The sequence below is a fragment of the Pristiophorus japonicus genome, chromosome 10 (assembly GCF_044704955.1).
Source record: "Pristiophorus japonicus isolate sPriJap1 chromosome 10, sPriJap1.hap1, whole genome shotgun sequence".
Lineage (NCBI taxonomy): Eukaryota > Metazoa > Chordata > Chondrichthyes > Pristiophoridae > Pristiophorus > Pristiophorus japonicus.
This window is the reverse complement of record NC_091986.1, coordinates 80,466,860-80,611,038: the sequence shown is the minus strand read 5'-3', so window position 1 is coordinate 80,611,038 and position 144,179 is coordinate 80,466,860. Positions and strand designations below refer to the sequence as shown.

The following is a 144,179-nucleotide window of genomic DNA, read 5'->3' as shown; positions in this document are numbered from 1 at the left end:
TGCAAATGTGTTGATGATCATGAAATAGGATGTCTGTGATGATCTTGATGGCGGTGATGCTTTTGTCATGCATATGCTGTGTATAGCGCTGAACTCACCTTGTGACCCTAGTACCCGCTTCTCCTCTAATAACCTCATTTGTGTTTTGCAGCTCAACCAGCAGCGCAGCCCCAGGCAAGACCACAGAGGTCAGAAGATGGGGGCACGGGGCCGGACTCACCGGACGATCCTACATCTGCTGAGGAGCTCTGATTCTCGCCCATCAATCCGCTGGGTCTGTTCTCCACGGATGAGAGCGCCGATTTCGAGGAACCTGCATCGCCACGCTACAGAAGCCATTCCACCCCAAGGCCATCTAGTGGTCCTCCGGTCATTCCCGCCTCCACTCTGGAGGTACCAACCCAAGCACCTCGCCACAGGACACCCCATTTGTCCCCAGGACGGCAAAGGACCCCGCGGAGGCCTCGTGGACGCAGCAGGTCTGGTCCACGAGCGCCACATGAGAGCAGAGAGATGGTACAGTTATCCAGGAGGATTGTAGACATTGGTGACCAGCTCATCGAAGCATTGGGGGGCATGTCCCAACAGCTGGCCACCATGACTGAGTACATTCCACGGATGGCGGAGGCCCTGGATGCGATAGCCAGGAACACTGCTGGCACAGGCCTCCCAGTGGTCCCAGAGTGCAGTACTCAACCCCGAGGTTCTACACCAGCACTACGAACGACAGATGAGAGCAAGGACCAAGATCCTGCTTCTGCATCAGAGAATGTTGCCCCCTCGGCACCCCCCACTCCTGTACCCGTGCAACCACCGCCTCTGCCTTCATCCCCCCCAATGAGGCACCGCCTGAGGAGCTCCTCGGCCAGGCGCCGTGGAACGAGGAGGGGAAGGGGTAGAGATGGGGTGAAGAAGGGGAGGGGGGAAGGAAAGTGAGGTGCATGTCTGCAGGTGATGGCTGTGTTATATCTCCGTCTGGGTGTATGCAATTTGTTGTAATATTTGGGGGGAGGGGACCACCCTCCTACTTTGTCTTTGTATTCTGTGTTGCTGGACATGTTGAACATTTGATTGATGTCAATGGTGGAAAAGGTGGGGTGTGGGCGGGGGTTGGGTGTTTTTTGCCTGTGATACTTATGATTTCAGACCAATGTTACTATAAAAATATTTTTATTGAACATAACCTTGTTGCACATTGTCTCAGAAAGCTGGACCGTTACACACTGGTGATTCCTTAACATGAAAGGGTTAAATAAACTTCATAACTTCAATCAACGTAAACTTTAACTGGCACCAAGGTGATGGCCACCATTGATATCTGAGCTGCAAATGCACAGCAGTGTGTCAGCATTGTCACTCACAGCAACGTTCTTTCAGGCAAATCGTTCAAATATCAGTTCCTCACGTAAGAGTCTTGCAGCTATGTAGCCACCTCGGGCCCTTTCCTGCGGTCTGGAGGGGGTCGTGGGCATGGTTGCATAGCCAGCCTGATTGTCTGGCCCTAGGTCAGCATCCAGCACCTTATCGTTCTCTTCCTCTCTCTCCTGAGGTGGAGCATCAGTCCCTTCTGGCAATTCTTGGCCCCTCCTGATAGCCAGATTGTGCAGCATGGAGCACACAACCACGAATTTTCCCATTTGCTCAGGGTTGTATTGTAGCTCCCCTCCTGAGTGGTCCAGACATCTGAAGCACTGCTTAAGCACAGTTATTGTTTTCTGGACCACATTGCGTGTGCCTCTGTGGCTCTGGTTATATCGCATCTCGGCCTCGGTGTAGGTGTCATGCAGGGGGTCATCAGCCAGGTGGCTAGGACATATCGGTTATCACCAAGCATCCAGCATTGTCCTTGAGGCTGACTCTTAAACATGTCAGAGACAGCGCTCTCACGCAGGATGTGATCCTCATCGAAGATGCCCGGACATTTGGCATTCACTGCCATTATTATCTGGTTGTGGTCAACAACTAGTTGGACCTTCACGGAGTGAAATCCTTTTCTGTTACGAAAATGCTCTGGGTCCTGAGAAGGTGGCCGCATGGCGATGTGAGTGCACTGTATTGCTCCCTGCACTCTGGGGAACCTAGCAATGCAGTGGAATGCTCCAGCCCTGTCAGTCTGAGCCTACGTGGTCATGGGGAAGTTGATAAAGTCCATCCTTCTCGCGAACAAGGCCTCCATGACTTGTCTAATGCAGTGATGGGTGGCATGGTGAGACAGAGGGCAAATCTCGACCGCAAAGACCCGAAAGGAACCGGACGCGAAGAAAGACAGTGCTGCGGTGACCTTGACCTCGACCGACACTGATGTCCTGATGGCAGGCTGCATATGTGGCCTGCTAAGCGCACATATTTCATTGATCACCACCTTGTGGAAGCACACTCTCTGAAGGCAGGTGTAGTCGGACACGTCGAAGTAAGACCGCTTTTCCCTGTACATGCGGGGTGTATATGGTCTGGCCCTCCTCCTCATTCTTGCACGTCTTAAATTGGGGACATAATGATGTGCATCACACATTGAACAATCTGCACTCTGCAGCATCTGCATATTAATCGATGCAGGCTGAGAAATGGCTGGCCCCATTGCATTGAAATAGCGATTGATCAGAAGCAATGATTTCCTTACTAAAAAACACCTAGAGTAAATCCCCAATAGTCCAGAGTGAAAATATGTCTGTTGAGATGTTCACTTCACCTGAGAAGAACTCCAGAGTCAATGCAAACCCCACCCGAAGTTGAAGCAGCCTTTTGAATGAAGCAACCTGCGCTTTTAAAAATAGCAGCCACACCACTGGCGTTTGTTCAGAACAGTTCCACTTTTTCTGGGCGTTTCTTTGAGCGAGCGATATTATGGGCGATATATGTGCGAAGTGATGAAAGTGACGGTGGGCGATCTCCTGGACATTAGTTTCGCCAAATGTGCTCTTTACAACAAAAAAAAGTGGGAGGGCGATATTATTGAATCGTTAAGCGGGCGTTAAACATGTAAAAAACGAGGTAACTCTAGCCCATGGACTGTTGGTCTCGTCATTCACCAATGTCCCAAATGCCTCGTTGCCCTCATCGTGCCGTTATCTGCTCGCACTTCTAGCAATATACAGGGCAAAAGAATTTTGAGCTGAAGGGTCAGGAAAAAAGTCTAACGGTGCCCCGTTCCAACAAAATCTGGGCCATTGTAATGTATTTAACTATTCAATGACAAGATAAGAGTTTACAGCAACAACAAAAACAATTTGGTTTTATATACTGCCTTTAATGTAGGAAAATGTCCCAAGGTGCTTCACACGAGCAGCGTGGATGAAAATTGACACTGAGGGATATTAGGAGGGCTGACTAAAAGCTTGGTCAATGAGGTGGAGAGGTGGAGAGGTTTAGGGAGGGAATTCCAAAGTTTAGGACCTAAATGACTGAAGGCAGGGCTGGCAGTGGCGGGGCGATGAAAATCGGGGATGCGCTCGAGGCCAGAATTAGAGGAATGCAGAACTCTCAGAGGAGGAGGTTACAGAGATAGGGAGGGGGCAAGGCCATGCAGGGAATTAAACAGGAGAATGAGAATTTTTTAATTGGAGCATTGGTGGACCAGTAGCCAATGTAGATCAGCGCACACAGGGTGATGGGTGAACAAGACTAGATGCGAGTTAGGATACGGGCAGCAAAGGTTTGATGAGCTCCAGTTTATGGAGGGTCGAGAGAGGTGGTGGTGAGGTAGAGCTGGGTGTCGTCAGTGTACATGTGGAACCTGAACCTAAAATAACAACCCAACTCGGGAGCAGCAAAGCAGCTTTACAGATGGCTTAAGGCTGAGGTCCAACAAAAAAACCCGCGATCGAAAGAATAGATCTTGGGTGGAGAAATCACAGGAGATTCAACAGCTGGCCGACAGCCATGATGTGCGAGGATTCTTCACCACAGTCAAGGCCACCTATGGCCCAAGCCCAAGCACCCAAGCAGGGAGGTGTTGCTACAGTTGTACAGGGCCTTGGTGAGGCCACACCTGGAGTATTGTGTATAGTTTTGGTCTCCTAACTTGAGGAAGGACATTCTTGCTATTGAGGGAGTGCAGCGAAGGTTCACCAGGCTGATTCCCGGGATGGCGGGACTGACCTATCAAGAAAGACTGGATCAACTGGGCTTGTATTCACTGGAGTTCAGAAGAATGAGAGGGGACCTCATAGAAATGTTTAACATTCTGATGGGTTCAGACAGGTTAGATGCAGGAAGAATGTTCCCAATGTTGGGGAAGTCCAGAACCAGGGGTCACAGTCTAAGGATAAGAGGTAAGCCATTTAGGACTGAGATGAGGAGAAACTTCTTCACCCAGAGAGTGGTGAACCTGTGGAATTCTCTACCACAGAAAGTTGTTGAGGCCAATTCACTAAATATATTCAAAAAGGAGTTAGATGAAGTCCTTACTACTAGGGGGATCAAGGGGTATGACGAGAAAGCAGGAATGGGGTACTGAAGTTGCATGTTCAGCCATGAACTCATTGAATGGTGGTGCAGGCTAGAAGGGCCGAATGGCCTACTCCTGCACCTATTTTCTATGTTTCTATGTTTCTAAAGCCCCATCCCACTGCTGGCCAAGAATGGGGAGACACTCATCAAGGACATCAAGGCAGTCAAGACCCGCTGGAAGGAGCACTTCGAAGATCTCCTTAACCGAGACTCTGCCTTTGACTCGAGTGTCCTTGACTCCATTCCGCAGCATGCTACCCGCCACCATCTGAGCAAAAACCCAGCCCTGCACGAGGTAGAAATGGCCATCCACCAGCTCAAGAAGAACAAGGCAACAGAAGCGGATGGAGTCCCTGCTAAGGCATTAAAGTATGGCGGAGAGGCACTATTGGCACGGATGCATGACCTCATCTCTCTCATCTGAAAGGAGGAGAGCATGCCGGGAGATCGTGACCATCTTTAAAAAAGGGGACAAGTCTGACTGCGGCAACTACAGGGGAATCTCCCTGTTACCAGCCACTGGGAAAGTCATTGCTAGAGTCCTCCTCAACCATCTTCTCCCTGTGGCTGAGGAGCTCCTCCCGGAGTCACAGTGCAGACTTCGTCCACTACAGGGTACAATGGACATGATCTTTACGGTGCGACAGCTGCAAGAAAAATGCAGGGAACAGCACCAACCCTTGTACATGGCCTTCTTTGACCTTACAAAGGCCTTTGGCACTGTCAACCATGAGGGACTATGGAGCCTCCTCCTTCGTTTCGGCTGCCCCCAAAAGTTTGCCATTATCCTCCTCCTGCTCCACGATGACATGCAAGCCGTGATCCTGACCAATGGATTCATTACTGACCCATTCCATGAACCGGACCGGGGTTAAGCAGGGCTGCATCATCGTGCCAACCCTCTACTTGATCTTCCTCGCTACAATGCTCCACCTCACAATCAACAAACTCCCCGCTGGAGTGGAACTTAACTACCGAACCAGTGGGAACCTGTTCAACCTTCGTTGACTCCAGGCCAGATCCAAGACCGTCCCAACCTCTGTCGTTGAACTACAGTATGCGGACGATGATTGCGTCTGTGCACATTCAGAGACTGAACTCCAAGTCATAGTCAACATCTTCACCGAGGCGTACGAAAACATAGGCCTTACACTAAACATCCGTAAGACAAAGGTCCTCCACCAACCTGACCCCGCCACACAGCACCTTCCCCCAGTCATCAAGATTCCCGGCACGGCCCTGGATAATGTGGACCACTTTCCGTACCTCGGGAGCCTATTATCAGCAAGGGCAGACATCGACGACGAGGTTCAACACCGCCACCAGTGCGCCAATACGGCCTTCAGCCGCCTGAGGAAGAGAGTGTTCAAAGATCAGGCCCTCAAATCTGCCACCAAGCTTATGGTCTACAGGGCTGCAGAGATACCCGCCCTCCTGTATGGCTCAGAGACATGGAGCATGTACAGTAGACATCTCAAATTGCTGTAGAAATACCACCAACAATGTCTCCACAAGATCATGCAAATCCCCTTGGAGGACAGACGCACCAATGTTAGCGTCCTCGATCAGGCCAACATCCCCAGCATCGAAGCACTGACCACACTCAACCAGCTCCGTTGGGTGGGCCACATTGTTCGCAAGACTCCCAAAGCAAGCGCTCTACTCGGAACTCCTACATGGCAAGCGAGCCCCAGTGAGCAGAGGAAATGTTTCAAGGACACCCTCAAAGCCTCCTTGATAAAATACAACATCCCCACCGACACCTGGGAGTCCCTGGCCAAAGACCGCCCTAAGTGGAGTAAGAGCATTCGGGAGGGCGCTGAGCACCTCGAGTCTCGTCGCCGAGAGCATTTAGAAAACAAGAGCAGGAAGGAGCGTGCGGCAAACCAGTCCCACCCACCCTTTCCTTCAATGACTGTCTGTCCCACCTGTGAGAGAGACTGTAATTCACGTTTTGGATGGTTCAGTCACCTAAGAACTCACTTTTAGAGTGGAAGCAAGTCTGCCTCAATTTCGAGGGACTGCCTATGATGATGATGATGATGGAACCTGAAGTCATTATTCTCTGGTTTGTTTCATTTTTCAATCGGAACACAGGAACAGGAGCTGGCCATTCAGCCTCTTGAGCCTGTTCCATCATTCAAACAGATCATGGCTGATCTGTGCCTCAACTCCATTTATTCACTTTGCTCCATATCCTTTGATACCCTTACCTAACTGGCTTCACGAATTTACTACATGAAACCAACATCCTTTTGCAATTCTAAAAACAGACAAAGAACAATTCTCAGAAGGATTTAATTGGAGGTGGTAGAGACTCAGCAAGAATGGATGAGAGCAAGCAAAAGTAATTTGTAGCAGACAAATATAAAAGGAGATAAGATATAGTAACCTATGGTTGTGTTCCACAATATCATCAGTGAAGTCCATTAGAAAGTTAAAGGTGCTGTTACTATTTTATTTCTGCAATCTATAGACAAATAGCATTATACAGAAACTGGGAATGAGACAGAATCCATTTGCTCATTGGATCATTTACATTTAATAAGCGAGGATCGTGCACTGAAAACAAGATCCAAAATCTGTAATGGTGTTTTGTGTTTGATAATGAAGGAGAAATGTTCTGGTAAATGAGGTGGTGAGAGTCAAGAAATCCTACTGGGATGAAAGACAGAAGGTAATTTTAGAGCGATTCACAGGTATTAGTGCAAATTTATGTATGATTTGTATACATACAGCTGGGATTTGGATACATCTGTGCTTTCATTGGTGATTATTTGTAAGGACACAGGGAAAACAGTATCCCAGTGTGATTTGCCGACCTCCAAATTACAACATGGGCAATTATATCTTCCTCTCCCTCCCCAGCCTATATGAATTTAATACATTTTTACAAATCATTTTCTCATTCCTAATATTATATTGGCAACATCTATATTGCTTTTCTGACAAACAATGTCTGAAAAGGGCAAGAAAAAAGAAGCGACAAATGTATTTTGGTCAAATTAAAGAGGAAAATAGTAGTGATTTCTCAGTAATTTATGAGGTAAAGCAAGCAATTTCCACAAGATTGAAAAATTGAGCCAATAATTTAACATTTTAGGGCCTAGAAATTTGATGGGACCATGCCTATTTTTCATGCATAAGATGGACACCTCAGAATCCAATATGGCGGGCCTATTGTGCACCGCCCGCCATATTGGTGAAGGCAGAAATAGAGGCATCCAGGGCCTGAACCGGGTGCATTTCCTTTGTATATGCAAATAGGTCTCTAACACCGGTTTCAGGCCATCTATGCAAAACTGAGCTGCCCTGAATGCAGCCGGCTCCACTGCTATGCCGATGATCATTGCCAGCCCTCGATTGGCCCCTCCCTCGCTATTGATTGGCTCTCCACCTTCTACGCTTCCCCACTCTGCCAATTGTTTCCCTCCTCTCCCAGTTGCTTTTGCTCCTCTGTTAGTCACTTCCCTTCCCTCACGATCACTTCCACCCCGCTCACAAGACCTAGCTGCGGACCACTGCCGGTGACACAGTGGCATGGAATTGAAATCCTCCTCACCAGTGAACTGCCTGGGGACACCCATCAGGAGTCTGCATCTCACTGGCCTCATGTAAATGAACCCGCAGGCCCAATATCAGGTGTGCCTTGGGCCTACCTGTTCTGGCCAGCAATCATTCCCTGTGTCCAGTTCATGCTGGTAGGCTGTTGTGAATCAATTTCTAGGCCAATAAATTCTAATAGAAATAATACTGTTTCCTTAGAGACAGCAAAGGAGAGATGGAGTTCAGTAACAGAGAAGGCCCGGTACTTTTTTAAATTATTCTCAAAAAATATTTTTCTGTCTTTTCCGATTCCATTTTATTTCTGGATTTCTATAAGGTCCCCTCTCATTCTTCTAAACTCCAGTGGATACAAGCCCAGTTGATCCAGTCTTTCCTCATATGTCAGTCCTGCCATCTCGGGAATCAGTCTGGTGAACCTTTGCTGTACTCCCTCAATAGCAAGAACATCCTTCCTCAGATTAGGAGATCAAAACTGAACACAATATTCCAGGTGTGACCTCACCAAGGCTCTGTACAATTGCAGCAAGACCTCCCTGCTCCTATACTCAAATCCTCTAGCTATGAAGGCTAACATGCCATTTGCCTTCTTCACCGCCTGCTGTACCTGCATGCCAACTTTCAATGACTGATGTACCCAGGTCTCGTTGCACCTCCCCTTTTCCTAATCTGTCACCATTCAGATAATATTCTGTTTTTCTGTTTTTGCCACCAAAGTGGATAACCTTACATTTATCCACATTATACTTCCCATATCTGCAGAAAAGACGAGAAAAATGAATGTTTTCCTGGCCTTCAAGTTGGATTTACAACTTTTTTAAGCTACCTTAAGTATCTGCTTAGAGTCTTCTTATCTAAGGTAGCTAGAGTGATTGCTTACTCTAGAGTTAGATATCAACATCTTCTGAGCTTACTCGACTTCCATGATGGCCAACAAACTCGATTGAATCAAGTAGCATTTTTGTAAAGAATCAAGGATACTAATCAACTGTACTTTCCCCTCTAACCCCATGAAGACCTTAATTAATCTCCTTCTGTATGAAAGTTCAGCCCAGTTGTATGATCCATTTTTCAGTATGGAGAATCAGTTACAGCTTGTTACTGCACCAGAGGCCATATTGGTCGAAGGTTTTTTGAAGCTCATTTTCTCTCTAGGGGAGTAAAATTAGAGGATTATTTTTCTGACTTTTCACCACAGGGTACCTGGACTTGCACAGCTGCAATTGCTTTTAGCTTTTTAGATTTAAATTGTATTTATTGGAGTCATTATAGAATATTTTCTAATCTAATTGCTGATTTCCAAAGGAAAAGATCATTATTATTTCAGAAACTGAAATAGCTCTGTTCATGTCAGTACCTACTCCATCAGGATTAATTGTACTGCATCATATTTAGTCATTATGGTGCTAAACATATAGCTTTTCAGATTTGTGTGCATTAAAGTATTTTTTTAATGAACCTTTGAGGCATCATTAGATCCAGGAAAATTCTGGGCTTCCTGGATCAGCTATTTATTTTTTAAGTTTTCAGCTCGCATACTGTGCAGCTAAAACCAGCCTTAATATTATAGTTACAGCATATATACAGCAACTGATTTCATTTCCTTCAGTATCTCGTTATACGTGTTTAGTGTCTGAATAACTGTTGATTAGATGAAACCCTTTCTTAAGGAGATTGGCAGATGCAAAATAAAATAATCCCACCGCCTCACTCTTAGCAGATATGCTATACTTGCTGAACACAATCAAGTCTTTTGGTCGTTTTCAAAATTTGGAGGTCGCTCACGTGAGTTTGGACATGTATGTACAAATGTTTTGGAAGAACCTGGAGTATTCAGCAGATGTTACCCATACATATTATAGAATAGATTGTGCAACCCGTGATCCCATCTATTGTCAGCCCACATCAGGATCACAGCATTTACCTTCATACCTCCCTATCAGTGCAACATCTACCAAACAATTGTCATTTAGAAAGGCAAGGATTAATCAAGGACAGTCAGCATGGATTTGTTAAGGGAATGTCGTGTCTGACTAACTGGATTGAATTTTTTCAGAAGGTAACATGGAGGGTCGATGAGGGTAGCACATTGATGTACTCTACATGGATTTTAGCAAGGCTTTTAACAAGGTTCAACATGGCGAGTTGGTCAGAAAAGTAAAAGCGCGTGGAATCCAAGGGAAAATGGCAAAATTGGCTCAGTTGCAGGAGGCAAAGGGTAATGATTGTCAGGTGTTTTGTGACTGGAAGGCTATTTTCATTGGGGTTCTGCAGGGCTCAGTACTAGGTCCCTTGCTTTTTGTGGTTTATATCAATGATTTATACTTCAATGTAGGGGGCATGATTAAGTAGTTTGCAGATGATACAAAAATTGGCCATGTGGCTGATAGTGAGGAAGAAAGCTGTAGATTGCAGGAAGATATCAATGGACTGGTCAGGTGGGCAGAAAAGTGGCAAATGGAATTCAGTCCGCAGAAGTGTTAGGTAATGCATTTGGGGAGGGCTAACATGGCAAGGAACTGTACAAGAAATGGTAGGATACTGAGAAGTGTATAGAAACAGAGACTTTCGAGTACATGTCCATAGATCCCTGAAGGTAGCAGAACAGGTAGATAAGATGGTTATTGTGGTATATGGGATACTTTCCTTTATTAGCCGAGGTATAGAATATAAGAGCAGGGAGGTTATGCTTGAACTGTATAAAACACTAATTAGGCCACAGATAGAATACTGTATACTGGTCTGGTCACCACATTACAGGAAAGATGTGATTGCACTAGAGAGGGTACAGAGGAGATTTACGAGAATGTTGCTAGGACTGGTGAATTTTAGCTATGAGGAAAGATTGGATAGGCTGGAGTTGTTTTCTTTGGAACCGACGAGGCTAAGGGAAGACTTAATCGAGGTGTATAAAATTATGAGGGGCCTAGATAGAGTGGATAGGATGGATCTATTTCTCTTAGCAGAGAGGTCAATAATCAGGGGCATAGATTTAAAGTAATTGGTAGAAGGAAAAAAGGGAGTTCAGCAGAACTCTTTTCACCCAGTGGGTGGGGGGCGATCTGGAAGTCATTGCCTAAAATGGTAGTAGAGGCAGAAACACTCATCACATTTAAAAAGTACTTGGATATGGACTTGAAATGCCGTAACCTACAAGACGCACAGAACAAGCGCTTGAAAGTGGGATTAGACTGGCTAGCTCCTTTTCAGCATAAACAGGCATGATGGACCAAATGGCCTCCTTCTGTGCTATAAATTTTTATGATTCTATGATTCTAACAATGTGATGGACTCAAGCCATTAGGCATAGGATGGCTCTGATGGATTTCTAGATGTTTTGTGATCTCTTACTACTAGGGGGATCAAGGGGTATGGCGAGAAAGCAGGAATGGGGTACTGAAGTTGCATATTCAGCCATGAACTCATTGAATGGTAGTGCAGGCTAGAAAGGCCGAATGGTCTACTCCTGCACCTATTTTCTATGTTTCTATGTTTCTATGTTTCCAACTGACTCAATCTTATTTCACCATCAGCCTTGGGTGGGTCCTAGTGGGGACCATGGAGACCAGAGTGGAGTGAGATTTGGTGCCATTCTGCTATGCATTCAGTACTGCACTTATACAGCTAAGGACAAAAATCTGGTTGGAAGATCATTGTATAACAACTTACCACAAAGAAATAATGTAGGCAGGACAAACCAAGCATACAACATAGATCAAGTCAGGTAGTATTCGATCAAAGGTCTCTGAGCATTACATAACCAAACGGGGACTAATGGTAAACCTTTCCTTATTATCAGCTGCAGTATAGAGCACTGAATGGAAGTAGCAAAGGTTTATTGAGCAACAGAAAAATCAGCAATCTCTATGATACACAGAGACAGAGCAATATTGAAAGAACTTGCATTTATATTGAATCTTATTGCATCCCTCAGGAACATCTCAGATGACTTCACATGCAATGCATATCTTTGAAGTGTAATCATTACATTTAAAAAGTATTTGGATATGCACTTGAAGTGCCGTAACCTATAAGACTATAGAACAGACTATAGGAAAGTGGGATTCGGCTGAATAGCTCTTTTTCAGCCATTTTGTTCACAACCACCTCCTACCAACTGTAATGAAATGAATAGTCAGTTAAACTATATGGCCTGGAGTTTCAGTTTGATTACGATGATTTATTTGGCGCAATTTTGCCAAAATCAGTGTAACCAGCACAAAAGATCGTGGAATTTTAAGCATAATTTGCATTCAATGCAACTCGCGATTCTATGATCTTTTGCAGAGTGATTATTTGCAACAAATTTTTGACTCTCTCTGCACATGCGTGCCTGTTTGGTACCGCGCATGCACAATCGATCCAATCGTGCATGCACAGTACCCAATGGCTGTGACCTGCACCGCCATACTTCACTCCACTTGTTTCCGTGCAGAGAAGGTCAGGGGATCGGGTTGGGAGCCTGAGTTTGCGTAGGAGAGGGAATCAAAGGGGGAAAGAGAAAGGAGATCGGAAGGGGGAGAGAGAGAGATCGGAAGGGGGATAGAGAGAGAGATTGGAAGGGGAAGAGAGAGGAGATTGAAGGGGGAGAGAGAGGGGGGAATCCGCAGCAGGGAGAGAGAGGAGATCGGAAGGGGGAAGAGAGACAGATCAGAAGGGGGAAGAGAGACAGATCAGAAGGGAGAGAGAGAGAGGGGATCGAAGAGAGAGAGAGAGACGAGTGTGGGGGAGAGAGAGGAGATTGGAAGGGGAGAGAGAGAGGAGATCAAATGGGGACTGGGGGAAGGGGGAGAAAGCGAGGGGATTGAAGGATGAGAGAGAAGGCGAGAGAATCTGAGGGGGGAGAGAGAGGTGATCGAAGGGGTGGAGAGAGAGGAGATCAGATTGAGTGAGAGGAGCTTGGAGAGAGAGGAGTACAGAAAGTGTGGAGAAGATCAGGAACTCGGGGAGAGAAGGTCAGGAGTTCGGGGAGAGATCAGGAACTCAGGGAGAGAAGGTCAGGAACTTGTTGGAGGGGAGCACAGTGAGAATAATGGGGAGGGGGGGGAAGAACGTGATCCAGGTCTAAAGGAGGGACAGGGTGAGAGAACCACCCTCTCAAGGGCAACTAGGGATGGGCAATAAATAAATGAATATTAAAAAATGAGAATGTATTCTGCGTTAGTCCTACAACATGCATAACATTAGATTTATGTGTTATTTGCCGGTGTCGACTATTCTTATGATCTCCTGGCCAGCCTCCCATCTTCCACCCTCAATGAACTTGAGCTCAACCAAAACTTTGCTGCATGCATCCTAACACATAGCAAGTCCCATTCAACCATCACCCCTGTGCTCACTAAGCTGCGCGACCGTGCAGCTGTCTGGAGGCCCCTCACAGCACATTAAAGCTACTGCACACCCCAAAAGAATTAGGGGGAATATTGAAATAAAAACAGAAAGTGCTGGAAATACTCAGACGAAAGGTCATCGACCTGAAATGCTAAATCTGTCTTGAATTAGAGGTAAGAATGGGTGGGTTGGAGGCGTGTGGGGCAAAATAAAGTTTAAAAAGTGTGAACACCAGCCTCTAACCCACCCACTTTCACCTTTATCTCAGGTGGGACGGGGGTGGGTGGGTGGCTGGCTGCCAACCCTCTGCCAGGAGGCGGGTTAGCAATTTAAATATTATAATGAGGCAGACAGCCAGAGATTCTCGGTGGCTGTAACAAGGTGACTTCAGCCTCGGGGAGCTATGCTTGTGGGCTGGGAGGAGCAGGAATGTATCCTCCAGGCCCCTCCCACCCAAGCTTCCACACCATCAGCCTGAGCCTCCCCGGGATGGGGGTTTGGTCCCCCACTCTTGGGATCGCAACTCGGACCCAGGGATCAGACCCCATCCCGGGGAATCAGAACACTCCCAGCTTGGACACCATGCCGCCCCCACCATGTGGGGGGATCCAGCAAAAATCCAGCCCTATATTTCTCTGTTTTTATTTCAGAATTCCAGCATCCACAGTATTTTGCTTTTGTATTGGGGGAACATTGTTCATCGACATCTTGATTTTAAAATTCTTACCCTCATGTTAAAATCTCTCCATGGCCTCACCGGTTCCTATTTGAACTCGGCAGTGTGAGTGCACCGAACAGCACTGTTGAGCTCTGGAGCTGGCTGTCACAATGAATGGACCATATTACACTTGCAAAGTACTTGATTACTCAGGCAGGCTGGATCTAATTATACATTCCAGACAAACTGCTGGGTGTGTCTTTTCTCCAAGTGGATCAATCAGAAATCTGGTCTCCAAGGGGACCAATCAGAACTTTGGGGTTACAAATACTAACGGCCGTTTAAAAAAACGTTGTGCTGGAAGCAAGCCCCACACACAAAATTGGTTATGCCCCCCAGGGTGAATTAATCACCATTGAGAGTTTCTGCTAATTGTGCCCATTTGCCGGCCTTCGGAGAGGATTTAAAGGTTAAGCTGGTTATTTTGGGTGGGAGGACAGTAAAAGGGAAGTTTTAAAAGCTTTTCAATTTAGTTTTTGTTGTAATTTACTAAGAAACTGACTACTGTAATTCAATATAACTGGAAAATAGTTTTATATATATTCTAAAAGTGAAGTTCAGAAATTTAGGGGGAGGAATTCAGGTCATTTGCACCTCCTGTAACAGGGCACAAATGACTTTGCGACCGGGCGCAACAAAGCTAAGGACTCCTGTTAAATTCGGTGCATGTTTAGCGGCGGCACTAACCCATAGTGCCCTGCTCTCCTGCGCCGGCAATGCTGACATCATCATCATGAACAATGCCCTGTTAGCACCCCCGGATCCTGAATTGCGTATCACCCCTGAAGCTGCGCCGGCCATTGACAACGACAGCTTCAGGGGACGTGTAAAGGACGGCCGGTCGCTAGCGAGGCGAAAGTTAAAGGCTTTGTAAAAAAAAGGCTGGTTTTCTTGTGCACCCCGTTGTCTGCTTGAGTGCTGGGCTAATGAGGCGGAGTATGTAGCTTGGGCCCTTCCCTTTAATTCAGGAAAGAGCCCCATCTACGCAGCAGTGCCACATGGCCCAGTGCATAGCATTGCTGAGCCATGTGCCCTGCTCCCGAGGCATCCGCCCCACCTGGGTGGTAACCCCAATTTCTCAGGGAGGCGTGACCTCTGCGCAAAATGGAGCGGAACTGAATTTTTAGCCCTTAAAATCAGGTTACTTTGAGGTGGTGCATTGATACTTTGTTTAAAAATGCTTATTTTTAATGATAAAACCATTTTCAACTGCAATAATCAAACTCCACCAAGTTACCATTCTTAAATATATGAAGGAACATTTTTTTTAAAGGAACATTGTTTGTTAAAGCTACGCTTTAAAACACTGCCCAATTGCACTGCTTCTGGGCAGATTTTATGTTCGCTGATATTGAAAAGAATTTGAGCAGAAACATGGGGAGTGGGGAACACTTTATAAAACGTGCACAATTGTGGCCGCAATTTACATAAGAACATAAGAAATAGAAGCAGGTGTAGGCTATATGGCCGCTCGAGCCTGCTCCGCATTTAATATGATCATGGCTGATCCAATCTTGGACTCAGGTCCATTTCCCTGCCCGCTCCCAATAACCCCTTAATCCCTTATCGGTCAAGAAACTGTCTATATCTGTCTTAAATTTATTCAATGTCCCGGCTTCCACAGCTCTCTGAGGCAGCGAATTCCAAAGATTCACAACCTTCTGAGAGAAGAAATTTCTCCTCATCTCTGTTCTAAATGGATGGCCCCTTATTCTAAGATTATGCCTCCTAGTTCTAGTCTCCCCTATCAGTGGAAACTTTCTCTCTGCATCCACCTTGTCAGATCACCTCTCATTCTTCTGAATTCCAATGAGTAGAGGCCTGACCTCCTCAACATTTCCTCATAAGGCAACCCCCTCATCTCCGGAATCAACATAGTGAACCTTCTCTGAACAGCCTCCAAAGCAAGTGTATCCTTTCGTAAAAATGGAAACCAAAACTGTACGCAGTATACCATGTGTGGCCTCACCAATACCTTATATAGCTGTAACAAGACTTCCCTGCTTTTATACTCCATCCCCTTAGCAATAAAGGCCAAGGTACCATTGGCCTTCCTGATCACTTGCTGTATCTGCATACTATCTGTCATGTATTCAACTGTCATTGTAACCAATGTATAAGCTGACCTAAGTTGTACAACTTGAGAACACTGACCAGAGGGGGGCGAACTTCTGGGAGACACTCCTAACCTGGACTTTCCGGTATAAAAGGGGAAGCTCCACCCACCTTCATTTCTTGAGGTCTTGGTAATAAAGGGAACTGGTCACAGAGTGACCTTCTCTCAAGTATGGGCCTCGTGTGCATTTATGCTGGATCTTAAGGACATATTATTGGCGATGAGAAACTGGGATTTAAACCATGCGAGCATGGCCACTAGCAGCACAGAAGAGAGGTACTGTGTTGGTAATTATTGGGATGACTTTATTGAGAGACTACAGCAAGCTTTTGTCACTAAGGAATGATTGGGACACGACTCGGCCGACAAACGCAGGGCTCATCTCCTGACGATTTGTGGATCCAGAACGTACTCCCTGATGAAGGACCTTCTAGTACCAGAGAAGCCAGCGGACAAGACATTCGAAGAGCTCAGTAAGTTGATCAGGGAAAGCCTTAAACCGGCGAGCAGCATACACATGGCGAGACACTGGTTTTACACGCACCGGCGGCGAGAAGGGCAAAGTGTTCCTGACATCGTGGCAGATCTCTGGCGACTGCCGAGCCAATGTAAGTTCCCAGATGCATGCAGAGTGGAGATGCTGCATGATTTTTTTTATTGAGGGCATCGGGCACGCTGGGGTTTTCAGGAAACTGATTGAAACCAAAGGCCTGATCTTGAAAGCGGTGGCTCTGATAGCCCAGACAATTATCTCAGGGGAGGAAGAGACCAGGATGACTTATGGCAAAAATCTTGGCTCAAATGCGGCAAGCGACCAGGGAGTCAACATTGTTAATGCGGCACACAGTTCTCTGGGCAGACAAGGGCAATCGGACATGCCCCAGCATGCAGTCGAATCCAAAGGGGGAATTCAACAGAGCCAATGGCTAGCTGAACGGCGATTTATGCCATCGCATTGGAAAATGCGGTCAGCAATGGGGCCATCAACACCTGTAAATGGTGCGCTTCAGGACAGTTACAGAGATGGTCAGAGCTTGCAGGTATCAGCAATATACCTACAGAAACTGCAACGTCAGCGGTCACTGGGCGGATATGTGCAGGAAGCCTGCAGCCAGGTTGATATACGAGGAGGACGGGCCCAATCTAAGCCTTACGAGGCCAAATGAGTCCTGGGGGAAATCACTGGAAGCTGAAGTTCAGTGAGTTCATGTGGAGCACATATACAGTTCATATACCAGGGCGCCACCGATAATGATGAAGGTGCTCCTCAATGGCATCCCAGTATCAATGGAGCTAGACACGGGGGCCAGCCAGTCTCTGATGAGTATCAAAGAGTTTGAAAGGTTGTGGGTGTCCAAGGCCAGGAGGCCAAAATTATTGCCGATTGACGCACAGCTACGGACATATAGAAAAGAGATCATTCCGGTGCTGGGCAGCGCCACGTTAGTCGTGACCCACAAAGATTCGGAGAACAGGTTGCCACTCTGGATTGTCCCGGGAGATGGTCACGCACTACTGCGGAGGAGTTGGCTTGCTGTCATGAACTGGAAATGGGGCGATGTCAATGCAATTTCTTTTGTGGAGCGAGTTTCATGCTCACAGGTCCTGGACAAATTTGCCTCATTATTTCAACCCGGCAGCAGCACTTTCATGGGGACCAAGGTAGTGATTCACATAAACCCGGATGCCAGGCCAGTACACCACAAGGCCAGAGCGTTGCCGTATGTGATGCGGGAAAAGATAGAATGTGAATTGGACTGCCTGCTGAGGGAAGGCATCATCTCACCAGTCGAATTCAGTGACTGGGTGAGCCCGATCATGCCGGTGCTCAAGGCAGATGGGTCGGTCAGGATATATGGCGATTACCAAGGCCACCATCAATCGGGTGTCACTCCAAGACCAGTACCCGCTACCGCGAGCGGAAGACCTCTTTGCGACGCAATCAGGTGGCAAACTTTTTTCAAAATTGGACCTGACCTCAGCTTACATGACCCAGGAACTGGCGAGTGAGTCGAAGAAGCTGACCACCATCACAACACACAAGGCGTTGTTTGAGTACAACAGATGTCCATTCGGGATTCGTTCAGCCGCCGCGATCTTTCAGCTAAATATGGAAAGCCTCCTCAAGTCGATTCCAGGGACAGTGGTTTTCAAGATGACATCCACATCACGGGTCGCGATACTGAAGAACACCTCCACAACCTGGAGGAGGTGCTACGCAGATTGGACCAGGTAGGGCTGTGACTGAAAAAGGCGAAGTGCATCTTCCTAGCTCCAGAGATAGAATTCCTGGGGAAGAGGGTAGCAGCAGATGGGATCAGCCCGACTGCGTCTAAAACGGAAGCAATCCAGAGAGCACCAAGACCCCGTAACATGACGGAGCTGCATTCGTTTCTGGGGCTCCTGAACTATTTTGGTAACTTTCTTTGGTGCAGCAGGGAGGGATTCAAATTCCTGGGGCATTGGAACCGGTTCTGGGGGAGGTGGGACCAGTACAATCCGGACGGTCTGCACCTGGGCAGAATCGGAACCAATGTCCTCGGGGGAGTGTTTGCTAGTGCTGTTGGGGAGGAGTTAAACTAATATGGCAGGGGGATGGGAACCAATGCAGGGAGATAGAGGGAAACAAAAAGGAGGCAAAAACAAAAGACAGAAAGGAGATGAGGAAAAGTGGAGGGCAGAGAAACCCAAGGCAAAGAACAAAAAGGGCCATTGTACAGCAAAATTCTAAAAGGACAGAGGGTGTTAAAAAAACAAGCCTAAAGGCTTTGTGTCTTAATGCAAGGAGTATCCGCAATAAGGTGGATGAATTAACTGTGCAAATAGATGTTAACAAATATGATGTGATTGGGATTACGGAGACGTGGCTCCAGGATGAGCAGGGCTGGGAACTCAACATCCAGGGGTATTCAACATTCAGGAAGGATAGAATAAAAGGAAAAGGAGGTGGGGTAGCATTGCTGGTTAAGGAGGAGATTAAGGCAATAGTTAGGAAGGACATTAGCTTGGATGATGTGGAATCTATATGGGTAGAGCTGCAGAACACCAAAGGGCAAAAAACGTTAGTGGGAGTTGTGTACAGACCTCCAAACAGTAGTAGTGATGTTGGGGAGTGCATCAAACAGGAAATTAGGGGTGCGTGCAATAAAGGTGCAGCAGTTATAATGGGTGACTTTAATATGCACATAGATTGGGCTAACCAAACTGGAAGCAATACGGTGGAGGAGGATTTTCTGGAGTGCATAAGGGATGGTTTTTTAGACCAATATGTCGAGGAACCAACTAGGGGGGAGGCCATCTTAGACTGGGTGTTATGTAATGAGAGAGGATTAATTAGCAATCTCGTTGTGCGAGGCCCCTTGGGGAAGAGTGACCATAATATGGTGGAATTCTGCATTGGGATGGAGAATGAAATAGTTAATTCAGAGACCATGGTCCAGAACTTAAAGAAGGCTAACTTTGAAGGTATGAGGCGTGAATTGACTGGGATGGATTGGCGAATGATACTTAAGGGGTTGACTGTGGATGGGCAATGGCAGACATTTAGAGACCGCATGGATGAACTACAACAATTGTACATTCCTGTCTGGCATAGAAATAAAAAAGGGAAGGTGGCTCAACCATGGCTATCAAGGGAAATCGGGGATAGTATTAAAGCCAAGGAAGTGGCATACAAATTGGCCAGAAATAGCAGCGAACCTGGGGACTGGGAGAAATTTAGAACTCAGCAGAGGAGGACAAAGGGTTTGATTAGGGCAGGGAAAATGGAGTATGAGAAGAAGCTTGCAGGGAACATTAAGACGGATTGCAAAAGTTTCTATAGATATGTAAAGAGAAAAAGGTTAGTGAAGACAAACGTAGGTCCCCTGCAGTCAGAATCAGGGGAAGTCATAACGGGGAACAAAGAAATGGCGGACCAATTGAACAAGTACTTTGGTTCGGTATTCACTGAGGAGGACACGAACAACCTTCCGGTTATAAAAGGGGTCGGGGGGTCTAGTAAGGAGGAGGAACTGAGGGAAATCCTTATTAGCCGGGAAATTGTGTTGGGGAAATTGATGGGATTGAAGGCCGATAAATCCCCAGGGCCTGATGGACTGCATCCCAGAGTACTTAAGGAGGCGGCCTTGGAAATGGTGGATGCGTTGACAGTCATTTTCCAACATTCCATTGACTCTGGATCAGTTCCTATAGAGTGGAGGGTAGCCAATGTAACCCCACTTTTTAAAAAAGGAGGGAGAGAGAAAACAGGGAATTATAGACCGGTCAGCCTGACATCGGTAGTGGGTAAAATGATGGAATCAATTATTAAGGATGTCATAGCAGTGCATTTGGAAAGAGGTGACATGATAGGTCCAAGTCAGCATGGATTTGTGAAAGGGAAATCATGCTTGACAAATCTTCTGGAATTTTTTGAGGATGTTTCCAGTAGAGTGGATAAGGGAGAACCAGTTGATGTGGTGTATTTGGACTTTCAGAAGGCGTTCGACAAGGTCCCACACAAGAGATTGATGTGCAAAGTTAGAGCACATGGGATTGGGGGTAGTGTACTGACATGGATTGAGAACTGGTTGTCAGACAGGAAGCAAAGAGTAGGAGTAAATGGGTACTTTTCAGAATGGCAGGCAGTGACTAGTGGGGTACCGCAAGGTTCTGTGCTGGGGCCCCAACTGTTTACACTGTACATTAATGATTTAGATGAGGGGATTAAATGTAGTATCTGCAAATTTGCGGATGACACTAAGTTGGGTGGCAGTGTGAGCTGCGAGGAGGATGCTGTGAGGCTGCAGAGCGACTTGGATAGGTTAGGTGAGTGGGCAAATGCATGGCAGATGAAGTATAATGTGGATAAATGTGAGGTTATCCACTTTGGTGGTAAAAACAGAGAGACAGACTATTATCTGAATGGTGACAGATTAGGAAAAGGGGAGGTGCAAAGAGACCTGGGTGTCATGGTACATCAGTCATTGAAGGTTGGCATGCAGGTGCAGCAGGCGGTTAAGAAAGCAAATGGCATGTTGGCCTTCATAGCAAGGGGATTTGAGTACAGGGGCAGGGAGTTGTTGCTACAGTTGTACAGGGCATTGGTGAGGCCACACCTGGAGTATTGTGTACAGTTTTGGTCTCCTAATCTGAGGAAGGACATTCTTGCTATTGAGGGAGTGCAGCGAAGGTTCACCAGACTGATTCCCGGGATGGCGGGACTGACCTATCAAGAAAGACTGGATCAACTGGGCTTGTATTCACTGGAGTTCAGAAGAATGAGAGGGGACCTTATAGAAATATTTAAAATTCTGACGGGGTTAGACAGGTTAGATGCAGGAAGAATGTTCCCAATGTTGGGGAAGTCCAGAACCAGAGGTCACAGTCTAAGGATAAGGGGTAAGCCATTTAGGACCGAGATGCGGAGGAACTTCTTCACCCAGAGAGTGGTGAACCTGTGGAATTCTCTACCACAGAAAGTTGTTGAGGCCAATTCACTAAATATATTCAAAAAGGAGTTAGATGAGGTCCTTACTACTAGGGGGATTAAGGGGTATGGCGAGAAAGCAGGAATGGGGTACTGAAGTTGAATGTTCAGCCATGAACTCATTGAATGGCGGTGCAGGCTAGAAGGGCCGAATGGCCTACTCCTGCACCTATTTTCTATGTCTATGTTTCTATGTTTCCCAAGTTGAGCACGCTGTTAGAGCCGCTACACGTGCTCCTACGCAAAGGTCGCGATTGGGTCTGTGGGGACAGCCAGCAAAGGGCTTTTGACAGAGCACGCAATTTGTTATGCTCCAACAAACTGTTAACGTTATATGACCCATGTAAGAAACTAGTTTTAACGTGTGATGCGTCATCCTATGGGGTTGGGTGTGTGTTGCAGCATGTGAATGCCAATGGTCAGTTACAGCCGGTAGCTTATGCATCCAGACGTCTGTCCCAGGCAGAAAGGGGCTATGGGATGGTAGAAAAGGAAGCATTAGCATGTGTATATGCAGTAAAAAAAATGCACCAGTACCTGTTTGGCAGGAAATTTGAGCTGGAGACAGATCACAAACCCCTAACGTCCCTTTTGGCCGACAACAAGGCCATAAATGCAAATGCATCGGCCCGTATACAGAGGTGCGTACTTCCGTTAGCCATCTTTGACTACACAATTAGGCACAGGCCGGGCACTGAAAACTGTGCCGATGCACTCAGCAGGCTACCAGTAGCCGCCACTGAGGGGGCAGCTGAGCATGATGCTGAGATGGTCATGGCTGTTGAAACTTTCTAAAGCGAAGGCTCACCTGTGACAGCCCGTCAGTTAAAATTCTGGACAAATAAAGACCCGCTACTGTCTTTAGTTAAGAAATGTGCCCTGAATGGGGACTGGGCAGCCATGTACGGGGCATGCACTGAGGAGTTTAAACCGTTTCATAGGTGCAAGGATGAACTCTCGATTTATGCCGATTGCCTACTGTGGGGAAACCGAGTAGTCATGCCCCAGAAGGGCAGAGAGGTGTTTATCAGAGAACTTCACAATGAGCACCCAGGCATTGTCATGATGAAGGCAATTGCCAGGTCACACGATTGGTGGCCAGGGATAGATGCAGACCTGGAAATTTGTGTTCACAGGTTGGGCAATGCTCCCAGGGAAGCCCCCCTTAGCCCCGGGTCCTGGCCCGCCAAGCCATGGTCACGCATCCATATGGATTAGGCAGGTCCTTTCATGGGAAAAATGTTTTTGGTTGTAGTAGATGCCTACTCCAAATGGATTGAGTGTGCCATTTTAAATTCAAGCACATCCTCTGCCACAGTAGAATGTCTGCAGGCAATGTTTGCTGCCCATGGTCTACCGGACGTCTTGGTCAGCGATAATGGACCGTGCTTCACAAGCACTGAATTCCAGGACTTCATGGCAGGCAATGGAATCAACCATGTCAGAACGACACCGTTCAAGCCGGCCTCAAATGGCCAGACGGAACGAGCAGTGCAGATAATCAAACTGGGGATGCTCAGAATCCAAGGGGGTTCCCTGCAAAGCTGCTTATCACGCCTCCTGTTGGCCAATAGATCACAACCACACTCGCTCACAGGGCTTCCACCCACAGAGCTGCAAATGAAAAGGATGCTCAAAACCAGGTTATCCCTTATACACCCTACTATGAAAGAAATTGTTGAGAACAGGCGTCAGTCACAATGTGACTACCATGACAGGAATGCGAGGGCGCGATGTATTGATGTCAATGACCCTGTTTTTGTCCTTAATTACACTGCAGGACCAAAATGGCTTGCAGGCACTGTAATTGATTGCCAAAGAAGGGAATAGGATTTTGGTAGTTAAACTTACCAATGGCCAAATCTGCCGCAAACACATGGATAAAACTAAAAGGAGGTTCAGCAACCCCATAGGGGAAGCAGAGGAAGAACACGATGCAGAGCTTACTCCACCACAGGTGACCGAACACCGGAATCAAGTGGAGGAGAGCCCAGTCACTGTGGGCAGTCCGGTTAGGCCTGAGGCACCGCAAACAGCAGACACAGGCCAGCGCACAACAACCGGAGCCCCAACTCAGGCGCTCTACAAGTGAGTGTAAACCACCAGAGAGACTTAACCTGTGATACCAATAAGACTTTGGGTGGGAGCTGATGTCATGTATTCAACTGTCATTGTAACCCATGTACAAGCTGACCTAAGTTGTATACCTTGAGAACACTGACCACAGGGGGAGAACTTGTGGGAGATACTCCTAATCTGGACTTTCCAGTATAAAAGGGGAAGCTTCACCCACCTTCATCTCTTGAGGTCTTGGTACTAAAGTTAACTGGTCACAGAGTGACCTTTTCTCAAATATGGGCCTCGTGTGCATTTATACTGTATTTAAGGACATATTACTATCCTTTTGTGTTTCATGCACAAGTACCCCCAGGTCCCGCTGTACTGCGGCACTTTGCAATCTTTCTCCATTTAAATAATAACTTGCTCTTTGATTTTTTTCTGCCAAAGTGCATGATCACACACTTTCCAACATTATACTCCATCTGTCAAATTTTTGCCCACTCACTTAGCCTGTCTATGTCCTTTTGCAGATTTTTTGTGTCCTCCTCACACATTGCTTTTCCTCCCATCTTTGTTTCATCAGAAAACTTGGCTACGTTACACTCAGTCCCTTCTTCCAAGTCGTTAATATAGATTGTAAATAGTTGGGGTCCCAGCACTGATCCCTGCGGCACTCCACTAGTTACTGGTTGGCAACCAGAAAAAGTACCATTTATCCCGACTCGCTGTTCTCTTTTAGTTAGCCAATCCTCTATACATGCTAATATATTACCGCCAACCCCGTGAGCTTTTATCTTGTGCAGTTACCTTTTATGTGGCACCTTGTCAAATGCCTTTTGGAAGTCCAAATACAGCACATCCACTGGTTCCCCTTTATCCACCCTGTTCGTTACATCCTCAAAGAACTCCAGCAAATTTGTCAAACATGACTTTCCCTTCATAAATCCAGCTGACTCTTCCTGACCGAATTTTGCTTTTCCAAATGTCCTGCTACTGCTTCTTTAATAATGGACTCTAACATTTTTCCAACCACAGATGTTAGGCTAACTGGTCTGTAGGTTCCTACTTTTTGTCTGCCTCCTTTTTTTATTAGGGGCGTTACATTTGCAGATTTCCAATCTGCTGGGACCTCCCCAGAATCCAGGGAATTTTGGCATATTACAGCCATTGCATCCCACGATCCCTGCCATTACTTCTCTTAAGACCCTAGGATGCAAGCCATCTGCCTTAAGTCCCATTATCTTACTGAGTACCACCTCCTTAGTTATTGTGATTGTGTTAAGTTCCGCCCCCCCTATAGCCCCTTGACTATCCACTGTTGGGATATTGTTTGTGTCCTCTATCGTAAAGACTGATACAAAATATTTGTTCAGAATTTCTGCCATCACCATGTTCCCCATTACTAATTCCCCGGTCTCGTCCTCGAAGGGACTAACATTTACTTTAGCCACTCTTTTCCTTTTTGCTTACCTATAGAAATTTGCAGCAGAACTGTCAATTGCACCCAAAGCGGAAACTCTAACCCCATATTTTTTGGCTGGTGTTGGTTGAGGAAAAAAAGTTGGCCACTACACCAGAAAGAACTTCCTGTTCTTCTATCAAATAATGGAACTGGAATAGGCTGAAAGCCTGAATTTAACATCTCATCAGAAAGTTGGCCCCTCTGACAATGGAGCATTCCCTCAGCACTGGACTGAAACATCAGCCTATATTTTGTACTTAAAACCAAAATTGGGTTTGAATTCACAATGATCTTACTCAGAACTAAAGAAATACCAATTGGGCCAAATGTACTTATTTTAACTTTATTAATGCTAAGATTATTAACAACCTGCACACCTCATAAAACAAAGCAACTATACACTATTGGAAACTTAACAATCAGAGAGCAGACTTCTATTATATTGTTATCCCAGACCTCATTGCCACTTGTTAGATGTGACAAAACTAATTTTGGTTTAGAAATGCAATCAATTGTGATGTATTTCACTCCAACAAATAAAAACAGCTGTATAGAGGTCACATTGCTCTGTAACATAGCTAGCACATGAACCGAATGTACGTTAAGAAGAGTATTTTTTTTATTTCCCTCTCTTTATTTCTCTTTCTGTACCTGATATGACCTTGAATTCACCCAATCTAATTCACCCTCCTTTTCAGTCCTTCCTCTGTTTATTTCTCAATCCTTTACCTCATTGGTCAAGGTGGTACACTGTTGTCCCATTGTTCACTAAGGTCCCAGATGCCCTGTTGCCCTCACTGTGCACGTACTTCCAGTAACTTTGGCGTGCACAACCAAGTCTACCTAATGGGGCACAACGTGAGATGCCCCACTGCAGCAAAATCAGACCCAAGGTCAAATCAGGTACAGAAAGAAAAATAAAGAGAGGGAAAGAACGATTGGCTCAAGAGAAAGAGAAAAAAAGAGACAGAAAGCAAAATTTTTTAAAAAAATTTCAATTTAAAATTTGACTTTCAAAAATCTCCAACAATTCACTACTTGAAGGAATTAAACTCCACATTTTATTTGTTCACTTTCTGGACCAGAGGAGTTAATTGGCAGTGATTAACAATTATCACACTGTTAATGGGCCAAAAAATTTGTGTCAAAATAATGGTGAGGCTAATGGCACTTATCGTTATTTACGCGCAAATGCTGCAGCAACTTCAGGCGAGAGCAAAAGCATGATTATACATGAAAATCGAGAAGTTGCTGTCATGAGATGCACCGCTCCACTATTAGGTTCAGGAAAACATCATCTTGCAGTCTGACAAACCATTTGAATATATTGAGTGGTGTGAAGTTTCTGTGTTTGCATGGTAGATACCAAGTAAACCACGGAAAGTTATGTCAAGACATTTCAAGTCTAAGTACACTTTTAACGACGTGATATGTATTCATTACTGCAGGTCAACCTCTCTCATTCTGACAATTAATTATTGCAAATGTGGAATCTCATTCCTTCAGGTTTTAATTGATGCTGGAGTTTATTTTTAATTAAATTACAATTATTTTTAACTTTTTCCTTCTCTTTTTTTCTCTCATAATACAATCTTTTTTCCTTCTCTTTATGTACCTGATTTGCCATTGAATTCACCACTCAAACTAACATTTCCTTGTTCAAATCTTGCATAGTTAATTTTACAATCCTTCAATCTGATTGGTTAAGGAAAGACATAAGAACAGAATAAGAACATAAGAATTAGGAACAGGAGTAGGCCATCTAACCCCTCGAGCCTTCTCCGCCATTCAACAAGATCATGGCTGATCTGGCCGTGGACTCAGCTCCACTTACCCGCCCGCTCCCCATAACCCTTAATTCCCTTATTGGTTAAAAATCTATCTATCTGTGACTTGAATACATTCAATGAGCTATCCTCAACTGCTTCCTTGGGCAGAGAATTCCACAGATTCACAACCCTCTGGGAGAAGAAATTCCTTCTCAACTCGGTTTTAAATTGGCTCCCCCGTATTTTGAGGTTGTGCCCCCTAGTTCTAGTCTCCCCGACCAGTGGAAACAACCTCTCTGCCTCTATCTTGTCTATCCCTTTCATTATTTTAAATGTTTCTATAAGATCACCCCTCATCCTTCTGAACTCCAATGAGTAAAGACACAGTCTACTCAATCTATCATCATAAGGTAACCTCCTCATCTCTGGAATCAACCTAGTGAATCGTCTCTGTACCCCCTCCAAAGCCAGTATATCCTTCCTTAAGTAAGGTGACCAAAACTGCACAGTACTCCAGGTGCGGCCTCACCAATACCCTATACAGTTGCAGAAGGACCTCCCTGCTTTTGTACTCCATCCCTCTCGCAATGAAGGCCAACATTCCATTCGCCTTCCTGATTACCTGCTGCACCTGCAAACTAACTTTTTGGGATTCATGCACAAGGATCCCCAGGTCCCTCTGCACCGCAGTATGTTGTAATTTCTCCCCATTCAAATAATAGTCCCTTTTTTTGTTTTTTTCCCCAAGGTGGATGACCTCACACTTTCCGACATTGTATTCCATCTGCCAAACCTTAGCCCATTCGCTTAACCTATCTAAATCTCTTTGCAGCATCTCTGTGTCCTCTACACAACCCGCTTTCCCACTAATCTTTGTGTCATCTGCAAGTTTTGTTACACTACACTCTGTCCCCTCTTCCAGGTCATCTATGTATATTGTAAACAGTTGTGGTCCCAGCACCGATCCCTGTGGCACACCACTAACCACCGATTTCCAACCCAAAAAGGACCCATTTATCCCGACTCTCTGCTTTCTTTAGCCAGCCAATTCTCTATCCATGCTAATACATTTCCACTGACCCCGCGTACCTTTATCTTCTGCAGTAACCTTTTGTGTGGCACCTTATCGAATGCCTTTTGAAAATCTAAATACATCACATCCATCGGTACACCTCTATCCACCATGCTCGTTATATCCTCAAAGAAGTCCAGTAAATTAGTTCAACATGATTTCCCCTTCATGAATCCATGCTGCGTCTGCTTGATTGCGCTATTCCTAGCTCGATGTCCCGCTATTTCTTCCTTAATGATAGTTTCAAGCATTTTCCCCACTACAGATGTTAAACTAACCGGCCTATAGTTACCTGCCTTTTGTCTGCCCCCTTTTTTAAACAGAGGCATTACATTAGCTGCTTTCCAATCCGCTGGTACCTCCCCAGAGTCCAGAGAATTTTTGTAGATTATAACGAATGCATCTGCTATAACTTCCGCCATCTCTTTTAATACCCTGGGATGCATTTCGTCAGAACCAGGGGACTTGTCTACCTTGAGTCCCATTAGCCTGTCCAGCACAACCCCCCTAGTGATAGTGATTGTCACCAGGTCCTCCCTTCCCACATTCCTGTGACCAGCAATTTTTGGCATGGTTTCTGTGTCTTCCACTGTGAAGACCGAAGCAAAATAATTGTTTAAGGTCTCAGCCATTTCCACATTTCCCATTATTAAATCCCCCTTCTCATCTTCTAAGGGACCAACATTTACTTTAGTCACTCTTTTCCGTTTTATATATCTGTAAAAGCTTTTACTATCGGTTTTTATGTTTTGCGCAAGTTTACCTTCGTAATCTATCTTTCCTTTTTTTATTGCTTTCTTAGTCATTCTTTGCTGTCGTTTAAAATTTTCCCAATCTTCTATTTTCCCACTAACCTTGGCCACCTTATACGCATTGGTTTTTAATTTGATACTCTCCTTAATTTCCCTGGTTATCCACGGCTGGTTATCCCTTCTCTTACCACCCTTCTTTTTCATTGGAATATATTTTTGTTGAGCACTATGAAAGAGCTCCTTAAAAGTCCTCCACTGTTCCTCAATTGTGCCACCATTTAGTCTGTGTTTCCAGTCTACTTTAGCCAACTCTGCCCTCATCCCACTGTAGTCCCCTTTGTTTAAGCATAGTATGCTCGTTTGAGACACGACTTCCTCACCCTCAATCTGTATTACAAATTCAACCATACTGTGATCACTCATTCCGAGAGTATCTTTTACTTGGAGATCGTTTATTATTCCTGTCTCATTGCAGAGGACCAGATCTAAGATAGCTTGCTCCCTTGTAGGTTCTGTAACATACTGTTCTAAGAAACAATCCCGTATGCATTTGTAGGGGAGGACGAAAACCCCCTCATTTTACCCAGAAGGAAAAGGGCTGTGGGATCAGTCTGTGCTGTGAATTGAAACCGATGGAAGGAAAACTTTGGGACACAAATGGAGATCCCCCCCCCAGTGTTTGGACTCATAGGAAAGGGAATTTAATTTGGAACTATCTACCAGAAAGTTTGAAATCCTAAAGTGCACATGGAAGAACTTTAATCGAATTTGGGATTTTTTTAAAGGTCTGCAAGAAAAGGGGTGGAGTCAATATCAAAAGGGCCAGTTTGGACATTGGAACTAATCAAATTGTCTGGGAACTGTATACCCTCGAAACTTGCCCCTTGAAAACATTAGCATTTGAACAATGCCACATACATATTCCAACACCTTTTTCATCAGGCATAGAAATATTTGGCTCAGGCCAGACTAGCACAATGGCTACAGGAGGCCAATGCAATCAACACCCACTCAAACCTTGAGTAGGTTAAGATCAGTGGGAAAAAAAACTAAAAACCTCAAACTGCTGCATTTTTCAAAATCAAAAGTCCACCAATGAGAAGAAACGACTTCAGCAGGAGAGGCGGACTGGATAATCTGGCTATAAAAAAGGGGTTTCTGACGTAGTGGTATAGAGGAGTGATGATTTTCCCTGCCCTCATGATTCAACAACCACAACCACAGGCTTCTCGACACTGAAGGAAAACCAGTGTCCGAAGACACCAAAGATAGAAGAAACAAACCACCAGACTGCGGAAGGCACAGTAGTGAGTATAACCTCTGGTCCCCAGAACTCCCAACTCAGTTAGGCCAGGAAAGGTGGGAGGTGGGGCATTGTACTGCTAAACTGGTGTAAAGATTTTCGTTGTGTCCGTTTAGTGGGATTTAGGGGGATTGTTTTGTTGGTGTATTGCTGTTTGTTGAGTTATACCTTGCCAAATAAATTGGAAGCCTAAAGTTCCTCTTGGAATCACCTTGTCTCAGTTCTATTGTATTACATCTCCTGATCGTGAGTCTTATGTCAGAACCGTGTAAGGGAAGCTAGGAGCGCCTCGAAAATGCTCAACTGTGTGTCACAGGCTAGGGAAGAAGGGGTTAGGAGTGTTTGACACTCACAGGTGCCTCACAGGCTTGGCATAAGCTGTGGGGATGCACAAGTCTCAAAACCCCCTTCATGAGCTGTGGACACAGTCTCTCTAGCGGTGCTCTTGCAGCACTCAGGGTACCTCACAGGCCAGGCATAAGCTGTGAGGGCAGAAGCCCAGAGAGAGACACCCAAGGAACAACAACAACCCTGTGAAAACCCCTTACACATTCTATGAATTCCTCCTCCAGGCTACCCCGTGCGAGTTGATTTGACCAACCGATATATAGGTTAAAATCCCCCATGATTACTGCCGTTCCTTTTTCACATGCCTCCATTATTTCCTTGATTATTGCCCGCCCCACCGTGAAGTTATTATTTGGGGGCCTATAAACTACGCCCACCAGTGACTTTTTCCCCTTACTATCTCTAATCTCCACCCACAATGATTCAACATTTTGTTCATCAGAGCCAATATCGTCTCTCACAATTGCCCTGATATCATCCTTCATTAACAGAGCTACCCCACCTCCTTTCCCTTTTTGTCTATCTTTCTAAATCGTCAGATACCCCTGTATGTTTAATTCCCAGTCTTGGCCACCCTGCAACCATGTTTCTGTAATGGCCACCAAATCATACCCATTTGTAATGATTTGTGCCGTCAACTCATTTACTTTATTTCGAATGCTGCGTGCGTTTAGGTAGAGTGTTTTAATACTAGTTTTTAATCCATGATTTTTAGTTTTGACCCCTCCTGCAGCCCCTTTACATTCAGTGGCCCTTTTTGCTTTTTGCCTTGGGTTTCTCTGCCCTCCACTTTTACTCATCTCCTTTCTGTCTTTTGCTTTTGTCTCCTTTTTGTTTCCCTCTGTCTCCCTGCATTGGTTCCCATCCCCCTGCCACATTAGTTTAACTCCTCCCCAACAGCACTAGCAAACACTCCCCCGAGGACATTGGTTCCGGTACTGCCGAGGTGCAGACCGTCCGGTTTGTATTGGTCCCACCTCCCCCAGAATCGGTTCCAATGCCCCAGGAATTTGAATCCCTCCCTGCTGCACCACTGCTCAAGCCACGTATTCATCTGAGCTATCCTGCGATTCCTACTCTGACTAGCACGTGGCACTGGTAGCAATCCTGAGATTACTACTTTTGAGGTCCTACATTTTAATTTAGCTCCTAGCTCCTTAAATTCATCTCGTAGGACCTCATCCCTTTTTTTACCTATATCGTTGGTACCAATGTGCACCACGACAACTGGCTGTTCACCCTCCCTTTTCAGAATGTCCTGCACCTGCTCCGAGACATCCTTGACCCTTGCACCAGGGAGGCAACATACCATCCTGGAGTCTCGGTTGCGGCCGCAGAAACGCCTATCTATTCCCCTTACAATCGAATCCCCTATCAGTATCGCTCTCCCACTCTTTTTCCTGCCCTCCTGTGCAGCAGAGCCACAGGGAAAGACACAGTCACTTTCCCTGTTTAAGAGCAACTATTTCCACCTCCGTAACATCGTCCGTCTCTGCCCTTGCCTCAGCTCATCTGCTGCTGAAGCCCTCATTCATGCCTTTGTTACCTCTAGGCTAGTCTCCCACATTCTACCCTACATAAACTTAAGGTGATCCAAAACTCGGCAGCCCAGTCCATGTCCTAACTCGCACCAATTCCCGCTCACCCATCACCCCTGTGCTCGTTGACCGACATTGGCTTCCGGTTAAGCAAAACCTCGATTTCAAAATTCTCATCCTTGTTTTCAAATTCCTCCATGGCCTCACCCCTCCCTATCCCTGTAATCTCCTCCAGACCCACAACCCCCTGAGATGTCTGCGCTCCTCTAATTCTGCCCTCTTGAGCATCCCTGGTTATAATCGCTCAACCATTGGTGGCCGTGTCTTCTGTTGCCAAGGCCCAAGCTTTGGAACTCCCTGCCTAAACCTCTCTGCCTCTCTACCTCTCCTTCCTTCTTCAAGACACTACTTAACACCTACCCCTTTGCCCAAGCTTTTGATCACCTACCCCAGTTTCTACTTGTGCGGCTCGGTGTCAAATTTTTTGTCTGAAAATACGCTTGTGAAACACTTTGGGACATTTTACTAAATAAAAATACAAATTGTTGTTATTGATCAAATACATTGGTAAAGGAAAGTATATAAATGCAGTCCTAGTCATGAACTAGTCTTCTACACTTGGTAAGTGGGAAACATTTGTTAATCAGGTCAATGCTCAGTTTTCATTGATAGTTCTGTTGCAGTTTCTTAATCTCAGTTTAATTTGAATGCTTTTGGAAATAGTGAGTAATTTCAAAGTAATATTTATTGAGCTTCTCCAATGGATCAATAGGTCAAAATTAACCAACCAGAATGGTCATGAACCACGCAGACCAGGAAGATATGTAATTTAATCCCTGGTTTATAATTATTTTGCTGATTTCATCTAGGGTGGTAGGAAAGGTGATATGATTGGTCCAAGTGTCTCTGAGCTAGGGAAGTGAACACTGAATTGGGTTCATGCTCCTGATCACTATCCATTGACCCCCATGTTGGAGAATGCATGTGTGCAGGTTTTGGGTGAGAAGGACAGGACCAGATTTGGCTATGTTGCCTCTTATAGTTGAATAATACACCTACACTCAATGTCCAGGCTCACGCAAGTAAAGTGACCAATTGTGTGAAGATTTTCAGGGCACCCTGTACCCATGGAACTATAATCCTTGTGTGGCACCACCTTTGGAAAAGGAGGGTTAAAAGGAAGATATAAATTAGAAATAAAATTAAATAGTGTTCTCCCAAATAAATGTAAAGTTGAACTAAATTGCCATTAACTACTAGAGTTTCTCATCTCGACTATAGTAGCCACTGGAATGAGTACTCTTAATTCAAAGTCGATTCGTTCACATTTTCTTTAGCACTGGATTCCCATTTTGCTGTGTTGTTTATTTTACTTAATAAAATTATTGGATAATTTGATTTTTTTTAGTGTTAAAAATACTTTTAATAGGTGTGGAATGTATTATATTTGAAGTTAATTTATCATTTACACTTTTAAAAAACGCAATGTTTCTCTTGAGGCATTTAAAGTCAAAATAAAACATCGAGTTTCTCATCAAATTCCTAAATAAATGATCTGTTCCAGGAGGAAATTACGTGAGAGGGAATATGAGAGGTGTGTGTTTGAATTAGAGAGAGCAGTGGGGGCTAGGCGGAGATTATTAGCTATTCAGAGCACGTTGCTACCTGGTGTTGTAGAGACTGGGGTTTTACACAGGCACGGAGCGGCAGTGCAGCGCAGATACCATGGCAGAAACTTCAGAAAAAGTCCCCATAGCCCTGGCAGGACCAGCTGACGTGGAGCAATGCCTACCACCTGTAAGTACTTTGGAAACAGAAAAAAGTCCTCGAAAGTCTCAATTACTGCTACTTTTCGATTAATATTTTAGAACAGACTCGATCCAAACTTTCAAAGCTTAGCAAATAGTGTCTAGAGATTTGTAAATCACATCAACCTTTAAGCGTTTCTTCGATCATGAGGAAATGGATTGATTAGTAATTGCAAACCATTTGTTTTTGTTGTTTTATATTGCAAGAATGTGTGTTTTATCAAATTCTTCCAAAGGCCAGGATTTCAAAGTGGTTCACTGCAGGAACCGAAGTGGTAACTCTGGGGATCAGTATAAGTGGCACCGAAATGGCTGCTGCCAGGCATCGTTTTATCCAGCAGACTTCATACCGTTGCGCCGGGTTAGGTGCAATACAAGTTCCTCCAGCAGCCTTTTTTAATGTCAGTTTCTTTCTGATGGTCAGTTTCCAATGAAATCTACTTTTGAAAGTTACATTTGTGAGCACAGCATACATGAGCTGTGTAGCGGTGCAGTGTGTCCTTGCTCTGTGTTTAATGTTATATGGACCTTTTTTTTTAGATCACTGTAGTTTAAGAATTGCTTTCCGTCTGTTTTAAAGGCATATGCCGTGGCCGTCAAACCCTCCAGCAGCAGCCGCCTGCTGAAGATCGGCGCCGTAGTTCTCATCACCGGCGCTGCACTGCTCGTCCTCGGAGCCATTGGTGCTTTTTACTTCTGGAAGATCAATGACAAAAATGTAAGCAACGCATCCCAGTATTTTATTAAATTATCCCCCCCACCCACCCCCTTTCCCCTTCAAATGGAAATGTGAAGCTGGCGGTTAGCTGGGTCATAGCCTATAGGTGTGGCAGCGATCAGCCTGTCTGGGAAAGTTTGATGGTCTCTTGGCTGCACTAGGGCCGGCTGGTGTGGCGCCGTTTACTCATTTCACAGAATCACCTCCCTATGCAGATCACTGCCGACTGCGGGACTGCATTCCCTTTCACTCCGGATAGTTGTGCAGTGTCGAACCAGAATCCAGGCTGTACTGTCTTAACTGCCCCGTTAATTTTGCGGAAAAATGCAGATGTCTAGAAGTTCTGGCAATAACCCGGGCTAGTGTTAATATCATCGCCAGTGATGTACAGAAGGCGGAGAATGTCAATCAATATTTGACCGTAGTTAAAACTGACCAGGATTGACATATTTTTTTAATGATTAAAATAATGAACCAAGCTGATGTTCCATGCGTGTCGGGATTCAGGAACACGCAGCGATTTCTCCTCCTGCACCCTCTCCTATTTGTAACTAACAGTTCGGTAAAGTTTTGGAGCACATCTCTGCCCAAACCAACCCCCTAGGTCAAAGATGATGGTTATTTAGCAATAAACTAATATTGGGATAGGATGACTTCCCGATGTTTACACTTGCTCATTCGAGATAAATGTGGATTTTAAACAGCCGCTAAAAAGACTCTGGAGCCAAGGCTGTCGTTTCTCAGAGAGAGGAATCTAGGAATCCAGTTTAGGACAAGGCCGTCCTTATAGTGTGGAATTCCATCGATGAGAGAGGCTGCCCTGTTGGCACTGCAAGAAGAATCTAGCAGTCAGGATTTTCCACTGGATGTGAGATGAATAGTCATGATTTCTTGAGAGCAGCCATTTTCTGTTCTTGGTAAATACACATTAAATAAACTAAATGACTCGGCTGATAACGTCTGGAAGCCCAAGAAAATGGAAATGGAGGGTTATTGGACCTTGTCCGAACCAAGAGGGTGATTTTCAGCTGTTACCTGTTCCATTTGTGCTGGAACTTAAAGCAGCTGGCAGTAGAAAATCGGAAAAATAATTGTCTACCTTTGGCTGCCCAAGTCTAGCCCACCTACCTGAAATAGATAAGGAGCCCTATTAAAATATTTAAATCAGGGTCCTATCTGTGCCAGATGGAGAGCCCGGGTACCATTTTCATATCCAGTGTACTCGGGTTGAGTGGCCTAACCAGTGGTTGTTAATGGGAGTTCAGAAAATGGCCCCCAAATATTTTTTTAAACAGCAATTTTTGGGGACCAGGTTCGAACCTCTCACTGGAGCCATTGGTACTGCCCACTCCATGTGTGCCAGTTGAAAATCACCCCAAAAGCTTTTTTTCTGGCTTGTTAGTTCCTTTACTCATTCATTCCTATTTCTTCAGTTCCCCAAGAAGACTGATGATGTCAGTGTCAGTTATAAACAGGACTAAACACTATGAGACTATTTTCGTACTATCGGTATGGTAGCATAGCAGTTACTGGACTAATAATCTCATGAGAACACGAGGCCAAATCTCACCAGCTCATCAGTTTGAAGATTTGAATTCAGATTTAAAATTTTGGAAATCAAAAGCTGGTATCTGTAAAAGTGACCACTAAACTGTTGGATTATTGTAAAAACCCAACTGACTCACTAATGACCTTTAGAGAAGAAAATCTGCCCTCTTTACCTGGTCTGGCTTATTTGTGACTCCAGTCTCACACCAATGTGATTGAGTTGTAGTGGCCCAGCAAGCCAGTCAGTTGTATAAAACTGCTAGCAGTGGTTCAAGAAGAAGGTCCATCACCATCTTCGCATGGAAATTAGGGATGGGCAAAAATGCAGGCCTCACCAGCGATGACCATTAATTTACGATAATGTTTTTGAATACAAAGTTGCCTTCTTGTTCATGGTGGTCATAGTAATTATTTTATGAGCATTAGAACTGATAGGAACAGTCTATTTGGTTCAATAAGCCTCCCTCTTTTCCAGAGATCTGTCCCACCTTCTCATCATATTCCTCAGACCCTTCTCTCTACACAAACACATATATCATCATCATCATCATAGGCAGTCCCTCAGAATTGGGAAAAACTTGCTTCCAACTCTTAAAATGAGTCCTTAGGTGGCTATTGAACCCCTTATGTTGTCTGCTTCAATGATTTTCTTTGGTAACTTACCCTAGAACTGTCTTACTGTTTGGAATTCCCTCCCTCAACCTCTCTGCCTCTTTAGCTATTTCACCTCTTTTGAGATACTCCGTAATACCTACCTCTTTTTTTGTCAATCTTAATATTTCTTTAGTTGGCTTCTGTCAAATGTTGTTTGATAATCACTCCTGTGAGCACCTTGGGATGTTTTACTACATTGAAGTGTGACATAAATGCAAGTTGTTGTTGCTGTTGAGCTGAATTAGATTTTTATTTCAGTAATGATACCTTCAGTAATAATACCTTCAATAAGAATACATGTGATGAGCAAAATGTGTGAATTATTTCTAAATATGAGTATCATAACCTGGTTACTGGTGTGTTTAGATTATGTTTGCCTCCTAATGCAAATTATCCAGTGCAAAATCATAATTCAACAGTATACTCATCTTGAGAGCAGTTGGGAATGTTTTAATTACTAATTTGGTCACAACTTTTCTAACCTCAGGCTTATGTTCTTTCTGAACAGTTGTTAAAAAATTAAGTAATATGTAAATATAGAAGATTATAATGGCATTTTAAATAAATATTTATTCAAAATTTGAAGTATGACTAAAATAAAATGTTTCCATCTATCAGCTGACTTTAGCCCAGCTAACTTCCAAGTTATTAAGGTAAATATATCTTTAGATTCTGATGTAATGCTAAAAATGATCTTCTTCTCCCTCCAATTTAATGTGAAATAAAAGGAGATCATTGCTGTCACGAGGCCTGCCATTTTGGCGCCATACCAGTGCAGGAACAGTGCAGTAGCAGCTGCTTATCCCTGCACTCCACTGGCTGATTGGTTCATCATTAGATCTGTTATATAATAGTAGACACAGGAATTTTGAAAGAGCTTTTATTCAATGAAGTGAGGGAAGAAATAAAACAAATAGATTGAGGGAGGTTGTGAACAACACTTCAACATTCTACCAGGAACTCCTACATGGTAAGCGAGCCCCAGGTGGGCAGAGGAAATGCTTCAAGGACACCTTCAAAGGCTCCTTGATAAAAGTGCAATATCTCCACCATCCCTGGCCCAAGACCGCCCAAAATGGAGGAAGAGCATCCGGGAGGGCGCTGAGCACCTCGAGTCTCGTCGCTGAGAGCATGCAGAAATCAAGCACAGACAGCGGAAGGAGTGTGCGGCAAACCAGGCTCACCACTCACCCTTTCCTTCAACCACTTGTCTGCCCCACCTGTGACAGAGACTGTAATTCCCGCATTGGACTGTACAGTCACCTGAGAATTCACATTTAGAGTGGAAGCAAGTCTTCCTCGATTTTGAGGGACTGCCTATGATGATGATGATAAGATAAATGGAACACCTTTAAAGGCATAATTCTGATCATGCAGGATATATACATGCTCAAAACCAACAACCTGAGACTAAACACACATGATCCTAACTGGATCAGCAAATAAATTAAAATTGGAAAAGGGGAAAATGATGTGTACAAATCCCACAGGGAGAAAAAAGGGGCTCACTGGGATGGATACAAGAAATTACAGAGAATGTGATCAGAGAGAATGAGGTGGTGGGGGGCATAGCAGCTGAAACTAAGCATAACAGTTTACAAATGCAGATTCCTGTACCATAATAGCAAGAGGGTAGTGAGAGAAGAGGTGAAAACCACACAAGATGCAATAGGCTTCAAACTCAGACTGGGCACAAAATAGTAGAATGACTAATTCCTCTAAATAGTTACAAAGCAAAGGATGAGCAACATCTCTTCTCTAAACAAAGATATCCCAAGTAAAATCAAAGACTTTTTTACAAATGAGATGGAAGACCTAGACAGGCTAAGTAGACTCAAAACAAATATCATAGGATGCTGAAAAAAAACAGGAAAAAAATTTGAGAGCACTGATGATTATTGTGAGGGAGTTATTGGACACTGTAAAGATGCTAGGAGATTGGAAATAGGCTAAGGCGCACCACATATTCAAAACGGCTGTCAAATTAGACATGGGCAACCACAGACCCACTCACCTTCCATTCCATGTAAAATAATAGAATTGATTATCAGGAGTACACTTGAGAATCAACTGTACAACAATAAGCTACCTAACAGTAGTCAGCATAGATTCAAAAGTGGAAGATTCTGCCTGACCAATCTCCTCAACTTTGAGAAAGTAACGACTCAAGTGGACTGTGGTAAGCCCAATTGCAAGATGCACTGTGACTTTCAAAAGATAAAATTCCACACGAGGGGCTATAAGTTAGACTCAAAACTGTGTTGATTCAGAGTATGGATAATGAAGTGGTTGAAGGGTAGGTGACAATGAGTACTCATTAATTACGTTGGAATGATGTGGGATGGGGAGCTACTATGTTGGGTGCCTCAGGGTCGGCGCTGGGACCACTACATTTCTAATTTATATAGATGACCTGGATCAGAAACTTAAATGCAAAGTGGCCAAATTTACAGATGAGATTAAACTCGGAGAGGTAGTGGGGAAGCCGCCCAGAAATTACAGAATGAGTTGGACAAGATATGTAAGTGAGAGATAAAATTTGATGCAGGCAAATATAAAGTGCTACATATAGAAGAAAAAAAATAATATGCTTACTCCATAAATGGTGATGAAATAGTTAAGGATGGAGTTGAAAGAGACCGATGCATCATAGTTGATTCAATGCAATAATCAAAAATGTTAGTAAGATATTGAACTATATAGCCAAAATGGTAGAATATCATTTTTGAGGAGTAATGATCAAATTTAAGAGTGCTCTAGTCAGACTGCATCTTGAATACTGCTTTCACTTCTAGTCACCAAGAAAGAAGAGATATTCTAGTGCTGGTAGCAACATTGACAAAAGGCTGATTCCCAGTGTTTAGGGGGCTGAGTTGTGAGGAATTATTGGAAAATGTTAGACTTTTCAGCCTGCAAGGAAGGTGCCTGGGAGGTGACCTTCTAGAGGAAGATAAGATTGTTAATTGCAACTGTTAACCCAGAATATTAATTTAAATTTAACTGCAAAGGGTAGAACTACGGGGCACAGATTTATACTAGAACAGTTTATTTTAAGACAGCTATCAGGATAGTTTTCATGACACAAACAGTCCTGCCACATCCAGTCATGAATGGTGGTGGACAATTAAACAACCGATGGGAGGAGGAGGCTCCATGAACATCTCCATCCTCAATGATGGTGTAATCCAGCACGTGAGTGCAAAACACAAGGCTGACGTATTTGCAATCATCTTCAGCCAGAAGTGCCAAGTGGGTGATCCATCGCGGCCTCCTCCTGAGGCCCTCACCATCACAGAAACCAGTATTCAGCCAATTCGATTCACTCTACGTGGTATCAAGAAGTGGCTGAGTGCACTGGATACAGCAAAGGCTATGGGCCCCGACAACATCCCGGCTGTCGTGCTGAAGACTTGTGCTCCAGAACTAGCCGCGCCTCTAGCCAAGCTGTTCCCAGTACAGCTACAACACTGGAATCTACCCGACAATGTGAAAAACTGCCCAGGTATGTCCTGTCCACAAAAAGCAGGACAAATCCAATCTGGCCAATTACCGCCCCATCAGTTTACTCTCAATCATCAGCAAAGTGATGCAAGGTATCGTTGACAGTGCTGTCAAGCGGCACTTACTCACCAATAACCTGCTCACCAATGCCCAGTTTGAGTTCTGCCAGAACCACTCGACTCCAGACCTCATTACAGCCTTAGTCCAAACATGGACAAAAGAGCTGAGTTCTGGAGGTGAGGTGAGAGTGACTGCCCTTGATATCAAGACAGCATTTGACCAAGTGTGGCATCAAGGAGTCCGAGTAAAATTGAAGTCAATGAGAATCAGGGGGAAAACTCTTCACTGGCTGGAGTCATACTAGCAATAAAGGAAGATGTCTGTGGTTGTTGGAGGTCAATCATCTCAACCCAAGGACATCACTGTAGGAGTTCCTCAGTGCTTTAGGCCCAACCATCTTCAGCTGCTTCATCAATGGCCTTCCCTCCATCATAACATCAGAAGTGGCGATGTTCACTGATGATTGCACAGTGTTCTTCCTCAGATAATGAAACAGCCTATGCTAGCATGCAGCAAGATGTGGATGACATTCAGGCCTGGGCTGATAAGTGGCAAGTAACATTCACACTACACAAGTGCCAAGCAATGAGTACAACAACAGAGAGTCTAACCACTAGCCTTTGAAATTCAACTGGATTACCATTGCTGAATTCCCCCACCATCAACATCCTGGGGGATCACCATTGACCAGAAACTTAACTGGACCAGCCATATAAATACTGTGGGAACAAGAGCAGGTCAGAGGCTGGGTATTCTGCGGCAAGGGTCAAGGATGTCTTGAAGCGGGTGCAGGACATTCTGAAAAGGGAGGGTGAGCAGCCAGTTGTTGTGGTACCAATGATATAGGTAAAAAACGGGATGAGGTCCTACGAGACGAATTTAGGGGGCTAGGAACTAAATTAAAAAGTAGGACCTCAAAAGTAGTAATCTCAGGATTGCTACGAGTGCCACATGCTAGTCAAAGTAGGAATCGAAGGATAGCTCAGATGAATACATGGCTTGAGCAGTGGTGCAGAAGGGAGCGATTCAAATTCCTGGGGCATTGGAACCAGTTCTGGGGGAGGTGGGACCAGTACAAACCGGATGGTCTACAGCTGGGCAGGACTGGAACCAATGCCCTAGGGGAAGTGTTTGCTAGTGCTGTTGGGGAGGGGTTAAACTAATATGGCAGGGGTATGGGAACCTATGCAGGGAGGCAGAGGGAAATAAAAGGGAGACAGAGGCAAAAGATAGAAAGGAGAATAGTAAAAGTGGAGGGCAGAGAATCCCAAGGCAAAAAACAAAAAGGGCCACATTACAGCAAAATTCTAAAGGGGCAAGGTGTGTTCAAAAGACAAGCCTAAAGGCTCTGTGCCTCAATGCGAGGAGTATTCAGAATAAGGTGGACGAATTAACTGCGCAGATAGCAGTTAATGGATACGATGTAATTGGCATCACAGTGACATGGCTCTAGGGTGACCAAGGCTGGGAACTCAACATCCAGGGATATTCAGCATTTAGGAAGGATAAACAGAAAGGAAAAGGAGACGGGGTGGCGTTGCTGGTTAAAGAGGAAATTAATGCAATAGTAAGGAAGGACATTAGCTTGGATGATGTGGAATCCGAATGGGTGGAGCTGCGGAATACCAAATGGCAGAAAACGCTGGTAGGAGTTGTGTACAGGCCACCAAACAGTAGTAGTGAGGTTGGGGAAAGCTTCAAACAAGAAAAAAGGGATGTGTGCAATAAAGGTACTGCAGTTATCATGGGCGACTTTAATTTACATATAGATTGGGTTAACTAAACTGGTAGCAATGCGGTAGAGGAGGATTTCCTGGAGTGCATTAGGGATGGTTTTCTTGACCAATATGTGGAGGAACCGACTAGAGAGCTGGCCATCCTAGACTAGGTGATGTGTAATGAGAAGGGACTAATTAGCAATCTTGTTGTGCGAGGCCCCTTGGGGAAGAGTGAACACAATATAGTAGAATTCTTTATTAAGATTGAGAGTGACACAGTTAATTCAGAAACTAGGGTCCTGAACTCAAGGAAAGATAACTTCGATGGCATGAGGCGTGAATTGGCTAGAATAGACTGGCAAATGATACTTAAAGGGTTGACAGTGGATAGGCAATGGCAAACATTTATAGATCACATGGATGAACTTCAACAGTAAAAATAAAACAGGGAAGGTGGCTCAACCGTGGTTAACAAGGGAAATTAAGGATAATGTTGGATCCAAGGAAGAGGCATATAAATTGGACAGAAAAAGCAGCAAACCTGAGGAGAAATTTAAAATTCAGCAGAGGAGGACAAAGGGTTTAATTAGGAGGGGGAAAATAGAGTACGAGAAGTAGCTTGCCGGGAACATAAAAACTGACTGCAAAAGCTTCTATAGATATGTGAAGAGAAAAAGATTGGTGAAAACAAACGTAGGTCCCTTGCAGTCGGACTCAGGTGAATTAATAATGGGGAACAAAGAAATGGCAGACCAATTGAACAAATACTTTGGTTGTGTCTTCACGAAAGAAGACACAAATGACCTTCCGGATGTACTAGGGGACCGAGGGTCGAGTGAGAAGGAGGAACTGAAGGATATCCTTATTAGGCGTGAAATTATGTTGGAGAAATTGATTGGATTGAAGGCCGATAAATCACTAGGGCCTGATTGTCTGCATCCCAGAGTACTTAAGGAGGTGGCCCTAGAAACAGTGGATGCATTGGTAAACATTTTCCAACAGTCTATCGACTCTGGATCAGTTCCTATGGACTGGAGGGTAGCTAATGTAACACCACATTTCAAAAAAGGAGGGAAAGAGAAAACGGGTAATTATAGACCGGTTAGCCTGACATCAGTAGTGGGGAAAATGTTGGAATCTGTTATTAAGGATGAAATAGCAGCGCATTTGGAAAGCGGTGACAGGATCGGTCCAAGTCAGCATGGATTTATGAAAGGGAAATCATGCTTGACCAATCTTCTGGAATTTTTTGAGGATGTAACTAGTAGAGTGGACAAGGGAGAACCAGTGGATGTGGTGTATTTGGACTTTCAAAAGGCCTTTGACAAGGTACCACATAAGAGATTGCTGTACAAGCTCAAGGCACATGGTATTGGGGGTAATGTACAGGCGTGGAGAGAGAATTGGTTGGCAGGCAGGAAGCAGAGAGTCGGGATAAATGGGTCCTTTTCAGAATGGGAGGCAGTAACTAGTGGAGTGCCTCAGGGCTCAGTGCTGGGACCCCAGCTCTTCACAATATACATTAATGATTTGGATGAAGGAATTGAGCGTAATATCTCCAAGTTTGCAGATGACACTAAACTGGGTGGCGGTGTGAGCTGTGTGGAAGATGCTAAGAGGCTGCAGGGTGATTTGGACAGGTTAGGAGAGTGGACAAATGCATGGCAGAAGCAGTATAATGTGGATAAATGTGAGGTTATCCACTTTGGTGGCAAAAACATGAAGGCAGAATATTATTTGAATGGCGGCAGATTAGGAAAAGGGGAGGTGCAACGAGACCTGGGTGTCATGGTTCATCAGTCATTGAAAGTTGGCATGCAGGTACAGCAGGTGGTGAAGAAGGCAAATGGCATGTTGGCCTTCATAGCTAGGGGATTTGAGTATAGGAGCAGGGAGGTCTTACTGCAGTTGTACAGGGCCTTGGTGAGGCCTGACCTGGAATATTGTGTTCAGTTTTGGTCTCCTAATCTGAGGAAGGACATTCTTGCTATTTAGGGAGTGCAACGAAGGTTCACCAGACTGATTCCAGGGATGGCAGGACTGACAAATGAGGAGAGACTGGATCAACTGGGCCTTTATACACTGGAGTTTAGAAGGATGAGAGGGGATCTCATAGAAACGTATAAGATTCTGACAGGATGGGACAGGTTAGATACGAGAAGAATGTTCCCGATGTTGGGCAAGTCCAGAACCAAGGGACACATTCTTTGGATAAGGGGTGGCCATTTAGGACTGAGATGAGGAGAAACTTCTTCACTCAGAGAGTTGTTAACCTGTGGAATTCCCTGCCGCAGAGAGTCGTTGATGTCAGTTCATTGGATATATTCAAGAGGGAGTAAGATGTGGCCCTTACGGCTAAAGGGATCAAGGGGTATGGAGAGAAAGTGGGAAAGAGGTACTGAGGTTAATGATCAGCCATGATCATATTGAATGGTGGTGCAGGCTCGAAGGGCCGAATGGCCTACTCCTGCACCTATTTTCTATGTTTCTATGTTTCTAAGTGTCTCACCTCCTGACTCCCCAAAGTCTTTCCACCATCTACAAGGCACAAGTCAGGAGTAATGTTCCCCCAAGGGATGTGGCCATGCACCAATCGGAAGGTCCCGTGGAGATCACTGGAAAAGACACTACAGGGCCGAAATTCAGCTTCCCGATAAGGCCTCATTGCCAGAAAGCGGCGGCCACGTGGCAGAGTCGCATGGCCACCGATTTGCTGATGAATTGCCGCCGCTCATGAAATTCTCCTCGGGGGTTTTTACAGCGGTGTTGCTATCCGCCCCGCTCCCCCTACTGCCGTCGCACTCCTGTAGATGCATCCTTAAAGACGTCATCAGAGTGCACACCGGAGCCTCTCCCCCACCGGAAGCGAAATTAATTTTAAAAGTGACCTCGACAGCTTTTTGTGTCGGTGCACTGTGTCGGTGCACTGTATCGGTGCACTGTGTCGGTGCACTGTTTGGGTGCACTGTGTCAGTGCACTGTATCGGTGCACTGTGTTGGTGCACTGTATCGGTGCACTGTGTCGGTGCACTGTTTGGGTGCACTGTGTCAGTGCACTGTATCGGTGCACTGTATCGGTGCACTGTGCCGGTACACTGTGGGTGCACTGTGCCATTGCACTCTATCGGTGCACTGTGTCGATGCACTGTATCGGTGCACTGTGTGGGTGCACTGTATCAGTGCACTGTGTGGGTGCATTGTGTGGGTGCACTGTGTGGTTGCATGTATGGGTGCACTGTGTCGGTGCACTGTGTGGGTGCACTTTATCGGTGCACTGTGTCAGTGCACTGTATCGGTGCACTGTGTCAGTGCACTGTGTCGGTGCACTGTATTGGTGCACTGTGTCTGTGCACTGTGTGGATGCACTCTATCGGTACACTGTATCGGTGCACTGTGTCGGTGCACTGTGCAGGCTCAAGACTGCCAGCAGACTTCAAAGGAAGTCCCCCCAATTTTTCGGACTTCTGAAAACTTTTTCACTTGCCCTTTTCATGGCGGCATTGAATACTAGTGGCCTGGGGGCCTCAATCAGTATTCCACAGAGGCCTTATTGTGAAGGTTGAGCTTGCAGATGCAGTGGGCTCAATGCTGGCAGCAGAAAGCCCCCTGCACATTGTGTGTGGCAGGGAGGCACGCAGGAGAAGGTGGCTCCAGAGGCAGCGGGCAAGGGAGGCAGCAGTCATGGATGGCCAAGATAGAGAAGGGCTTGGAAATGGCAACAGACCTCAAGGCAGAGAGGTTGGCCAGGAAGGACCTGGCATGAGGAGGAGGGTCAGGTATGCTGACCCCCTGCACTAGATAGTGGGCAACATACAAAGAAGGCAGGATACACACGAGGCAGATGCTTGCCAGCAGTAGGCTGCAGAGGCTGATGAACATGAAGAGATGAGGAAGAAGGCAATGAGTCAGCTGCCATAGGAGGAGCCGAGCAAAGAGTTGAGGGAAGAAGGCCCTATCATGCAAGGGTCTACAGGCAGCCGTTTTCCTTCATGAACCTTACGGAGGACCAATGTCTCCATAAGCTCAGATTCAGGAAGCTGTGCAATCCCATGTGGCCAGCCCTGCAGCCTCAGACAAGGCTGAGGACAGCTCTGAGCGTGGATACCAAAGTCACCATAGCACTAAATTTCTATACAACTGGCTCTTTCCAATCTGCCACTGCAGACATTTCGAACATTTCTCAGTTCTCCGCCCATCGCTCCATCTGTCAAGTTACAGATGCTCTCTACAAGAGAAGGCATTAATACATTTCTTTCCCGATGAGCAGGGAGAAGCAGATGGAGCGGCAGACCGGATTTGTGCGCATTGCGGGGTTCCCCAGGGTTCAGGGCACCATAGACTGCACACACGTCGCATTGAGGATGCCACAAACCAATAAGGAGATGTTCATGAACCAAAAGGGATTCCACTCCCTCAACGTGCAGCTTGTGTGCGACCACCAGCACAAGATCATGGCAGTTGATGCCTAGTATCCAAGCAACAGCCACGATCCCTTCATCCTAAGCCAGAGCACTGTGCCCGCCGTGTTTTCGGGCCCAAACCAGAATTCTGGCTGGCTGCTGGATGACAAGGGATATCCACCGTGCACTTGGCTGCTGACTCCCCTTCGCAACCCCAGGACTGCTGAGCAGCAAGCTTACAATGACTCTCATTCCGTCACCAGGTTTATAATTGAGCACTGAATTGGGATCCTTAAGTAGAGGTTCTGTTGCCTGGACCGTTCTGGTGAAGTGTTATAGTACTCACCTGAGCAGGTCTCCCTATTCGTGGTTGTCTGCTTCACAACCTGGCTATCATGATAGGCCAGCCGTTGGAGGTTGAGCCAACAGCAGAACCTCAGCAGGAGGTGTAGGAGGAGGAGGAGGTGAAGCAGGGGGAGGAGGAGGAGGAACAGGATGCGTGTCGTCAGCCACCCAGGAAGCGCCATCGCGATCTCAACCCTGCAAGGGAAGTCTAGAACCGTCTTTCCGATGAGTTAATGCCCACTTCACCCTTCATCTTTGCATTTCCGTGGCCATCCCAATGAGTCCTTTAGCACATCATTTCCCACAGTGAAATGACACACCTGCACAGATATGGGAACACAAAATAAAGAATTATTACAGAATAAAGAAAGGTGCAAAAAACATACACAAAATCATTTCTCACCCTTGGCATTTCCTTATAACCCCTGTTACATAAATGTCTCTACTGTGGCTGCCTCATGGGTCTGGGAAGGCTGCTGTCTTTCATGTGTAGAAGCTACAGATGTCCTTCGGACACCACCAACTAGCTCTGGCCCTGGAAGGGTCAGCTGGAGACTGATCAGTACCCTCTTTGGTGGGTCCAGTCAGCCTTGGCTTGGGTGAGTCCATGCTTGGAGGCAATGGCAGAGTGACAGGTCTGGAGTCAGGAATGCTATGATCCTGAGAGGGCACATCATCATCATTCTGGTCCAAGGAGCCTGCGCCACTCCATGGGGGCAGCACATCACCATCGCCACCAATCTGAGGGAACACAGGTTGGGGGTGTGGCGTGACACCGGAAGGTCCCCCGTGGACCGTGGTGGACCCAGCCGCGATGACAACACTGAGGTCTCTCGCGTGGCATCCGGCTGAGACAGCATCAGAGCAGCCAGAGTCTCAAAGCCACCAGAGAGGACAGCAGTAAGAAGTTCCATGGCCTGTTGCCCAGACTGCATAAGAGCATTCTGAGCTTCCAGGGCCATGGCCATCCTCTCCAAAGCAGCACTGATACGCTCGTTCCCTTGTCCTTGTGCTGTAATGGCAGCTGCCACATCACCAAAGAGTTGCGGCATCACAACTGGATCCGCACACTCAATCTGGGAGTCCATCATCCCCTGCACACTGGCAGTGATGGGCTCCATGGTGTGCACAAAACTGTCGACAATCGGGAGGCGGACTCTTCCATGCTCCTGACCACTTGCAGCAGCCTCTCTGACACCCTTGCCACTACCCCCAACATCTGGGAATGCACGGTCTCCACCCTTCTTACATAAGCTCCAACATCGATGGGCTCATCTGAGACCTCTTCAGTAGAACTCGTGTGCACACTCTCCCTCCGGGGAGATGGCACCCAAGGTTCGCGTTTGCCCATCACCATGCTGCAGCCTGCTAGGCCCTGGTGCAACACCCAGTGCAGACCCCTCTGCTATCTCTAACTGATCGGACCACATTCTCCCAGTATCTGAGCTGGCGCGTGTGACTGTAACGTGGTTTTCCCAGCAGTATCCCCTCTTCCTCCACCTCATCCGACATCGTGCCAACATATGGAGTGGCCTCCAGGGTCTCGTTCAGGCTCGCGCTCCCAGTGGCATCTCGGGTGTCGGCATGGCCATGGCTGCCAGTGCCTTCTTGGCTCTCGCCCAGGCTTTGCCTCCCAATGCCCTCATCAGTCTCCTCACGGCCACGGCTGCTGCTGCCCTCAAAGCTGTCTTCCTGCCTTGGCCTCCCAATATCCTCATGAGCCTCTCCATGGTCTCGGCTGAACATAAGAACATAAGAACATAAGAACATAAGAATTAGGAACAGGAGTAGGCCATCTAGCCCCTCGAGCCTGCTCCGCCATTCAACAAGATCATGGCTGATCTGGCCGTGGACTCAGCTCCACTTATCCGCCCGCTCCCCCTAACCCTTAATTCCCTTATTGGTTAAAAATCTATCTATCTGTGATTTAAATACATTCAATGAGCTAGCCTCAACTGCTTCTTTGGGAAGAGAATTCCACAGATTCACAACCCTCTGGGAGAAGAAATTCCTTCTCAACTCGGTTTTAAATTGGCTCCCCCGTATTTTGAGGCTGTGCCCCCTAGTTCTAGTCTCCCCGACCAGTGAAAACAACCTCTCTGCCTCTATCTTGTCTATCCCTTTCATTATTTTAAATGTTTCTATAAGATCACCCCTCATCCTTCTGAACTCCAACGAGTAAAGACCCAACCTACTCAATCTATCATCATAAGGTAACCCTCTCATCTCCGGAATCAGCCAAGTGAATCGTCTCTGTAAACCCCTCAAAAGCTAGTATATCCTTCCTTAAGTAAGGTGACCAAAACTGCACGCAGTACTCCAGGTACGGCCTCACCAATACCTTATACAGTTGCAGCAGGACCTCCCTCCCTCCACTCCATCCTTCTCGCAATGAAGGCCAACATTCCATTCCATTCGCCTTCCTGATTACCTGCTGCACCTGCAAACTAACTTTTTGGGATTCATGCACAAGGAACCCCAGGTCCCTCTGCACCGCAGCATGTTGTAATTTCTCCCCATTCAAATAATATTCCCTTTTAATGTTTTTTTTTCCAAGGTGGATGACCTCACATTTTCCGACATTGTATTCCATCTGCCAAACCTTAGCCCATTCGCTTAACCTATCTAAATCTCTTTGCAGCCTCTCTGTGTCTTCTACACATCCCGCTTTCCCACTAATCTTTATATCATCTGCAAATTTTGTTACACTACACTCTGTCCCCTCTTCCAGGTCATCTATGTATATTGTAAACAGTTGTGGTCCCAGCACCGATCCCTGTGGCACACCACTAACCACCGATTTCCAACTCGAAAAGGACCCATTTATCCCGACTCTCTGCTTTCTGTTAGCCAGCCAATTCTCGATCCATGCTAATACATTTCCTCTGACTCCGCGTATCTTTATCTTCTGCAGTAATCTTTTGTGTGGCACCTTATCGAATGCCTTTTGGAAATCTAAATACACCACATCCATCAGTACACCTCTATCCACCATGCTTGTTATATCCTCAAAGAGTTCTAGTAAATTAGTTAAATATGATTTCCCCTTCATGAATCCATGTTGCGTCTGCTTGATTGCACTATTCCTATCTAGATGTCCCGCTATTTCTTCCTTAATGATAGCTTCAAGCATTTTCCCCACTACAGATGTTAAACTAACCGGCCTATAGTTACCTGCCTTTGTCTGCCAGTGCCCTTAAGGCTGTTATCTTGGCTTGCCGTCCCACATGCATCAGCACTATGTCCCTGGCCTTGGCTCACACTCAGCCTCTCATCTGCAAGCATAAATGGCACAAGTGTTGCCGCAAGGGGGAGGTAGGGAACTTGTGCACTTTCATAAGGAAACGCGCAGTATGCGCTGGCGCTTTCAGCGAGAGATAGCATTTAAAGGAAGGCCTTCACTTACCCATGCTGTCCACAGTGGGATCGGCACTACCGGAGGCCACAAAGAAGGCATGTGTGCCCACTAGCGTCTGGACACTTTCCTCCAATGGAGTGAGCTGCTCTATGTCAGACTCTCTACCACCAGTTCCCTTTTGCTCCATTCGGTTGTGAGCAACCTTGGCCTGCAAAACAAAGAATGTTTACTGAGTAGCAGTGTCATGAGGCATCAGAAATGAGTGCACAAGTGTGTCCCTGACATTCAGCTGTAACTGTGGCATGAAAGGGAGCCTCCATTGCAAGAACGCACATATATATACAGGCCTCAACAATCAAATGCTGCTTCAGTGACTATACAGTGAAGGTGGGAAATAAGAGAAGGATGAAGGAAAGGCTCGCGATGGAAGGTCAGCAGTTGGTGGAACATGTGCTCACTTTCATCAGATGAATGATGTCGTTCATCCTTTTGCGGCATTGGGTCGGGGTGTAGTCATGAATGGAGGTCCCCGAGACCTCCTCAGCAATCTCCAGGCATTCATGAAAAGTTTGCGAGTCGGTCTGCCTGCATCGGAGTACAGGACCCAACCCCTTCCCTCCACAGCCTCCATAAATGTCTCCAGTTCAACGTCGGAAAATCTGGTTGCCGTCCTTGCTATTAGTGCATTAGCCATGGCCTCCACTCAAGCGGCTTCGCTGCTCAGGGCCTAGCCACAAACGCTGCCCCTTAGGAAGGCCGGGGAGCAGCTGATCCATTAGCAGCAAATCAGCAGTAGCTGAATTTCGTGGTCCAAAGGCCGCTCCACACCCACACCGCTGCAAACTGACAATTCCCACCAACCAATACCGCTGGGAGCCATTTTTTTTAAAAAATACTGAATTTTGCTCTAATGGCCACCGCAACCATTGTGGTGGTAGTGACCGCCAGATAGTAGTGGGTGCACCCCATTTCGGGCGGACGTGAATTTTGGCCCCTATGTCTGCGAAGCAAATTTAAAAGTATCGTGCACCAAAAAAAATTAGAGAAAACTTTGGTCAGGAGTGTAATGGAATAGTTTCCACTTGAGTCATCATCATAGGCTGTCCCTTGAAATCGAGGAAGACTTGCTTCCACCCTAAAAGTGAGTTCTCAGGTGACTGTACAGTTCAATGCGGGAATTACAGTCTCTGTAACATGTGGGGCAGATAGTGGATGAAGGAAAGGGTGGGTGGGGAGTCTGGTTTGCCGCATGCTCCTTCCGTTGTCTGCGCTTGATTTTTGCATGCTCTTGGCGATGAGACTTGAGGTGCTCAACACCCTCCCGGAAGCTCTTCCTCCACTTTGGATGGTCTTGGGCCAGGGATTCCAAGGTGCCAGTGGGGCTGTTGCACTTTATCAAGGAGGCTTTGAGGGTGTCCTTGAGTCGTTTGCTCTGCCCACCTGGGGCTCGCTTGCCATGTAGGAATTTGTCACCATCCTCTGCCTGCTCCACGACAACATGAAAGCCATGATCCTGACCAAGGGATCCACCACAGACCCAATCTACATCCGGACCAGGGTCAAGCAGGGCTGTGTTATTGCACCAATGCTCTTCTCGATCTTCCTTGCTGCAATGCTCCATCTCACTCTCAACAAGCTCCCACTGGAGTGGAACTAAATTATAGAACCAATGGGAACCTGCTCAACCTTCGTTGCCTTCAGGCTAGATCCAAGATCGTCCCATCCTCTGTCATCAAACTATAGTACGCCGATGACGCTTGCATCTGCGCACATTCAGAGGCCGAATTCCAAGCCATCGTCAACATCTCACTGAGGCATATGAAAGCATGGGCCTTACACTAAACATCCATAAGACAAAGGTCCTCCACCAACCTGACCCCGCCACACCGCACTGCCCCCCGGTCATCAAAATCCACTTGCCTGGAGTGCAGCACCAACAACACTCAAGAAGCTCAACACTATCCAGGACAAAGCAGCCCACTTGATTGGCACCCCATCCACCACCTTAAACATTCACTCCCTCCACCACTGGTGCACCATGGCTATGGTGTGAATTATCTTCAAGATGCACTGTAGCAACTTGCCAAGGCTTCTTCAACAGCATCTCCAAAACCCACGAACTCTACCACCTAGAAGGACAAGGGCAATTAGAGATGGGCAATAAATGCTGGCCTTGCCAGTGACGCCCACATTCCTTGAATGAATAAAAAAAAACTCTTGACTTTTGTGTGATAGTGTAAAACAGGTGATAGTAAATCAGCAATCTGTTTTACATCTCTCCCGATTTTTACTTCCATGAAAATAAAACTCAGGAGAGATGTAATATGGTCTATCGCCCATTTTACACTAGCCCACAAAATGAAAATCTACCCCAAAGAGTGGTTAACATGTGGAATAAACTTCCAGAAAGAATAGTTTCCTACATTACAACAGTGACTACACTTTAAAAAAAAGTACTTCAATGGCTGTAAAGTGCTTTGGGATGTCTAGTGGTCATGAAAGGCACTATTTAAATGCAAATCTTTCTTTCTTCCATTTTTTTTCCTTTCTTTATCATTTAAGAAACAAGTGGATGGTACAATGGGCTGATATTAGGATCTCTGGATGGATGAATCAAGTTGAGGGTGAATGGCATTGCTTAGCTGTAATTACCTTGTGACACCCTTGAAGTACACCCTGAATTGGATACATGCCACACTAAATATTCTAACAGTAAAAATGCTTTGAAATAAATTACAATAATAAGAGGAACATCTTCACATTAAATCAATGTTTAAAATTAAAACCAGTATCTTTCACTGTTTATTTAATCTGGATAATGGTGAGTTTGAATCCTTGTACAGCACCAACATTTAGATGTGAGGAATAATCCAAATCAAGAATAGTTTTGTTAGCTGATACATTTTGCTTCACTTTCTGACTGTGCTACTCTCTCATCTGGTGTATGTGGCATTTTCCTTTACAAAGCCTGCACATCAGTGCTCTTAAGTAAAATTAGACTATTTTCCAAGGACACTGCACCACCTCTGGCACTCTCCCACTCATTCATAGCCATTTTACAAGATGCTGTGTTTCGAGAAATGGAATCAGGCAGCCATGCCAACATCTACTACTTTATCTGAGAAATGTTACAGTTCTGTAGCCATTTGTACAAATGATGGCTTCAGATGAACTGCAATGAATCAAAGCAGTTGGGTAATATAGCATACAGAGAAAGGAATTAATTACATTAATGTTTTCTCCATCAACATTGCTAATGTATTAAACCCATGGCCATTCAGTTGGCAGCTTAACAAATGGGAACAAAATATCCAAGCATACCTAATCTAGCTATCTGATGAATGGTCCCTTTGTACATTGCCTATACTACATTCCTTTCTCCATGTCAGTATGACAGTTAAATGGTTAACCTTTATCCCACATTGCATTAAAAGATACTTTACAATATTGTGCCTTCTTAATTTGTTTGGCAAGTCCAACTTTTATTTATTAACTTACTAAATAACTGCAACTGTATCGGACTTGGGTTTGTGTCTGTCATTTCCCCATACAGATATTTCTTGATCTTGGGAGCTGTGGAATGGATGCAAGGCTTTTCTACACCAGCAGGGAGGGAGACAAAAGGTGACCCTCAGTCTGAGTGGCTCTTGTGCACCTCTCAATAGTTGGTTTAAGAGCCATTTTGGGAGAGATTTGGGAGCAAGTTGCCATCCTGTCTTCGCTGTCAGGAAATTATGCAGTAGATTTCTCTCTTTAGCACTTGTGTGCAAACTAATGCCTAGCTAAAGCATATAGAGCAAAATCAGACAGGCCTCTGCTGTAGGGACCAGGGCCGAACTAGCCATATGGGAAATTAGATTTACTGAATGCCCCATGCTTGGTTCCATAGCACTGTATTATCAGCGTCCTCCTTTATCCATAAGAATGCCGAAGAATCCCACACCCTTTTGAAGGCAATCAGTCCGTTCCTAATAGGGCCCCACCTGATTTTCCTCTGTGCTACCTCAACTGCTCAAGAGAACATTTTTCCTCACCTTTTTCAAAATGTATAAATGCATGTTTACCTTAGTCAGAATACTGAACCAAAATGTTCTGCACTTTAGAATTCAATCATTTACTGATAGAAATAACAATACAGTTGGTTTGATTACAGGTGTACAATATGCATTATAGCATGAGCATCAATGGAAAGGTAAAGGATGGATCACTGGAAATTGATACTGAGAACAACCTTGAGACGTTCAGAACTGGAAGTGGCAGTGAAGAGGCTGTGGAAGTTCATGATTTTCAGACTGTAAGTTAAACTGTGTCTTAAATCTTGTGAAGAGCAGCCTGTTATTAGATCCCTTCCAGTTCCTGGCTTATTTACATTGTTTCAAAGTGAATTACACCTATTTGCCTTCGATTGAAACTATTTTCATGGTCAGACCTCATTTGAATTTGATCAGCACACTACCAGCGCTCAAGAAACAGTCCGCCAATCAGGGAGCTGAGCTACAAGTCAAATTTTAAAGGAGGGATAGGCGATCCAGGGAGGGAGGGGGAGCCACTGAGTAGCCGGCAGCTGATGACAAGATTTTTGTGGGGCAGGGAGGAACATTCATATTTCCTCCTAACCCCACAGAAATCTGTTGTACTGGGGTCTCTATGGCGGTCATGGAGCAGCCTGCAGAACTTCCTTTAAGAACCACTGGTTAGGCCATTTTTCATCCATTGCCAGTAGGCAGAGCCTGCACGGTGTATGCTTTGCTTATTGGTACCTGCAAATTGCATCAGGATCCTACAACCAGCATAGGACCCCAATTTTAATATTTAAATAAAGCTCTTGCCTGTTTTGGACAGGAGTGCAAGTTGTCCATTTTGAGACCTGGTCTGGTGGGCCTTGGGCAGCGAGAGGAAACTAGGTAATTAAAAAGAAAAATTCACTTGCCTACTGCACGTTTTTCACTGTGAGCAGGGCTGAATAAAATCAGCTTCCTGTGATTCTATGTAAAACCGTTGTGTACTTGTTTCCTGATTATTTGGGAATGAATACTTTTATAAGATCAGCTAGGGTGTATTCCATTTGGATCTTTCATACAGTATAAGATGTATTGTAAAAAACTAAATAGATCCTGACTATAAAGAAAAAGAAGGAACTTGCATTTATACAGTGCTTTCATGACCTCAGGATGTCCTAAGGCACTTTACAGCCAATGAAATACTTTTGACACAAAAGCAAAATATTGAAGATGCTGGAATCTGGAATGAAAGCAGAAAATGCTGGAAATCTCAGCAGGTCAGGCAGCATCTGTGGAGAGAAAAACAGAGTTAACATTTTAGGTCGATGACTCTTCGTCAGAACTGAAGAGTAAATACATCTGAAGTGTAGCCAAAATGTAGGAAACAGGGCAGCTAATTTGCGCACAGCAACATCCCACAAAGAGAAATGTGATATTGACCAGATAATCTGTTTTAGTGACTTTGGTTAAGAGATGAATATTGGTCATTTTTTTTTTCTAATGTCTACCAGAGAGGGCAGACGGGGCCTCAGTTTAACGTCCCATTCTCAGTGCTGCACTGAAGTATCAGCCTAGATTATATGCTCAAGTCTCTGGAGTGGGGCTTACACCCCTAACCTTCTAAATCAGAGGAGTAAGCGCCAGTACTGAGCCACAGCTACCTATTCAATGAAAAGCTAAGAACAAAATGAACTGATTGTAAACGTAGCATTTGTGTTACATGCAAATGTAGCATTTTTGTTACACTTGTTTTGTGACATGTTTCAGTGCAACTTAAGTGAAACTACAGATGTGCTTCAGGATTGTTTAACAGTCGCTAATTTTTATTTTACAGGGAATTACAGGAATTCACTTTGCTGGAGGAGAGAAGTGCTACATCAAAGCCCAAGCTAAAGCACACCTGCCGGATATCGAGAACCTGAAAACCGAAGCGGTTTCATTTGAGCTTGTAGGTGTTAAATGGATTTTAATTTCTAGTGGTTTTATAACAGCAAGACCCAGGTAACATAATCTTTACATGGAGAAGGTAACTGTATTAATGCTATTTGGAGCTGAGGGTTGTAGCATCTTTCAGCCGAGTGGATGCAGAACTTGCAGGCCCCTTGAATTCTCCAGATCTTAATGCCATGTCAATCAACAGTAGATGCAGTTTGCTGCAGGCAAGGTTTTCCCCTTGAGTGTGACATTCAGATTTGCAACAGAATCTGGCCTAGTTGCCCAGATACTGTGAAATTCATACACTTGGACGGCTGAGAAAATGCATCTGAAGTCTATTCACCTACTGTCCCAGGAGGAATACAAGAAAAAACAAAGATCTATGTGCACAAATAAAAGGGTTCAACTCGCATTGCACAACTAAAAGAAACAGGTTAATCCCTCTACTAAAATAGCAGACAAAGGAATTACTAATAGCCCATATAACAAATTCAACTCAGGAGTCTTTAATATTAAAACAGAACAATTTGCACATGCCAGCCTAGCAGTGAGTCTATTCTAAGTGAGCAGCTATGATACAGTATATCTTCCTCCTTAGCTATTATTAGTAACCCCAGCCCACCTGGGCTAATTAGTAGAATTACTGATGTGCAAATTAGATTTGGATGATCCAGGGAGAGGTGACACCTTAAATAATGTCTGTAGCAGGTCAGAAAATTGAAATAATGAGAACTCCAGACATGTATTAATCTCAAGAATGTGATGTTTAATTAGATTTTAATTTTTGACCATTCACCTAATATTTGACAGCTCGGGTTTTCAGATAAAAATGGAATTTGAGAGGCTATGTTCAATTAACATTTTAATTGAAAATTTAATGTGATTTATTTTTAAACTGGCAAGTGTTAAAGAACCATGAGTGTGAATTCCTGGTGTGTCAGCTTGAAAAGCGCTTTACAGTTATCCAGGATTGCTGCTATATTTCTGATATAAAACTTCATAACTTATCACTGGTACTATGTTTGATTGCTATATCCAAAGTACAGCTAGAATAATCACAGCTTAGTACCTTTGCAAGTAGGAAAATGGGTGTCTGACTCCTTTAAATCACGGTAGAACTTGCTTCAAACAGTGTTAACATTGTCGGAGAAAGGGGCAAAGCTCTAACTGTGATGGTGCCAGTGATCAAGAGATATCCATATTTAGTACCACCCCATGTGACTAATCCATGTATCAAAAGGACTGGAAGGAGGTTGTGTTAAACTGCCAGTAAATCAGCAGAAATAAGACCAATGTGACAGAAAGTGAAAAGGACGTAAGGAAAAAAACTGCATTTAACCACCAGATAAGAAAAGCAACACAAGTTGAATCCTAGTGGTTAAGGATGCTGTCAGAAGCAGAGAAGAATGTGTCACATCTTTTCTGCCTTGAACTCACAGAAGTGAAAAGGGCTAAAGATATGGACTTCAATAATGACTTTGGTAAGGATCTCTCTTTTGTTGCCCGTTTCAGGAACACATTACCCAAATGAGAAATTAGATAATTAAACAATACCAATACTGAATTCATGTTTAAAGTCATGCAGCAATTGTTTTTCAATAACCATGCATTAGCTGTATTGCCATGCTACTACAAAGGTAGTGTGAAACATTGTTAATATGGATCCTTCCTCTCTCTACAGATGAACCTGGATTATCTAAAGTCCAAGAATATGCACCACAACACACTGCACCACAGCATATGGAAGGGCTACTTTAGGCAGCATCAAATGAGATTCTAGCACCCAAACGAATATGATACAGTCACCATTATGTTAGCATCACCCATCACTGAGGATGTAATGCATCCACTAGTCAAAGGCAAATTGCAACGACCATTTCAAGGTCGTAGGCATTGCAAGACGGGAGAGAAGGCGAGTATGGAATTCAGCAGGTTGGTTGTTCAGACTTTTAGAGCAACAACAGGATATCCCTAGTCAACTTCATAGCACAAATAATGAGAGATTGAGAAGATAAAGCAAGGAAAAGCTTCCTGCCCACAATACTTTCTGTGCTGGGCCAAAGCATTCCATCCATGGAGGAAATGTTATTCAATATAGGGGAATTAATTGAAGTTTGTGGACACATTGGGAGTGTTCATGCAAAGTCCTCTGACTGGCACCATATTAGATGTAGCATCAACTCTCCAATTGCTCTGGATGGGAAATCTTTAAAAAAAAAGATTGCAATTGACAATGGAAAATGGTTTGAAAATATTAGAGAAAAAATGTACTCTGCTATGACTGATAGATTTATATGAGTTGTAAGATGTCCAGCAGTTTACCCTTGACTAAAATTCTGGTACCCTAGAGGAGTTGCTTAGCATCTGAAACCTAGGACTGCGAAATAAAGCAGTTTTATGATTCACAGATGGCCACATCTTAGTAAGCGTTTTTCAGTCCATCTCCAAATAGATTGGAGACATGTATATGAGGGCACGTGCGAAAGACCTTTCAGTTCAAATCACAAAGGAATCATATTATTACGCCCTTGAGTTATGATATTATAGGGTTAGATATTAGGCAGTACCGGTACATCTCTAAATGTAAGACAGTTAGGAGGAAAATGTGTGTCATTTGTGCGTTCCATTAGCCCCCCCCCCGGGGTGCTAACGGGACGCAAACAACTTTTTGCCCGGGCGTGGCACCATTACCGACTCCCACAAAATTCCGTGGGAGTTTAGCGGCAGAACTAATCGGTAGCGCCCCACTCCTGCCGGTAGTGCCCCGGGCCGCTGCACTGGCAGTGACGACGCCATCACCATGCTCAGCGACCCATTTTCGCCACGGAGCGAAAATGCGGTAGCGCCTCTTGAGGTTGCCGTGGGTGATGCTTTAAGCTGCTCGCGGCTTAAAGGGGAGGTGCAGCGCTGAAAATTTTAGAAATGCCCAACTTATCAACCGCGGCCTTCTCAACTTCAAATTGCAGGGGCCGTGCCTGGATATTGCAGTCTGGCACTCCGCTTCTCCGCCGGGCTGCCACGGCACCCCATTTCCCAGTCGTTCCAGAGCCGTACACAATTGCGCGACATTCAGGCCTAGAAATTCGACACCTGGCTGTTAAGGCAGGTTTTGTGGAAAAAATGGCATCCGAATTGCTTCCGCCCACTTCTGATGCGGACCGCGCCGGATGCCATATTGATGAGAGCAAAAAAAAAGAGGTGTTGTTTAGCTGCATCTGAAACAGCTATTAACATATTCAAATAAAGGCCTGCTTCTGCTCCCTCTTGCAAATTTGACATGCATCTGAGGCAGCCGACGCCACCGATGTTTACTCCCAGGAAATCAAACATTAAACAGCGGCGAATGAAAAAAAAGTAAGTACTTACCCTTATCATCTCTGACCTCATTCCTAACTCCGATCTCCCTCCATCCTGACCACGGCCTTCAGTTTACGGATATTGGATTTCTAGACCTAGACTTCTTATTGGGGTGACTAGCACTGCAGACCCTAAACTTGTCAAATGGACACTTAGATATAATTGGAAATGGTAGTCAATGAAATTAAAGAACTAAAATTACTGCAATGATTGTCAAGGAGCTATCTTTCTGTGTTCGCTATACGTGTGAATATGTGTATTTTTGGGACTGGTGAGTGACTATAGGGGAAAGACAATCGGATGGCTGAAATTACATTCGTACAGGAGATTCCCTTCATTGAAATGGGTGGTGAGGAGACTTTCCCAAACCTTCCATGTCAATGCTGGTTAATCCTCTGCTTGCACAGGTTGTTGGAGTGCTTCATCCTCCAGAGTCATAGCACGGACATTTTTCACCAATATCGAGCTTGATGTCTGTCTCGTTATTGAGGTTAAGATAGGATCACATGTTGCTGTAGTTGTCTCAAAAGCCTTCTTCACTATCTTTTAATTTATTGGTTTATATTACAGGATAGTCCGTGTGTGATTTACACCTCCAGTAGAGAATACCAATTAACTAGTTGGCATTTGGAGTAAGACAAGTTAATTGGCTCAATCTTGACAATAATTGACTAAATTGCTGTTTTATTCCATTGTGCTAAAAGATTTAATACCAGAAAGAAATTTGTAAACCAGCATAAATACCAACCAAATACAACATGATGCCTGCATATTCCAATTTGAAAAGGATTATTGAACCTGGAAAATATTAAAAATCTATTTTTTTGGCAGTTTTCTCTCTCATGTTGACTGCTTGCTGGGATATCATCTCAATGCACTAATCATTCTCTCTCAAGTACTTCACCAAAGAGGACATTAATCATGTATGTGCCTTCGCAGTGAATGTCAGCTGGCCTGTATGCCTTGTAGATCCCTGAGCCACCAGGAAAGCGCAAAATGTTTTTACAAGGTACAGATCCGAGAAAAAGTATGAGACACAAGCCATGAGAAACCGATCAAATAACCTGTTTTAGCCACTAAGCCAGAACAGAGTGAATTGTCAAAAGACATCAGCTGAGAGATTTATGTAAGTGCATCCCCAAGATTGTAAGTGTCAACAATACAAACAAAATGCAACTTGGACCAAAGCAACATGATTGCACTCCAATACAAATATATGAAATTTAATATTGACTTGGGAGCAAACAAATCCCTGTTTGGAATTCCTTTAAAAATTGTCAGACAGTTGGAAGCAAAGATGCTCCTTTCAAATGTGTTTTTCTTTAAATCATTGAGTTCTTGTTGCTTGATGTGCAGGCAAAGAACTTTGGCAGAAAAAAATCAAAGAGCAAGTTATTATTTAAATGGAGAAAGATTGCAAAGTACTGCAGTACAGCGGGACCTGGGGTACTTGTGCATGAAACACAAAAGGATAGTATGCAGGTACAGCAAGTGGTCAGGAAGGCCAATAGAATCTTGGCCTTTATTGTAAAGGGGATGGAGTATAAAAGCAGGGAAGTCTTGCTACAGTTATATAAGGTATTGGTGAGGCCACACCTGGAATACTGCGTGCAGTTTTGGTTTCCATATTTAAGAAAGGATATACTTGCTTTGGAGGCAGTTCAGAGAAGATTCACTAGGTTGATTCTGGAGATGAGGGGGTTGACTGACGAGGTAAGGTTGCGTAGGTTGGGCTCTACTCATTGGAATTCAGAAGAATGAGAGGTGATCTTATCGAAACGTATAAGATTATGAGGGGGCTTGACAAGGTGGATGCAGAGAGGATGTTTCCACTGATGGGGGAGACTAGAACTAGAGGGCATGATCTTAGAATAAGGGGCCGTCCATTTAGAACAAAGATGAGGAGAAATTTCTTCTCTGAGAAGGTTGTGAATCTGTGGAATTCGCTGCCTCAGAGAGCTGTGAAAGCTGGGACATTAAATAAATTTAAGACTGCAATACATAGTTTCTTGAGTGATGGGGGAGATGAGGGGTTATAGGGAGCGGGCGGGGAAGTGGAGCTGAGTCCAGGATCAGATCAGTCATGATCTTATTGAATGGCGGAGCAGGCTCGAGGGGCCTTATGGCCTACTCCTGCTCCTATTTCTTATGTTCTTATTATGTTCTTATGTATGCATTATGGGATTTTACTCACTGAACAATTTGAACAGCAAGATGGAACATATTGCCAATTATGATCTGTACTTTCCAATTCAGAGAGGCAGAACCTGACTTGCAGAGAATCTAGATGAATATCACTCTTTGAAATAGAAGGATGAAAATAACTCTGAGAAATTTGAGAAGCTTCATCTAATTTATATGGAGCTTCCCACCATTGGTATTCATACCCCTCAAATTTAGCATTCTGAAGCAAAGTCTCCACTCTTACTTCAAGGCATCCAGAAGCTAAGGCAAGCCAATAATATTGTTATGCATAAGCACCTACTACAAGTAGACTTGCAGAAGGTCATTTTTGCTAACTATTTTATCTGGTCATGTTGAAAGATACTAAGCTGTAACGAGTCACCCAGATTCACAGTGGGAGCAACTCAAGGAAGATTTCATATAAATGGAGACACTTACAATGTATGCTGTGTTTAGAATTGTCAAGTACTTATGGGAAATAATGCACACAGTAGCAGTTTTTAAAGGGGATTTAGAAAAGGAATATGCATTATAAAGTTCCAGCATGCGGTATGGCTCTAAGGCGATGCAGTTGTGTGGTGCAGTCACAGTCTGTGCACCTCCTATCTCTCTGTACTATTATACTTGCTTGCAAGACAAGATGGTGTATAAACATCAGGAGTAGAATCTGGTGGGTGGTTGGCCTGACTGTCTCAAGTCCTTCATGCCTTTTAAGGAGTACTACTCTTGAGAGCACCAAAGGAGCAGGGCACAGTGAAGTTGGAGCCTTACCCAGAACTCGTAGAAAGTACAGTACAATAAATATTCATGCCATGTAATATTGTACTACTGCTGGCATGTCACAGAGGCACAAACAGAGAGCATCAGGCTAATGGAAGAATTGCTCCAAAGCGTTTATTAAGACAGTATTTTGACAGAAGAACAGACCACTTTCATAGAAACATAAAAATATAGAAACATAGAAATCTACAGCGCCGAAGGAGGCCATTTTAGCCCATCGCCGTACGACACAGAACCACACGGCCCTCGGTCAGCAGCTCTGAAGGTTACATATAAACCTATGAACAATGAACAATGAAGGAAAGGTAAAAAGCACCCGGCCCAACCAGTCTACCCCACACAACCTCGGCATCCCTTGCACCGAAACATTCTACATTTGACCCCAACTGGATCCAAGTGATCTCCTGGGAGAGGCAAAAAACAGATAAAAACCCAGGCAAATTGGAGAAAAAATAATCTAGGAAAATTCCTCTCCAAACCATCCAGGCGATCGAAACTAATTCAGGAGATCACCTTGGCTGTATTCAATTCCCTGCAGTACTTACCATCGTATCTGCACCAGCCAACAAAAGGTTATCCAGTTTAATCCCACTTACCAGCTCTTGGTCAGTAACCCTGCAGGTTACGGCACTTTAAGTGCCCATCCAAGCACCTTCTAAATGTGAGGGTTTCTGCATCCACCATCCTTTCAGGCAGTGAGTTCCAGACCCCCACAACTCTCAGCATGAAGAAGCCTCCCCTCAAAACCCCTCTGAACCTTCCACCAATCACCTTAAAACTATGCCCCCTTGTAATTGAACCCTCCACCAAGGGAAATAGGCCCTTACTATCCACTATATTCAGGCCCCTCAAAATTTTGTACACCTCAATGAGGTTTCCTCTCAACCTCCTCTGTTCCAATGAGAACAAACCCAGCCTATCCAATCGGTCACAACTAAGATTCTCCATTCCAGGCAGCATCCTAATAAATCTCCTCTGCACCCTCTCTAGTGCAATCACGTCCTTCCTATAGTACGGCGACCAGAACTGCACGTAATCCTCAAGCTTTGGCCTAACCAGAGTATCTTTCATGCACAGTATCCTTTAAGCACGTTAGCACCTCACAGTACCCTGCATCACTATCTGCTAGAAAAAGAAGGAAACAAAGAACTTGCATTTATGTTATGCCTTATCACATCCTCAGGATATCCCAGAGAACTTTTTAACTGATGGATTACTTTCGAAATGCAGTCACTGTTGTTATGTAGGCAAATGCAACAGCCAATTTGCACAACATTCCACAAACAAGAAATGAGTGAACAACAGTACACTTGTTTTTGGTGGTGTTACTTTTAGGCAGGATCATCTGTATAGGCAAAAATGAAGTAGAAAGAAATTGAAGGGTGTTGTCACAGCCAAGGAGGTAAGTGATTGGCTGGTGATTGGTGAGTAGTTTTTTTTCTTTTTCTTTTCCTTTATCAGTAGGTAACCTTTATCATTGTTGCCAAATTAAGTTAATCTAAGGGTTAAGTCATGACAGGAGAGCTCGGACACGTGTCATGCTCCTCCTGTGCTATTGGGGACTCAGGGACGCTTCCAGTGTCCCTGACAACTTCATGTGCAAGAAGCGTATCCTGCTGCAGCTCCTGACAGACCACATTGCGGCACTGGAGCTGCGCATGGATTCACTCTGGAGCATCCGCGATGCTGAGGATGTCGTGAATAGCACGTTTAGTGAGTTGGACACACCGCAGCTAAAGGTTACACAGGCAGATAGGAAATGGGTGACCAGCAGGAAGAGCAGTGGAAGGAAGGTAGTGCAGGGGCCCCCTGCGGTCATCCCTCTCCAAAACAGATACACTGTTTTGGGTACTGTTGGGGGGATGACTCATCAGGGGAGGGCAGCAGCAGCCAAGTTCATGACACCGTGGGGTAGCTCTGCTGTACAGGAAGGTCGGAAAAAGAGTGGGAGAGCTATAGTGGTAGGGGATTCCATTGTAAGGGGAATAGATAGACGTTTCTGCGGCCGCAATCGAGACTCCAGGATGGTATGTTGCCTCCCTGGTGCAAGGGTCAAGGAGGTCTGGGAATGGCTGCAGGACATTTTGGAGGGGGGGGGGTGTGAACAGCCAGTTGTTGTGGTGCATATAGGTACCAACGATATAAGTGAAAAACGGGATGAGGACCTACAAGCTGCATATAGGGAGCTAGGAGTTAAATTAAAAAGTAGGACCTCAAAGGTAGTAATCTCAGGATTTCTACCAGTGCCACGTGCTAGTCACAGCAGGAATTGCAGGATAGCTAAGATAAATACATGGCATGAGGAGTGGTGCAGAAGGGAGGGATTCAAATTCCTGTGAAATTGGAACCGGTTCTGGGAGAGGTGGGAGCAGTACAAACCGGACAATCTGCACCTGGGCAGGGCCGGAACAAATGTCCTAGCGGGAGTGTTTGCTAGTGCTGTTGGGGAGGGGTTAAACTAATATGGCAGGGGGATGGGAACCTGTGCAGGGAGAAAGAGGGAAGTAGAGTGGAGGCAGAAGCAAAAGATAGAAAGAAGAAAAGTAAAAGCGGAGGGAGAAACCCAAGACAAAAATTAAAAAGGGCCACATTACAGCAAAACTCTAAAGGGGCAAAGTGTGTTAAAAAGACAAGCCTGAAGGCTCTGTGCCTCAATATAAGGAGTATTCGTAATAAGGTGGACGAATTAACTGCGCAGGCAGCAATTAACGAATATGATATAATTGGCATCTTGGAGACATGGTTCCAGGGTGACTAATGCTGGGAACTCAACATCCAGGGGTATTCAACATTCAGGAAGGATAGACAGAAAGGAAAAGGAGGTGGGGTAGCATTGCTGGTTAAAGAGGAAATTAACACAATAGTAAGGAAGCACATTAGCTTGGAGGATGTGGAATCTGTATGGGTGAAGCTGCGGAATACCAAAAGGCAGAAAACGCAAGTGGGAGTTGTGTACAGACCACCAAACAGTAGTAGTGAGGTTGGGGACAGCATCAAACAAGAAATTAGGGATACTTGCAATAAAGGTACAGCAGTTATCATGGGTGACTTTAATCTACATATAGATTGGGCTAACCAAACTGGTAGCAATACGGTGGAGGAGGATTTCCTGGAGTGTATTAAGGATGGTTTTCTCGACCAATATGTTGAGGAACCAACTAGAGGGCTGGCCATCCTAGACTGGACGATGTGTAATGAGAAAGGACTAATTAACAATCTTGTGGTGCGAGGCCCCTTGGGGAAGAGTGACCATAATATGGTAGAATTCTTTATTAAGATGGAGAGTGACACAGTTAATTCATAGACTAGGATCCTGAACTTAAGGAAAGGTAACTGCGATGGTATGAGACGTGAATTGGCTAGAATAGAATGGCGAATGGCAAACATTTAAAGATCACTTGGATGAACTTCAACAATTGTACATCCCTGTCTGGAGTAAAAATAAAACGGGGTAAGTGGCTCAACCGTGACTAACAAGGGAAATTAAGGATAGTGTTAAATCCAAGGAAGAGGCATATAAATTGGCCAGAAAAAGCAGCAAACCTGAGGACTGGGAGAAATTTAGAATTCAGCAGAGGAGGACAAAGTGTTTAATTAGGAAGGGGAAAAAAGAGTATGAGAGTAAGCTTGCTGAAAACATAAAAACTGATTGCAAAAGCTTCTATAGATGTGTGAAGAGAAAAAGATTAGAGAAGACAAACGTAGGTCCCATGGAGTCAGAATCAAGTGAATTTATAATGGGGAACAAAAAAATGGCAGACCAGTTGAACAAATACTTTGGCTCCGTCTTCACGAAGGAAGACACAAATAACCTTCCGGAAATACTAGGGGACTGAGTGAGAAGGAGAAACTGAAGGAAATCCTTATTAGTCGGGAAATTATGTTAGGGAAATTGATGGGATTGAAGGCCGATAAATCCTCGGTGCCTGATAGTCTGCATCTGAGAGTATTTAAGGAAGTGGTCCTAGAAATAGTGGATGCATTGGTGGTCATTTTCCAACAGTCTACCGACTCTGGATCAGTTCCTATGGACTGGAGGGTAGCTAATGTAACACCACTTTTTAAAAAAGGAGGGACAGAGAAAACGGGTAATTATAGACCGGTTAGCCTGACATCAGTAGTGGGGAAAGATGAAATAGCAGTGCATTTGGAAAGCAGTGACAGGATCGGCATGGATTTATTACAAAGTACACTGCAAGGTCTGATGAGCATGGAGAAGTCTACTAACCAGATCTGTGCAGTTATGAATAAACAATAGTGTCACTGCAGTCTGCCATGGTACACAATTCCTGTGGCATAAGTACAGTGAGAGTGTCTTTTATCAGTCATTATCATCATAAGCGGTCCCTCGAATGAGGATGACTTGCTTCCACAAGTTCACGGGTGTTTCGATGAAGGACCTGATGTTCCAGTCTTGAACTCCAATTGAGGACATGGAAGATGCCTTTGTGTGAATTTTTTTAATGTGTGGTCACCGTTGCACACCAGCCACCACACAAGCCAGGTCTTGATCCAGTGGCAAGGATTAACGAAGACGACTGGAGACCTGCTCTGCTGCATGCACGGACCTAGCGCGCACACTTATCGCAGTGTGGGCTGGCCCGTACTGCCCCTGGGCCCTCGGCTCTTCTGGGCCCCGTACCCTCATCTGTTGCACCTCTGCCACGATCGCACGCCGCTCCTCCGCCATAAACATGCACCGCATCTCACCACAAACACTCGCCGCTCATCCGCCCCGACCTTCCCACTCCTCTGTACCTGGGATTTGCCGATGTTCCTGCCCACGCTCCAAAACGGCGACCAGGGTTTTGATGACGTCACCCAGTCGCCCATCTCAGAATCATCACACACATGGAGCAGCTCGCGCTCGAGGTTGAAGTGGCATGCCGCTCCAGCTCTTATACTTCCTGACCTGCGGAGCTGTTCTCTCACAGGTGGGGGGGATGTTCCAGGACCCGCCGCTCCAGCTCTTTTATAGCCCGACCTGCGGAGCTGTTCTCTGCTGTTTATCAGTACACTGCTGCTAGAAAGGCCTGGTGTACAAATCTAAAAGATGGGCCTAAAAATTCAAGGTCTTACCATCGGCCGTTACCGCCTGACTCGTGGGAAAAAATGGTGGCTGCGCACTTTCGTATGCCTACGACAGGTCCCACAGCGGCCTCCATTTTCGGCAGTGTTGCCTTTGCCTGCACTCTCCGAAAGTATTGTAATAGTCATAGCATGATGCTATTTAGCGTACGACAGCGTGTTGACACCCACTCACCCATTTTGGATATCGCCGCTCTTCTTGCCCCCTCTCCAAAGCACACCCACGCTTGCAGCCGCTGAAGGCGTTTCAGCAGTGTTAACATGTGGACACGTCAGCTGACAAATGTAAGACAGCCAGGACTGGCAGGACTTGGCAGATTTTAGACGAAGATGGAGGCTGACAAGTGTAAAACACCTCAGATGGATGCCTGAACTTCAAACGCCTCCTTTGCCAAGGTTCTTCTTATATACTTTCATTTTTTGCCCATCAGTGGGGGGCTGGAGGGGTTGCATTTTCTGGCGGCTTTCTGGGAGTTCAACACTGTATGTGGGTCAGTAAATTAATGGGTGAAACCTTGTGGAATAAGCTTTTACTTCAGAACACCTGTATAAAACAGCAAAACCCTCGGCAAATTCGCAGCAAATAAAAAAAACAAATTCCTAAAGAGCATCAGATTGGCTAGAATTGCATTGCAACATTTGATGATCATCTCTGACAAGATCGCTTTTATCTTTATGATAGCGTCACCAGAACATCAACTCCTAGCAAATCTGGACTCAACTGCTTAAGGTTTTATGGAATTATAATTAATTTATTCAAAATTTCATAACTAATTAGTCATCCTCGACTCCGAGGGATTGCCTAAGAAGAAGATTTATCAAATAATAATTTTATGTTGCGTATGCAGGACCCACTAAATGCTGGCATGATTACTACACATTTAAACACTTTCAAGAGTAACCATTGGGGAAAGATTAGCAGATGCATTAATTTCATGAACTATTAAAAAATGAACAAACATAGTTAATAATCAGATGGCAAGTAATATTGTTATAGCAAGTATGGCAACTGTTCCGTACTTGGTCTACAGGTTCGCTCTTTTCTTCCCCGTTCCCCTTCACTGTAAGCAGGACACAGACGCAACCTGCAGCCTCCTGCTGAGTTTAGCGCTGGAAATAATGCGTTACACCATAAATTCTCTGCACTGCTGATGTTAATTAGCAGGCAGCACCAAAATACCGGTGCTGCCTGTGCTCTCTTGGTGGGTGGCTGTTCTGGAAATTCTAGGCATTGGTCTCTCAGCCAGGACCAACATTCTGAGAGATTGGCAAGAGGCAACCTTGGAATGGATCATGCAGATTTCCTTCCATGGACACATCCAGTCCATCAAGCATCTCTGCTCAAGTGACATTAGAGGTGGCAGAAAGTAAGCAGGGCTAAATAACTACTGTAGCACCAGAAATCTGACTGAGCAGGATTAAGCAACCAGTACACCCCCAAAGATTGAGGAGGATGCATAGGGCGAGCCACAGTACAAGGGTGAGGTGGAGCAAGTATTGGTGCCGACTGAAAGCTATCTGGAGGTCCAGCATGATTCCTGCCTCTGCTACAGCAGCTAAGGATCAGGACCTCACAGGACTGACAGAGACGCCTCTAAAAGGCACAGTATAAGGGTGATTATGACCACCAATATCCCAGAAAGCCATCAGTGACACCCTGCAGCCAGCCAGCAACTTTATTACTTCCACAAAAATATCACTTAGAAATGTAGTAAGTTGGATGTTGGACATCATCCACAATACATCAACACAAAGGGGAAGCATTCACACAACACACAATGGTTTGAAAAAATATCCTTTATTTAATTAGTACATGGTGCAGACGCTTCATATGTAACTGTTTAGAATAATATAGGACCAAAACAAAGATATGAATTGATGGTAGTTGAGGAAGTAGGCAGGAAAGACGACATTTTAGGAAAGTTTATTTTGTATTTGTGGGCAAGCAGTTTGAGAAATTGGGCAACTCGGGTGCTTATGAAGTGTCTGATAAACCAGTCTTTAAAAGTTGCGCTGATGTGTCACCAGCTCCTTCCTCGTGGTTACCTTCCTGCTCTGGCATGGTTTCAAGGATTCTGTTTTTGTTACTTGACGGGGCAAGGGGGATTTTACAGAGTAAGGTTATGCAACAGTTGACTGTTTCTTGAGATCTTGGGTCTGTACTGCAATGTGCCCGCTGATATGTTGGGAAATCTGAAGCGCTGCGTCAAAAGTCTGCCTTGCAGTCTTCCTACTCCTTTAAAATAGGGCTGGCACAGTCGATTGTCATAAAATAAAAGCACCATGGGAGCTGTCAGAAAAGCGGTAAGTGACCTGCTTGATTCGATGATGAGGGTAGCAGACCAGCTTTACTTCGAGAAGAGTAAAAGCCCTTTCAGTTCACGCACACCAAAGTATTATGCACAGGGGTCCAAATGGCCATATGGGTGAAATTAATGACACTTTACAGTCATGTATCTGTGTACAGAATATTGGCTAGCACCTGTGCTAGTTTTGAAATGGTTGGATGCATAAGATTTGACAGCGACCGACAAAGCCATACGGATGTTAGATCTTGTCTGGAGATAGTGTATGAGAATTGCCACAATTCTGTCACTGCTTCCGTGCTAAGCCTTATCCTCCTAAGGCATTGCTCTTCAGTCAATCCCAGATAGTGGTGCCTGGAATAGTATATCTGATGGGTAGAATAGCAGTGGAACAGTACTTTACAAGTTATTTGCCACCTGACATCTATACGAGCCCTTCCCCATCTTGCTTAGGATGCTAAAGGACCACAGAATCCAATAACCATTTTAGACAGAGCTCAGTATATTGAAGCTCTACTATGCAGTTGACCTATCACTACCAGCAAGCAGAATGCTGCTTCTGCAATATCTGAGTCTTGAAAATATCCTGCTTTATTAACCAAAGTCCCAATAATAACAATAAACTTGTCTTCAGCACTGTGGCAGGGGAGTTCCTTTCCCCCAATTGTAATGTAGAGTGAAAGCTAACTTCAGCTGTAATTTCTAGGGTCTAGACTTGTGTTTATTGAGGAAAAGATAAGTATTGCTACAAGTACTGTAATAGAGAGAGGCTCATAAAAAATTTAGGAGAAGGTCACTTAAAATCCCAGAACACATGCTACTTATAGTTGGAATGGCTAGGAAAGAGATAAGAATAAGAGATAAGAAATAAGAATATACAAGCATCTCTCCTGAAGTTGACATCCTAATTGACTGCGATAAAGGTAAACTATCCCTTCTCGTCCTTTTCTCCATAACTGCAGCTTTTGACATGGCTGACCACAAAATTCTCCACCAACACCTCTCCACCATCGTCAAGCTGGATGGGACTGCACTCGCCTGGTACATTTCCTATCTGTCCAGCCGTAACCATAGAACTACCTGCAATGGTTTCTTTTCTCGATCCCACACTGTTACTTCTGGTGTCCCCCAAGGATCTATACTTGGCCACTCCTATTTGACATCTACATGCTGCTCCTCAGTGACATCAACCGGCGACCCATTATGGGTTTTCACATGTACGCTGATGATACCCAACTCTACTTCTCCTCCACCTCTCTTGAATCCTTCACCATTTCTACGACCGGACTGCTTGTCTAACATCCAGCACTGGATGAGCAGAAATTTCCTCCAATTAAATGGTGGGAAACCCAAAGCCATTGTCTTCGATTCATGCCTCAAACTCAGTTCCTTTGCCAACACTGTTCTCTCGAATCCTCGAGTTGCCGTGCAGTTCAATTGAATTGCCGCATAAAGTCAGACAGCAGTTAGAGCAGGGAAGCGGCCCGATAAAATACCACGATTTTGCGGTCCTCGGTGCATGCACGCTATCGCGGAGCCGTGCACGCTATCGCTGAGCCGTGCATACGCATCCGATCCCCTTTTACGCATGCACAGTTTTGCCAAAGACACACCTGCGCAGTACCCTCACCGTTACAGCCTGCAGTACATGCCACTCTTTGTAACAAGATGACTGCATCAGCTGGGGTGGTAAGGAGAGGAGCAAAAATTGAAAGGTGAGAGAGAGAGATGGGGTGGGGGAGGAGAGAGAGAGACTGGGGAGAGAGACAGAGAGACTGGGGAGAGAGACAGAGACTGGGGGAGAGAGAGACAGAGAGACTGGGGGAGAGAGAGCGAGACTGGGGGAGAGAGACAGAGAGACTGGGGGAGAGAGAGTGAGAGACTGCGGGGAGAGAGGGAGACTGGGGGAGAGAGAGAGACTGGGGAGAGAGAGAGCGAGACTGGGGAGAGAGAGAGACAGAGAGACTGGGGAGAGAGAGAGAGAGAGAGAGAGACTGGGGAGAGAGAGATTGGAGAGAGAGACTGGGGGAGAGAGAGAGACTGGGGGCGAGAGAGAATGAGAGAGAGAGAGACTGGGGAGAGAGAGACTAGGGGAGAGAGAGAAACTGGGGGAGAGAGACTGGGGGGGAGAGAGAGACTGGGGGCGAGAGAGAATGAGAGAGAGAGAGACTGGGGAGAGAGAGACTAGGGGAGAGAGAGACTAGGGGAGAGAGAGAGAGACTGGGGGAGAGAGACTGGGGGAGAGAGAGAGACTGGGGAGAGAGAGACTGGGGGAGAGAGAGACTGGGGGGAGAGAGAGAGACTGGGGGAAGAGAGAGAGACTGGGGGGAGAGAGAGAGAGACTAGGGGAGAAAGAAAGAGAGACTAGGGGAGAAAGAAAGAGAGAGACTGGGGGAGAGAGAGAGAGAAACTGGGGAGAGAGAGAGAGAAACTGGGGAGAGAGAGAGATTGGGGGAGAGAGCAAGACTGGGGGAGAGAGACAAAGAGACTGCGGAGAGAGAGAGAGAGACTGGGGAAGAGAGCGAGAGAGAGAGACTGGAGAGAGAGAGAGAGACTGGGGGAGAGAGAGACAGTGAGACTGGATGAGAGAGAGAGAGGCTGAGGAGAGAGAGTCTGGACAGCGAGAGAGATTGGGGGAGAGAGAGAGACTCAGGGAGAGAGAGCGACTGGGGGCGAGAGAGACTGAGAGAAAGACTGGGGGGAGAAAAAGACTGGGGGCGAGAGAGACTGAGAGAGAGACAGGAGAGAGAGAGAGACTGGGGGAGAGAGAGACTGGGGGAGAGAGAGAAACTGGGGAGACTGGGGAGAGAGAGAGACTGAGACTGAGGCTGCGATTTCAGCAACAGTGCAGTGTGGCCGGCATTGGTGTGTAGAGAACGTGCTTCCAACTCCATCCCACCCTCTCAACACAATTTTCTTTTGATTTGGCTTGTTAGCATAGAAACATAGAAACATAGAAACATAGAAAATAGGTGCAGGAGTAGGCCATTCGGCCCTTCGAGCCTGCACCGCCATTCAATGAGTTCATGGCTGAACATGCAACTTCAGTACCCCATTCCTGCTTTCTCGCCATACCCCTTGATCCCCCTAGTAGTACGGACTTCATCTAACTCCTTTTTGAATATAGTGAATTGGCCTCAACAACTTTCTGTGGTAGAGAATTCCACAGGTTCACCACTCTCTGGGTGAAGAAGTTTCTCCTCATCTCGGTCCTAAATGGCTTACCCCTTATCCTTAGACTGTGACCCCTGGTTCTGGACTTCCACAACATTGGGAACATTCTTCCTGCATCTAACCTGTCTAAACCCGTCAGAATTTTAAATGTTTCTATGAGATCCCCTCTCATTCTTCTGAACTCCGGAGAATACAAGCCCAGTTGATCCAATCTTTCTTGATATGTCAGTCCCGCCATCCCGGGAATCAGTCTGGTGAACCTTCGCTGCACTCCCTCAATAGCAAGAATGTCCTTCCTCAAGTTAGGAGACCAAAACTGTACACAATACTCCAGGTGTAGCCTCACCAAGGCCCTGTTATGCCTGCGCTGTGAGGTTCCCGGTCAATTAACAGGAAGTGGGTCTGATGACATCATCTGATGATGCATCATCAGCCGGTTTCCTTAAAGGGACCATGGCCAACCTTTTTTTGACAGTTGTTCTGCCAATGTACTAGAGCCTTGAGGTGCTGCAAACACTGACAATGACTGCACAAAGGCTGCACCCAGGCTTTCCCACCACTCCCTCAGATGCTTATGGAGGGAGTCACAGCACGCAGGGAGGTTCTCTTCCCTTCCAATGGACGGAAGAGACCTCCCCAGGACACCAACGCAGCACATTGCACAGGAGGACACAAGTAGGGTCCGAAGCCCCAGGCTGCAGTTACGTAAGCCTTTCAATGAAACGTTACTGCAAAGCCACACAACCTCATCCTGCTGTGCCACTTATCACATCCCCATCACTCTGCCTTCCCTATCCTACTCCTGGACATCCTTACTCACACTAACTGACCTTGCACCTCCACCCATCCCTCTCTATCTACATTATCACTTCCCCATCTCACTAGCCACTTCTCACACTCACCCTCATCCTTGTCCAACTAACAACACACAAGGGTAGGCACTTCAGTGTTTTAGCCAATGTCTATGTAGAGTTTCTGCTAATCTGTTGCCAAACATTGAAATGTTTATTTTGAACACTGTGTGTTCTCGAACAGATTTGTGGGCACCTTTGGAAATGGCTTAGTGAGTTGTAGTGAATGGTGAGACATAAGGGTACCCTGCACAATGGTGATGAGTGTGAACGGAATGGCTTGGGCATTGCAGGGATGCTTTTTGGTACTGGTGTGGGGTGGTGCCAACCTGGCACATCATATGGCAGCCAGGATGCACAGCGTTAAGTGAAGTAAATGTGGCCATGGTGAGGCTATCCCTGGCCTCCCAGGCAGCAATGTGGCCACGTGCTGATGTCCTGTGTCTTGTGCAGCATCAGGTGATTGTGGAGAAGGTTGGTGTTGTTTTTGGTGATGCTGGTTTGTTTAGTGATATTGCTGTTGGGGGTGATGCTGGTGCGTGGTGGGATTCTGAGGACCAAGGTGAGATTGTTTTCAAGGGCACTGATGCTGCTGGAATAGATGGTAGATGAGGTTGAGATGACAGAAGCGATCTGTAAATAGTGACAGATGTTGTCCCAAGGATGTGATAGTGAATCGAGAGTTTACTGCAAACACTTCCAAACTGAATACAGCTCAAAAGTTTTTTCCAAGTCCTGAAGGCTTCAGCTTCTGACATTGGAAAGTGAACAGCTGTGAAATAGTAGCTTTTATACCATTCTGCAGCTGTCAACCAGCCAAAGCAATAGAGTCACTGAGAATCCAACACACTTACCTGGCATGAAACCCAAGGGACGGCAAACTGGTTGAAAACCTGGTAAAAAGGTAAGTGCCTGGGTAAAATCCTTTTAAATACCTTTAAATTACTTCTTAAACATCTTAATTGACTGGCCCGCCACTTGGTGTTGGGTTTGTGATCTGCACTCAGACCCAACGGTTAAGAAACTGACACAGAGCAGGTTCAGAGTGGACTTCCGACCCGCTGTCAATCAAGGTCCTTTTGACAGCACCCCCCACCCCACCAAACCCGCAGTCACAGGACTGTGAAGATTCCAGCCTGAGACTGGGACAGAGGGATAGAGACTGAGACTGGGACAGAGGAAGAGAGAGACTGAGACTGGGACAGAGGGAGAGAGTGACTGAGACTGGGACAGAAGGACAGAGAGACTGAGACTGGGACAGAGGGAGAGAGTCTGAGACTGGGACAGAGGGAGAGAGTCTGAGACTGGGACAGAGGGAGAGAGACTGAGACTGGGACAGAGGGAGAGAGACTGAGACTGGGACAGAGGGAGAGAGACTGAGACTGGGACAGAGGGAGAGAGACTGAGACTGGGACAGAGGGAGAGAGACTGAGACTGAGACAGAGGGAGAGAGACTGAGACTGAGACAGAGGGAGAGAGACTGAGACTGAGATAGAGGGAGAGAGACTGAGACTGGGACAGAGGGAGAGAGACTGAGACTGGGACAGAGGGAGAGAGACTGAGACTGAGACAGAGGGAGAGAGACTGAGACTGGGACAGAGGGAGAGAGACTGAGACTGGGACAGAGGGAGAGAGACTGAGACTGGGACAGAGGGAGAGAGACTGAGACTGAGACAGAGGGAGAGAGACTGAGACTGAGACAGAGGGAGAGAGACTGAGACTGAGATAGAGGAAGAGAGACTGAGACTGGGACAGAGGGAGAGAGAGACAGACTGGGACAGAGGGAGAGAGAATGACACTGGGACAGAGGGAGAGAGAGACTGAGACTGAGATAGAGGGAGAGAGAGACTGAGATGGGACGGAGGGAGAGAGAGACAGACTGGGACAGAGGGAAAGAGACTGAGACTGGGACAGGGGGAGAGAGACAGACTGGGACAGAGGGAGAGAGACTGAGACTGGGACAGAGGGAGAGAGACTGAGACTGGGACAGAGGGAGAGAGACTGAGACTGGGACAGAGGGAGAGAGAGACAGACTGGGACAGAGGGAGAGAGACTGAGACAGAGGTAGAGAGATTGAGATTGGGACAGAGGGAGAGAGACTGAGACTGGAACAGAGGGACATTGGGAGGGAGATAGGGACAGAGGGAGAGAGTGGCAGAGAGAGAGAGATAGCAAAAGAAGAATAGAGAGAAATGGATGAAGGTCCACTCCAGGCGCGTGTAGTCCGTTCCTGGGGACTGAGCAGCGGCCACATTTCGCAAATTTTGTTTGTGTTTTTCTGCAGTTGTGAATACATGCTGCATTTCTGGCATGTTACATGGGAGGTGTGCTTGGTCACGAAGACCATATTTATTAAAAGAAGTGATTGAAGTTGAAAGTATGGATACCCGTTTTTGTTCCATTTTTTTTACTACTGCGAACTAAAGAACTGCAGCACTTTATATTTGTTGGTTGTCTGGTTGAACGTAATTAATATTTTAACTACTTACGTGGCATACAGCACATCAGCACTATAGGAAAGTCAATACTCCTGCTGCTTGTGCAGCCATTGCTATAGTGACATGAGGGATGGGCTAATACATGAAAACTTTAAAATTAATACAACTTCCACAAATAGATATGCCTCTTTCAGCTTTCCTTGAACTTTTGGATTGTTTGTCGATACATAACCATCTAACTGAGTGACGTTTCTGAAGTGTTAATGCATTATTGTGCAGTTCTTTTATATCCTAGTCATTTATGATAAGTATTTTTTTAAATAGAGTTTGTAAATGACGAACTAAAAGCTTTTAATTAATTAGACCATAAACAAACTTTCAGAATGGGCATGTAAATGACAAATAAATTTTAATAATAGATAAATGTGAGGTGCTGCATTTTGGTGGGAGGATTAAGGAGAAAGTCTAAATGGAGTAGAGGTGCAAAGCGATCTTGGGGTGTAGATTTTTAAATCATTAAAAATAGCAAAGCAGATTAAAAAAGCAAATAAATTACTGGAGTTAATTTCAAAAGCAGAGAAGTTATGTTATATTTGTATAGAACCTTGTCTGATTGGCTCATGATTTGAGTCGGTGGGGTGGCAATATGGTATTCGTGCATATATGCTTAAAAGTTGTTTTGGTTGTGGGAAAAGTTGTTGTTGTAACAGTAGTTGTTGTTGTAAAATTTGCTCATGGACCAAATGGTCGTGCTCAAAGGAGTTTGTGGCCAGTTCAGTACAAAAAAAATTAGATTGTTTGCCATCGATTCAATCCCTCTCCCTCGCAACTGTCTGAGGCTGACCAAGTCCGTTTGCAACTTTAGTGTTATATTTGATCACGAGTTGAGCTTGCTATCTCATATCCATTCTATCACTAAGACACTCCATTTCCGCCTCCATAACATCACTCATCTTCTCCCTTGCTTTTGCTTATCTGCTGCCGAAACCCTTAACCATGTCTTTGTCACCTCTACACTTAACTATTCCAATGCACTCCTGGCCAGCCTCCCTAGTTCTACCCTCCATAAACTTGAGGTCATCCCAAACTCTGTCCCACATGTCCTAACTCGCATCAAGTCCAGCTCACCCGTCATCCCTGTGCTCGCTGACCTACATTAGCTCCCAGTTAAGCAACGCCTCGATTTTAAAATTCTCATTCTTGTTTTCAAATCCCTCCGCGACTTCGCCCCTCTCTATCTCTGTAATCTCCTCCAGCCCTATAATCCCCCGAGATCTCTGTAATCTCCTCCAGCCCTATAATCCCCCGAGATCTTTGTAATCTCTTCCAGCCCTATAATCCCCCAAGATCTCTGTAATCTCTTCCAGCCCTATAATATTTCGAGATCTCTAATCTCCTCCAGCGCTATAATTCCCCGAGATCTCTAATCTCCTCCAGCCCTATAATATCCCGAGATCTCTAATCTCCTCCAGCCCTATAATATCCCGAGATCTCTAATCTCCTCCAGCCCTATAATATCCCGAGATCTCTAATCTCCTCCAGCCCTATAATATCCCGAGATCTCTAATCTCCTCCAGCCCTATAATATCCCGAGATCTCTAATCTCCTCCAGCCCTATAATATCCCGAGATCTCTAATCTCCTCCAGCCCTATAATATCCCGAGATCTCTAATCTCCTCCAGCCCTATAATATCCCGAGATCTCTAATCTCCTCCAGCCCTATAATATCCCGAGATCTCTAATCTCCTCCAGCCCTATAATTCCCCGAGATCTCTGTAATCTCCTCCAGCCCTAAAATTCCCCGAGATCTCTGTAATCTCCTCCGGCCTTATAATCTCCCGAGATCACTGTAATCTCTTCCAGCCCTATAATCCCCCGAGATCTCTGTAGTCGGAGCAGCGTCGGAGAGGCGAGCGTGGGGAGGCCTATAAAGGCCCAACGTCGACGCGAGACGGCAGTTGGAGCAGCGTCGGAGAGGCGAGCGTGGGGAGGCCTATAAAGGCCCAGCGGCAGAGGAGAGCTGAGCCAGTGCAGCTGCAGCAGGGTGAGAAGGCAAAAAAGAAGTAGAAAGAAATTGAAAGGTGATGTCACAGCCAAGGGGGTAATTGATTGGCTGGTGATTAGTAAGTAGTTTTTCTTTTCTTTATCAGTAAGTAACCTTTAGCATTATTGTTGCCAATTTAAGTTTATTTAAGGGTTAAGTCATGGCAGGAAAACTCGGACACGTGTTATGCTCCTCCTGTACTATGTGGGAAGTCAGGGATGCCACCAGATGTGTGCGGGAAGTTTATCCGCCTGTAGCTCCTGACAGACCGCATTGCAGCACTGGAGCTGCGGGTGGATTCACTCTGGAGCATCCACAATGCTGAGAATGACGTGAATAGCATGTTTAGGCCGTTGGTCATACCGCAGGTAAAGGGTACACAGTCAGATCGGGAATGGATGACCAACAGGAAGAGCAGTGCAAGGAAGGTATTGCAGGGGTCCCCTGCGGTCATCCCCCTGCAAAACAGATACATTGCTTTGGGGGATGACTCATCAGGGGAGGGCAGCAGCAGCCAAGTTCGTGGCACAGTGGGTGGCTCTGCTGCACAGGAAGCCAGGAAAAAGAGTGGGAGACCTATAGTGATAGGGGATTCAATTGTAAGGGGAATATATAGACATTTCTGCGGCCGCAACAGAGACTCCAGGATGGTATGTTGCCTCCCTGGTGCAAGGGTCAAGGATGTCTCGGAGTGGGTGCAGGGAATTCTGAAAAGGGAGGGTGAACAGCCAGTTGGCGAGGTGCATATAGGTACCAAAGATATAGGTAAAAAATGGGATGAGGTCATACAAGACAAATTTAGGGAGCTAGGAGCTAAATTAAAAAGTAGGACCTCAAAAGTAGTAATCTCAGGATTGCTACCAGTGCCACGTGCTAATCAGAGTAGGAATCGCAGGATAGCTCAGATGAATACGTGGCTTGAAGAGTGGTGCACAAGGGAGGGATTCAAATTCCTGGGACATGGGAACCGGTTCTGAGGGAGGTGGGAACAGTACAAACCAGAAGGTCTGCACCTGGGCAGGACCGGAACTAATGTCCTAGGGGGGGGGTGTTTGCTTGTGCTGTTGAGGAGGAGTTAAACTAATATGGCAGGGGGATGGGAACCTATGCAGGGAGACAGGGGGAAGTAGAATGGGGGCAGAAGCAAAAGATAGAAAGAAGAAAAGTAAAAGTGGAGGGCAGAGAAACCTAAGGCATAAAGCAAAAAGGGCCACATTACAGCAAAATTCTAAAGAGGCAAAGTGTGTTAGAAAGACAAGCCTGAAGGCTCTGTGCCTCAATGTGAGGAGTATTCGGAATGAGGTGGACGAATTAACTGCGCAGATAGCATTTAATGGATATGATGTAATTGACATCACGGAGACGTGGCTCCAGGGTGACCAAGGCTGAGAACTCAACATCCAGGGGTATTTAACATTAAAGAAGGATAGACAGAAAGGAAAAGGAGGCAGGGTGGCATTGCTGGTTAAAGAGGAAATTAATGCAATTGTAAGGAAGGACATTAGCTTGGATGATGTGGAATCCGAATGGGTGGAGCTACGGAATAACAAGGGGCAGAAAACGCTAGTGGGAGTTGTGTACAGACCACCAAATAGTAGTAGTAAGGTTGGGGACAGCATCAAACAAGAAATTAGGGATGCATGCAATAAAGATACAGCAGTTATCATGGGTGACTTTAATCTACATATTGATTGGGCTAACCAAACTGGTAACAATGCGGTGGCGGAGGATTTCCTGGTGCATATAAGGGATGGTTTTCTCGACCAATATGTCGAGGAACCAACTAGGGAGCTGGCCATCCTAGACTGGGTGATGTGTAATGAGAAAGGACTAATTAGCAATCTTGTTGTGCGAGGCCCCTTGGGGAAGAGTGACCATAACATGGTAGAATTCTTTATTAAGATGGAGAATGACATAGTTAATTCAGAAACTAGGGTCCTGAACTTAAAGCAAGGTAACTTCGATGGTTTGAGGTGTGAATTGGCTAGAATAGAATGGCAAATGATACTTAAAGGGTTGACGTTGGATAGGCAATGGCAAACATTTCAAGATCACATGGATGAACTTCAGCAATTGTACATCCCTGTCTGGAGTAAAAAGAAAACGGGGAAGGTGGCTCAACCGTGGCTAACAAGGGAAATTAAGGATAGTGTTAAATCCAAGGAAGAGGCATATAAATTGGCCAGAAAAAGCAACAAACCTGAAGACTGGGAAAAATTTAGAATTCAGCAGAGGAGGACAAAGGGTTCAGTTAAGAGGGGGAAAATAGAGTACGAGAAGAAGCTTGCCGGGAACATAAAAACTGACTGCAAAAGCTTCTATAGATATGTGAAGAAAAAAAGATTAGTGAAGACAAATGTAGGTCCCTTGCAGTCAGATTCAGGTGAATTTATAATGGGGAACAAAGAAATGGCAGACCAATTGAACAAATACTTTGGTTCTGTCTTCACGAAGTAAGACACAAATAACCTTCCGGAAGTACTAGAGGACCGAGGGTCTAGTGAGAAGGAGGAACTGAAGGATATCCTTATTAGGCAGGAAATTGTGTTAGGGAAATTGATGGGATTGAAAGCCGATAAATCCCCGGGGCCTGATAGTCTGCATCCCAGAGTACTTAAGGAAGTGGCCCTGGAAATAGTGGATGCATTGGTGATCATTTTCCAACAGTCTATCGACTCTGGATCAGTTCCTGTGGACTGGAGGGTAGCTAATGTAATACCACTTTTTAAAAAGGGAGGGAGAGAGAAAGCGGGTAATTATAGATCGGTTAGCCTGACATCAGTAGTGGGGAAAATGTTGGAAGCAATTATTTAGGATGAAATAGCAGTGCATTTGGAAAGCAGTGACAGAATTGGTACAAGTCAGCATGGATTTGTGAAAGGGAAATCATACTTGACAAATCTTCTGACATTTTTTGAGGATGTAACTAATAGAGTGGACAAGGGAGAACCAGTGGATGTGGTGTATTTGGACTTTTAAAAGGCTTTTGACATGGTCCCACACAAGCGATTAGTGGGCAAAATCAAAGCACAATGGTTGTCAGATGTTGACTCTGGGATCTGCAAGTGATGCTCACACCCATAACACAATGGTGAAAATTGATAGCATTCTGCTGATTGACTTCACAGACTTTAACACAATGATCAAGACTCAGAATGTAGGTTTGGGCTTCCCCTAAAATGTCCTCTTTGGAAATTCACTGCCTGAAGAGATACAATTGTTACTTTTGATGCTCCGAACACAGATGATGATTTGATTGAACCAAGTCTCACATAGGGTCAATCAAGTGGACAGCAGAATATGATTCCAATGCTGACACACTTGAAGGAAAGTTATCTTCACCATCATCTCCCAAAATCATGAGATAAATCAGTGGTTAAATAAACTTCTGAACCAGAGGAGCTGTAGACTCATTTCAAAATGGTTGAGTGGTATTGATTACAACTTCTCTGGTTTGACACTACAGACCGTTAGCACTCAGATATAGTGAAGTTTCAGTCTACAAAACATATTAAATCTCGTTTTCCTTTTCATCTATCCTTTGTTGTACCACTACATCTGTCAAATTTCTGCAGTTTCATCTCATGTTTTGGACTCTTCAACCTTACTCGTTGTGAGTGCCTTGTGCACCATAATATGCCTGCCTCCCAAGACCAGAGATCAACCAGGCCTTTTTTTTCAAATTTCATTAAAAAATCATAGAAAAAACATTTTACCAGAATTACCAGGTTTGTCTATTTTCCTTCTTCACAACATTAAGCAATTCAATTGGTGTACGTCCTGTCCACAATTGGAGGCCCCTCGGGCAGCTTCCTTCAAAGATTTGAAGATCAGTATCTTCAGATACACCTACAGTTAAGACAGACACATATATTTCTCCCTTCAAGCGTCGTTAGTTGATAGTGATGTCCCTGAGATAGGTCGTAGCTCTTAGGCTTACCAACTTGGTGGTAGCCATCACTCATTGTTTAAGGCTTTACTTTACTTCCATCACCGATTAAAGTCTGTTCTGCTCCACCATATTCAATGGAATTCAGAACCTCTACTCAAATCGATTTCAAGAAACAACAACATTTATATCGCACCTTTAACATAATAAAAAACAAAATTTGACACCGAGCCATATAAGGAGATGTTAGGGCAGGTGACCAAAAGCGTGCTCAAAGAGGTAGGTTTCAAGGAGCGTCTTAAAGGAGGACAGTGAAGAAGAAAGGCGGAGAGGCTTAGGGAGGGAATTCCAGAGCTTAGGACCTCGGCAGCTGAATGGTGGAGCGATTAAAATCAGGGATCTTCAAAAAGCCAGAATAGGCGGAGCGCAGAGATCTCGGGGGATTATAGGGCTGGAGAAGATTACATAGAAATATAGAAACATAGAAAATAGGTGCAGGAGTAGGCCATTCGGCCCTTCGAGCCTGCACCACCATTCAACAAGATCATGGCTGATCATTCCCTCAGTACCCCTTTCCTGCTTTCTCTCTATACCCTTTGATCCCCTTGGCCGTAAGGGCTAGATCTAATTCCCTCTTGAATATATCCAATGAACTGGCATCAGCAACTCTCTGCAGCAGGGAATTCCACAGGTTATAAAACTCTCTGAATGAAGAAGTTTCTCCTCATCACAGTCCTAAATGGCCTAGCCCTTATCCTAAGACTGTGTCCCCTGGTTCTGGACTTCCCCAACATCGGGAACATTCTACCCGCATCTAACCTGTCCCATCCCGTCAGAATCTTAGATGTTTCTATGAGATCCCCTCTCATCCTTCTAAACTCCAATGTATAAAGGCCCAGTTGATCCGGTCTCTCCTCATATGCCAGTCCTGCCATCCCGGGAATCAGTCTGGTGAACCTTCGCTGCACTCCCTCAATAGCAAGAACGTCCTTCCTCAGATTAAGAGACAAAAACTGAACACAATGTTCCAGGTGAAACCTCACCAAGGCCCTGTACAACTGCAGTAAGACCTCCCTGCTCCTATACTCAAATCGATTTCAAGAAACAACAACATTTATATCGCACCTTTAACATAATAAAAAACAAAATTTGACACCGAGCCATATAAGGAGATGTTAGGGCAGGTGACATACCATTTGCCTTCTTCACCGCCTGCTGCACCTGTATGCCAACTTTCAATGACTGATGAACCATGACACCCAGGTCTCGTTGCACCTACCCTTTTACTAATCTGCCGCCATTCAGATAATATTCTGCCTATGCGTTTTTGCCCCCAAAGTGGATAACCTCACATTTATCCACATTATACTGCATCTGCCATGCGTTTGCCCACTCACCTAACCTGTCCAAGTCACCCTGCAGCCTCCTAGCATCCCCCTCACAGCTCACACCGCCACCCAGTTTAGTGTCATCTGCAAACTTGGAGATATCACACTCAATTCCTTCATCCAAATCATTGATGTATATTGTAAAGAGCTGGGGTCCCAGCACTGAGCCCTGCGGCACTCAACTAGTCACTGCGTGCCATTCTGAAAAGGACCCGTTTATCCCGACTCTCTGCTTCCTGTCTGCCAACCAGTTCACTATCCACGTCAGTATATTATCCCCAATACCATATACTTTGATTAGGAAATCAAAGGTGGAGAGTATAAAAACTGGTTACCAGCTGGTCTTGTGTTTTTCTCTCAGAATATAACAATATGGCATAAAATACACCATTCTCATTGCAAACGTTATATCATCAGTTCATACAGTGGGTGAAATTTTCAACACTCCCATCACATTTGGTGCATGTTGAGAACAGTAGGAATTTAAACTACCGGCGCCAGAATATTCTTTACTGAAGGTTACTAGCGCCTCAATGGTGAATTTATCGTATGCTGATGTACAGATCAAAAGAAGAATGCTGAAAGTCCAGCTTAATGGAAATCACGAGTGCGTGGAATAATGAAACTGTCCAAAACATGGACCAGAATTAGTAAGATTCCTCTGATCACAGAATATCTCAATGTTTGGAGTGAAGAGAACACTGCAAGGATCACAAAATAAACAAAGGAGAATGAATGAATAATTTCAGAGGCTCACTAAGTTGAGGAGAAATAGACTGGATAGCAAAATAAAGAGAACACTGAAGTGTGCCTTTAATACCCGGGTCACCCATTTAAAACGGCGATGAGGAGAAATTTCTTCTCTCAATTGTTCGTGAATCTATGGAATTCTCTGCCCCAGAGAGCTGTGAAGGCTGGGTCATTGAATATATTTAAGGAGGAGACAGACAGATTTTTGAACGATAAGAGAGTTAAGGGTTATGGGGAATGAGCACAGAAGTGGAGTTGAGGCCATGATCATATCAGCCATGATCTTATTGGATGGCGGAGCAGGCTCGTGGGGCCAAATGGCCTACTCCTGCTCCTATTTCTTATGTTCTTATGTCTTCTGTTTTTATGTCCTGAACTTGTCCAATTGTAGGTTTTGCGATAGGACATAATATCCCTTCTCAAAAACTGCAACATAATTAATGAGCTGAAAATGATCCCCAGTGAATCATCATCATCATGAGGTGCAGTGGTTATCTATGGGAGTGGTCTTGTCAGAATCAACTGTACGTTTATTAACTAAATCTGTCAGACCAAACCTAACATTCATCCAGAATGTTACTATCAGTTTTAATTAAAGTATTTGTAGGTGAAAATATATGCTAGCATCTTAGGGGAGGGAGAGGGGAATGCAGAATTATAACCAAAGACATCGCCGCTGTTACAATAACTCACAACTTAGAAGTTGTATTTTATAGTATGTCCTTATTATAAAGAAAACTATAAAAATCATATCAATATGAATTTTTTTTAAATTCGTTCCTGGGGTGTGGATATCGCTGGCAAAGCCAGCCTTTATTGCCCATCCCTAATTGCCATTGAGAAGGTGGTGGTGTGCCGCCCTCTTGAATCACTGCAGTCCGAGTGCTTAAAGAGCTCCCACAGTGTTGTTACGAAGGGAGTTCAAGGATTTGACTCAGGGACAACGAAGGAACGGTGATATATTTCCAGGTCAGGATGATGTGTAACTTGAGGAGGAGAACTTGGAGGTGATGGTGTTCCCATGCCCCTGCTGCCCTTGTCCTTCTAGGTGGTAGAGGTCGCGGGTTTGGGAGGTGCTGCCAAAGAAGCCTTGGTGAATTGCTGCAGTGCATCTTGTAGATGGTACACACTGCAGCCATGGTGCGCCGGTGGTGGAGGGAGTGAACGTTTAAGGTGGTGGGCGGGGTGCTAATCAAGTGGGCTGCTTTGTCCTGGATGGTGTCGAGCTTCTTGAGTGTTGTTGGAGCTGCACTCATCCAGGCAAGTGGAGAGTATTCCATCACACTCCTGACTTATGCCTTGTAGATGGTTGAAAGGTTTTTGGAGTAAGGAGGTGAGACCCTCGTCGCAGAATACCCAGCCTCTGAACTGCTCTTATCGCCACAATATTTATGTAGCTGGTCCAGTTAAGCTTCTGGTCAATGGTGACCCCAAGGATGTTGATGGTGGGGGATTCGGCGATGGCAATACTGTTGAATATCAAGGGGCAGTGGTTAGACTCTCGCTTGTTGGAGAAAGTAATTGCCTGGCACTTGTGTGGAGCAGATGTTACTTCCCACATATCAGCCCAAACCTGGATGTCCTCCAGGTCTTGTTGCATGTGGGCATGGATTACTTCATTATCTGAGGAGTTGCGAATGGAACTGAACACTGTGTAATCATCAGCGAACATCCCCACTTCTGACTTTATGATGGAGGGAAAGTCATTGATGAAGCAGCTGAAGATGGTTGGGCCTAGGACACTGCCCTGAGGAAATCCTGCAGCGATGTCCTGGGGCTGAGATGATTGACCTCCAACACCCACAACCATCTTCCTTTGTGCTAGGTATGAGTCCACCAGTGGAGAGTTTTCCCGATTCCCATTGATTTCAATTTTACGAGGGCTCTTTGATGCCACACTCAGTCAAATGCTGCCTTGATGTCAAGGGAATCACTCTCAGCTCACCTGTGGAATTCAGCTCTTTAGTCCATGTTTCGACCAAGGCAGTAATTAGGTCTGGAGCCGAGTGGTCTGAGCATTGGTGAGAAGGTTGTTGGTGAGTAAGAGCCACTTGATAGCACTGTCGACGACACCTTCCATCACTTTGCTGATGATTGAGAGTTGACTGATGGGGCAGTAATTGGCCAGATTGGATTTGTCCTGCTTTTTGTGGACAGGACATACTTGGGCAGTTTTCCATATTGTTGGGTAGATTCCAGTGTTGTAACTGTACTGCAACAGCTTAGCTAGAGGTGCGGCTAGCTCTGGAGCACAAGTCTTCAGCACGACAGCCGGGATGTTGTCGGGACCCATAGCCTTTGCTGTATGCAACGCACTCAGCCGTTTCTTGATATCACGTGGACTAAATTGAATTGGCTGAAGACTAGCTTCTGTGATGGTGAGGATCTCAGGAGGAGGCCGATATGGATCATCCACTCGGCACATCTGACTGAAGATGGTTGCAAACACTTAAGCCTTGTCTTTTGCACTTGTGCTTGACTCCGCCATCACTGAGGATGGGGATTTTCATGGGGGCTCTTCCCCCAGTTGTTTAATTGTCCGCCACCATTCAGGACTGGATGTGGCAGGGCTGCATAGCTTTGATCTGATCTGTTGATTGTGGGATCGCTTTGCTCTGTCTATAGCATACTGCTTCCGCTGATTAGTATGCAAGTAGTTCTGTGTTACAGCTTCTCCAGGTTGACACCTCATTTTTAGGTTATTATGGTAGTTTATAAATTATTGTGTTGTCCTTCAAGCGCTTGCAATATATTTTTAGTGTTGATGGTATGAGATTTTACAATATACTTAATACTCATTCATTAGTAAACTAAGAGAAAAACAAAAAGTTGATCCTTTGTGACAACTCTAACCTTTTGATCCCATTCCAATAAACATCCTTAATATGATTATGAATTCTCTAGATTCTTTTGTCATTTTAATTAGACCTTTTTAGCTTTTAACCATAGGAGTATGTAAATAATCTCCAAAGCTACCACTGAATCCTAATAACGGACAGTGATGTTTGTGCATAAATATATAATACAGGTTGTGTTATTATATTTGAAATACCTTTTTGAGAAAAACTTGGGATGAAAACAAATTCTGATAGTTGTTATCTTTGCTTAAATTTTATTTACGAGATTGCCAAATAAATTGCCAACAGCTGACAATTGTACTTCTGGATATTCGAGTACAAGACCTTTAAACATGCCTGCATGCCTGTCTGAGCAATACAAGGTGCCCTTTTCACAAGATGTTCTATCAAATCCCTTTTCAGAGATGCCTAAAGGAAAACACTCAGAAATCTCTCATCAATCAATTAGATTAGAGAATTTTTCTTGAAGAAGTGTCTTAAAAAGAGGTGGAATTTTACTCTTTCTGAACAATAGATGTACACTTGTGTAAGCGCAAACGAATGATATCTGCGATAATTTCAGCATGAGACTGTCTCTGAAGTACAGCAGGTTTGTAGGAATTTGGTGATGATTTCATACTTCACATCCACAAGTGAACCCATGCATATCCACTCTTGTGCCAACATCGCCATCATGTGGTAACATTGGTGTAATTCCAGATATTTCTGGAAAAGCCATTTTAAGAGGTAAATACAACCAAGCTCCACACTGGATGAGTGCTCTGCTATCAGGTTGTCTGAGAGTGGGCAGAGTTGCCTTTGGCTCCATCCTGGCATTTGTGAATTATTACCAGTCCTGATTGGATACTTATCGGCAACTAGAACTCAGGCTCCCCTCAGTTTGAGATGATCCCAATCTTAGCTGAGCTGAAAGACCTATCATTAACTGCATTTGTCCAGCTATGTGATGTTGCTAATGCCAGACATTGCACAGCACAGCTGGTTTTGTAAAAAAGTTAAGAAATGTTCCTGTTTGCATGGCAATATTTGTTACATTTAAAGGAGTAGGATTTGAAAAAAATTTCAAGAAGCTTTTGAAATGCACGCAATAAATAAAAACCATTTGGTTGTAAAAAGGTTCCATATTTTTAAATGATTCCATAATTATTTGCAGTAAATAAAAACGGGATTAGTAAAACAGAAGGTTACTGCTCTGGGAATACAGAATCTTCCATCTGTTAAACAGAAAATTAAGTCACTATTTTCAACAATATGCTTGAATTGTTTGGGACAGTGACACAGGAGCTCCCTTTAGCATTCTATGAAGGCAAAATTCCCAGCGGGAGGTGGTAACAGACTCGGGCTTGGACTTCCTGCGCCCAAAATTGCAGTTATCGCCCCTCACAGGAAGTGGAGCGCAATCGCGCGTGCTCCACTTCCTGTTGGGGCGGGTTCTGGGACGCTACTCAAGTGCATCCATCAGAGCTACATGGCTGCTCAGTGTTGTGCTGATGCATTTTAATGGCCCTTCGGTTAAAGGGGAGGGCCGCTGCGCACTCTGCTGAGCTTCTGATGGCCTCCACTGGGCCACCAGGGCACCCAAACGGAATGCCGGGCTGAACAATGGTGGTCAGACCACACCTAAGAAATAAAGAACGGGCCGACCAGTAAGTCGGCTGGAAAAACAAATGATGACGAACAACGCTCCCGACCTCCCCTTTAATTTCTGGCCTGCAAGCAGATGTCGGTCCTGTTCGCGACCCACTAGGCTGGCGCTGACACAGCTCACTGTAGCCTCGCTGGCCAATTTCCATTGCAGGGTGGAAAGGGGTTGGGCACGGCACAAAGGGATAGCCACACACGGCGATTACATCATTGCATGGTGGCCTGGGTCACTACTGGCAGGGTGCAATGCTACTGTGGCAGCCCCTTTGCTAACTCCCACGCAATTTTGTGGGAGCCAGTAGCGCACCCCGCCCTCCCTTCCAGGGCAAAAACAGTTTTGCGCCCCGTAAGCGCCCTCGAAAACACCAACGGGAGTCGCAAAACAGGGCAATTTCGACCCCTATGTGTCAATAATGTAACAGATGGTTGATGACTACATCATTATTTTTCAATCGTTGATAAACAATATGCAATGCATTATCTACTGTTCTCTTATTTAAGGAAGATGAAATCATGCCTGCAAAGTTTGAGGAAGAATCTCTGATCTGGGTGGCCGCAGACCAACCGATCAAAGACCATGCCTTCTTGAGCCCTAAGATTTTGGAACTGTGTGGTAACCTCCCTATTTACTGGCTTCGTCCAACATATACAAAAGGTAACCCGTGATGACTGTGAAGCAACAACTATTTTTGCTACAGTCTAGTTATAAAAGCTCCATAGGAATAGCTTTAGATGAGACAAATTGTTTTTTGTGGAACCTATAAGTATGCCTTCTCAGAAGAACCAAAAATCAATTGACGTTTCAAACAATCTACAGATGTGAAATGTAATTTTGAACTTTATGTTTTCACCTTGTAGCGATTTGTGTGACTCTGCACTCAAAACACAGGCTCACTCAACTGAAGCATGGACTGGGCACACAGGTCCGCAGGTCTTATTTTCCTGCGATTAAAATTAATGCATTAAAAAGTAAATTAATAAATAAAATAAAATTAATTGTCAGATCACTTGAATGTGTGTACTTCTGCTTCTTTATCGATCTGCCATTTTGTAGGTGGGCAGCATAAGCAGATTACATCATTCTGCATATTTTGTAACAACAGTTATTAAGTGATTAGTCGTACACTTCCTGCTTCGTTGGTTGTGGGCAGAGGACGAGGTTGGGCAAATTATGGTGGATGCGCCTAAGGTGCTCTAAATTCCATGATATTTCTCCAATCCATGCTCCCTTCAAGTGAGGCCAAGTACCAGTGAGTGAGCCCTCGCAAAACTTACTCTCATATCTATCTATATAATAATGTGATTTGTGTTTGTAGACTTATATCTGAGCTTTCTGGATGCTTCACTCTTCCGTTTATCTTAGAACCATAGCACCATACATCATAGAAGGAGCCGTTCGGACCATCATGCCTGTGCCAGCTCTTTGAAAGAACTATGCAATTAGTCCCACTCTCCCGCTCTTTCCCCATAAAGTTACTATTGAATCTGCTTCCGCCACCCTTTCAGGCAGTGCATTCCAGATCCTAACAACTCGCTGCTAAAATAAATCTAATTTCCCCTGCTCTCCCCAAAATTATGAACGGTTTTGATGAGAGTAGATAAGGAGAAACTGTTTCCACTCACAGGAGGGTCAGTAACCAGAGGACACAGATTTAAAATAATTGGCAAAAGAACCAGAGGAGAGATGAGGAGAATATTTTTTATGCAGAGAGTTGTTATGAACTAAAATGCACTGCCTGAAAGGGTGGTGGAAGCAGATTCAGTAGTACCTTTCAAAAGGGAATTGAATATATACTTGAAAAGGAAAAAATTGCAGGGCTATGGGTAAAGAGCAGAGATTTGGACTAATTGGCTAGCTCTTTCAAAGAGCACAGTAGGCTGAATGGTCGCCTTCTGTGCTATGAAATTCCATGATTATTTGAGATTGCCAATTTATTCTCAGTTTGGTGGTATTTTAAAGCTGTAGAGCCAAGCCTTCTATGAATTGAAATGAAAATGTTCAAATTTATTACAAGTTAATGGAGCCAATGGAGACAGAATACTTTTGTCCCATCACTGTCAGCTGAATTCAATCCAGGCCCTGAAAATGGATAACATTATTTTTAACATTTAAAATAAAATCTGGCTTGAAGCTGGCCAATTTGCAATGTTATTACTATTGTGTTCACAGAAGGTCAAAGGAAGAAACGAGCAGTAGACCGAGAGAGACCTCTGATACCTGATCCTTACTACTATGAGTTTGATTTTAACACTGGTGAGGTGGATGAATATGGTCAGATTGTCGGAGCGCCTGCTGAGATTGCCATCGATACAACTGATGTCCAAGCTCAGGACGCAACACCAGAACAAAGAGCAAATGACACCGTTCCAGAAGAAGAAGGGGTTCCATCTACTTTCAATGCAGAAAACCCCTATCATGTAAGTATTGAATCATTTTGCAGGCATTCAAAATTATTTAACTAAGGTTGTACATAGCAGTTAATCAAATAATAGAGCCTAGCCAAGCAAGGGCATCTATACCAAGTAACTGACTTAAAATTTCAAAGAATACATAAATAAACTTCTTCGTATGTGCATAGTTGTACCTTAATCACCATTTTTGAGTATTCAAAAGTAAAATTATTGCTAACACTTATGAGAATCCTGAATTGCATCAAAAGATTTTTCATATTTGCCAGAGGTTCTGTAAACTTGCTACCCTGACCTGGCATCCTATGTTTTCAGCTGACTAAGACATATATGTCCCTGCACAAAAACCTTGTCTAAATTTAAGGATTTGATAATTTTGTATTACCCAGTCGGAATCCATTGGAAATGTGGATGTCTTTGCTGGTCTCTAGTTTTAGCAGTTTCACATGGATTCACGTGCCTTCTACCAAGTACACAAGAAGACTGTTCAGCCAATCAAGGAATCCAAATCAGAATCTTGAACACTTGATTTGGAAATCTGTAAAACCCAACTCAGAATTTGTTTTCAGTCAACACTATCCAAATCCCGACAAACATAAGGGTTTGATATATTTTGATTATCGACATATTGTTGGCCAATTACAGTTGTTTAATTATGAGTAACAACACTGCATCAATTTGGCTTGTATTCCCTTGCGTATAGGAAATTGAGGGTGATTTGATTGAGGTATTTAATATATTAAAAGGGTTGGATATATACAGAGAAGCTAATTCCACTGGTGGGAGATTCAAGAACAAGAGTACATCATCTTAAAATTAGAGCCAGGCCGTTCAGAGGTGAAATCTGGAAGCACTTTTTCGCACAACAGTAGAAATCTGCAACTCTCTTCCCCAACAGGCTGTGGATTATGGGACAATTGAAGCTTTCGAGACTGAGATAGATAGGTTTGGTATCAAGGGATATGGAGCCAAGGTGGGAAAATGGAGTTGAGGTACAGATCAGCCGTGACCTAATTGAATGGTGGAGCTGGTTCAAGGGGCTAAATGGCCAACTCCTGTTCTTCATCATCATAGGCAATCCCTCGAAATCGAGGAAGACTTGCTTCCACTCTAAAAGTGAGTTCTCAGGTGGCTGTACAGTCCAATATAGGAATTACAGTCTCCTATCACAGGTGGGATAGACAGTGGTTGGAGAGTGTGGAGAGTCTGATTTGCCACATGCTCCTTCCGCTGCCTGCGCTTGCTTTCTGCACGCTCTCAGCGGCGAGACTCAAGGTGCTTAGCGCCCTCCCGGATGTCCTTCCTCCACTTAGGGCGGTCTTTAGCCAGGGACTCCCAGGTGTTGGTGGGGATGTTGCACTTTATCAAAGAAGCTTTGATGGTGTCCTTGAAACGTTTCCTCTGCCCACCTATGGATCGCCTGCCGTGTAGCAGTTCCGAGTAGAGCACTTGCTTTGGGAGTCTTGTGTCGGGTATGCGGACAATGTGGCCCACCCAAAGGACCTGGTCGAGTTTGGTCAGTGCTTCGATGCTGGGGATGTTGGCCTGATGTCTCCGTAAGATCCTGCAAATCCCTTGGGATGATAGACGCACTCCTGTTCTTAATGCTCCTATATCCCCTTTAAATCACACAATCCTCAGAGCCCGCTTACAGTTTCAAACAGGAACATGTTCTCTCCAGTATACTCACAATATAATTGTGACTTGGACTTGGACCTGACTATACAGGGCAACATTTCTAAGTTTGCAGATGACATAAAACTAGTAAACAGTGAGGAGGTCATACAGACATGGCAGATGAAATTTAACACAGTGAATTGATTCATTTTGGTAGGAAGAATGAGGAGAGGGAATTTAAACTAAATGGTCAAATGTAAAGTGAGTGCAGGAACCGAGAAACATAGAAACATAAAAATCTACAGCGCAGAAGGAGGCCATTTTGGCCCATCGTGTCCGCGTCGGCTGACAAAGAGCCACAAGGCCCTGGGTCAGCAGCCCTGAAGGTTACATTTTTCACCTATGAACAATGAACAATGGTGGCAAAGTAAAGAGCACCCAGCCCAGCCAGTCCGCCCCACATAACTGCAACACCCCTTGCACCGAAACATTCCACACTCCACCCCAACCGGAGCCATGTGATTTCCTGGGAGAGGCAAAAACCGGATAAAAACCCAAGCCAATTGGGGAAAAATAAAATCTGGGACAATTCCTCTCTGACCTATCCAGGTAATCGAAACTAGTCCAGGAGATCACCTTGGCCGTAATCGATTCTCTGCAGTACTTACCATCATATCTGCGCCAGCCAACAAGAGGATATCCAGTCTAATCCTACTTACCAGCTCTAGGTCTGTAACCCTGCAGGTTACGGCTTTTTAAGTGCCCATCCAAGCACCTTTTAAATGTGGTGAGAGTTTCTGCATCCACCACCCTTCCAGGTAGTGAGTTCCAGACTCCCACAACCATCTGCATGAAGAAGCCTTCCCTCAAATCCCCTCTGAATTTTCCACCAGCCACCTTAAAACTATGCCTCCTTGTAATTGACCCCTCCACCAAGGGAAATAGGCCCCTGCTATCGACTATATCCAGGCCCCTCAAAATTTTGTACACCTCAATGAGGTCTTCTCTCAAACTCCTCTGTTCTAATGAGAACAAATCCAGCCTATCCAATCTGTCCTCATAACTAAGATTCTCCATTCCATGGAGCATCCTAGTACATCTCCTCTGCATCCGCTCTCGTGCAATCACATCCTTCCTATAATATGGCGACCAGAACTGCACGCAGTACTCCAGCTGTGGCCTAATTATACAACCTAAGCATAACCTCCTAGCTCTTGTATTCTATGCCTCGGCCAATAAAGGCAAACATTCCGTATGCCTTAAACACCAGAACCAGGGGTCACAGTCTGAGGATAAGGGGTAAGCCATTTAGGACCGAGATGAGGAGAAACTTCTTCACCCAGAGAGTGGTGAACCTGTGGAATTCTCTACCACAGAAAGTAGTTGAGGCCAATTCACTAAATATATTCAAAAGGGAGTTAGATGAAGTCCTTACTACTCGGAGGATCAAGGGTTATGGCGAGAAAGCAGGAAGGGGGTACTGAAGTTTCATGTTCAGCCATGAACTCATTGAATGGCGGTGCAGGCTAGAAGGGCTGAATGGCCTGCTCCTGCACCTATTTTCTATGTTTCTATGTTTCTATGTTTATCCACCTGGCCTGCTACTTTCAGGGAGAGTGTATGTACACAAGGTTTTGAAGGTGGCAGAACGAGTTGAGAAGGCTATTAAAAAGGCATAAGGGGGCCTTGGCTTTCTAGGTAGTGGCATAGAGTACAAAAGGAAGGATGTTATGCTCAACCTTTATAAAACATTGATTAGGCCTCAGCTGGAGTATTGTGGCCAAATCTGGGTACCACAGTTTAGGAAGGATGTCAAGGCCTGAGAGAGGGCACAGAAGAGATTTACTGGTATGGTTTCTATATGGAGACACTGTTGAAACTGGGGTTGTTCTTTTTGGAGCAGAGAAAGTTAAGGATAATTTAATAGAGGTGTTCAAAATTTTGGAGGGTTTTGATACAGTAAATAAGGAGAAACTGTTTCCACTGGCAAAAGTGATGGTAAGCAGAGAACACAAGTTTACGTTAATTAGCAATAGAACCAGAGGCTACATGAGCAATAAAATTACACAACAAGTTATGATCTGGAATGCACTGCCTGAAAGGGCGGTGGAAGCAAATTCAATCATAACTTTCAAAAGGGAATTGGAGGCATATCTGAAATGGAAAAAAAATCAGGGCTATGGGGAATGGGATTCATTGGCTAGCTCTTTCAAAGAGCTGGATGAATTGCTTCTGTGTTCTATGATTCTAAACATGAAGAGGTTATTTTGGTCGAAGGGTGAAAACAGGCAAGAAAACAGACGCTAAATAGGTGCTGTGCTAATAAGTCTGTTTTTAGCATGCAATTCTGGACCTAATTGCCATAATGATTACCATAATTTGAACTAGCCTGGAGGTGCTAAACTAGAGACACCTGCAGGTTTAGCACTCAAGCAGTGATTGGAAGCAATTTTCGTGGAGCTGTAGATGTGGGCTCCTTGCATCAACTTCCACTGAATGGCCAGAATCTTCCCAGCCCTGCGAGTGCGGCTTTGGAGGTGGGCCAACTGTCAATATGGTTGAGATTGACAGTGGGTCAGGATCCCACTCTAAATCCACCTGTGTTTGTTTCTGACCTGTCAGGATTACGTGCGGATCGCAGACCCGACAGCAAGCGACGGGCCAGTTAATTAAGATAGTTAGGAGGTAGTTGAATGCTACTTAAGAGGATTAAAAGCAGGCACTTACATTCTTACAAACCTTTTGATGGGTTTGCCGTCCCTCGGGGAACACGGCGGGTAAATGTGTCGGATTTTCAGTGACTCTCTATTGCTTTGGCTACTGGACAGCTGCAGAAGTGGTATAACAGCTATCATGTTCACTTTCCAATGTCAGAAGCTGAAACTTTCATGATTTGGAAGAAACTTTTGACCTGTATGCAGTTTGGCAATGAACTCTCTATTCGCTGTCACCTTCTTGGAGCAACCTTTCTCACTATTGACAGATCGCTTCAGTTATCTCAACTGCACCTGTCATCTATTCCAGCAGCATCGGTGCCCTTGAAAAAATCTCACCTTTGTCCTCATAATCCTACCACGATCAGCCCCAACGTCAACATCACTAAATATCACCAACAACAACACCAACCTTCTCCACAATCACCTGATGCTGCACAGGACACAGGGCATCAGCCCTTGACCACATTGCTGCCCGGGAGGCCAGGGATGGCCTCACATGGCCATATTTAATTCATGACGTTGTATACCCTGGCTGCCACATGATGTGTCAGGTTGGCACCACCCCACACCAGCTCCATAAACCATCCCTGCAATGCCTAAGAATTTCTTTCACACTCATCACCATTGTGGGGGTTATGACTATGTCTCATCTTTCACTCTAACTCACTAAGCCACTTCCAAAGATGCCCACAAATCTGTCCAAGAACACAAAGTGCTGAAAGTAAAGATTTCAATGACAACACATCAACATTAACTTTACATGAACACTGGCTAAAGGACCCAAGTGCCTACCCTTGTTTGTTGCTAGTTGGTATGATTGGACAAGGATGAGGGTGATTGTGAGGGGTGGCTAGTGAGATGGGGAAGTGATAATGTAGATAGAGAGAGGGATGAGTGGAGATGCAAGGTTAAGTTTGTACAGGAGTAGAGTAGAGAAGGCAGAATGGTGGGGATGTGATAAGTGGCACAGTAGGATGAGGTTGAGTGTGGCATTGAAAGATTTGCACCATTGCAGCCAGGTCCTCCTGACAACATCCCTGCTTGTGCCCTCCTCTGCAAATGCAGCCAGACTGTGCGGTGTCCTAGGGAGGTCTCTTCCACCCATTAGAAGGGAAGAGGACCTCCCTGTGTGCTGTGACTCCCTCCATGGGAGAGCCTGGGTGCAGCTGTGCACCTCTGTGCAGTGCTGGTCAGTGTTTGCAGCAGCTCAGTGCTGCAGAACACTGACAGAAGAACTGTCAAAAGCAATGTACACATGGTCCCTTTAAGGAAACCGGCTGATGGCACGTCATCAGATGACGTTATCAGTCTGGTTTCCTGTTAATTGGCCAGGAATCCCGCAGGGCGGGCTTAACAAACCACATCCACAGAAGATTTGGTACAGAGGGTGGGATGGAGTCACCAATGCCGGCCACCCCAAACTCGCCACAGGTGGTGAAATTGTGAACCTGGTGTGGAGTGGGTTGGCTGACACAGCAAGTGAGAGGGCGCAGAGGCTCACGGATGTGGCACTGGAGGTCCTGGTGGAGGAGGTCCAGAGGAGGAGGGATTTCCTGTACCCACAGGGGGGAAGGAATCTATCTCACACTCCTGTCCCTCTCTCCTCCTCAACCTCTTCCTCCTCCTCCTCCTCCTCCTCCTCTTGAGGCTCCTGAGCTTGATCCTCTGACACATTTGCTGGTGATAATGGCTGGTCTCTTCATGATTGCCAGATTGTGAAGCATGCAGCAAGTCACCATGAATCTCAAGCCCTCCTTGCCCTCCTGTCCCTTGCTCCTCCAGCATCTGGTGCTGTTCTGCCTGGCCTCATGTCCTCCTCCTATTCCTCATCCAGACCAAGGAGACCTTTAGCAAGATGCTGATGACCAAGCACTCCATTTCTCCTGGTGACTCCTAGAAGGTGTCCAATAAGGTAGAGTAACACAGCACTTGCTCTTTATAGGTTAAATCCTCAGAGAATTTCCAGAACAAATGTTGATAGAGTGCCCATGAAGTCTTGACAAAGTGTCACAGAGAGTCTCCCAATGTGATTCAAAAGTCCTCTTCAAACCTCCAGCAATAAGTGAACCTTTAAGTAGCACTCGAAATGCTCAGCAACCACTAGTTTACTCCATCAGCTGGTCCCTGTTCGGAGAAGGCATTAGGTTAAGTGTTAGCCATTAAAATGCCATGCAGCCTCCTTAATGAGTGCTAGCAGACAGCTTAAGTGGCAATCAGTTGCTTAACGATTCTCTGGGTGGCCGTTCTTAGTGCAACTTTGGCTCCTTTACCAAGATGGCGTCTTGCGCTAAACATGGGCTGAATCGGCATTTCAGCTTAAGACCCCAGCATGGCCACCTCGGAGGCTCATTAGCACCTAATGTATCCAGGGGAAATTGCCCCTAAGTTTCTTGTGCTAGATAAAAGTGTATCCCGTGATCCCCCTCCTGCATGTTCTCCTCCAATCTCATTATCATAATAAAATCCCACAAGTCACTACACTACCCTAACTGTAATAAGCTAGATACTCCTACATGCAACATTGAAATCAGTTATTTCATATGGATACTGGTACAATAATGTGTAAATTTGACAATGAACGACCTGAACCTGATCTACAAAGCATATTTAGAGAAAATGTTCAAGACCTTCTCTGAAAGAGTGTCTGCAAAGATAATGATGGAGCTGCAATCAAATCAACCAGCTGTCAAGACAAGAAGGCATCAAATGTTTACAAATGAGGAAATAGACACTTTTCATCTGGAAACAAACACTCAAAGGAAAATAAAGAATGTTATATCTGCACTGAAGATTTAATGACCAACATCCTACAGGAAGGCATGAAGTAAGATCTGCCCTGATGAACTAAAGCAAATCATTAGAAAATTCTCCGTAGGCGTAAAAAATAATGGAAAGAATATGAACCAGTTACAAATGGACCAACCTTTCAAACTGTTAAAGACAGGGAAACTATAATTATTCCCTTTTCACTATCCTGCATTTCACCAAGCCAGAGAGTTTTTCAAATCAACACAGAACTTAGAAAACAGCAGAAAACAAAAACTATTAAAAACAGAATTGAAGGATCAAAAGAACTATTATAGAGGAGCTGACTGACAAAATATTTTAAAAAACTCAATGGGAAAACAACTGATAGGATCAGAGTTTAAAATCAGCCATCATGTGTTTGCTACTCCCTAATGAGAAAGTCTTCAGAGGACGCAAGTAGTGTGATCTAAAGTTGGAAAATATAGAACCGTCTCTCTTCTCTAACTTCAAGACACTCAGAAAGCAGAGCTTTTGAAAAAGAGACAGTTTGTGATACACAACAATCATAATGTGCCTGCTGGTATCATGTTGCACATAGACTTTCATCCATGGTGATACCCCTTAGGGATAAACCACAGTAACTCACGCTGGCCAGGAGCATTCAGGTGGACTTCTATGAGATAGGTAACAAGTTAAATACAATGGATAAAACCAACCTGCAAAGTAAAAAGAGGACTAATCAATCTACTAAGGAGCATTCTGTTAAAAAAGAAAGGATGGATTTTAACATTATTCTGCAATCAAATTATTCAGATCACTCTTACAAATTACTGTACCGAGATCAACAACAAAAGATATCTGTAGATAAAGATATACTGTAGATAAAGTATATCAAAAGATATTCTTTAGGAAACATTTGAAAAATCTTTCCAGAATCTAAATTCGCACAATATCAGTAACCCACAATGCAAATCATGCTTAGTAACATTTCCAAAGGCAATTTCAACATCCATAAACATCAAAATCTCACTACATCTACCAACCTCTTAATCAAAATATAAGAAAAGGGATTTTGTAATTGAATCAAACTCCAATGCTTCAGATGAAAGCACTGAGAATGCTATTAGCATCTTGTGTGAAGGATTACAAATAATTGTACTTTCTATTATCAAAACTGTTAATTTTTTGGTGTCAATAATGTTGCATTAGAACATTTTAAAATATAAACCAGTCACTGGGTAGAACTGTGTGTTTAGGTTAGCACACTTTCCTTTCACTTCTGGGACTTGGCTGTGGATCTTCCAACCATTGATCAAGTTCATGGGTTGAAAGTCTCTTTTTGTCTGCTGCAAGACCCAAAATGAAATAAGCTGGAGGTTACCTCAACCCATTAGTTAATAAAGCAGAAATAATTCAGGACACTAAATTGGTATCTCATTCAGATAAGCCATATGGGCATCAGGCGATGTGGGATCTGGCATTGTCACACTAGTGCAGTAAAGGGTAGCCTGCAAGGTCACGTTAGCAAAATCAAAATAATGATTTGCTTGCCAGCACTTAGCAGGACACACTTTTAAAAAACATTTTAAAGTCATTCATAAAAAGATTTTTATTGGATTATTTTAATATGTTTATATTAGTAAAGATCAACAAAAATATTTTTACAAATATCCATGTTATTTGATTGAATTGTCAGGGGTGAATTTCAATGCAGTCCTGAATTGGTTTTAGATATACAAGGTACTATCTAATGAGGGGTTAAGAGTTGTGCATGTCCCCATGATGCATTAGCGTGAGTTTGGCTGCACAGGTGACGTCTTCCATTGTAATGAGGAATAATAAATGTGAGACATAATTGGTGCAATATTGCAATAAATATCTTGTACAAACATTGTAATGTTACATGTCCACACTGACCCAGGGCCATGTGTATATATCCGTAATTCATCCTGACTGATCCATTGTTCTTTATATATACTGGATATTACTTCGTACTTTACATCTAATATAGTATGTCGTGACTAAAATTCCAACTCAGATTCCCTGCAGAGGATGACTTTGACTGCTGTCTGCCAGGTTGTCTGAGGAATGAAAAGAAAATTGACAGAGGAGTGAGCGTTCTTGCATAGTTTAAATGCAACCCGTGGGGGAAGGTTTTCTCTGTGTGCTATATGTAATGGAATTGTAAACCTATTTATAAAGATAATTTTTATGATTTCATTAGCCATAACGCACAGAAGAAAACTTCCACAGTCAATCAATCAAGCAGTGGCAACGATGGCATTCATTGGCATGGTTGCCATCTGACCTCATTCCATCCTCCTAATAAAGAAAATACGGACCTGAAGGAAGAAGGTGACAGAAAAAGGGACAAAAATATCCAGAGTTTTAAAAAATGACATATTATACCATGCCTGATGCTGTCTATCTTACAAATCTTTAATGTGTCATGCACTATAATTGATTCACTTGTAAGTAACTGAATCTGACAGTTCTAGAGCGAGACAGGGAGTATTAAGAACTAATACAGATGACAGTAAAATTATCTTTTCTTGGAATAATGCGCATTTAGTATAACATTAATTTACAACAAAATTACAAGTATAATAATGCTGAATATTTACATAGACTAAGCATGCATTCCTTATCTCACAAAGTCTCTATCTATATCTGTTACCTGAAGATGCTTTTGGTGCTTTAGACTGTTTATTAATTCATAGCACTGAATGTTCCAGTTGGTGTATAATAATCATGTCTAGGTTAGTAGTAAGGATTGAATGGTCTCTAAGCAATGATATAATTTCATTCATTGCTGATATTTAATATTACATTTATAACATAATAGGTAAACTAAGATATATTTCTTAGGGGTCTGGAACTCGCTGCCTGAAAGGGTGGTAGAGACAGACATCCTCATCGCATTTAAAATGTACTTGGATATGTACTTGAAGTGCCGTAACCTACAAGGCTACAGACCAAGAGCTGGAAAGTGGGATTAGGCTGGATAGCTCTTTTTCGACCGGTGCAAACATGATGGTCCAAATAGCCTCCTTCTGTGCCATAAATTTCTATAGTTTTATATTTCTGCATGTGTTTTGATTCTGATGTCATTATAACAGGGTATGAGAATGATTTAAAAAAATGTAGCCATAGAAATTTATCACCACTACAAAAGCTGCCGGTGCCACCGCGGCTGGGTATTAACGGCCATCGAAAATGGTGGCACTGGTAGGACCCAAGAGTTGACGCTGCGGACTAATTAATATTAGCCTAGCATTTAACTCACAGGGCACCGTCGTTCTGGTGGCGTTGGTCCTGGCAGCAGGGCTTAATGCAGCGTGGCTGAAATGTAGTTGCAGCTGGAACAGGGGGAACCAGTGGATGTGGTGTATTTGGATTTCCAGAAGACATTCGATAAGGTGCCACATAAAAGGTTACTGCACAAGATAAAAGTTCACAGGGTTGGGGATAATGTAATAACATGGATAACGGATTGGCTAACTAACAGAAAACAAAGAGTGGGCATAAATGGGTCATTTTCCGGTTGACAAACAGTAACTAGTGGGGTGCCACAGAGATCGGTGCTGGGGCCTCAACTATTTACAATCTATATTAATGACTTGGATGAAGGGACCGAGTGTAATGTAGCCAAGTTTGATGATGATACAAAGATGGGTGGGAAAGCAAATTGTGAGGAGGACACAAAAAAATCTGCAAAGGGATACAGACAGGCTAAGTGAGTGGGCAAACATTTGGCAGATGGAGTATAATGTGGGAACATGTGAGGTTATCCACTTTAGCAGAAGTAATAGAAAAACAAATTCTAATTTAAATGCAGAAAAATTGCAAAGTGCTGCAGTACAGAGAGACCTGGGGGTCCTTGTGCATGAAACACAAAAAGTTAATATGCAGGTACAGCAAGTAATCAGGAAGGCAAATGGAATGTTGGCCTTTATTGCAAGGGGAATGGAGTATAAAAACAGATAAGTCCTGCTACAACTGTACAGGGTATTGGTGAGGCCACACCTGGAATGCTGCGTACAGTTTTGGTCTCCATATTTAAGGAAGGATAGACTTGCATTGGAGGCTGTTCAGAGAAGGTTCACTAGGTTGATTCCGGAGATGAGGGGTTGACTTATGAAGGTAGGTTGGGCCTATACTCATTGGAGTTCAGAAGAATGAGAGGTGATCTTATCGAAACCTATAACATAATGAGGGGGCTCGACAAGGTGGATGCAGAGAGGATATGGAAACTAAAACTAGGCGACATAGTCTCAGAATAAGGGGCCGCCAATTAAAACTGAGATGAGAAGGAATTTCTTCTATCAGAGGGTTGTAAATCTATGGAATTCTCTGCCCCAGAGAGCTGTGGAGACTGGGTCATTGAATATATTTAAGGCAGTGATAATCAGATTTTTGAGTGATAAGGGAATAAAGGGTTATGGGGAGCGGACAAGGAAGTGATCAGATCAGCCATGCTCTTATTAAATGGCGGAGCAGGATCGAGGTGCCAAATGTCCTCCTCCTGCTCCTATTTATGTTCTTATGTTCTTAACAGCCTCACTGAATGTGACTCAGAAAGCATTGTCGGTTTCTTAAAGGGGCAATGCCTTCTGAAATGAAAAAAATTAAAATGATGTAAAAAAATATGCAGCTTTAGCCCTTACAGCTCAACTACCTCCGGAAAATAAATTAACATTAAAAAGAATTCCCAAATGGGAATCTTCAGCTCGTAAAGCTGAATTCCTTTTCACACCTAAAAAAAAATGGGAAAAGTGCTTCAACACTAACACAAATGGCTCATCGTGCCAGGGAAGGGGCACCCAGGGTTTCACACACAGTACTCCAGCTTTCTGCAGGGGGTCAACACTGCAAGACACACCCTGTACCCACAGGGGCCAGGAGGCCCTTCAGGAGGTATGATGTGGTCCACATCACCGAGACTGTCACTACAAGCAGTGCCACCACCATGGCCTAGCTCTATTGCCCAAAGAAGCTTTATGACCTCAGACCAGTGGTAAAGGTCAGTGAATGCATCTTCAAAAGCCGTCTCCTACCAACTGCACCACTAGCCTCACATACTGCTCAATGCATGATTCCCCGCAATCACACACCTATCAACAATCTGTACCAGACACAAGGCACACCTCCCATTCCTAGCTTCACCTCATCCCCTTGGAGCAGACGGTGTGGGCCATACTTGGCAGGGGAATGACTGAGCCTTGGCCAGCGGTGAGACTGAAAAAATACAAGATGCTGGTATCCTCATACGTTATCCTCCTTCTGGCATGCACCTCATACTTTCCTGCCCTCCTGTCACCACAATCCAACGCTTATACCTTCCTCATGTCACACATCCAAGAATTGCAGCCTGCCCAGCCAGTGGTTGACCAATAAGAGGGCGAGGAGAGTAAAGAAGAAAAGGAGGGAGAGGAGAGGGATGAAGATGAAGAGGAAGAAACACCATCACTTGATTTGACACTCCCAGTCACCAGCTCCTCAAGGTCGACCAGCAAGGACATTTGCAGTATCCCCCACAGAAAGTCAGCAGCCTTCCACCAGCCATGCTGCAGCCACTGGGGTAGTACTGTGTGACAAGACAGTCACTAAGAGAATGCACAAGGGTGATGACTTAATTTCTTGATGTCATATTGGATGGATAGATGTATAAAGTTGGATTGGAAAGGTTGCTTTGTGGTGGCTTTTATTTCGGGGTTGAGGCCAAGAGGACGCTGTGATGGTCAATAACAAAGGAAAGGTAAGGTCATAGAATCATATCATAGAATCATAGAATGGTACAGCACGGAAGAAGGCCATTTGAACCTGTGGCAGCTCTCTGCAAGAACACTTCAGCGAGTCCCATTGCCCCGTCCTTCCCCCGTCGCACTGTAACTTTTTTCCTTTCAGGTACTTATCCAACTCCTTTTTGAAAGCCATGATTGAGTCTGCCTCTACCACCCTTTAAAGCAGTGCATTCTAGATCCTAACCACTCGCTGCGTAAAAAAGCTTATTCTTATGTCACTTTTGGTTCTTTTGCCAATCACCTTAAATCTGTGTTCTCTGGTTTTCGACCCTTCTGCCAATGGGAATAGTTTCTCACAATTTACTCTATCCAGATACCTCATGATTGTAAACAACTCTATCAAATCTCCTTTCAAGCTTCTCTGCTCTAAGGAGAACAACCCCAGCCTCTCCAGTCTATCCATGTAACTGAAGTTCCTCAACCCCTGGAATCATTCACATAAATCTTTTCTGCACCCTCTCTAAGCCCTGCACCTGCTTCCTAAAGTGTGGTACCCCAAATTGGACAGAAATAAAGGTCTTGAAGAATTCGGGGATTGAACCCAGGACCTCATACATGCGCTATACCATAGAACTATATCCCCACTTGGACAAATGTTGAAAGGGGAGTTGGGATTGTGGTCACTGGTACCCCAGGCAGCTGATTCCATCATGTATCTCCCAGCCAGAAAGGGGCTGTCTGGGTTGCATCCTTCTGGCTTCCTCCCCCACTGCTTCCTCCTCTTCTGCATCTTCCTCTTCCCTCTGCGAGCGGATGTTGTAAATCTGAAATAAAAGCAAAAAATGCTGGAAATACTCAGCAGGTCAGGCAGCAACTTGACCGGAGACATGAACACTATGTCTCTCTCCACAGATGCTGCCTGACCTGCTGAGTATTTCCAACATTTTCTGTCTTCTCAGAGGCCTTCCTTTATCATTTGAGGCTTTGCAATAATCCAGCAAACTTTAAAAACCTTTAACATGTATTGCACCAAGCCACTACTTCAATAAAATATAAAAAATTCAGTCCAAAAGCTTAAATGCAAACTTATCTGAAATATCTGTGTGTCCCTTTAAGAAGTGCTGACAGCATTTCTGTCAGTCTGCTTTTCAGAGCAAGTTTATGACCCAGCACAAAACTCAGCGCATAGGTCCCAGTTTGCAGAGTGTGAAGTTAAGTTGCCATTGCATATTTGCACCGCCAAGGCCAGTGTTGCTATTGGCAGGCGTTAGAGCGGCGGCCACCATTTTTGTCCCAGGAATGCGGTGCAAACGGGTGGCGGTAAGTAGCCCAATTTCTGAGCCTAAGTGTTTGTGTGTGGAACGCTTACAGAAAAGGCTAACGGTACCAATTTTTTTTTTAATATTCATTCTTGGGATGTGGGTGATGCTGGCAAGGCTGACATTTTTTGCCCATTCCTGGTTGCACTGAGATGGTGGCGGTGGGCCTTCTTCAGTGTGGCTTGCCAGGCCACACTGAGTGCCTTGCTAGGCCACTTAAGAGGGCAGTTAAGAGTTCACCATGTAAGTATGGGACAGTGTCAAAGAAGCCAGACTAGGTTTACGACAATCCGACAGCTTCATGGTCACTTTTACTGGTGCCAGCTTTTTATTTTCAGACTTTTTAAACTGAATTCAAATTCTCAAACTGCCATGTGGGGTTTGAACTCAGGTCCAACTGATTTATTAGTCCAGCAGTATAACCCACTACACTGCAGTACTGATATTATATAGCAGTATTCGATCACCATCTTTTAGAGAGCACACATTTAAAATAATCTTACTTATAAATAACATTATTGTTTGCTGATAAATTTGAAAGTATCCCAATAATGTGCTAATTTTACAGATCTCGTCATTTTCAAATATTAATTTTACATGCTATTTCAAGTAAAACTTAAACTATGCCAGTACATTAGAAAGTTGGGTAAGCTACCTCTTTGAAAATTCTGCATTAATAAACGATGTAACTATTTGCACTGCACTTTTTTGACAGACAGGCGACAAGTCCCGCCCCCTTTCAATCTCTCCCCCCGCAACCTTCCCGGCCCGAATCATTTCATGCGCGTGGTGCCGAGAAGCAGAACCTGAGGTTCCGACTCTCTCGCCCCCCCGGCCTGGGGCCGAGAGCAGCTGGAGGGTGCCGATAGCGGTGGTCTTGGGCCCGAAAGCGAGAGAGAGGCGGGGGGGGGGGGGGAGAGAGGCTGGGGGGGAGAGAGGCTGGGGGGAGAGAGAGGCTGGGAGAGAGAGAGAGAGACTGGGGGGTAGAGAGAGGCTGGGGAGGAGAGAGGCTAGGGGGTAGAGAGAGAGAAAGAGAGAGAGAGGCTAGAGGGGAAGAGAGCGGCTGGGGAGGGGTAGAGAGAGGCTGGGGGGAGAGAGAGGCTGGGGAGAGAGAGAGTGAGAAAGAAGCTGGGGGAGAGAGAGAGAAAGAGGCTGGGGGAGAGAGAGGCTCGGGGAGAGAGAGAGAGAGAGAGAGGCTAGAGGGGAAGAGAGGGGCTGGGGAGGGGTAGAGAGAGGCTGGGGGGAGAGAGAGGCTGGGGGAGAGAGAGAGGCTGGCGGGGTAGAGAGAGAGAGAGGCTAGGGGGTGGGAGAGACTGAAGGAGAGAGAGAGTGAGAAAGAGGCTGGGGGAGAGAGAGAAAGGTGCTGGGGAGAGAGAGAGGGAGGCTAGGGGGAGAGAGAAAGGCTGGGGAGAGAGAGAGGCTGGGGGGGAGAGAGAGAGAGAGAAGCTGGGGGGTGGGGGGGGGGAGGTGGAGAGAGAGACATGGGGCGGGGGGGAGGGGGAAGATGGATCACGTTCTTCCAACAAGGGATATCGTTGGAGTGGATGACACTGTCACTATTCACTTCATACCCAATAAACCTGTTAACAATCCATACACAATGCCTGCCCCATCTGTGGTGGGGTGGTGGGGGTGGGAGTGCACTTGCGCTAGGATAAGGCACTTTGGCTGGGGGAGGGATATACTTGGACTGGGATAAGGCACTTCGGCTGTCTTCTGGGGAGTTCTGTCCTCTGTCGCTTCAGGAAGTAAAAGTGGATCGAGTTACAATTTTCAAAAGTCAATGAGACCTTGAGATGGGCGGTTCCAGTTACAGATTCCTGTGAAACTTCAGGGTGTGGCTTATCCTCCAAGGGGACCAATCAGAAACAAAGGATAGAGTATGTTGGCCATTTTTGCAGTACAAATAAGCACATCCATTAGTAAAACAGACTTTCTTTTATGTATGCTGTCTTGACCATAGTAGTTGCTTTACCGCAACACACCGCAAACTGCATTGCTGTCCACTTGGTCCACTGCGATCGCCCGACCCCTGGGGAGATGTCATTTTTATTTTACCTGTTTACTTGGCACTCGTCGCCCGATGTTGTTGGATTAAGAAACGGTGCCAAATCGCCGAGTCAGAGAGGCCAGCAGTGAGGTTGGGACCCAGGGAAGGTACAGCACTGGCCAGCAGGGAGGTCAAGACCCGAGGCCAGCAGTGAGGTCGGGACCCAGGGAAGGTACAGCACGGGCCAGCAGGGAGGTCAAGACCCAGGGAAGGTACAGCACGGGCCAGCAGGGAGGTCAAGATCCGAGGCTAGCAGTGAGGTCAGGACCCAGGGAAGGTACAGCAGCGAGGGCAGGACGCAAGGAAGGTACAGCACGGGCCAGCAGGGAGGTCGAGACCCAGGGAAGGTACAGCACGGGCCAGCAGTGAGGTTGGGATCCAGGAAAGGTACAGCACGGGCCAGCAGTGAGGTCAGGACCCAGGGAAGGTACAACACGGACCAGCAGCAAGGTCAGGACCTGAGGTCAGCAGCAAGGTCGGGAACCAATGACCAAAGAGTGAGCAGCTGGAGAGAGAGCCGAAAAAACAGCGGAGCTTGCACATGGAGAGCAATGTGCTGGAGCATGGGGGGCCTGGGGTACAGTGTCAGTATTTTATGGACTAATTCGCAAGTTACTCCAAAATTAACGTGCTCACCTACACTGTGATCTCTGAAAACCAGAGAGAGAGGACCTGAGGGATGGAGGGGTCAGTAGGAATGTGTGTGTGTGTGTGTGCGTGTACTAGGCCCATGCAGAAAAGCCTGGTCTCCAATCGTCTTGGATCCCCTTGCCCTGTCAAGTTCATGTGGTAGCTGGTATGCAATGGCCACCCCACGTTAAAATAATTCACGCACAGGCATCTTCCACCCTTTAAAATGAAGTTCGGGACCTGGAATATCAGGACCCTCATGGACAATCCACTTGGGCCTGCTTTGCACATAGGTGGTCTGCTCACTTCCCTCTGAATACCAATGACATTTTTAATCTTGGTGAAGGGTCACCTGTCAATGTTGGTTGTTTAATAAAAATTAAGCACTTCAAGAGATGTTTCTGAATCTATAATTTTCTAGTTTAAAAAAAGGGTACCGGAGCATAGTTACATCGCAGCTGGTGTGAAATCTAAGTAACAGGAACTATCTTCCAGGTAGTCATGTATTGTTTGCCAGAATTTTTATTGTCACCATGCATTGATCACAAATTCATGATCATAATCTTACAGCACAGAAGGAGGCCATTCAGCCAATCGTGTCTATGCCGGCTCTTTGAAAAAGCTATCCAATTAATCCCATTTTTCTGCGCTTTCCCCATAGCTCAGCAAATTTTCCTTTGCAAGTATATATTGAATTCCTTTTGGAAAGTTACTATTAAATCTGCTTCCAACCATCCTTTTGCTGCGTTAAAAAAAAATTCTTCTCATCTCTCCTCTGGTTCTTTTGCTAATTATCTTAAATCTATGTCCTCTGGCTATCAACCTTCCTGCCAGCAGAAACAGTTTCTCCCTATCTACTCTATCAAAACTCTTCATAATTTTAAAATATACCATTTTATCCCCATTTACAACAACCAAACATTTAAGGTCTCAAAGAAAATTAATTTATATATCTGAATATTATAGCATTACTGAACATGCCCTTCAACTTTGTTGATCTTGACATTGTACATGTGTGTTAGCATGCTGACGCAGTGATTGATTCAAGTTTTCAGCTGAGTGAACTGCATTCTTGATCTCAAGAAAGGTGGGTTATAAAGAGTCTCCAGAGATTATGCTTTTCATAACCCTTCCAATAAAATTTTTTGGGACCATCGCAATGAAAGCAGCTTCTGCACACAGCACTGTAAATTTTCATCTTCTGAAGCTAACAGAATGGAATTGCATAAGAATAAGAATAAGAATTAGGAACAGGAGTAGGCCATCTAGCCCCTCGAGCCTGCTCCGCCATTCAACAAGATCATGGCTGATCTGGCCGTGGACTCAGCTCCACTTACCTGCCCGCTCCCCGTAACCCTTAATTCCCTTATTGATTAAAAATCTATCTATCTGTGATTTGAATACATTCAATGAGCTAGCCTCCACTGCTTCCTTGGGCAGAGAATTCCACAGATTCACAACCCTCTGGGAGAAGAAATTCCTTCTCAACTCGGTTTTAAATTGGCTCCCCCGTATTTTGAGGCTGTGCCCCCTAGTTCTAGTCTCCCTTACCAGTGGAAACAACCTCTCTGCCTCTATCTTGTCTATCCCTTTCATTATTTTAAATGTTTCTATAAGATCCTCATCCTTCTGAACTCCAATGAGTAAAGACCCAGTCTACTCAATCTATCATCATAAGGTAACCCCTTCATCTCCGGAATCAGCCTAGTGAATCGTCTCTGTACCCTGTCCAAAGCTAGTATATCCTTCCTTAAGTAAGGTAACCAAAACTGCACGCAGTACTCCAGGTGCGGCCTCACCAATACCCTATACAGTTGCAGCAGGACCTCCCTGCTTTTGTACTCCATCCCTCTCGCAATGAAGGCCAACATTCCATTCACCTTCCTGATTACCTGCTGCACCTGCAAACTAACTTTTTGGGATTCATGCACAAGGACCCCCAGGTCCCTCTGCATCGCAGCATGTTGTAATTTCTCCCCATTCAAATAATATTCCCTTTTACTGTTTTTTTCCCCAAGGTGGATGACCTCACACTTTCCGACATTGTATTCCATCTGCCAAACCTTAGCCCATTCGCTTAACCTATCTAAATCTCTTTGCAGCCTCTCTGTGTCCTCTACACAATCTGCTTTCACACTAATCTTTGTGTCATCTGCAAATTTTGTTACACTACACTCTGTCCCCTCTTCCAGGTCATCTATGTATATTGTAAACAGTTGTGGTCCCAGCACCGATCCCTGTGGCACACCACTAACCACCGATTTCCAACCCGAAAAGAACCCATTTATCCCGACTCTCTGCTTTCTGTTAGCCAGCCAATTCTCTATCCATGCTTTACATTTCCTCTGACTCCGCGTACCTTTATCTTCTGCAGTAACCTTTTGTGTGGCACCTTATCGAATGCCTTTTGGAAATCTAAATACACCACATCCATCGGTACACCTCTATCCACCATGCTCGGTGTATCCTCAAAAAATTCCAGTAAATTAGTTAAACATGATTTCCCCTTCATGAATCCATGTTGAGTCTGCTTGATTGCACTATTCCTATCTAAATGTCCCGCTATTTCTTCCTTAATGATAGTTTCAAGCATTTTCCTCACTACAGTTACCTGCCTTTTGTCTGCCCCCTTTTTTAAACAGAGGCGTTACTGTTACTGAGTTACAGGTGTAATGCTGGGAAAGCAACAAAGAACATTCTGTCTACAGAATGCTCGCCGCAGAAGTGAATACAGTAGATTTTCCCCAAAAAAACTTAAATCGTAAATCCTGGCAGTCAATCAAAAAGGTTTTTTCTCCATTTAAATGCTGTTGCAACATGAGGGTAGAAATTACTCTCGAGAATGTTAACAAACCGATGTTTAATTGATTAACGCCTCCGTTTAAGTAGCAGAGTGAGGAATTTGATATGAATGTATTAAGTAGTGATATAATGCCACAAATAGAAATTTTCACACAACCAGGGTGAATTTCCGTAAGTGCTCTCCCGTTCATCCATGCAACCGGTGGAAGAGCAATCACCGGAAAAAGAATCCCAAAGTTTTGAAGGATGAATGGGAGAACCTCCTGCACAAATTCACCTCCTATGATTTTAGCAGCATAATAACCAAAGTACAAACAGAAGTTTAAAAAAAAATTAGTTGTAAGGATTATTCAAATTCCGCAATGTTGTTATTGTAGGTGCATCTTTCCCCAACATTGGCCCGTAATTTGCGGTCAGCAGCAAAGCAAAGGCGCTCGCCCTGTGGCGAGAAGTTTGCCTTTCTCAACATGTAGCGCTCTGCAGTGAGAATTCCCAGCAAAGCGCTGCAGTGACATCAACAAGCTAAGTAGCCAATCGCATTGAAGAATTCTCAGACAGCAAACCAGAAAATGAAAAGCAGCTTTTAGCTGGACTATTAAAAAATGTTACAGAGAGCAAAATAAAGATAGGGACTTTCACATGGGGATAATGTAGAAGCTGAAATATCATGAACAAAATCATATTTTTATCATAATAGCACTCCACAAATATAAAAATTAATTTTCTGGGCCAGGACGATTGTTTAGCAGCAAATACGCTGTTAAAACCCCAGTTACACCTTTTCCAACAAGGCTTAACATTTAACGCTGAAAAGCCCAAGTTTTCTTCAGTTCCACTAATTACACTGCTTACTGGCTATGGGGTTGGGGTTGGGGGAAGGAGTGCGGAGGCTGTCCACAGCACAGCCAGTGTCAGAGCAATGACTGACTGTCTGGATTTCCGCGTTTAGATGCGTATGCGCTAAATTCTGAAGTTGCGGTCCGTTTCAGTGTGGTCATTATTACCCAGTGCAAAATCCAGGCCATTGTCTTAATTCCCATTTTGGAACCAAAGCTATTCTATCCCACAGTTCATTTCGTACAGTTCCTCAGTTAATTAAGGACCCACCATTTAGAAAGTGGAGTGGTACAGCTAGTTTGGAGAAACAACATGAAACAAGGGAAGACAAAGGTTTGATCGCGCAACCTGCTGAATTCCCAATCTCACTGCGTTGCTGTGGGAGGTCCAAATCAGACTTCCTAGGACCTACACATGAGTGGGGTGGGGGCTGGTGGAATCAGAAGGAACTGAATTAATCTTTGGGCTGCTTGCAAATGCCTTCCCCCCATTGGCCAGATCAAAGTAGCATTGATGAAGACCTGGGAGCCAGTCAGCTGGATCCCTTCTTATTGCAATGGGGAAAGGTGGGAGGATCATGGTTTAAAAAGTTGCAGAAAAAATGAATCAGGTTGTTATAAAATCCTATACATAAACATTGGAAAAAAATCCTGTCACAATAAAAGTCTTAGGCCACATTGGTGATGTACAGCTCCTATAGAATGTTATGGCAATTTTAGACAGTATTTTGCTTGTCTGATAAATACAGTCAACTTTATCAACTTGTGACACATGGGCTACCAAACCAGTAACTTATTGCCAATTTACCTACACCAATCCGATTGTGTCTCTGACTGAGAAAGACGTATATATTAATTTCACGCAATCGGTATTTTATAACCTTCTGAAATCAGTCAAAATAATTTCTCCTTGACTTAACATCTTAAAAATTGAAGCATGTGGTCATTGGTATAGTATGTTATTTTAATATTAATTTTGCTTGGAAAGGAGTTTCAAAGCAAAAGAAAAAAAGGATATTTCAAAACACTTGCAATACTAAAATGTCTTTCTTGCTTTTCCAGCGAATCATGGAAGGCGAGAGTGGTGCCATGACCTTTGACCCTATGCTGGATCACCAAGGAATCTGTTGTGCTGAGTGCAGACGCAGTTATTCACATTGCCAGCGTATATGTGAACCCCTGGGTGGCTACTATCCCTGGCCTTACAATTATCGAGGATGCCGTGTTGCTTGTAGATTGATCATGCCATGCTCCTGGTGGGTAGGACGCATACTTGGTTTGTTGTAAGCTGCTGAAGAAGTTCTTTTTTTGAAATAAAGTGCTGCCCAATGGCAAATAATTATTGGCTATGAATTTAATAACAGTTATTGTTGGAAAGAATAAGATACAATTCAAAGTAACCCTACCTATTAAAGCACCTCAGTCTACAACAACATCGTTTCTGCAGATGTACTGTTATTTGAGTTTGGTGATAAAATTGAAGTGCTCCAAACCCAATTGTGTAAAGCTAAAATATATTAGGCAAAAGTAGAATTGCATAAGATGATCCTGTTTATTTAGAAAATTGTACAGACATTCGTAATTGTGCAATAAAGCATGCAGCAACATGTTTGTGTGCTTAGATCTTTATTTGTACATATAATATAATCAATTGGCAGTGTATATGTAACGCTAAGATTAAAGAGGCTAATTAATACAATAGAACTAGGTGGCTAAGACTGTTAAATGCATTTTGTTATTAAGCTTCTGGAATTTTCATTCTCTAATTATTAAAGAAGGTACTGCTGCATTGTCATGTGTTATTTTCCAGTTAAATTTAATTTCCTTTGCTGTATGCAGCATAGACATTAAAAAAATTAACACAATTTATTGCAGTTTTTGGTAAATAAAACAAATAAAAGTGTAAGAATATGCCCTATTGAGTGTTGATAACAAAAACAAGCTTGTAATTTTTGTTTTAAAGTCTGCAGTGATGGCAGGATGTGAGTTTGATTTCCCCCTGTATGCTGAGCTCTTGATATCGGCTGCATTGCTATAGATCAGCAAAAAGCAATGGGCAGGGGCTGCCATAAAGGAGGAAGGCAAAATTGGAGCCAGACTGAAAGTTGGGTTGTCCTCAAATGCTTTCCAGCATCCATTTTTGAATGGGATTGGAAGAAACCTGGGAGCAAGCTGTCTACTTACTGCCTACTCATCCACATTCAATGCATGATCCAAATTGGGGATTAAAGTACTGGATTATACCCTCAAAAGGCTAAAACAGTGTATATTTAAAACTGAAAAGTTACATGTTGGATTATAACATCCAACATATCAGATACATTAAAATCACAAGTAAAGATAGGAAACAAATTAGTAACTGCTCCGCTGCTCTGGCTGGTTATGTTGGACAGACAGAGGGAACAGATTACATATTAAGTGAAGAAGGAGAGAAAATAATGAACAAGTAATGTATAAAAAGTAACAGAAATCGGTCTAAACAAAATCACGTTGTGGTATAATAGGGAAGTCCAATAAAATGTTCTTGATTGAACTTACAAGGTTTGATAAGAGGAAGTTTAACAATTAAACTCATAAAATGTTTGAGTATTTTCAATATAACAAGTTAGTCTCCATGCATGGATGTGTGGACAGCTTGCAGCAATTCTTTTTGAAAGGAATCCAAAGTCTAACAAGAGCAAATAAGTGATGCATGGTGAAGTACTTATCAAGCGTTTGTTCCTGATTTCAGTGACAAGAGTGTTCATGGGTGCATGAACAGATGGGAACTGTTGAAGTACAAATCACATTATTTCTTGTGAAAAGTGGAGAGCATTAGATGCAATTAAATGTGAGCTTAAGATTAACAAGGTAGGCAGTTTTAATTTTCTAAATCTGAATGCTAAGATTCAATAGGATGGTCCCACAGTTAGGTAGAGGAAATGTTTATTTTCTCATTTTTACCAATAACTGGTACATAATGGACCCACAAAAGACAACCAGCAATCAAATGCATACCAGCCCAGCCTTACTATAGTGCCAGAGATCTGACAGGCACTCACCATAAAGTATCAAACTAGCTCTCTTCTCTCAATTATGGGTCTTCTCTGAACTGCCGCAGGGCAGAGAATGTTTTGGTGGCACAGTGAAAGTGGAACTCGGTCTATATCAATACCTCTTGTGCTTCAATGCTTCCAAAACAGTAAAATATCAAATTGTCTATCTTAATCTAACACAAATAATAAGAACTCTACCTTTGGCTAACCCCAGGGGTCATGTTGTTCATGTGGTTTGTGTGTGTCTGTATAGAAAGAAGAAGCAGAGCCCTTTTGTTTGTGGTTTGTTCAAATGAATCTTCTTCGGGGGCAAACAATAAATGGCAAGTTTTGAATTTCTTGATGTTAAATCTATTAGACATTGCATTATTTCAATTCCAGGTATTTAAGTACAACAGCATAAAACTCAGCTAAAAACAGATCTCGACAAACTTAATTTCAAATTTCAACCTTGTGAGAGACCCACTTCAAGTATTGTCATAGTCCCAGAAACCTGTGTCCTAACTTCCAAAACGGTGTCAGCTGCCCAAAGGAAAATAAAGCTAGCATTGCAGAATAATTAGTAGTAATACAACAACAGTAATGACGGGGCTGATTCAATGATGGCATGGTCACAGAGTATGACCCTCATGTTCTTGGAGCATTCGTCACTGAATCAGGCAATTCGGTCCAAATGCTTGACTCGTGCAGTGCCAGTTTCAGCATGCTCAAGATTTTCAGAAGCCTAATTTTAAAATCTTTAGTGCTGCATAAAATACACATTACTGGGACCTTCTGCTCTGGCCTTCAGGAAACTGATTAGGAGTGTGTATACAGTTTAGTATTATGTTTAAAAGTTCTGAGTTTTTTGATTTCCACATAACTGTATCTGCATTATTTTTGTTGCATTACTTGCCACTGCTGTGTGCAGCTCGATTTTTACATTGCAAGATTCCTCTATGATTCAGCTCCATTGCTGAAAGCAGCTGCTTCATTTGCAGTAGTTGCAGCATTGCAATTCCATTAGGTTTTCCAGTTACAGCTTTTTGGAGGAAGAAGAGGGAACAAAAGCATCCACTAGGACCTCTCCCAAAAGCTGGGTCTTCAGACTTTAGCATATCAACTTGGAAATATCTGAAGAGATCGGTTTCTTCCGTCTATGCCAGTGGAACATAGAATCAGTGAAACAGAGATTCCATTGTTTGGATCCAAGATCAGAGTGAGGGAAAATACTGTAAATCCCTGGGCCCCGAAATTCACGGTCTTGGGAAGGACTGTTGCTGCCCGTTTGCGGCAGCCATTTGTCAAAATCGAATGGCCGCCGCTTTGGGCTCAACTGGCCATCCCGACCTAAATTCTGCCCGGGAGGTTTTGCAGCGTTGTTGGTGTTATGTACCCTTGGCAACCTGTATCACACCACCACCGGAGGGCCTACCTGTTGGAGTCCCAAGGAATCCCAGCATCTCTTGGGAGCACTGTATACAAGCAGGCCACCCACGCGGTACCTGCACTCTGGAGTCTAATTAAAGGAGCTAAGGTCACACTTACTCATTGCTCACAGTACTCAGTTTCATCCTTTATTATGAGCTTAACAATTGGCCAACGCCACGATCATCTGACTCTCATGGCGGTGTAGGGCTTGTGGAAACATTGGCCCTGATATTTCGGTCGGAGATTTCCCGCGGGCAATTGCCTCTGACCTGAAACATTTCTACGAATTTACCTGGTAGTCCGGGAGGAGCCTGCGATTCCGGTGGGGAGACCTTCTCTTCCCGCGCTGAGAAGCGCGCTCCCATCCTCCAGGTACCCACGCAGAAGGTGCAGTCATGTGTGACTGCTCAGCCAATCTGGTACTGTATTCCACAGCTTTCTCATTAATAACAATGAGAACTCTGTATCTATGAGTTCTCATTGCTATTAATCAGAAAAAAAAACAGACACTAAACACATGTAATAAAAAATAAAAAACACACCTCACATAATTAAAATTAAAGTTAATAAATATCTTACCAAGTTTTTTAAAAGTTTTTTTAATTATAGTTAAAAATAAATGTAATGTAGTGGGCAGGGTTTTTAAAAATAATATGTTTTTTAAATTTAATTATATTTTTGTATGTTTTTAAACTCTTATGCCTGTAAAAGTAGGCTATGCGCCTGCTTTCATCAGGCACAAGTGTTTTGAGGACATTTACTGGGCAAGATATGGGTAAATACCGCAATCTTGCCCTTGCAAACGTCCTTGCAACCCGAGATGCGGATCAGCTGTCAAGCTCGAGCTTGACGGATCAGAAAAGCCGGTTTTCAGCGCATGCGCATTGTGCGCTGAAAACTGGCTTTTCCGATGCCTTCCCGGGTCCGTAGAAACTCCGTACGGACCCAGGGAGGCCAGAATTTCAGGGCCATTGACACAGTAAAAGTGTGCACCACTGCCGCTCCGCTCCAGACCCATTTTCACCGTTAAGAAGGTGGCCCTTTAGCTGACGGTGCCCCTGCCAGCTTTTAGGGCCAGTGCACAGTGGCAGAGATTTCGGATGTAGTTTAGCTCGACGACAGCAGCTGAGTCAGCAGCAGAGAAGTCCAGTAAGAGATCATCTGGGGGAGATTAGCGAGCTCCGGACGGGGTGAGATACCAGAACCAGCTCCATATTGCTGAGCACAAGTCCAGGAGCTTCTTCAAAGGGCTGGAGGAGTTCAGCACAGAATCCGCACTCAAGGGGAGGGAGAGAGGGAGAGGGAAAGAGAGAGGGTGAGAGAGAGAGAGAGGTAAGGAAGCAAAAGAGAAAGGAGAAAGAGATAGAAGAGAGGAAAGGGAATGAGAAACAGAAAGAGAAAATTTGATTGGGAGAGAGAGAAATAGGAATAGAGAATGAGAAAAGGGGGAAAAAATTAGAGAGAAATAGAGATCCTGAGATTCAGAGTTAAAACTGAAATCTCAATCCTGGGGCTCATTCCACGCGGTAACAAATGGGAATCTGTTCAACCTCCACCACCTCCAGGCTAGATCCAAGGTCGTCCCATCCTCCGCACACTCAGAGGCCAAACTCCACGCCATCGTCAACACCTTCACCGAGGTGTATGAAAGCATGGGCCTTACACTAAACATCCGTAAGACATAGGTCCTCTACCAACCTAACCCTGCCACACAGCACTGCTCCCTAGTTAACAAAAGCTACGGTGAGGCTTTGGACAATGTGGAATTTTGTCCATTCCTCAGGAGCTGTCAGCAAGGGCAGACATCGATAATGAGGTCCAATACCGCCTTCAGTGTGCCAGCGCAGCCTTCGGTCGCCTGAGGAAGAGAGTGTTTAAAGACCAGGACCACAAATCTGGCACCAAGCTTATGATCTCAAGGTCAGTAGTGATACCCACCCTCCTATATGGCTCAGAGACGTGGACTATATACAGCAGACACATCAAAGCACTGGAGAAGTACCACCAACGCTGCCTCCGCAAGATCCTGCAAATCCATTGGGAGGACAGACCCACTAACATCAGTGTTCTTGCCCAGGCCAACATCCCCAGTGTCGAAGCACTGACCACACTCGATCAGCTCCATTTGGCGGGCCACATCGTCCTCATGCCGGACACGAGACTCCCAAAGCAAGCACTCTTCGCGGAGCCTCGACACAGCAAGCAAGCCCCAGGTGGGCAGAAGAAATGCTTCAAGGACACCCTCAAAGCCTCCTTGATAAAGTGCAACATCCCCACCAGCACCTGGGCATCTCTGGCTCAAGGCTGCCCAAAGTGGAAGAAGAGCATCCAGGAGGACCACGAGTCTCATAGTCAATAACAACCAGAAACCAAGCGCAGACAGCGGAAGGACTGTGTGTCAACCCACCCTTTTCCTCAACTACTGTTTGCCCCACCTGTGACAGAGACTGAAGGTCCCTCATTGGACTCTTCAGTCATCTGAGAACTCACTGTTAGAGTGGAAGCAAGTCATTCTCGACTACTAGGGACTGCCTATGATGATGATGATGATGCTCACCTCATATTATACAGCAGCCCAGATATAGGTGCGAAAAATAAAGATTTAATACATCATCAGTATAACTCCAAACAACTACCAGAATAATAAACAGTGCAGAAAAATAACATAAATATCATTTTCCACCCTTATGCATTTCCTTATAACCCCTTTTACAAATGCCTACCTGCAACTTCGCCTCAGTGTCTCCCCTGTGGCTGAATCATGGGTGTGGGAAGGCTGCTGTCTTCCCTGTGTGGAAGCTGCAGATGTCCTTCTAGGATGCCCACGAGCAGGCTTGGGCCTGGAAGGACCGACTGGAAACTGGTCAACACTGTCCTGGGAGGGTTCAGTCTGGCTTGGCTTGGGCACTGGCGGAGTGACAGGTCTGGGGCCAGGAATGCTGCGAGCCAGAGGGAGCGCATCATCCGTATCCTAGCCCGAGGAGCCTGAGAAACTCACAGGGCCAGCACAATACCACCACCACCAATCTGAGGGAGCTCAGGTCGGTGCTGTGGCATCACACCAGAAGGTCCCTCGTAACCCGTGGTGGATCCAGCCACGAAAGCAACACTGAGGTCTCAGGGGGCATCCAGCATGTGAGCAGCCACAATCTGAAAGCCACCAGATATGACAGTACTTAGACGCTCCGTCGACTCATGTAGAGCCGCGACCATCCTCTCCAAAGCAGCACCAATACGCTTGTTCCCTCAGGGTGAATTTCCCGTGGGAATAACGCCCCAATTACGATTGCAAATGTTCAGGTTTGAATGGCTAATAAGACTGGACACTTTTTTGTGGTCAGAAAGCTGAATTTGGATCCAATGGCCGCCGCAAACATCTCGATATAGCTCGATATAGAGCACAATATTGCAGTCTCATGCACAGCACGCCCGAACCAATAATAAACACTGATTCCACTACCAGAAAAACATACGATGCTCAGCATGGAAGTAGGCCATTTAGACCATCACGTCTCCAAGTTTTTATATGTCCTTGAGACACCTTGTCCAATCCCACTCCCTGTACACTTTAATTTTCTTCTTTTTTTAAGCAACCATTTAATTCTCTTTTAAAATTGGACTCTGCTTCAGCAATGTTTTATAGCAGAGAATTCAACATTCTAACTTCCCTATTTAAATATTTTTTTTACAACTCCTTAAATCCTTTTGTAATCGTCTTAAATTTATGGGGGTCGAAATTGCCCCTTTGCTTCAGGCCTGTTACCACCGCAAATAAGCGGCCACGCTGCGGAGTACAGTTGCCGCCGACTTTTCTTGGAATGACCGCTGCTAGCCCAATTGCCTGCTGAGTTTTCCCGGCAGTGCCCCTGTAAAGTCCTTACTCTACAATATGAAACCACACGAGGCACATTCTGGGGACAAGGTCACTCTGTGACCTTAACTCTTTATTCACAGCACTCCCAAGACGATGACCCTGCGTGGGACCTCCCTTTTTATATCTGTGTGATCAGGCAAGGAGTGTCTCCCACAAGTTCACCCCCTGTGGTCAAGGTCTGCATCTAGGTTGAGTGTATACAGTAATACAGTGGTGTTACATTGTGGTTACAAACATGACATCACCTCCCCCCCAAAGTCTTATTGGGATCATAGGTTTAGTCTGTCAGGTGGTCTACGCTCCCTCCTGGAGCGCCACATTTGGGGCTCTGGTTGTTGGACTGTGACATGAGTGTCTGTCACCTTTGGTGATTCCGGCCTGTCCGGGCTGAACGCAGGGACTGTGCATTTTTCTGATTGCTCTTGTTGCTCGTTCACTGGCGGTGTGGTGAGCTCCATCTCATGGTCTTCTTCAGGTTCCTCCGTGTCGATGCTGAACCTTTTTTTTACTTGGCCCAGATGCTTACGGCATATCTGACCATTGTTGAGTTTTACCACGATGACCCTACTCCCCTCTTTATCAATTACAATGCCCTCAAGCCATTTGGGCCCCATGGCGTGATTGAGGACGAATACAGGATCATTTATTTCGAAACATCTCCCCCTCGAATTACGGTCATGGTACTCGTTTTGTGACTTGCACTTGCCCTCAACTATGTCGGTCAGGACTGGGTGAATGAGGGACAACCGAGTTTTGAGTGTCCATTTCATTAGTAGCTCTGCGGGCGGGACTCCAGTGAGCGAATGCGGTCGGGATCTATTGGCCAGCAGGAGACGCGACAGGCGGCATTATAGTAGGGAGGGTCCTTGAATCCTGAGCATACCTTGCTTAATGAGTTGGACCGCACGTTCCGCCTGGCAATTGGAGGCCGGCTTGAACGGCGCAGTCCTGACGTGGTTGATGCCATTGCCCGACATAAATTCTCAGAATTCATAGCTTGTGAAACATGGGCCATTATCACTAACCAGGATGTCCGTCAAGCCATGGGTTGCAAAGATCGCACGTAGGCTTTCCACGGTGGTGGATGACGTGCATGAATTCAGAATGATGCACTTGATCCATTTTGAGTATGCATCTACCACAATAAGGAACATCTTACCCATGAACGGGCCCGCGTAGTCAACATGAATGCATGACCATGGCCTGGTGGGCCAGGGCCATGGGCTGAGCGGGGCCTCCCTAGGGGCATTACCCAGCTGGGCACCTGCGAACACAGTGTTCTAGGTCTGAATCAATTCCAGGCCACCAAACGTGTGACCGGGCAATGGCCTTCAATCAGCACAATGCCTGGGTGCTCGCTGTGGAGTTCCCTGATGAATGCGTCCCTGCCCTTCTGGGGCATAACTACCTGGCTGCCCCATCGTAGGCAGTTGGCTTAGATGGAGAGCTCATCGATCCGTCTGCGAAACAGTCTGACCTCCTCAGGGCATGCTCCGTGTGCAGGCGCTCAATCCCCAGTCAGGATACATTTCTTAATCAGGGATAGGAGGGGATCTCCGTTTGTCCAGATTTTGATCTGGCGGGCTGTGATGGGGGAGCCTGCGCTGTCAAAGGCGTCGACAGCCATGACCATCTCGGCGCTTTGCTCCGCTGCCCCCTCAGTGGTGGTCAGTGGAAGCCTGCTGAGTGCATCAGCACAAATTTCAGTGCCGGATGGAGTAGTCATAAGCAGCCAGCGTGAGAGCCCATTGCTGTATGCGATCTGATGCGTTGGCATTGATAGCCTTGCTGTCTGACAACAGGGACGTTAATGGCTTGCGGTCCGGCTCTAATTCAAACTTCCTATAAAAGAGGTGCTAATGCATTTTTTTTACACCATAGACACATGCAATCGCTTCCTTCTCGACCATCCCATATCCCCGTTCTGCTTGAGAGCGCGACCTGAGCTCAGCATTGCCCTGCTGCAACACGCACCCAACCCCATAGGACGATGCATCACATGTCAGAACCAATTTTTTACAGGGGTCGTACAGGGTCAACAACTTGTTTGAACAAAGTAGGTTACGCGCCCGATCAAAAGCCCGTTCCTGACAGTCCCCCCCAAAACCAATCACAACCCTTACGCAGGAGCACATGCAGCAGCTCCAACAACGTGCTCAAGTTCAGCAGAAAGTTCCCAAAATAGTTCAACAGTCCCAGGAATGAACACAACTCCGAGTTGCAGGGCCTGGGTGCTCGTCGAATCGCCTCTGTTTTGGATTCAGTGGGCTGAATCCCATCTACAGCAACCCTCCTGCCCAGAAGCTCAACCTCAAGTGCTAAGAACATGCATTTAGACTTCTTGAGTCGCAGGCCTACCCAGTCCAGTTGGCATAGCACCTCCTCCAGGTTGCGGCGGTGTTCCTCGGTGTCTCGACCCGTGATGAGGATGTCGTCCTGGAATACGATCATTCCAGGAATGAATTTAAGCAGGCTTTCCATGTTTCATTGAAAAATTGTGGCCGCTGATCGAATGCCAAACAGGCACCTGTTATAAACGAACAGTCCCTTGTGCGTGGTGATGATGGTCAGTAGTTTAGATTTGTCGGCCAGTTCCTGGGTCATATAGGCTGAAGTGAGGTCCAACTTGGTGAACAGCTTGCCGCCTGCCAGCGTGGCGAAGAGGTCCTCTGCTCTCGGGAGCGGGTATTGATCTTGTAGGGACACCCGATTGATGGTGGCCTTGTAGTCGCCACAAATCCTGACAGAGCCATCCACTTTTAGGACAGGAACGATGGGGCTCGCCCAGCCGGTCCAATTCGCTCTCGATCTTTTCCCGCATCACATACGGCACCGCTCTGGCTTTGTGGTGCACTGGCCTGGCGTGCGGGGTGATGTGTATCAATACTTTAGTACCTTTGAAAGTCCCAACGCTAGGTTGGAATAGTGAATCGAATTGTTGTAGGACTTGTGAGCACGAACTTCACTCCACAGATGACATTGCGTGAACATCCCCCCCATTTCCAGTTCATCTTAGCTAATCAGCTCTTCCCCAACAGTGCGGGACCATTGCCCAGGACAATCCAGAGCGGCAGCCGACTCACTAACTCATTGTGTGTGACAGCCAACATTGCACTGCCTAGCACCGGAATGATTTCTTTAGTGTAAGTCCGTAATTATGTCTCAATACGTGCTAATTTGAGTCTACTGGCTTTAAGTAGCCACAGCTTCTCAAATTGCTGAACGCCCATGAGTGACTAGCTGGCCCCAGTGTCCAGCTCCATGCGTACTGCGATGCCGTTTAATAAAACCCTCATCATTATTGGTGGCGTTTTGGTGTATGAACTGTGAATATTTGCCACTTGGACCTGCTGAACCTCGACGTCCATCGATTTGCCCCAAATGTCAGCCTGCCTCAAAGAACCCTCTTCTGGTCCATATATTAGTCTGGTTGCAGACTTCCTGTACATTCGAGTAAAGTGGCCACTGAGATTGCAGTTCCTGCAGACAAACTGTTGAAATCTGCAAGATCTAGCTGAGTGTTTTCCCCCACAGCTCCAGCATGAGTTAAAGTTTCCATTGTTGGGAACAAAGGGTCTATGGCCAGGCATTCCGCGCTGACTGTCCCTTTGACTGCTCTTAAGTACCCTATTAGTGGGTGTCAATGGCCCCATCCCGGGCCGCATTGTCCACTGTGATGGCGTGAATGTCCGTTCAGCCTGCCATTGTCTCTGTTGAAGTCCTACTCTGGGATCTATTGCTGCCTGGGGAGTGTCGGACAGTCCCTGTGGGGCTCTGAGTCGCATTGATGATGTTGACTCCCTGATCCATCGCTGCGTTAGAGGCAGAATTGCGCGCGTATATTATTTTTGTCTCTTCCTCCCCCGCCATGAAAGTTTGAGCTATCAACGCCGCCGCTTCCAAGGTCAAATCCTTGGTCTCAATTAATTTGCGGAAAATTCCCGCATGACCGATGCCCTCGATAAAGAAGTCCCTTAGCATCTCCCCCCTGTCGGCGTCTGTGAACTTACAGTGGCTGGCTAAACGCCGGAGGTCCACTACGAAGTCCGGTATGCTCTGTCCTTCACGACGTCGGTGAGTGTAGAATCTGTGTCGGGCCATATGTATGCTACTCACCGGTTTGAGATGCTCCCTGATCAATTTGCTAAGTTCTTCAAAGGTTTTGTCCGCCGGCTTTTTGAGTGCTCGTAAGTCCTTCATGAGTATGTAAGTCTTTGGTCCGCAGCTGGTCAAAAGATGAGCCCTTCGCTTGTCGGCCGCTGCATCCCCCAGCCATTCTTTTGTAATGAAGCTTTGCTGAAGCCTCTCGATAAAATCATCCCAGTCTTCCCCAACACAGTACCGTTCATCTGTGCTACCAGTGGCCACTCTCGTGAATTCCCATTTCTCGTTGCCAAAAAAAAGTCCTTACTCTACAGTATGAAACTGCACGAGGCACATTCTGGGGACAAGGTCACTCCATGACCTTAACTCTTTATTCACAGCACTCCCAAGACGATGACCCTGCGTGGAACCTCTCTTTTTATACCTGTGTGATCAGGTAAGGAGTGTCTCCCACAAGTTCACCCCCTGTGGTCAAGGTGTGCATCTAGGTTGAGTGTATACAGTAATACAGTGGTGTTACATTGTGGTTACATACATGACAGCCCAGATCTCCCCCACCGCTTCACTGCTGCCGATCCGTGATAAGTGCATCATCACTGTGCGTACCTCCGATCTATCCCCCCCTCTCGCCCCCCCCACCCCCGACGGTGACATTACCCTCCGAAAATCTTGCCAAAACCTATTTTTTCCGGTGGTCCAGTGAGGCTGTGGCCTTCTGCAATGGCAATGCGGCTTCCATTAAAGGGGAGAATGCGCTGTCGCCAAGTTTATTTTTGTCGGCCGACTGCCATGTCAGCCCAACAATTTTGTCCCCGAGTTCAGCCGGGCCGCCAACAAGTGAAGGGGAGAGCCATGATGATGTGGTACCGTGATGACGTCATCGCGATGGTCACTCCGCACCGCCCCCAACATCCGCCCCTCAGATGTTGCCACTGCCCGTATCCGCACCTCAGGTGCAGTCACCACCCTCATTAAGAGCGACTTCTGGATCCAAGGAACAAAAAAATAACAAAGAGCCGAATGTCACTCAAGAGGCGACCTGAACCGCGGCTGCGGTAAAAACCATCGAAACTGGGTGGGAGCACTCCGTTTCGGGCGGGGGGCAATGTCTACCCAATGCCCTGTTTTAACCACCTTACCCACCAATAGAAATAATTTTTATTTATCTGGTCATAACCTTGAAGATCTGTGTTAGGTCACCTTTTAATCTTCTCAGTTCTCGTGACCAAAGCCTTAGGCCTAGAAATTGGATTAGGCCCGAAAACGGGTGGGGGCACTGGCTAGCACTATGTGCCTGTGCCTTTTCTAAGTGGCACACGCAGCACGCAAAATTTGTGCTGCCTGTTCATTTACATGATTGGAGCACTGATCTCAGTGCTAAACGCACTGCTGATTGGATTAGCGCTTTCCGGGGGGATGTGGGAGGGGCCGGCAATATCAGGTGCAGTCTTATGGCCAGTAATGCTTAGCCTAGGCTTTCTCCACTATTTAAAAGATTTTTTTTACAGAAACATCTCATTACCAGTCTGGAGAGACAATGGCCCAAACAACCAAGAGAGAGCCAGATTATTTTCAGATGCTGCACTGGAGGCCTTGCTCATCAGGGTCCAATGAAGGTGGGCTGTCCTTTACCCACATGGAGGCAAGGCAGAAGGATCTGGGAAGAGATTGCACAATCCGCCACAGTCACGAGTATTGTCCCAAGAACCTGGTTCCAGTGCCGCAAAAAGTTTAATGGCCTCACACGGCTGGTCAAAGTGAGTTTAGGCTTCAGCAAATGCCATATCCCACCATCTCTGGGCAGTATCCTAGTCCCAACCATCTTCAGCTGCTCCATCAATGACCTTCCCTCCATCATAAGGTCAGAAGTGGGATGTTCGCTGATGATTGCACAGTGTTCACTTCCATTCACAACTCCTCAGAAAATGAAGCAGTCCATGCCCACATGCAGCAAGACCTGGATGACATTCAAGCTTGGGCTGATTAGTGGCAAATAACATTCATGCCAGGCAATGACTAACTCCAACAAGCAAAAGTCTAACAACCTCCCCTTGCTATTCAATGGCATTACCATTGACGAATCCCTCACCATCAATGTCCTCAGGGTCATAATTGAAACTTAACTGGACCAGTCACATAAATACTGTGGCTACAAGAGTAGGTCAGAGGCTGCTTATTCTGTGGCAAGTGTCTCATCTTCTGACTTCCCAAAGCCTTTCCACCATCTACGAGGCACAAGTCAGCATTGTGATGGAATACTTTCCACTTGCCTGGATGAGTGCAGCTCCAACAACACTCAAGAAGCTCAATGCCATCGAGGACAAAGCAGCCCATTTGATTGGCACCCCATCGACCATCTTCAACATTCACTCCCTCTGCGACTGGCGCACTGTGGCTGCAGTGTGCACCATCTATAAGATGCACTGCAGCAACTTGCCATTGCTTCTTCAGCAGCACCTCCCAAACCTGCGACGTCTACCACCTAGAAGGACAAGGGCAGCAGACGCATGGGAGCAACATCACCTGCAAGTTTGCCTCCAAGTTACACACCCATCCTGACTGGGAAATATATCGGCGTTCATTCAATGTCACTGGGTCAAAACCCTGGAACTCCCTCCCTAACAGTACTACAGTAAGGATTGCAGCGGTTCAAGAAGGCAGCTCACCAGCACCTTTTCAAGGGCATTTAGGGATGGGCAAAAAATGCTGGCATTGCCAGCGACGCCCACATCCCGGAATGAATTTTTAAATAAATTTGCACCACAAGCCTCACACACTGCTCAATGCACCAGACCCCCATCACTCACCTATCGCAACTCCAGTCTCTCAATATTGAACAAATATTTTGTATCAATCTTCAAGGTAGAAGAACATAAAAACATAAGAAATAGGAGCAGGAATAGGCCATACGGCCACTCGAGCCTGCTCCACCATTTAATACGATCATGGCTGATCCGATAATGGACGCAGGTCCACCTCCCTGCACACTCCCTATAACTCCTTATTCCCTTATTGGTCAAGAAACTGTCTACTTCTGTCTTAAATTTATTCAATGTCCCAGCCTCCACAGGTCTCTGAGGCAGTGAATTCCACAGATTTACAACCCTCTGAGAGAAGAAATTTCTCCTCATCTCAATTTTAAATGGGCGGTCCCTTATTCTAAGATTATGCCCCCTAGTTCTAGTCTCTCCTATCAGTGGAAACATCCTCTCTGCATCCACCTTGTCAAACCCCCTCATAATCTTAAACATTTCGATAAGATCATCTCTCATTCTTCTGAATTCCAATGATTGGAGGCCCAACCTACTCAACCTTTCCTCATAAGTCAACCTCCTCATCTCCAGAATCAACCTAGTGAACCTTCTCTGAACTGCCTCCAAAGCAAGTATATCCTTTCTTAAATATGGAAACCAAAAATGTACGCAGTGTTCGAGTTGTGGCCTTACTCATACCCTGCATAACTATAGCAAGACTTACCTGCTTTTATACTCCCTCCACTTTGCAATAAAGGCCAAGATTCCATTGGCCTTCCTGATCACTTGCTGTACCTACATACGAACCTTTTGTGTTTCATGCACCAGAACCCCCAGGTCCCGCTGTACTGCAGCACTTTGCAATTTCTCTCCATTTAAATAATAACTTGCTCTTCGATTTTTTTGCCAAAGTGCATGACCTCACATTTTCCAACATTATACTCCATCTGCCAACATTTTGCCCACTCACCTAGCCTGTCTATGTCCTTTTGCAGGTTTTTTGTGTCCTCCTCACACATTGCTTTTCCTCCTTTCTTTGTATTGTCAGCAAACTTGGCTACATTACACTCGGTCCCTTCATCCATGTCGTTAATATAGATTGCAAATAGTTGGGGTCCCAGCACTGATTGCTGCGGCACCCCACTCGTTACTGGTTGCCAACCCGAGAATGAACCATTTATCCTGACTCTCTGTTTTCTGTTAGTTAGCCAATCCTCTATACATGCTAATATATTACCCCCAACCCCATGAACTTTTATCTTGTGCAGTAACCTTTTATGTGGCACCTTATCAAATGCCTTCTGGAAGTCCAAATACACCACATCCACTGGTTCCCCTTTATCCACCCTGTTTGTTATATCCTCAAAGAATTCCAGCAAATTTTTCAAGCATGACTTCCCCTTCATAAATCCATGCTGACTCTGCCTGACTGAATTATGTCTTTCCAAATGTCCAGCTACTGCTTCTTTGGAAATGAATGGACTACAACATTTTCCCAACCATAGATGTTAAGCTAACTGGTCTATAGTTTCCTGCTTTTTGTCTGCCTCCTTTTTTAAATAGGGGTGTTACATTTGCAGTTTTCCAATCTACTGGGAACTTCCCAGAATCCAGGGAATTTTGTAAATTACAACCAATGCATCCACTATCCTTGCTGTTATTTCTCTTAAGACCCTGGGATGCAAGCCATCAGGTCCAGGGGATTTATCTGCTTTTAGTCCCATTATCTTACTGAGTACCACCTCCTTAGTGATTGTGATTGTGTGAAGTTCCTCCCTCCCTATAGCCCTTTGACTACCCACTGTTGGGATAGTTTAGACACTACAGACATCCCAATAGTGGATAATCAAGGGACTATAGGGAGGGAGAAACTTAATACAATCACTATCACTAAAGAAGTAGTACTTGGTAAAATAATGGGACTAAAGGCGGACAAGTCCCCTGGACCTGGTGGCATGCATCCTAAAATCAGTGGCTGCAGAGATAGTGAATGCATTGGTTGTATTCCAAAATTACCTGGATTCTGGGGAGCTCCCAGCGGATTGGAAAACTGCAAATGTAACGCCCCTATTTAAAAAAGGAGGCAGACAGAAAGCCGGAAACTCTGGATCAGTTAGCCTAACATCTGTCGTTGGGAAAATGCTGGAATCCATTATTAAGGAAGCAGTAGCAGAACATTTGGAAAAGCATAATTCAATTAAGCAGCGTCAACATGGTTTTATGAAGGGGAAGTCATGTTTGACAAATTTGTGAGGAGGACACAAAAAAATCTGCAAACAGCTATAGACAGGCTAAGTAAGTGGGCAAAAATTTGGCAGATGGAGTATAATGTGTGAAAATGTGAGGTTATCCACTTTGGCAGAAAAAAATCTAAAAGCAAATGATAATTTAAATGGAGAAAAGTTGCAAAGTGCTGCAGTGCAGAGGGACCTGGGGGTCCTTGTGCATGAAACACAAAAAGTTAGTATGCAGGTACAGCAAGTAATCAGGAAGGCAAATGGAATGTTGGCCTTTATTGCAAGGGGGCTGGAGTATAAAAGCAGAGAAGTCCTGTTACAACTGTACAGGGTATTGGTGAGGCCACACCTAGAGTACTGCGTGCAGTTTTGATTTCTGTATTTAAGGAAGGATATACTTGTATTCGAGGCTGTTCAGAAAAGGCTCACTAGGATGATTGCAGAGATGAGGGGGGTGACTTATGAAGATAGGTTAAGTAGGTTGGGCCTATACTCATTGGAGTTCAGAAGAATGAGAGGTGATCTTGTCGAAACATATAAGATAATGAGGGTGCTCGACAAGGTGGATGCAGAGAGGATATTTCCATTCATAGACGAAACTAAAACAAGGAGGCATAATTTCAGAATAAGGGGCCGCCTATTTAAAACTGTGATGAGGAGGAATTTCTTCTCTCAGAGGGTTGTGAATCTGTGGAATTCTCTGCCCCAGAGAGCTGTGGAGGCTGAGTCATTGAATATATTTAAGGCGGAGATAGACAGATTTTTGAGTGATAAAGGGTTATGGGAAGCGGCAGGGAAGTGGAGCCGAGTCCATGATCAGATCAGCCATGATCTTATTAAATGGCGGAGCAGGCTCGAGGGGTCAAATGACCTACTCCTGCTTACAATCATCGCTTCACTTCACCCTCACACACTTAGCACTGCTGTAACACTCACCCCCACATTGCACACCTTGTACATACTGACAGCTATTCAACTATGACAGGCACATCACCCAAACATTTTGCACCACACTCACTGACATATTTCCCTTTCTCCTGCAGGCAAAGGTAGCACAGAACAGACGTGTTCTTCCTCTTCTTTTTCTCCCCCCTCCTCCCACCACCACCAACACTACCCCTGGTGACAAGGGTTGCACCTTCATGATGGCCAAGTTTGTGGAGGATGCAGCAGACCTCCACAAAATGGGACACCTGCTCCAGCGAGTACTAGAGGGCTCCTCCCAAGCGGGCAAGGTAGCGGAACCATTGCTTGAGCACACCGATGGTCTACTTAATGGCATTCCTGGTGGCAACATCGCTGTCATTATATGAGAGCTGGCCATGAGTGGTGGGGTTGGGGAGGGGAGTCAACAGCCAGGTACAGAGTGGATAGCCAGCCTCGGGTTTGACATGGAGGCTGGAAGAGAGCTGGCACACCAGACTGGTGCAGGATGAAGGCATCATGACTGCTGCTAGGATAGCGGGCATTCATCGTCGTGATGTGCTGGCCATGGTCGCACAACATCTGCATATTAAGTGAGTGGTAGCCTTTGCAGTTTTAGAACATCTCAGCATTGTTTCACAGTGCCTGCAAAGCTTCATGTGTGCAAGTCGATGATGCCCTACACCCTGGGGAATCCCACCATTCTGGCAAAGTCACGTGCACTTTTGCTTCTTTTTGTTCAAAGAGAAGACAATGAAGTCCCTTCTCCTGGGGTAGAGAGCCTCTGTGACCTCGCGGATTCAGTGATGGATGGTGAACTGGGAAATGTTAGTTATGTCTTCTGCTGCAGACTGGAAGGATTCGCTGGCAAAACAAATTGACCTTGGGGGGCACTGGGAGAGCTGTGGTCACCATGGTCTGATGCTGCTGGAATGGTTGCAGGAGGTGGAAGAGTTCTGTAATCATCTCCTTGGTGAAGTGGAGCCTCCTAATACACCACTCCTGGCTTAAATGAAGGTAAGAGAAGTACCCTCAGAAGACCCTAGCTGGTTAAAGCATCCTGCTGAGAGCCGTCAATGTGTCAGCCGTGGCTCAGTGAGTAGCACTCTCGCCACTGAGTCAGAAGGTTGTGGGTTCAAATCCCACTTCAGAGACTGGAGCACAAAAATCTAGGCTGACACGCCAGTGCCGTGCTGAGGGAGCGCTGTTGGAGATGCCGTCTTTCAGATGAGGCATGCAACTGAGGCCCCATCTCCTCTCTTGGGTGGACATAAAAGATCCCAAGGCACTATTTTGAAGAAGAGCAGAGGAGTTATCCCTGGTGTCCTAGCCAATATTTATCCCTCAATCAACATAACAAAAACAGATTATCTGGTCAATATGACATTGCTGTTTGTGGGAGCTTGCTGTGTGCAAATTGACTGCCACGTTTCCTACATTACAACAATGATTACACTTCAAAAGTACTTCATTGGCTGTAAAGCGCTTTGGGACATCTGGTGATCATGAAAGGAGCTATATAAATGCAAGTCTTTCTTTTCTTTCTTTCTTGGCCCTCATCTTCCTCTGCGAGCATCTTCTCCTCTTCTTCACTGCTTCCACTCCAGCCCCCTGCTCGAACATGAGGGGAACTGTAAATATAGCTTCAATGATTGTGAGCAAGTGACAAAAGCAGAAGCCTTTAAATGAGAAGCAAGGCATTCTCCACTTGCAGCAACAGTTTCTGTCACTTCAGCAACTTTAAACAAATTTAGAAAGCTCCAAACAGATGCCCAAACTTAAGCAGAGCCAATAAAACTGAAAAAGCGTGTCAGCTGCAAGTTGTTGCTGATGATCCCTTTAAATAACACTGCTGGGGGCTCGTTCCTGCTGCTGAAAACTTGGTCAGCTGGACATGATTAAGAAATGGCGCTAAGTGGCGTGGCGACAGAGAAAATGGCAGATCGTGTGGGAAATCAGCATTGTACACGCATTGACATCACGATCTGCCTCATTTCTATTTCTGCAGTAAGCACAGGCTGACCTGCCCAAAATTCCAGCCACTGCGGGACCCGCCGGAAGTGGGCAAAGTAAGTCGGCCGCCATCTTTACTTCAAAACAGGCCTTAACGGCCAGCGCTAAACTCCGAATTTCTCGGCCTTAATTTCTAAAGTCTTCCCTCATAACTCGCCCAATCTCTGGTAAAATCAGCCCCATATGTATCTATCAGCTCACTGCCTGTTACTTTAATAGATCTATTCTGAAAATAAATCTCCACACGATAGGGTCGATTTTAAGGCAGTGTGTATTTGCAACATCAAAGATATGGTTAGTCCTTTTGGAAGACAAGACCAAATTTCTGATTGGTCCTTTTGAAGGACACACCCAGCAGTTTACCTGAAATGTGTAGTTACATCCTGACTGCCTGAATAATCAAGTAATTTGCAATGTGTAATTTGATCCATTCATTCTGACTGCTAGGCTACAGAGTTCATAGTACTGCTGTCAGAGATCAGACAGGGCTCAACCTTGTGGGTTAGAACCTTTGCACCCCCACCTCACCCACCAACAAGTTTCTGACCCCTCCTCAACAAGTTCCTGACCTCCCCCCACCTGGGTTACTGAACTTCCTCAACCGACCCCCCACCCGCCCCTCCGAGTTCCTGACCTACTCCCCAACAAATTCCTGATCTCTTCCCCCCCCGATTGGGTTCCTGAACTTCTCCCCATGCCCAAAAAGTCCCTGACCTCCTCCTTCCGCCGCCCCCCCCCACCCCCCGGCACAGTGGGGGGGTTGACTTATGAAGATAGGTTAAGTAGGTTGGGCCTATACTGATTGGAGTTCAGAAGAATGAGAAGTGATCTTATCGAAATATATAAGATAATCAGAGGGCTGGACAAGGTGGTTGCAGAGAAGATATTTCCACTCATAGGGGAAACTAAAACTAGGGGACATAGACCCCCATATTGGTGGCTTTACTGCCCACTACTGCCTGCTGCCGCCGACTGCCGCCGAGTTTTCCTACCGTTTTCCTCTTGCTCCCAGTTTCCACTTGGGCTGGAGCACGTGGGAGGGGAGCACCGCCGGGAACCACCCGCTGACATCCTCTGGCAGCCAAGTCCTGTAAGTGCCAGATTGGTGCGGACAGGAATCGGCGGGAATCGGCGCCAGCAGGAGGAAGGACCACTGCGTGGAGGCTCCGCAAGATCCTACAAATCCCCTGAGTGGACAGATGCACCAACGTTAGCGCCTCGTCCAGGCCAACATCCCCAGCATTGAAGCACTGACCACACTTGATCAACTCCGCTGGGCAGGCCACATAGTATGCACGCCAGATACGAGACTCCCAAAGCAAGTGCTCTACTCGGAACTCGTCCACGGCAAGCGAGCCAAAGGTGGGCAGGGGAAACGTTAGAAGGACACCCTCAAAGCCTCCCTGATAAAGTGCAACATTCCCACTGACACCTGGGAGTCCCTGGCCAAAGACCACCTTAAGTGGAGGAAGTGCATCTGGGAGGGCGCTGTGCTCCTCGAGTCTCGTCGCTGAGAGCATGCAGAAATCAAGCGCAGGCAGCGGAAGGAGCATGCAGCAAACCAAACTCCCTGCCCACCCTTTCCTTCAACCACTCTCTGTCCCACCTGTGACAGAGACTGTGGTTCTCTTATTGGACTGTACAGCCACCTAAGAACTCATGCTAAGAGTGGAAGCAAGTCATCCTCGATTCCGAGGAACTGCCGATGGTGGCATAGCTGGAAAAGAAGGTTAGTGAACATCTTCAAAACATTTTTTTTACAGCGACTTACCTGGATGGGGTCCCCTGAAGGTGTTCCAATGAGTTTTTTTTTGTGATGTTTTTACTTTTCAGGTCTTCCACCCTCCCTGGGCCCGGCTCCATCCTCGGCGGCATTTGAGCAGCAAGCTCATTTGCCACTGAGATTGAGAGCTCCCGCCCGCTGCTGCCCAGATTGACAGCAGACGCCGTTATTTTGTCACCGGACCATATTGCCACCTCTTTTAGATGACTCTTTCAGGCAAAGTACCGCCCAGTCTCTCGGCGGCCATCTACGGTCCTTTGGGTGGCAAATGGGCAGGCCTTGCAGCTCATGAAAACCGAGGCCTAAGTCTCAAAATAAGGGGCTGCCCATTTAATACTGAGATGAGGAGGAATTTCTTCTAGAACATAAGAAATAGGAATAGGAATAGGCCATACGACCCCTCGAGCCTGCTCCGCCATTCAATAAGATCATGGCTGATCTGATCATGGACTCAGCTCCACTTTCCCGCTTGCTCCCTTAACCCGTTATTTTCTTATCGTTTAAGTAACTGTCTATTTCTGTCAATGTCCCAGCATCCCCAACTCTCTAAGGCAGGAAATTCCACAGATTTACAACCCTCTGGGAGCAGAAATTTCTCCTCATCTTTGTTTTAAATGGGCGGCCCCTAATTCTAAAATCGTGCCCTCTAGTTCTAGTCTCCCCATCAGTGGAAACATCCTCTCTGCATCCACCTTATCAATCCCCCTCATAATCTTATACGTTTCGATAAGATCACATAGAAACATAGAAACATAGAAAATAGGTGCAGGAGTAGGCCATTCGGCCCTTCGAGCTTGCACCACCATTCAATATGATCATGGCTGATCAAGCAACTTCAGTACCCCATTCCTGCTTTCTCTCCATACCCCTTGATCCTTTTAGCTGTAAGGGCCACATCTAACTTCCCTTTGAATATATCTAATGAACTGGCCTCAACAACTTTCTGTGGTAGAGAATTCCACAGGTTCACAATTCTCTGAGTGAAGAAGTTTCTCCTCATCTCGGTCCTAAAATGGCTTACCCCTTATCCTTAGACTGTGACCCCTGGTTCTGGACTTCTCCAACATCGGGAACATACTTCCTGCATCTAACCCGTCCAATCCGATCAGAATTTTATATGTTTCTATGAGATCCCCTCTTATTCTTCTAAATTCCAGTGAATATAAGCCTAGTCGATCCAGTCTTTCTTCATATGTCAGTCATGACATCCTGGGAATCAGTCTGGTGAACCTTCGCTGTACTCCTTCAACAGCAGGAATGTCCTTCCTCAGATTAGGAGACCAAAACTCTACACAATATTCAAGGTGTGGCCTCACCAAGGCCCTGTACAACTGCAGTAAGACCTCCCTGCTCCTATACTCAATTCCTCTCGCTATGAAGGCCAACATGCCATTTCCCTTCTTCACCGCCTGCTGTACCTGCATGCCAACTTTCAATGACTGATGTACCATGACACCCAGGTCTCGTTGCACCTCCCCTTTTCCTAATCTGTCACCATTCAGATAATAATCTGCCTTCCTGCTTTTGCCACCAAAGTGGATAACATCACATTTATCTACTGCATCTGCCATGCATTGTCCCACTCAACTAACCTGTCCAAGTCACCCTGTAGCCTCTTAGAATCCTCCTCACAGCTCACACTGCCACGCAGCTTAGTGTCATCTGCAAACTTGGAGATATTAATTCAATTCCTTCGTCTAAATCATTAATGTATATTGTAAATAGTTGGAGTCACAGCACTTGCGGTACCCCCCGAGTCACTGCCTGCCATTCTGAAAAGGACCCATTTATTCCTACTCTGTTTCCTGTCTGCCAACCAGTTCTCTATCCACATCAATACATTACCCCCAATACAATGTGCTTTAATTTTGCACACCAATCTCTCGGGTGGGACCTTGTCAAAAGCCTTTTGAAAGTCCAAATACACCACATCCACTGGTTCTCCCTTGTCCACTCTACTAATTATATCCTCAAAAAATTCCAGAAGATTTGCCAAGCTTGATTTCCCTTTCATAAATCCATGCTGACTTGGACCGATCCTGTCACTGTTTTCCAAATGCGCTGCTATTATATCTTTAATAATTGATTCCAACATTTTCCCCATGACCGATGTCAGGCTAACCGGTCTATAATTCCCTGTTTTCTCTCTCCCTCCTTTTTTAAAAAGTGGTTTTACATTAACTACCCTCCAATCCATAGAAACTGATCCAGAGTCTATAGAATGTTGGAAAATGACCACCAATGCATCCACTATTTCTAGGGCCACTTCCTTAAATACCCTGGGATGCAGACTATCAGGCCCTGGAGATTTATCGACCTTCAATCCCATCAATTTCCTTAGTGAAGATAGAATCAAAGTATTTGTTCAATTGTCTTCCATTTCTTTGTTCCCCATTATAAATTCACCTGATTCTGACTGCAAGGGACCTACATTTGTCTTCAATAATCTTTTTCTCTCCACATATCTATGGAAGCTTTTGCAGTCAGTTTTTATGTTCCCTGCAAGCTTCCTCTCATACTCTATTTTCCCCCTCCTAATTGAACCCTTTGTCCTCCTCTGCTGAATTCTAACTTTCTCCCAGTCCTCAGGTTTTCTGCTTTTTCTGGACAATTTATATGCCTCTTCCTTGGATTTAACACTATCCTTAATTTCCCTTGTTAGCCACGGTTGAGCCACCTTCCCGGTTTTATTTTTACACCAGACAGGGATGTATAATTGTTGAAGTTCATCCATGTGATCTTTAAATGTCTGCCATTGCTTATCAACTGTCAACCCTTTAAGTATCATTCGCCAGTCTATCCTAGCCAATTCACGTCTCATACCATCGAAGTTACCTTTCTTTAAGTTCAGGACTCTAGTCTCTGAATTAATTGTGGCACTCTTCATCTTAATGAAGAATTCTACCGTATTATGGTCACTCTTCCCCAAGGGGCTTCGTACAACATGATTGTTAATTAATCCTCTCTCATTACACAACACCCAGTCTAGGACGGCCAGCTCTCTAGTTGGTTCCTCGATATATTGGTCCAGAAAACCATCCCTTTTTACTCCAGGAAATCCTCCTCCACCATATTGCTACCAGTTTGGTTAGCCCAAATCTATATGTAGATTAAAGTTACCCATGATAACTGCTGTACCTTTATTGCACGCACCCCTAATTTCCTGTTTGATGCCATCCCCAACCTCACTACTACTGTTTGGTGGTCTGTACACAACTCGCACTAGCATTTTCTGCCCTTTGGTATTCCGTAGCTCTACCCATACAGATTCCACGTTATCCAAGCTACTATCCTTTCTTTTAATTGCATTAATCTCCGCTTTAACCAGCAACGCTACCCCACCTCCTTTTTTCTGCCTATCCTTCCTGAATATTGAATACCCCTGCATGTTGAGTTCCCAGCATTGGTCACCCTGGAGCTATATCTCCATAATCCCAATTACAACATATCCGTTAACAGCTGTCTGCGCAGTTTATTCACTTTTCATTCTTCTGAATTCCAAGGAGTAGAGGCCCTGTTATGTATTAATATTTGGGGGTCACCAGACACCAGAGTGCGCCGCAGTCGGAGGTCATCGGGCTGTACGCATGTGGCATGTGTGCTTGGTCACCTGTATATAAACTGGGTGTCTTTGTCACGCAGGCACTCTCAGGCTGGAATAAAGATGGATCAGATTGCACCTGAATGAGTTTACAGTAACCAGACTCTTGAGTCATTACAATAGGCGATGAGGTAATTTAAGAAACTTAAGAAATTTAAGAAAATGGGCACAGTTGGAATCCTGGAGAGATTCGCGGATTTTGTCGACCGCCTGGATCAGTATTTTGTGGCCAATGGCATGGAGGCAGAGGCCTACACAGTTAAGTGCAGCGCAGTTCTCATCACCGTTTGTGGTCCGAAAATTTACGGCCTCATGAAGAATCTTCTCTGGCCTGCACGTCTAGCGGAAAAAGGGTACGAGGAATTGTGTACGTTGGTGGGTAACCATCTGAAGCCACAAGAGGGGATCATCATATCACGCTACCATTTCTACACACATGTTCGTGCTGAGGGCCAGGACGTGTCGGGATTAGTCGCCGACCTGCAACGTCTTGCCGAGCCGTGTAAGTTCGGGAACATGCTGGAAGACATGCTGCGTGATGTCTTCTTGATAGGCATTAGCCATGATGCAATCCTCAGGAAGCTGTTGGCTGCAGAGACACTGGATTTGAAATAGGCCATCGCGACTGCCCAGGCATGCATGACGACGGATGATAATTTGAGGCAGATATCATCGATGAGTCGGAATTCCACGGCAAGTACTGTAAACAAGATGCCATCGTTTTCGGGCAGAGCTGCTTACGCGAAACCTGCCGCTGCTCAGAGCCCACCAACTGGTTCAAATCAGATTTCATCCTGTTGGCGCTGTGGGGGCAATCATCGGCCTCATCAGTGTCAGTTTATACAATACTCAGGCAAAGGATGTTCGAAAGTTGGGCATCTTCACAGGATGTGTCCACAACAGAGCAAGCGTGGTGCGGCTCATCATGTAGTTGATGAAAACCAGTTCAGTTATTGCCCGGATACGCAACCCGAGGAGGAAGTGAATGGAGTGTATTCGTTCCTGAGCAAGAGCCAGCTGATAGTCGTTAATGTGAAGCTGAATGGCATGCCTGTATCAATGGTGCTGGACATGGGTGCGAGCCAGTCGATAATGAGCCAAAGGACATTCGACAAGCTGTGGGACATTAAGGCTGTGAAACCAAAGCTGAGTCCAGTCACTGCCAGGTTGCATGCTTACACTAAGGAACTCTTTACCGGTGCTCGGCAGTGCAGCAATCGAGGTGTCATTTGACGGTGTGGTTCACGAGCTACCATTATGGATCATCCCAGGTAATGGTCCAACGCAGTTTGGCAGGAATTGGCTCGAGAAAATCAAGCTGAACTGGAATGATGCCAAGGTGTTGTCCTCGGTGGATGATACTTTGTCTGCTCAAGTATTGAAAAAGTTTCCTTCTTTGTTTGAACTTGCAGATTTAGCTGGACTCCTATGCAAGGCTTGTCTATCTCAAAGCTTGGTCTGTTCCATACATGATGAGGGAGAAGGTTGAAATTGAGCTTGACAGACTCCAGCGTGAAGGGATCATATCACCGGTCAAGTTCAATGAGTGGGCTAGTCTCATTGTTCCTTTGTGAAGAGTGATAGCACTGTCAGGATTTGTGGCGACTACAAGGTTACGATTAACCGATTTTCGAACCAGGATCAGTATCCTTCACCGAGGACTGATGACCTGCTCGCCATGCTAGCTGGTGGAAAGTCGTTCACGAAACTGGATCTGACTTCAGCCTATATGACCCAGGAGCTTGTCGACATTTCGAAGAAACTCACCTGCATCAACACCCATAAAGGACTGTTTGTCCACAACAGGTGTCCTTTTGGGATTCGTTCGGCTGCAGCTATATTTCAGAGGAATATGGAGAGTTTACTGAAGTCCATTCCTAGAACTGTCATGTTTATAGATGGCATTCTGGTCACAGGTCACGACACTGCTGAACATCTGAACAATCTTGAAGTCCTACAGCTTCTGGACAAAGTGGGACTCAGGCTGAAACGCTCGAAGTGTGTATTCATGGCACCTGAAGTCGAATTCCTCGGGAGGAAGATTGCTGCAGATGGCTTCTGGCCCACTGATTCGAAAACAGAGGCCATCAAAAATGCACCCAGGCCTCAATGTAACGGAGTGCATTCGTTGCTTGGGCTACTCAACTACTTTGATAATTTCTTACCCAGATTGAGCACTTTACCAGAGCTACTGCATGTGTTACTTAGAAAAGGCGACAACAGGGTCTGGGGTGCATCTCAAGATAGAGCCTTTGAGAAAGCCAAGAAACTGCTATGTTCAAACAAGTTGCTTGTTGATTATGATCCGCGTAAGCGTCTTGTATTGGCCTGTGATGCTTCATCATATGGGTTTGGCTGCGTACTCCAACAAGCAAATGAATCGGGCATGCTACAGCCTGTTGCGTATGCTTCGAGAAGTCTATCTAAAGCGGAAAGAGCTTACAGTATAGTAGAGAAAGAAGCTTTGGCCTGTGTGTATGGGGTAAAAAAAAATGCACCAGTACCTGTCTGGTCTTCGTTTTGAACTAGAAACGGATCACAAGCTATTCATTTCATTGTTTGCGGAAAACAAAGGTATTAATACTAATGCATCATCCCGCATTCAAAGGTGGGTGCTGACATTGTCTGCCTATGATTACATCATCCATCATAGACCTGGTACTGAGAATTGTGCCAATGCACTGAGTCGTCTGCCCTTACCCACAACTGAGATGGAGATGCCTCAACCAGCAGATCTACTGTTAGTAATGGATGCTTTGGGGAGTGAAGGAATCCCTGTTACTGCTCAACAAGTTAGGATCTGGACCAGCCATAACCCTATTTTATCAGTTGTGAAACGGTGTGTACTCAGTAGTGATTGGTCTGCCATACCAAGGAGATGCGTGAGGAGACCAAACCTTACAACCGTCGCAAGAATAAGCTGTCCATTCAGTCAGACTGTTTACTGTGGGGAATTGTGTAATCATGCCTAAGAAAGGTCGAGAAAAATTTGTACGTGAACTTCATAGCACTCATCCTGGTATTGTCATGATGAAGTTCAATGCTAGGTCTCATATATGGTGGCCTAGAATTGACTCGGATCTGGAATCATGCGTGCATCAGTGCAATACTTGCATGCAGCTAAGTAAAGTACTAGCAGAATCTCTGCTGAGTCTTTGGTCGTGGCCATCTAAACCATGGTCGAGGATCCACATTGATTTTGCGGGCCCGTTCCTAGGAAAGATGTTTTTTGTCATAGTAGATGCATATTCTAAGTGGATAGAGTGTGTTATTATGTTATCCAGCATGTCTACAGCTACTACTGAGAGCCTTTGTATCATGTTTGCTACTCATGGTTTGCCTGACATTGTTGTGAGTGACAACGGATCTTGCTTCATTAAGTCTCGAGTTCCAGGAGTTCAAGAAACTCAATAGCATCAGACATAGGAGATCAGCTCCATTCAAACCTGCTTCTAATGGTCAAGCAGAGCGTGCCGTTCAAGTGATCAAGCAAAGTATGAAACGTGTAACTCAGGGCTCACTGCAGAGACGGTTGTCATGTATATTGCTCAGTTACAGGTCAAGACCTCATGCACTTACTGGGGTTCCTCCTGCTGAACTACTGATGAAGAGAAATCTCAAGACCAGGCTTTCTCTTGTTCATCCTGATTTGAATGATCGTGTTGAAAACAGACGTCAAAGTCAGCAATAGTGTCATGATCATGTTGCCGTGTCACATGACATCTCGGTCAACGATTCGGTTTATGTACTGAACTATGGTTAAGGTCCAAAGTGGATCACCGGCACTGTTACAGCCAAGGAGGGTAACAGAGTGTTTATTGTCCTGCTCAAGAATGGGCAAACATGCAGGAAACACCTTGACCAGGTTAAACTGCGGAACACGGATGAACTGGAACCAAGTGAGGAAGATGCAGTCAGTGACCAACCAATCATTGTTCATTCATCAGAGGACTCTGCTGACATTACTGACTCTGAACCTTCAGTCTCTGATGCGGTCATGACCACTCCCATCAGATCGGCTACTCAGCCCTCAGTCTCAACGGACTCAGAATGCTCGCCCAGAGCCAAAGTTGAACTGAGACGATCAACTCGTGAGAGGAAAGCCCCAGACCATCTTAATTTGTAAAAAGACTGTTGTTAAGATTTTAAAAGGGGGATGTTGTTGTGTATTAATGCTTGGGGATCACCAGACACCAGAGGCACCGCGGTCAGAGGTCATCAGGCTGTACGCATGTGGCATGTGTGCTTGGTCACCTGGGTGTCTTTGTCACGCAGACACTCTCGGGCTGGAATAAAGATGGACCAGGTTGCCCCCAAGTGAGTTTACAGTAACCAGACTCTTAAGTCATTACAGGGAGGAAGGAGGGAAGGGGAGGAAGGTAGAGAAGGAAGGAAGGAATTGCATTCATAGAGCCTCTGCTCTAGAGCTCAGAGGATTCACAACCTCTAGCTGTCCCAAAGTGCTTTTGAAGTGTAGTCACTGCTCAAGGAAATTCGGCAGCCAATTTACATAGAGCAAGGTCCCATAAAAAGCAATGTGATAATGACTAGATTATGTTTTATATGTTGGTTGAGAGATAATTGTTGACCAGAACACTGCTATAACTCCCTTGCTCTTCTTTGAAATAGTGTCATAGAATTATAGAATCAAATAAGTTTACAGCACAAAAGGAGTCCATTTTGTCCAATCGTGTCCGTGCCAGCTGACAAAGAGCTATCCAGCCTAATCCCACTTTCCAGCTTTTGGTCCATAGCCTTGTAGGTTACGACACTTCAAGTACACATCCAAGTACTTTTTAAATGTGGTGAGGGTTTCTGCCTCTATCACCCTTTCAGGCAGTGAGTTCCAGACCCCCCTCACCACCCTCTGGATGAAGAAATGACCCCTCATATCTCCTCTAAACCTCCCCACAATTACTTTAAATCTATGCCCCCGGTTGTTGATCCCTCTGCTAAGGGTAATAGGTCCTTCCTATCCACTCTATCTAGGCCCCTCATAATTTTATACAACTCAATATGGTCTCCCCTCAGCCTCCTCTGTTCCAAAGAAAACAAACCTAGCCTATACATTCTTTCCTCATAGTTAAAATTTTCTAATCCAGGCAACATCCTCGTAAATCTCCTCTTTACCCTCTCTACTACAATCACACCTTTCCTATAATATTGTGGTCAGAACTGCACGCAGTACTCTAGCTGTGGTCTAATTAGTGTTTTATACAGTTCAAGCATAATTTGCTTCCTCTTGTAGCTTTGGCTAATAAAGGCAAGTATTCCATATGCCTTCTTAACCATCTTATCTACCTGGCCTGCTACCTTCAGGGATCTGTGGACATGCACTCCAAGATCCCTTTGTTCCTCTAAACTCCTCAGTGTAGTACCATTTAGTATGTATTCGCTTGCTTTTTTAGCCCTCCCCAAATGTCTTACCTCACGCTTCTCCGGATTGAATTCCATTTGCCACTGTTCTGCCCACCTGGCCAGTTAATTGATATCTTCCCACAGTCTACAGCTTTCTTCTTCATTATCAACCACACAGACAATTTTTGTATCATCTGCAAACTTCTTAATCATATCCCCTGCATTCAAGTCTAAATCATTGATATATACCACAAAAAAGCAAGGGACCTAGTACTGAGCCCTGCAGTACCCCACTGGAAACAGCCTTCCAATCACAAAAACACCATAAACCATTATGTTTTGCTTCCTGCCTCTTTGCCTTGGATCCCATGGGCTTTTACTTTTGTGACCAGTCTGCCATATAGGACCTTATCAAAAGCTTTGCTAAAATCCAAATGCACTACATCAAATGCACACCCTCATCGACACTCCTTGTTACCTCCTCAAAAAATTAAATCAAGTTAGTCAGACATGACCTTCCCTTAACAAATCCATGCTGTCTGTCCTTAATTAATCCGTGTCTTTCTAAATGAAGACTTATCCTGTCCCTCAGAATTTTCTCCAATAATTTTCCCACCACTGAGGTTACTCGGTAATTACTCGGTCTATCCCTTTCTCCCTTTTTAAACAAAAGTACAATGTTAGCAGTCCTTTTCTCCTCCGGCACCACACCTGCAGCCAGAGAAGATTGGAAAATAACGGTCAGAGCCTCTGCTATTTTCTGTTTTGCTTCTCTTAACAGCCTGGGATACATTTCATCCAGGCCTAGGGATTTATCCACTATAAAGCTGCTAAATCCCTTAATATTTCCTCTCTCACTATGTTTATTTCATCTAATAATTCACACTCCTCCTCCCTGATTGCAATGTCTGCATTGCCCCTCTCTTTTGTGAAAACAGACGCAAAGTATTCATTAAGAATCATACCCACTTCTTCCACCTCCACAAACAAATTACCTTTAAGGTCTCTAATAAATCCTACTCTTTCTTTAGTTATCCTCTTGCTCCTAATATATTACCTTGATTTTACTTTCCAAAATTTTTTCATGCTCTCTCTTAGGTTTATAATTTTATTTTTAATTTGACCCCTGCACTTTCTATACTCCTCTAGATTTTCTGCAGTATTGAGCCTTCGCTATCTGTCATAAGCCTGCCTTTTGTTCTTTATCCTGCCCTCTATGTCCTTTGACATCCAGGGGGCTCTTGATTTGTTAGTCCCACCCTTTTTCATTAAGGGAACATATTTGCTCTGAACTCTCAGAATCTCCTCCCTGAATGTGTCCCACTACTCTGACACTGATTTTCCTTCCAATAGCTGTTTCTAGTCCATCTTGGCTAAATCACATCTCAGCTTAGTAAAATTGGCTTTCACCCAATTGAGAACATTTATTCCTGGTCCTTTGTCCTTTTCTATAACTACCCGAAAT

The 144,179-nt window shown here is 45.1% G+C and overlaps 1 protein-coding gene across 1 annotated transcript; it reads left to right on the top strand.

Annotated features, from left to right (window-relative positions):
• The first annotated feature begins 33,595 nt into the window (after positions 1-33,595).
• Positions 33,596-113,229, top strand: cnmd (chondromodulin). Its single transcript, XM_070891875.1, has 7 exons — positions 33,596-33,750; positions 34,342-34,479; positions 54,217-54,357; positions 55,899-56,012; positions 89,252-89,405; positions 90,921-91,168; positions 112,685-113,229. The coding sequence occupies exons 1-7, from the start codon at positions 33,679-33,681 to the stop codon at positions 112,907-112,909; spliced, it is 1,092 nt and encodes a 363-aa protein (XP_070747976.1). The 5' UTR covers positions 33,596-33,678; the 3' UTR covers positions 112,910-113,229.
• Positions 113,230-144,179: the final 30,950 nt, after the last annotated feature.

Coding starts and splice junctions, on each gene's coding strand:
- cnmd (XM_070891875.1), top strand. CDS start 33,679: ATGGCAGAAACTTCAGAAAAAGTCCCCATAGCCCTGGCAGGACCAGCT. Junction 89,406..90,920: donor TCGTCCAACATATACAAAAG/GTAACCCGTGAT, acceptor TTGTGTTCACAG/AAGGTCAAAGGAAGAAACGA. Junction 91,169..112,684: donor ATGCAGAAAACCCCTATCAT/GTAAGTATTGAA, acceptor TTGCTTTTCCAG/CGAATCATGGAAGGCGAGAG.